Source organism: Cupressus sempervirens, chromosome 1 (genome assembly GCF_028749045.1).
Source record: "Cupressus sempervirens isolate cs-2001-9-10 chromosome 1, ASM2874904v1, whole genome shotgun sequence".
NCBI lineage: Eukaryota > Viridiplantae > Streptophyta > Pinopsida > Cupressales > Cupressaceae > Cupressus > Cupressus sempervirens.
Window position 1 is genome coordinate 29,078,968 of NC_143118.1, and position 144,179 is coordinate 29,223,146.

Below are 144,179 nucleotides of genomic sequence, written 5' to 3' on the forward strand. Positions count from 1 at the left end.
TGCAAATAACCAAAAGTTTTCTACAAAGTAAAAATAACTATTTTAAAGTAGAGAAAAAGTGAGAAGAAGATCTTACATCAAAGAGGTAGAAGAATCCCAAGATCGCTCATTGCCTCCTTTAAAAACTACATGTAGGATATAAAGAAGAATGTTTGAGCAATGATTTAGAGCATGCCAAAAGTTAAATCCTCATTTTGGTGTTTTTGCATCTACAAACAACCAAGAGATATCACTTATCGAGACCCTTCATGGGAGGCAATTATCGACTAAAGCTAAAATGTTGGAGACTTTAAGTGCATCCCAATGATGGATCATGTAGTATGACGTGAAATGTTGATGGTAAAAAATTGCTACACAATCGAAGCCAAAAACAAGAATTCATTATCATGGATTGTAGAAATCTGATATCACTTATCGAGACCCTTCATGGGAGGGAATTATTAGTTAAAGCTAATATATTGGAGACTTTAAGTGAATCTTGATGTCAGATCATGTAGTATGATTTGAAACGTTGATGGTAAAAAAATGCTTCATAATCAAATTTAGAAATAATAATTCATTATCATGAATTGTGGATATTTGATATCATTGATTAAGACCCTTCATGGGAGGGAATTATCGGTTAAAGCTAAAATGTTCAAGACTTTAAGGACTAAGCTTTCAAATTTTTGGTTTCCTTGGTTCTCTTGCATTATGACGATGGATCATGTAGTATGATTTGAAGCATTGATGGTAAAACATTGCTACAAAATCAAACCCAGAAATAAGAATTCATTATCATGGATTGTGAAAATCTGATATCACTAATAGATATGTGATAAAATGATAATATGAGAATAAAAAAATTAGTGAAAAATTAACAAATAAGATATGATAATAAAATAAGATATAAAGATAGATAGAGGAACACTCCCCTTTGAAATCAAGAAGTTAGAGCTTCATGGAGTGACAATGCGAGTTAAGTTGGTACATGGCGAAGGATGGTAGGGAAACATGAGATGATCAAGATCTATTAAAACTATCAAACTATGATGAGAGAGAGAGACTTTGACCAATTCGAAGATTAGGAGTCAAGAGAGATGGAAACAAGGCTAAAGATTAAGTTTAAACATGGTTGGATGATTCTAACCATTAGCGGGTGGTGGAAGGAGGCATTATGCTACTAGAAATAGTAGATGTAATTTCTTAATGACTACACGCATGTCTAGAAATTCATAGGATGAGTGTGCATCGCACGTATGCCTCCACCACATGCGTGTATGCTTATCCAAATAGGTTGCATGGTAAAGAATCGAGAGAACAAGCTAAGAAGGTTGACGGGGTGATATGGAAGCTTAGTCAAAAAATTATTTTTTAGCCAAAGTGGAGGCATTATAGGATGAATAACTAGATGGGGCATATTTAAAATATTATCTTTTCCCCCACTATAGGCTGAGTGAAAGTGCGAGCTAAATTAGACAAGCAAAAATTACCTCAGAGTATTTAATCCATGTGGAGTTTCCCATAAGAAAAAGACACTGACTTTGAAATATCACATTATAGCATTTAAGGTATATACAAACATGCCAGATGAAAGAGATGACGACGACAATCAGATACCAATCATGAGATAATGATTACTGATGTTACTAAAATATGGGTAGCAAATTGTGTTATGCTATATAACTATACAATCGAACGTGAATTACCAAATTAAGACCACACAAGGGGGTTCATATTTGCTCAAATAATACAAATGCCTTGATTACGAGAATGGTTTCCTTGTCATTACGAATTTATCAAATTAGAAATATTTTTATATTAATAATGTGAAACAAACACATAGATTCAAAAACCACATATGATGTATTAGAGTTCTATAATTCAGAAATACAAAATACAAAATATATTCTTGTTAGACTTCTAGTAGAATCACATAACTAAGAGGGGTGGGGGGTGTTGAATCAATTGTGTCAATATCTCACAATTTTTTCACTAATCTTGTATGCAGTGGCCACATGGATCCAATAATCTTGCTCGGACATACCTCCACTAGTTTTACAACACTATCTATACAACGAAATAAGTTGATGTTAATGGAAACATATCTCTCAAATATGTGAAGGCACACATTTGTCCAACATTACCCTTCCCCACCCACCCACCACCACCCCCATATTTTAAATAAATAAAACCTATAATTAATTTTTTAAAACTCTAGTATGATGAGATAATTGAAGAACTATGATAGAAGAGAAGTAACACACTCAAGGTTAGTTATTATACATTTATGTAAACATGATAGAGGAAGTTGAAGATTTGTTAGTATGGAATATGAAAATTTGTCTTGAGGGGATGAATGGTTATTTTCTTATATTTAGAAGAGTTTTTAAGACTAGTTTATATCTAGGTTATTTACATTAAGTGTAATATAAATATGTGTGTTATGAATGATTATAATATCCATAAATGACTAATGTTACATAAGATCCTAGGCTAATCAATGTGCATGTCATTTGATGATAAGTTTAGTTTACACAACTACTCTTAGCTTTTTATTTGATTAAATGTTGAATTTTTTAAGAATAATTTTTTTTTAATGTGGTTGGAAGATAACTTTATTTTAAAAGGAGGTCCAGGCTCTAAATACCTCTATTTTAAAGTGCAAATGGAAAATATGGTAGTTAGAATAATATAATTTTTGTAGATAAAAGAAAAGAAGAAAGAGGGTAAGGTGTGAAACTATTTAAGAGTGTAATTGTCATAAGAAGTACGACCAAGTACACCATTTCATGCCCTAATTATTAGTGTGGTATGTTATCATTATGAACATATTTTCTATTTTTTAATTATATGAAACAAGAACATAAATTCAAAAAATCAAACAATATGTATAAAAAAGTATATCATTTTAAAAGTAAATAAATCAAGTATACATTATTCGACAAATATAATAATAAAACATATTTTCCTTTTCAAAATTTCAAAACTTTATATATCGACTATATGAATAAAATAAAATGAAAAGTTTTATAAACAATAATTCATTATAGTACTTTTTCTTAACTAGTGATTGTGGGATATTATCTAGTTTGTTCCACACAAGGTAGGACTACAACTAAAGAAACTTATTTTTTACTTGAGCACATAGAATCATCTAATTTACAAACATGATAGCCAATTAGATATATAGAATCCACCAACACACTAGTCTAATGGGGGGAAATTACCACAAGTTTGGATGTGTGCTAATAACAATACTAGCAATAATGCCAAGGTTCAAATTTGCAAGAATATTGGAACTAAAAAGATAGAAGCCTATGATCACATAAAATCACTACAATTCAATAAGAATTTGAAACTAAGAACAATATCAACAATACCACAATTTGTTTATCACACTATTCAATAGACATTAATTAAATTATTTTAACTAAAATAAATTTGAGATTAATAATATTGTGTGTGTGTGTGTGTCTATTCTAAGAATAGGCCCTTTATATTCAAATTAAGTTCAAGTTTTTTCTTAAAGGCTAGGGGATACAAGATCACCTCATAAGCTGTATATATCAACTATTCATAAAAAATGGGGTAGAGCCCAAATAAAGCCACCTTAGGCAACCAAAGTTATGTCATTCCTTTGGGAGGGGGGGAGATCTTGGTATTTGTCTTTACCCATACATCAATGGGGCTAGGGGTCACGTCTAGAAGAGACCGCCCATCTTTATTTTATTTATCTTTATCTTCTCCTTTATCCCTCATAAGAGGTGAAATTGTCAAAGCTAGACAAGGAAACCACATAGTGGGCCAAGTAGACTCTCATTAAGCATTAGACCAATCGAGGCCAACAAGATTAGAGTGGCATCAATAATCAAGGTCTAACCCATGAAAAAGTGACAATACAATAGAGAAGTTGAGTGAACTCCACCCAACTCCAATATTATTGAGTTTATTGACATAACTATAAAATACGGAGAAAAGTATAGAGTTGCCCATAAAAAGGGCATTTTGGATTAGGAACCCCAAATGCTTGAGTCTAAAACCCTTGAAAAAATACACACCAGACAAAGTGTGCAATGCTGAGTTTAGAAGTGGTAGACCAAATAGTAAGAAACCTAAGTCTATAGGCTTTATAAGAAGATTGCAAATGCACTACTGGTTGAGAATGGTGACCATAGGCAAATGTGACACCAACCACTGATAACCCATCTTAGGTTTGTAACTAGAAAGGGCAGTCTAAGGATACCACTTCCAATCTTTCCACCAAGGCTCGACGGATTGGATACCAAGTTAATGAAGCAAATATGCTGGAGAAGTTTAGACAAGCAAATCAAAAGCTTGTCGAACAAGTCGACTGAGGCAAATTTGAACCTGGAGGTCATCCCACATCCCAAGACTCATAGTGGCTCTTGAAAATAGGTCCCAAGGAGTTCTAATGCATCATATGTAAAAATGTAGAGCACTGACCCCTTGGACCTTTGCAAGTGGAAAACCCTAGAAAAAATTTGGAGACCACTAGAGATTGTAGTGGTTCATAGAAAGCTCATCTAAAAACCCATATCTAGGGCACTAAAGCCAAGGTTAAATAGTTTCCCAAGCTCTCCAAATACTTTTTGAAATTAATGTGTCATGGATTTGAACTAAGTTATTTTTAACAAGAAGTGTTTGAAAGCCAATCCCTTTCTAGGATGGCATGTTAAGAAGGAATCCTAAAGAAATGCTATGTTAGAGAAGAATTTTCTAGGCCTCATGCCCAATTAAAGTACAAATAATCCATTTGGACATAGTGTAAGTTCTTTCTTTCGAGTGAAAAGGAGGTCCAAACCTCCAAAATCTTTGGGGAGCAACAACACTCCTAAGCAACTCTGTGAAACCCATGATGATCTACTCCAATTTCTCAAAGAAAAAATATGAGCTATTTTTTAGATTCATGTGTGAGGCCTTGAATAATAGTACACATGGGTAGTAGCCAAAACTTTACAACAAATCTTAAATTTTCCAACTAAAGAAAGTGGTTTAGTAATCCAGTATTCCAATTCCTTCTCTATCTCAGCAAGAACTACATTCCAAATGTCCATAGGTGAAGCTTGAAAAGGCAAAGGGAATGCCTAAAATATGGAATATTTCTCCATTTTGAATCCATTTTTGTCCATGTTGGGAAATCCAAGGCTAAGAATGAAGAAATAACTATTTGTAGCATAAAGTCTTATATCATTGAATGTTAGAACTACAAGCAAGATGAAAAGTCTCAAAGCATTGAAGACAATATTGACATTGTCTTCATCCTTAATAAGAGAGAATATAATTATCCACAAAATGCCCATTGATAAGTTGAACAGGTAACTTAGCTATGTTGGATAATATTGTCCTTAATGTCACACAAATGTCATATTAGTTATTAGTCTCAGCTAACCAAGCTCACTCGGTCATCGAAGAAAATGAAGCAGTCAGTATCAACCAAGCTCACTCGGTCATTGAAGAAAATGAGGCAGATAGTGTCAACCGAGCTCACTCGATTATCGAAGAAAATGAAGCAGTCAGTATTAACCGAGCTTACTCGGTCATCAAAGAAAATAAGGCAGACAAGTGTTAACCGAGCTCACTCGGTTATTGAAGAAAATGAGGTAGACAGTGTTAACCGAGATCACTCGGTCAACAAAGGAATTTGGCAAAGACAGTTTCCACCGAGCTCACTCGGTCATCTATGGAAACTCAGTACTTACCAAGTTCTCCTGGCGATTGAAGGGTTATCATGGAGTTCGTTGTATTAACCGAGCTCAGTCGGTTAACACAGGAATTATTTTCTGAACAGTATTAACCGAGCAGGGTCGGCTAGTAAAGGGATTTGTAATTTTAATTATTTCTAGCTGACTATCATATTTGTTTGTTTATTGGTCAATGATTTGAGCCGATTAAGATAATCTGAAAGGTATATATGGTCACTCAAGTTGTAAATCAGAATAGAAGTGTGAAAAAGTTATGAAGGTGCATTATAGTGTGAAATAAAAGGGCGAATGTTCAGAAAAGTCTGATGAAGGATCAGATGCGTTGAAGGAGCTAAAAAGTTGTATTTGATCAATAAGGATTCAGTCAAGAATAACAGAGATCTGTAATTAGCAAAGATAAGTTGCATATTGTATTAGATCACTTCATTGTTGCTTTCTAACCATTGTAACAGTGAACTCAAAATCTCTTAACAGAGTTGGTTTAACAGCCATTCTATTAAATCCTCTAACAAGGTGACAGTTCAGTTGAATTGTTCTAAAGACCTCTAGCAAGGCCACTCCTAACAGGGTGATTAAATCCTCTAACAGGGTCACACCTAACAGTGTGTTTTGTACCCTTTAACAGGGTTGGCTCCTAATAGGGCTCACTTCAGAAGAGTGAAAAACAGTAACTAGTTACATTGGTGGTTTTTCCCATATTGGGTTTCCACGTTAAATCTGGTGTCTCTAGTGTTCATGATTGCTGAATTGTTTTTGGTTATCAGTTCTTAATAATAATTATTATTTGCTGCATTTTCAAGTTTCAGTAATTTGTAACTAAGAACAAACTTTTAGACATCTAAGGGACAATGAAATGTTTTTGTGGTAACTGATTCACCCCCTCCCCCTCTCAGTTACTCCATTATCATTTCCAACAAGCTAGGGGAATGCCTTTGACAAGGCCAAATGAGATTGTGATAACCAACAAGTAACCGAAGCCTTCAACAACAAGGACATATAAAGTTGAGGCTCGAGGACAACCCTCCTAGATAGATGTAAAAAGGCCAAAGGCTTCATATTATTGATCATTTATGGTGATGCAAATAGAAGCATCCCAAAAGAACACATGTAGAGACTAGATAAATCTAGGACCAAAGCCAAGAGCTTGAAGCATAGCCAAAATGAAAGGCAATTCTATGTACTTGTAGGCTTTAGGAAAGTCAATCTTAAAAAAGATTGTAGCTTTCTTGGAATTTTCAGCCCATTCCATGCCTTCAATGAACCTAGAATTAATGAAACCAATTTATTCAGGCCTAAACACCAAACGAAGAATATGACAAATTGTAAGAGCCAAAGCTTTTAAAATAATCTTATAGGAGACATTAAGTAAAGCGATAGGCCTCTAGTTGCAAATGTCTTCACGATTTTCTATCTCGAGGATGAATTTAATGTTGCTTATGGTAATAATTTTGCCTAGTGATTGAGAATGAAAGGCTTCCAAGTAGATCTTATGAAGGTTGGGGGTAACACAATCCTAGAAGGCTTTGTAAAAATCACAACGAAAATCATTACATCTAGGGGCCTTGTCAATGGTGAGCATTTGATCACATAAAATCTTCTATTCATTGGAGAGCCCATTAGGCATAATGACAATGAAATCTTTCAAAGCTTGGTCCCTATTAGTTGAACTCCCTATGATGTGAACATCTTTTCACAATAATAAATAGAAGCATGAAGAATGTTAGGAAAAATTGTAAGCACAACTCGCCCTTCCTTAATCTTCTTAATACTACTAAGGTATGACAAACTCTCACAACCAAAAAGAATAATTGAGAAGTTTTATCACCAACCTTAAGCCAATGAAGACAAGCTTTGATTTGGGCACCTCTAGTAGAATAGTTATCAACAACCTACTTTTGATGCTAAAGTTGGGCAAGCCTAACTTGAAGGTCAACATTGAAGGGATTCAAGTCCAAAGATTCAATGGCAACACATTGAAGATATTTGGTGTTGGCATCATAGAATCACCTATGGTACATAACAGGATGGTGACCATACATCCACATGAATCTTAGGCTACGATGTCATTCCACCACTTAATTTGACCAACTGGTTAAGCTAGACTAGGCTTCGTGTTCTAAATCCTTTGAATGTGAGTCATAGTGGTTTGATGATTAAGAAAATGAATTCTTGAAGCATGCATATTAGTTGTTTGTCATTCAATGGTAAAAATAACAGGAAAGTGGTCTTACCACATCACATCAACTAAAGGAATGATAGGTAATTCCCAATCTTTAGAAAAGGAGAAAAAAGATTTTGCAGTAATCATGACATGATCACAACTTTTAAAAATTATGTTATAACCGAATCTAAGATTAGACCAAGTATGGAAAATATCAATGAGATAATGATAAATTCTATTGGGATAAAAAGGCCCAACTTAGTATGCATGTAGTATCGGTCTTCCCTCTCTCCAACATCATTGAAAAGGTAAAATTCCATCCTTATCTAAAACCACCTCAACCATATTAAAGTCTCCACACATGATCCAAGTTCTAGGTGGCAAAGAGTTCACTATCCATCGGTACATATGTGATAATTCAACAACTTCATTAGGAGCACGAATATTAACTATCCCAAAAGAACAATTGTTTAACAACATCAAAACCTATATAGTTCTTTGCATGAGGTTAAAACCTTGAGTAATCACAATATAATGCCAATGAGGGGAAAAAAAGGTAGTGATTCCACCTTGACCAACATCACATGCTAAGAAGAGATAACCATGCTATCTGGCCAAATAACACGACATGCAACATTAAGCATGAAACCAACAATTTTGACTACTTGGAAACAAAGAACATCTAGGCTAGAAACCCTTTGATGAACATCTCTAACAAAGTACTTCCTATGGAGGTCGGTAAGACCTCAACTATTCTATGAGATGTAGTTAATGTAAAAAAATCTTGCATAACATTTTCATTCTGAAGAGAGGATAAACTATTATGCAATAAATCTAAACTGGTTTTGAATCTATGAAGAGAATCTCCACTTGAGATGACTCTTCACTTTTCTAAGCCGCCGTAGATAGTCTCAACATGCCCAAAAGGGTTGCAAGAGTGACACAATGACTAAGAAGCGCTAGTAGTAGATGTTGCTCATAAAGTGTGGACCCAAGTGGACAAAGAAGCACCTGCAAAAGCCTCCTTCCCCTATGGGCTAGGGTTTGAAACTAGAGCGGGCACCACTTGAGTAGAAGGAGCTTGAGGGAGTTTCCATTTTTGATTGAGAAGCATAGCCAACCTACTACTTTGGGACAAAGCTGAAGAGTTCTTGCCTTTTTGAACCATTGTGGTCCATTCTTCACTTTTTTTCCTTGCTTCCACCAGTTGAGAACCAACCTCCTCAGGAGGTGATTTCTTTTGTGGCACAACCAGAGGCCAATCCTTGATCTTATGCTTTGTCGAGTGACACCTATAATAGATGTCGGGGAGATTTAAATAAAACACCTTATGGGTGGAAGTATGACCACCTACCTAAATCTCCATTGTCTCTTTGAGGTCCCTCGAAAGGTCGACCTCAACACAAACCCTCTTTTGAGGTCGAGCATTAAAAAACTAGTTAGTTTCAAGATAAACCACCTTGCCAAGAGATTGAACAATGATTTGCATGAAAGATCAACATGAAAAGGGCAACCCACACATGAACCCTCAACTTCTTATCATCTAAGATAAAAAAGACTTCAGACCTACGTTGAAAAACCAACACAAAAGACTAGATACACCATATTCCATGAGAGAGGATAACCCCAACATGGAAAGGGTTGGAGAAACAAAAATTTAAAAAAAGTTGGGTAAGGCTTTTGATGCCACCCAATAGAACTCCATTAGGAGCCCAAGCTTTGACCACCCATTCTCACAACATGCTTTCAAGAGGGATTCTACCTACTACCAAAGTATGTTTCTCTAGCCATTCATAGACATCATCAAAACTTGAACATGATGCACAACATAAGATGATGACATATCTCGTAAAACACTTCCAACACAAATTTACGAAGGCATTTGTTTGGAGGTGGTGCCATGAGCATTTGTTGCAGTAACTCCATCTCCAACACCAACATCAATTGCTATGCCAAAATTGACCTAAACTATTATAAACCCTATTTATCCATGCATCTTATTTATCCATTAGTACTATTGTTTCATATATTAAAAAAAAAATGGTACTAATATGCATCTTATTTATTTATCCAATAGGTAGGCTAGTACCATTGTTTCACATTTAAAAAAAAAAAAATGGTAATATTGTCTCATGTGACCTTCATTATTCCCCATCAAGCGGTATAATGCGAAATGATGAGTGCCACGGTAGATGCACCCAATTGTATCTACATACGATCTCATAAGCGTCTGTCACAGACAATTATCACTTTACAATTACGATAATAAAAACAGAGCTGTTTGCCAGGATTTTCATTTCCATTTATCCGAAGAAATCCTAAAGCAACTTTGCCATGGATAACTGAACATAGACATTAATTTCAGATTACAATAGTGGTAGTATATGCCACACAGGAAGGGGGAGGTTTCGAAACCCCATGGGCGAAGACCAAGTTTTCGAGATGAACAAAGAAGATAACAGTAGTACAACCGAAGGGGGATCGAATAAGAACATTAATAAGGCCAGGTCTTGCAAGGGTTGCTTGTATTATTCGTCGCAGTTGAAGACCAAACACCGGAACCCTCTCTGCGTTGGATTCAGCAGGGCTTTACAACAAGGTACACCAATTCATGTTTATCTTGCAAATTTCCCAAAATTAGGCTAGGTTTTATCCCTTACCTTGTTTTTCAGATCTAATTTCATTTTCTATGAATTTTGGTGGACTTCAAATGTCTTTCGGAAAATATCAACGAATTTGCATCATTCATTCACGTGTTATAGAAATAGAGAATGTTTGTGCTAGAAAACTTTGTAAGTGGTTTTCTGTATCACCGGAGAGATATTTCGGACGTTTTTGAGGATTATTCTATGAACTCTTTGAGAAATTATCTCCCTTGGAGATATATAAATATGAAGGTTCAAAATTTTAATATTTTAATTTTTTAACCATTTTGTTTTGATTGTAGTTTTTCGGGAGATTAATTTTGCACTAAACTTCTGTGTTAGACTTTGTAGGTTTTTAAGGTTCCTATAACTTTTAAAAATCATGGTAAGTCTCGTGTAACATCTGGCCCTTGCCCGAGAGATCTCGATTCTGTAAAACTGAACCTGGACTTGCCCTTGGCATCATTGTGGTATTGTATTGACCGCATCTAGACGTGGTATTTTATTCAAGTTGGATATGGAATTTGATCGAAATGTAATGCTACATGATGTATCCAAGGGATTTGAACCAGCATGTTTGATATGATATATAGTCCAAAATTAAATCTTTACATGCAATATGAATGTGGTTTAATTTGATTTTAACTCTTTATCATTTGTCCGTGGGATTTGGATCAGCAACATGGATGTTATAATCTATTTATCTAAACTTTATGGTGCAGGTTAGCACCTAGTCATTGCAGGAATTCAAGGTTCCTGTCAACGCCACCCAACTGTACCTTTAACTCAGCCAGCTTCATTGAAATGATGAAGGGAAATTTTCAGGTTTCCTCCTTGTACATGTCCTTCCCCCAAATAGGACTGCTTTGGCACTGGGATCTTACTTCAGCTATCTATATTGTTCAACACAACGTTAATTTCTCCAAGGTACATGTGCTTGAAGATTTTCTGGCACAAATTTTTCACCTTCAGCTTTGACACCGCTCTGAATAGTACAACAACCAGAAACATAGCTGTAATGTCTGTGTTATCATGGTAACTGTGGTGAGACCACAGTGACCAAGGACTTCCTTGACTGCAACTGTAAGCATCTGCAGCAGACGCTTGTTCGTTACTTCTCCGAAAAAAGGCATCACACTCTTTGTTGTCTGCAGGCATATTGGCATATCCATCCTTCAGGTGTTATGTTTTTTGGTTCCAAAGTGGTGACTCACATTTGGCAATTGGGTATGGAACTCTGGTATGGCAGATTTTGTTTGGGGGATTGGGTATGTCCCACCCCCATACACACGTGCTCTCGCGCACACCAACGTATGTATGTATGTGTGGTGCAGGAGCACCTTGTTGGGAGGTTGGTGCCTCTGTCCCCTCTAAGTGAAGGTACTGTTCAGCATAGACCGATGGATTTGTGACATGTGCTTCACTGCCTCCCGTGGATCCTTGTCTCTGGCTGTTGTAATGTTCATTGACAGCTCGAGCTTTTGGTGTAATGGCAACGGTGATTCCAACAAGTGGTATTAGAGCTCTGGGTTATGGGTTTAAATCCCTCGGGTCATGCAGAGGGGGGAATTGTTGGGAGGTTGGTGCCTCCGTCCCCTCTAAGCGAAGGTATTGTTCAGCATAGACCGATGGATTTGTGACATGTGCTTAACCGACTCCCATGGATCCTTGTCTCTGGCTGTTGTAATGGCCATTGACAGCTCGAGCTTTTGGTTTAACCACAACGGTGATTCCAACATGCCTAACATATGAACATTCCAAGAGGTTAAGGATCATAACAAGCTCCATTTGAGTCATTTTAAGTCATATTGAGTCCATCAAGGGATTTAAAAAAAGGTATGTAATCATTGTATTGAAATGTCCAAGTTGTGTTGATAAGGTCCTAGATTGGTCAGTATGGTCAAATTATGTAAATGTACCTATGAAATGGTAAATAGAGTGTAAAAGGGTCATGGATACTTTATTGTGATGTGTCCTAGGTGTCTATGAAAGGTTTTAAGATCAATTATATTGAATTGCAACATTGCAAAACCTTGCATTTTGGTAGTTGCACCAAAAGTTGTCACAGGGAATATGTTAGGTTCAAATGGTGGTTAAGCAGTTTGTAACTTCCAAGAGCATGATAAAGGTCCTGTGATGGTCGAGTTCAAGTGTGGATGCAAGCTAGAGGGTAAAATTTAAGGATTCAAATTAAGCACTCCTGACTGTTCTGCCAGATCTGGAGACAGTCATGGAGTTGGGTAAGTTTTCAGTTGTAATCTTCCATGAAATGACCACTCAACACATGGGAAGGAAGGAGACTGTGTGTGAAAGCATTAGTTTTGAGAGAACAATGAATAAAGATAACATTTGTGCAAGTTTCTTATTAGTTCCTCTGTGAACAGTCACGGTTTTCCCTGCTCTTGCATGCTTTTTAGTACGTAAATAGATTGGGTAATCATCAACATCTATATGGAAATGAAAAACGATGAATTAACTTTCACTTGAATACATTTAGACATCTAGCCATGGATGATAACAAGAGATCTACTGGATTTTGTACAAAGTGCTATAAAACTCTTAATCACAGAGTATGCAGCAAGGGTTTTATTATAACTCCAGATTTAACCATTGAAAATTCTTGTTTTTGGTTTGATGGAAGGTAGACTCACATTCCTTTCAAATGCAATTGGTTTCAAATGAAATGGTTAAGGCATGTGGGAGAAACTGGATGCCCTAGTAGGCTCTGCCAGTACAACTGTGTGAATTGTCTTACTAATTGTATTTGGCATTTGTCTGGATTGAGACTTGTAAGTAATGATCAGACATGATTAAAATAATGCAGTAGGACTCAAGGACATGCATGGAATATTGGTACATTGAGGGTTGGAGTTTTGAAAAGGATGGAAAGCCTATATTGGGACGGTCATACAAATGACAGTCACACTAATTGGACTGTTTTGTCTGATTGGCTAAACTCTAGACTTGGTTTATGATTGTTGTTAGACATGTCCATGTGAAGGATAAGTACCCTATTTTTAGAGGAGTACCCCACATATGGTACCTTGCAGTTGATCTGATTGTAGAAGTGGTTTTATGTGGACAGGGTATGGATTTTAGATTGTACTTATTGTGCAGGTATGAGCAATGGGAACAACTTGAAAGGATCCTAACATGGTAAGGAGCACTAGTTGGTGGATGAATAATCCTGTGATCAGGAACGCAGAACTCTAGAATGCTGTAGACAAGTGAACATGGTGATGGTAATGTTTGATTGGAACTTACCTAAGGTATGAGACATGTTTGGTGTTATGAATTAATGGCTGTGACAATATCTTGTAAGTAGCATTGATATGTTGGCCCAATGGTGGATGAGGAATGCTTGATCCTTGATAGGGAATTGACGGTTGAATGAATGACTTGAGAGATATCGATTGATTATTGCTTGAGATTGAATCCCAGGGAAATGATAACTGATTAAGGAGTTGATTGATCATGATGGAAATGCCTCTAATATGTTGTTAATAAGACGTAATAGTGGTTTGATCTGTTGGATCCTAGATGGTAGATTAGTTTGGTAAGATGCTCTGCATCAGTGTGCAACTAGAAAACAAAGCGTAAATGTCACATACTAATACATGTATATGTCAGGTTGTGATATAGATATGTGTGTGTGTGTGTGTGTGTGTGTGTGTTCAGCTAAAAAACAAATTAAGTTTAGGATGTCACTTACTAATACATATGCTAAACAAAACAATTACAAATTTCAGATTTTGAAACATACCATACTAATTCAAGTTTTGTTTTCGATATCAAATGGATTGAACTAGAGTCTCATGATGCTTAGTCATTGTTTAACTTAGAAATAATACTAGTAATCAGTTTACTAGTCAGAACCGTATGGGTCATCGTCAATATCAAGATTGTCATCAACATTGACATTAGGTGATTGAACCCTATTATTACTTGCACCAAAAGTATGACAGTTACTTGACTCCTCTATTACGAGGTAATTGGTAAATACTTGCTTGTTAATAACAGAGACCGAAAGGTCAATTTATACAAAAGAATGAGACGATGTTTCCTTAGGAAACGATCGTAAAGAATAGAAACATTCTATTCCAGAGAAAGCAAAAAAAACGAAAGCAAACTAAAGCTTAAGATATTTACAAGATAACCATTAACTAATAATAGACGTCTTATCTATTATTGTAATACCCTCCCTTAATGGTTAATCTATCTAACACACCAAGCTGTTCTCTGAATTTGACAAACTTATCGGAACCAAGAGGCTTGGTGAGAATGTCTGCAGTCTGATCTGTGGTAGGAACATACTGCAGATCTATAGTCCCGTCTTCAACCAGCTGTCGTATGTAATGACAATGAACATCCACATGCTTGGTTCGTTCATGGAAGACTGGATTCCGTGCTAATTTGATAACGCCTTTGTTATCAACAAACAGAGTAGTCGGACCTGCTGGTGACATCTGCATATCCCCAAGCATCCGACGAAGCCAGACAGCTTCACATCCTGCCTTAACAGTTCCTCTGTATTCAGCCTTTGTAGAAGAGAGAGAAACTGCCTGCTGCTTCTTGCTGGTCCATGTGATTGCACTGGATCCCAAACTGAACACATATCCAGATGTTGACTTTTTATCATCAACAGAGCCTGCCCAATCTGAATCTGTGAACCCATTGAGTTTAGGATTAGAACTCCGAGAATACAAAAGTCCATAATCAGAAGTGCCCTTCACATAACGAAGCACACGCTTTGCTGCCATCCAATGATCAGCCTTAGGAGCTGTCATAAAGCGTGAAATATAGCTGACTGCGAAGCTGATATCAGGCCTAGTAGCAGATAGGTAGATGAGGCTGCCTACTAGTTGCCTATACGTAGTATCATCAACAGAAGGAGAATCAGACTTGGCTGATAACTTGAGACCTTTCTCCATAGGTGTAGATGCAGGTTTGCAATCCTGCATACGGAATTTGTCTAACAAGGCCTTGGCATATTTGGACTGAGAGATGAATACACCAGAAGACTGTTGCCAAACTTCAACACCTAAGCAATAATGCATAAGCCCAAGGTCAGCCATATCAAAAGACTGGCATAAGTGTTGTTTGATTCCCTGAATCAAAGATGCCGAACTGCCAGTGATGATCAGATCATCCACATAGATAACTAGAAGGATGATGTCATTGTCAGTAGTCTTGATGTACAGATTTGAGTCTGAAGAACTCCTCTTGAAGCCTTGATCACTGAGGTACGTATCAATCTTGATGTACCATGCCCGAGGGGCCTGCTTCAAACCATAGAGAACTTTTACCAACAACCGTGTACTCTTCTCCACCACCAAAGATAACAGAATCTGAATAAGGCTGGTAGTCAGTAAACCAGTCTCTGAGGTGAGTGAAATGTCGAGAGGCACCTGAATCAATGTACCAGGCAGATGACTGCACATGATCTGTGGGTCTTTTAGCCATGAAGGCGTAAAAGGCAGATTCCGCCTGCTCAGTGTGCTCTGCACTGTTCGCTTTGGGTTGCGAACCTGATTGCTTAGATTGGGCAGCTAAGCGTTTCCAACATGCAACCTTCATGTGACCATACTTGTGGCAATAGTTGCATTGAATGTTCTTCTTTTTGGTACCATCGGATGCTGGAGCAGAAGACTTCTGCTGAGATGGTTGCTGAAACTTGCCCTTATCCTTCTGAAAGGATTTCGTAGCAAAGGCTTGCTTAGTGGAGGTGGAATTGGAGCTGCTACCGAACTGTTGTTTCCACCGATCTTGCTGAAGTAGCAGGGTGCAGAGATCAGTGAACTTTAGATCAACACCAGTAGATGTGATGTTGAGAGTCTCGATAAAATGCTCATAGGAATTTGGTAAACTCCGAAGAGTGATTACCACAATATCCTCTTCCTCCATCTTGCGACTAATGGCAAGTAACTGATCACGGATTTCTTGAATCCGATTCAGGTGTGCCTGGAGCGAGGTGCGCTCATCCATGACAATAGAAAATAGAGTGTTTTTCAAAAAGAAGGCTCTGCTCTTGTCGGAAGTCTCATGAAGACCTTTGAGATGTGTCCAGATTTCGGCAGCTGTCTTGCCGGATGGAATCTGAGAAAGCTGGTCATCAGCTACGGATAGTTTGAGAAGCATTACTGCCTCTCGATTGTTCAGATCCCATGTATCTTGATCAGGACCCGGAGAAGTTGGACGCTGCGTAACACCCAGAACAAGTTGATCGATGTTTCGGTATTCGAAGATTGCGATGATGCGCTGCTTCCAGGTTCCATAATTGCGACCATTGAATTTGGAATTATGTTCGAGCAGAATATTTGTCAGAGATGCCATGGCACGTTTTTCAATGAAAACTGTGAAAATCTGTGAAGGCACGTTCTTCGAGACAAAAATACAGAAGACCCAGAAGAATCAGAGAATGACCCAGAAGAGAGCTCAAAAAACCTAGAAGGAATCTGCTGTCGTTTTCTGGATCTGCTGGCTCGAAAATCGAGGCACAAAAATCGAGGCACCCAGAAAAGACGGACGACAACTCAGTTGAGCTCTCGAAAAACCCACCAAGAATTTGCAAACAAAATATTTTTTCGACCCCAAAAATTAGGGTTTCGAAAAAAAAGGCCCTAGCTGAAAAAAGCTTGAAAAAACTTCAGATTTCTTGATAAAAAATGGTCGAATCTGCTTCCGAGAGCACGATGACAGACTGAGACGCCTAAGAGCATGAAGATTTGATACAGAAACATGCAGATTTTCATGCAATTTGTAGACCCGAGTTCAGAATTTCTCTAGACAGAAAAACCTAGGCGGGTTTTTGGAGAAAATAGCTGAAATAATTTTGGAAAAATTTAAACAAATAATTTCAAGAAGAAATTATAAATTTTAACAAAAAAATTTAAGCATTTAGCTCTGATACCATATTACGAGGTAATTGGTAAATACTTGCTTGTTAATAACAGAGACCGAAAGGTCAATTTATACAAAAGAATGAGACGATGTTTCCTTAGGAAACGATCGTAAAGAATAGAAACATTCTATTCTAGAGAAAGCAAAAAAAACGAAAGCAAACTAAAGCTTAAGATATTTACAAGATAACCGTTAACTAATAATAGACGTCTTATCTATTATTGTAATATCCTCAACTGTTTAAGATTGTGTAGCGGTAAAAAGATCCAAGTTAGTACTCTCCGGTTCTACATCCCACAACTTTGTTGCCCCTTCCTTGTACAAATCATTTTTGTAAATAAGAAGGGACAAGTTGGAATGCACAAAGACTAAATCCTCAGCTTTGCTTAGTGGGTCAAGGAGTATGTTCTCCTATCTCCTTCAGCTGGAGAAGAAATAGCAACCTATTGAAACAAAGACAAATCTCATTAGTCTTAAAAAATTAAGGAAACCAAATGACAGAGCAATTTTTAAATAACAAGAAGATATAGAGTGTATAAAAATTCATAGAATTACTTGTGATAAAACTTTGATTACGAGAAGTTGGAGGTGTTGCAATTTGTGACCATTGAGGTACCACCAAGAGTGAGCATCCTTCCTATACTTGTCACGAAGAGCAATAGGACTATGACCAGTGGATGATGCAAAATCAACAAATTCACTTGTAACTGCATCTTCCATTTCAGTATTAGGAAAGAGTTTAATAATTTTTTTCCTAAACCCTTTATTGACTTCTGCATCACAATATGGTAGCACCCTTGTTGGCATCAGCAAGAATCTCTTCAGTATAATATTTGGGGCTTAATGAGAAGGCAAGAAGGTGGAGTGGGCTGCCCATTTTGTTCCATCGCTCAGTACAAATTGATTGCACTTCTTTGAAGGTTTCTTTGGGGTCTTGCTCGTTTGCATTTGTGATGGATCTCATATTCTCAATCATTGAGTCTATTTCATCATAAACCTCCCCCAAGCATGGCTTATCCATGTTAGTAAAGCATATCATACCTAGGATGGGCTCTGTTAAACTAAGAAGGTATTCTATATGATCCCACCAAGTGTCATCTAAAACCCTTTGCTTGACATTTGTTGCCCTCTCAGTACTGGATTGCCTTCATATGGTCCATTGTTGGCCGATGGCCATACTAGAAAGTGTCTCTCAAACATTCTCAAGTAGTCTCAAGACGATTGTATTTGATGTGAATCTAGTCTCAACAACCTGTTTGAAAATAAAAAAATAACTAATTAAAAAGAAAGAAGAATATCTATATATATATCTATATCTCTATATATATAATTTTGTGGAAATAAATCACTAAGGTAAAACATAAAATTGGAGTCAAATTTGAATTACCTTCAATAACTCTAGGCAAAAAAATGATCTAAAAATAGCTTGCGAGAAGTGGTGATTTGTTACGAACATTTGGATCTCTTGAGCTTCATCATACAATTCTTTAACCGAAGCTATCTTAGTCCCCAACTTCTATAGCACGAGGTTAGTGAATGTATGACACAAGGTGTCCAAAATATATATGGGAATCATGTCTCAACTAACATACCATTTGATGAAATATCATTAGTCGGATTGTATCTGATTTGATGGATATATGTTGTGTTGATATCCTTAAAAATGTCATTCCAAGAATATCATATTGAGATTATATCTCTTTATATGCTGGAGAGCATAATGTGTTCTATAACTGTTGAAATTACAGCTTTGAAAGAGATCTAAGCATCAAATATAACATGCTTATTATAGATGAAACCCACCATATGATGATAGTGGGCATCTATCATAATGGGCAACTATCATTGTGGTAGTGATCAACTATGATATAGTGGGCAACTCTGATGTAGTGGACAGCTATGGTATAGTGGGCAACTATGATGTAGTGGGCAACAATGATGTAGTGGACAACTATGAAGATAATCTGACAGTGGGCAACTATCATAAAGGACAACATTGAATATAAGCCTTAGTGGTTGATAGTGGGCAACTATCATAAAGGATAACTATGAAGATAAGACTTAGTAGGCATCTATCATAGTGGGCAAGTAATCTGATCTAATCATAGTGGGCAACTATGATATATTTTATTTGAATAATTAAAGTTTCCAATCTATATATTGGAGCTTCTTGTATCATAAACATATGAAGTTGTACAAAAGAAGTTGTACATGTGATGGTGTACTTATTTTGAGACATTAATAAAGGAACTATCTTTGTTGTGTGGCTGGGTTTTTTCCCTTCAGGTGGAAGGGTTTTCCTAGGATAAATACATGTGTCTTTTCTTCATATGCTGTTCTGATTTTTCTATATACTGCTGCTATGTGATTCTGGTTCTAAATTCAACATGGTATCAGAGCAAGGTTTGAGAAACGATCGTGAACCAGAATAGTGCCATTGAATTCTAGAAAATCATGGGATTAAGGGGTGAAGCTCAAGTAGCTGCATGCTTGGTGTTGCAGTCATGTGACTGTGGTACTGTCACATTCATTTGCAGCTGCGGCATGTTGGCTTTTTGTAGTTGATTATTGGGCTGTTGCAAAGATGGTGGATGTTGTTTGCATACAAATCGCAGCCAGGGACAACGAATGTTGACCACAGTATATCTAAGTTGCTGCAGATTGAATTTAGGAAGAATCTATACAGTTTGTCACTGTATTCAAATAATTCTAAGAGGAGGAATCAAGATTCAGATGGAGCTTGATCAGTAGAGGGACAGTGCCAAAACCTTTTGCTAAAGAGCAACTAGCTCGTGTAGCAATGTGACGGCTAATGCTCGTTGTTTGGTCAAACATTGGAAGCAAATTTGATTTGTTGTGATGATCAAAGCGTTAAGTTTGTTGTCCCTATTGAGAGGGACTCTTAGCATTCAGACAATCCCTCGAGAATGGGTTCTTCTGTGTGAGAGAAGTTCGAGGTGCAATTCCCCAATCCACCCTTTGTGGGTAGGTAAGGTGGAATTACCCACTGCGAGTAGGCATGGTGATAATGCATTCTTCTTCGGGTGGAGAATGAGGTGAAAGTCCTCAATCCACCCTCTACGGGTAGGTAAGGTGGAATCACCCATTGCGAGTAGGCATGGTGATAATACATTCTTCTTTGGGAGGAGAATGAGGTGAAAGTCCTCAATCCACCCTCTATGAGTAGGTAAGGTGGAATTACCCACTGCGAGAAGGCAAGGTGATACTATGTTCTTCTCCGGGAGAAGTTGAGTTTGTTCCACCTTTTGGGAACATCCATGGTGGAAGACACGTGTGTGATTCCATGACTCACTTTCATAAGCGTTTTGTTGTTTCATCTAGGAGTAACTATGATGAATAACACTTGCTGGTTAAATTGTACATGCTTTAAATGTTCACCCTCTAGGAGTAGCTATGATGAATGAAATTTTATTATGAATACTGCTGACTTATGTGTACTTTTATCTTCACCCTATAGGAGCAGCTATCATGAATTCTTTTATATGATATGGTGCATATTGAGATTATGAGATTATGAACTAACTCTGACTACTTGCAGCTGAGTTCATTTGTTCTGAGGCAGTTATTTGAAGATCTCTTTCTTGCTGAGAGGGAGTGTTGAAATTACAGCTTTGAAAGAGATCTAAGCATCAAATATAACATGCTTATTATAGATGAAACCCACCATATGATGATAGTCGACATTTATCATAATGGGCAACTATCATTTTGGTAGTGACCAACTATGATATAGTGGGCAACTATGATGTAGCGGACAGGTATGATATTTGTGGACAACCATGAAGATAAATTGATAGTGGGCAACTATCATAAAGGACAACATTGAAGATAAGCCTTAGTGACTGGTAGTGGGCAACTATCATAAAGGATAACTATGAAGATAAGACTTAGTGGACATCTATCATAGTGGGCAACTAATCTTATCTAATCATAGTGGGCAACTATGATATATTGTCGTTGAATAATTAAAGTTTCCAATCTATATATTGGAGCTTCTTGTATCATAAAAGTATGAAGTTGTACAAAAGTTGTACTTATTTTGAGACATTACGAAAGGAACTATCTTTGTTGTGTGGCTGGGTTTTTTCCCTTCAGGTGGAAGGGTTTTCCCAGGATAAGTACGTGTGTCTTTTCTTCATATGCTGTTCTGATTTTTCTATATACTGCTGCTATGCGATTCTGGTTCTAAATTCAACAATAACAATCCTCCTTAGCTAAGAGGGAGTGTTAGTGATGTAGCTTCAGTCGGATTGAATTGATCTAGAGTTAGTCCCTAATGGTTATTGGTTAAACATTATTGCATTTGATTAATCATCAATTATATATATATGTGTGTGTGTGTTGTTAATAATGTCTAATGGAAATTAATTTACCATAACCAATATTGATTAACATAGAGACATGTCTCTTCTACACCAATGTATATGCGTTTGGATTTGTGCGTGGAACACACTGAAATATGGTAGTGTTATTATAGTTACAATGATCCTGTCTTTCAACATGGTATTAGAGCAGGACTGCAAATGTAAACAAGCATTTGAAGGCAGTGGAGGAGTAGAGAAATTAAGAGAGTCAAAAGTCATCAAATGCATATTTTCCAACAGACAGAGAATGTTGTGAAAATGAGCCACTTTTGTTATTTAGGGGAAAGTCATGATGTCATTGTAGCAGAGGAGTTTTGTGCTCTACACCCTCAGACGTTCCCAAAACTCTAATTTGTTATTTTCGCTAAAGTCTAAAAATGCAACAAATTGAAATTAAAATTAGAATTGATTCCAAGAAAATATAATTTAAAGGAGGTTGAAAAATCCATTCAGAGTTTCATGTCGAATTATAGAGATAAATAGGAATACACATTGGTATAATCATGTTGACATTGGCATTGAACATTAACAAAGTGAATGATGTGCGCACAATCTGTCATAAACTGTACCAAAAGCTCAGGAGTCAAGATGGTTTGCACTCAAACAAGGCATCAGACGGATAACATTAACTAGAGCACAAAGATCATATTCAAGGAATGCCTCAAGTCTTGACTGATTCATATGGCGGACATGGAAGATGGCAAACAATGTTGAGTGACAAATAAATCATATTTTATCATAGTAGTTTATACGACAATTCTTGAATTTGCAGCTCTGTATATGACAATTCATTCGAGTGCACAACGAGATCAACATTATATGTGGTGTTTGGCGTTGGAGTGCAACGTATAATTTTTTTGTCGTTCACACAAAATGGATTGAGCAACTGCCAATAACGAAGTGGACAAAAATAAAATAGATCGTTGACCGAGAAAGAGTTTTATGCCCCTCTTAGTCATTAGAGAGAAGGGGGATTAGTTTCCGTGGGAAAATTGGAGATTGTATGGCTCGATGTCGACATGAGTTGCGAAAGAAACTTGTGTTTTGAACTCTTCGGCCTCTGTTTTTCCATTTACTTCCCATCCCTGCAAATACTTTGTTTCATTGTTCTGTTGTAGAATCTTCTTCTTGTCTCTTGTTGCACGCATTGTGCATCCTTCGTCATGATTACTAGGCACTAAGGAATTTGTGATTTGGCTACAAATGAAAGGAATGTTTCGTGTCTTGGTTAGCAAAAAGTTCATATAACCTAAAAACAAAAGTCTATCATCATTTTATATTTTGCAGTATTGCCTTAAACTTACGATTGATAGTTGATAATATTAATGATATACCACCAATATTTGAAGAATTTAATAAGACAAAACCCCATACAAGTGGGAAGTCAAAGGAAAGTCAAATAAGACATAAAAGAACCCATACACGTGGGAAGGAAAATAAATAACGTGGAATGCCTAAAGAGGTAAGAACATATGTAAAAGAGTGGCAAATTGCATACATCACTAAGGTTTTCAAATATGCTAAGAAGATAGAGCAAATGAGATAGAGCAAATTGATAATATAGAATTGTGTGCATCATTGACGTGAAACAATGTACGATAAAAGTTTTTGGAAATAGGCCACTAATAGATGGGAAAATAATATGGGAAAAGAGAGGAAACAATGAAAAAAATAGAAAGAAGGTGAAATGAGAAGGACAAGGGTTGGTGGTCCATATGAGGAAGATATTGGTGGCTCATACATATTGATTGGCGGTGAATGGATATACAAAGGGTGTTCGCATCAACAGTAAAAGGAAATTACGTCATCCGATTGCAAGGGAAGCAACCACCGCCCATTGGGTAAGGAAAGAATATTCTCTTTACTATATGGATCAAGGAAATATTGATGACACTGGTAGTTGTCACAAAGCTGGTTCGGGCTTTAGAATTCTGTTGTGTAAAGCTTTTGAGTTGAATTCACTCGATTTTTATGCCAGGAGTTCCTCACGATCAATGCCTTCAAGGTCTCAACATGGGTGCATTTCCAGAAATGGTTAGATAAGTTATCACGGTCCCTCAAAGAAATCATGTGCTTGTTTGGTGGCTAAACATTGTTCTCCATGCTGTGTAATATAATAACAAAGGATTGATGCTTGCTGCATAAATTGTTTGTATGTTGGCGCTTGTGAGATAGGAGAGTGTTTTGGTTATTAGAGCCTTGACTCTATCGACGTACATGATTTTGATTTGAGTGATGAAGAACCTACGTGGATAATCCACCAGAGGAGAAGACAATGAACATAAATCTAATCCCATTCTTTAAGGTATAATACTCATTCCACCATAAAGAAGAGAAAGAACCTTGGACCAAACTAGAACTTGAAGGAAGACAACTTATACTAAATAACTAAAAAGGAAATGATCCATTAGGAAAGATGTTAATGAGCATCGTGAGATAAGAATAAATAAATAAATAAATAAATAAATAAATAAATAAACAAAAATGTTCAAACGATATAAGACTGGGAATTTTACATTGTAGGCGGGGGATAATAACAAATGTTCCATTCCCACTCGATGTTCCATTCTCAAATGTCTATGGATTCTCATGTGCAGATAAGTATTCTTATCTTTTACATCTATCTACTCATTATAGTCTCTCTCTTATTTGTAATTCTACAAATACTATAAGAGTTATTTGCCTTGATCTTTCCTTTATGTCTGAGCAAGGAAAAGAAGGTTGGCACTTTACACATGCTACCGAATATTGTGCAAACTTAATCTTATGACAGTAGCTCGAAAGAAGCTGTGATCTAGAATTTATTAGTCATTTGATGATCAAGCTCGATAAAGTGAGGCTCTAGAAGCAAACATCCTTGATGATTGAGATTATGAGCATTCTTTCATTAAGAGGGATCTGATACTTCTTCAAAGGCAACGTAGGAGCTCATAAGATTGATATTTAGAGGGAGTCTACAAATACACGTGTGTGACTGCATGATTTTGATGGGCCTACTCCTGTGTACATCATGAGGAAGTATGACTTGTCACCAGAAAGTTAGAAGATCAATATCAAATTAGAGGGATTTTGACAATTTGAAGAGAGCCTCTAAGGGAGTAGCTAGCGGATCTGACTTTCGAGATCTTTGTTCAAAGGGAGAATTTTGAGGTGCAATTTCTTTTTAATGAGTTTTGCTCTACGAAAGAAAAGTTCAAAGCAAAATTCCTTGTAATACATTCTTCTCTGTGAGAGAGAAGTTTAGGTGAAAGATGACGTTCCACCTTTTGACATCATTCATGGTGGATATTATGTGAGTTACTAGATGAATCTGTTGGAAAACATCATGAGAGTTGACCATCTTTTATTGATGTGTTTGTGAGGTCGCTATTCTAAGGTGACAATCTTAACAATCGCTTGACCTGTTATGATGATGGACTACATTAAGTTGATGTCCCAGAGTGTGTCGGAGGTCACTTTACTTGTCATAATGGAGACTACTTTGTTGTCCTTAAGGTCAAAGTTGTTATTTGATAGACTACATTCAGTATTGCCCCAGAGTGTTCTGGAAATCAGATAAACTCATATCTTTCTAGGATAAGATTGTTCAAAATCAGATTACCATTTTGTGAGATGGTTGTGTTGTGTAAATTCTCCCTCGCTAAGAGGTAGTGTTTAGTGAGGGAGTGTTGATGAAATAACATTAGTTGGATTATATCTAATTTGATGGATATATGTTGATATCCTTAAATAGGTCATTCCAAGAATATCATATCCAGATGATCTCTCTCTATATGCTTGAGAGCATAATGTGTTCTATAACAATCCTCCTTAGCTAAGAGGTAGTGTTAATATTGTAGCTTTAGTTGGATTGAATTGATCTAGAGTTAATCCCCAATGGTTATTGGTTAAACATTATTGCATTTGATTAATCATCAATTTTATATATAAATAAATAAATAAATAAATTAAAAAAAAAAAAAAAAAAAAAAAAAAATATATATATATATATATATATATATATATTTGTTAATAATGTCTAATAGAAATTTACTTACCATAACCAATATTGATTAACATAGAGATATGTCTCTTCTACACTTACGTATATGCATTTGGATCTGCACTTTGAACACACAAAAATATGGTAGTGTTATTACATTTGCAGTGATCTTGTCTTTCAATAACAACTTGGACAATATTTTGAGGACCTACTTCATTATTGCACTATATAAGAATGTTAGTAACAAATTCTGCATCCTTCACTTGGCCAGAATGTTAGCAACAAATTCTGCATCCTTCACTTGGCCCTCACAAACAACAACTTTTAGATACATTGTCCCTATAGGGCACATTGCAATCACATTAATTTAGGGTCTAGTTTTTGCATCCTTCCACCCATTAGAAATAATGGATACACCTATTTCTTTCCATGAGGCCTTAATGGGAGCTAATGAAGTTTCTATATGTTTGACCTCCTTTGTTAATAAAGTGGTGTAAACCTTCTCATAGCTTGGGCTTATTAGATGGAGTGTACTTTCCAATGTGCCTTATCATTGCATTTCCCTCAAGTTGTTATGCTCCTCATATACCACAAGCGGTAATTCTTTTCCTTTTGTCCATGGTGTTATGGTGAATCGATGGTGTTGTAGTTGTATTAAATAGAAGATATCAAAACTCCTTACGTAGATTTACAAAGGCAATGTTCCTAAAAAACCAATCATGAACTAAAAATGAAAATAGAAACTACTTAATAAACTAAAGACTAACTAAGATGACCTTTAAAGAAACATTAGAATATTCTAGTACCCTCCCTTAATGATCATTCTCTAATTGTTGTCTTTTGCTCACAAATTCTTTAAAACATTTTGTTGCTGCTGAGACCCTCCTTGGATCTGCAAAATGTTAATGACCAAGAAGCCAAAATTCATTCATAAAAGAATAGAGAAGAGTGTCTTCTTCTTCAGAATGCTTTGCAACAAGAAGTAAGAGCTTGCCACTAACTATGCCATTGAGATAAGTCTGCCTCAAACTTCTTAGAATCAGCGAAACATTTGACTATAAAACATCACAAAGTATCCAACTTGATGTTTGATAACAAAACTGCTCTTCCCTGGAGACAATGACAAACATTGAGAACAACTAGCACGATTTTGAGAAAAAATTGACAAACCCTCCATACTTTGTGGATGAGGATGATGTCCCAAAACAAACTACAAAAAATGATTTATTAGAAAAAAATCAGAAAAATTAGACATGATTTTTGAGGTGAAAAATCAAACAAGACCAAACAATAAATTCTGAGACACGGATCAGAGAATACAAAGCTTTGTTTTTAAGGAAAAACGGTAAAACCCAACATATAATTTTTGAGGGAAAAGTATAAACCCACCAGATAATTTTTGAGGAAAAAATTATAAACTCAGAAAGGAAACCCACACAACTTGTCGAACTACAGAATCAGATTTTTATGTTTTTGGTAGGTACAGAATCAATTTATTTTTCTTTTAGGAATTTTTTTTTCCAAAACCCATCAATTTTTTTTTTAAAGGAAAAAGTTATGAAAACCCATAAAAAAATTTTCTAATGGAAAAAATTATGAAAACCCACTATACTTTTTTTTAAGGGAAAAAATTATAAAAACCTGTCAAAGAAACCTTCATGTGGCAAATAATGAGACTTTGCATGGTAAAACAACACTTGCAAGTATATGCAAGTAACAAAATGCACATGCAAGAACATGCAACCTTCGAAAATCAAAGACTCTTGCTGAAACCAAAAAATTGCACGATCAAAACCCTCCACCAAGCTTGCAATTTTCAGCAGAAATCTTCGAACACAAACCACAAATTTCATAAAATACCTCTAAAGATTTTTATTAAAAAAATTAGAAAAACAAATTTCTGGAAAAAATTCCAGTCAGAAGAGGCTTGAGGTTTTAATTTTACGAAATCCTATCGACCCGCTCTGATACCATTTTATGATGAATCGATGGTGTTTTAGTTGTATTAAATAGAGGAGATAAAAACTCCTTATATAAATTTACAAAGGCTATGTTTCTAAAAGAAACAATTGTGAACTAAAAATGAAATTAGAAACTACTTAATAAACTAAAGACTAACTAAGATGGCCATTAAAGAAACATTTTGAATATTCTAATACATGATTCATGCCTTTGTCTAGTATGTAGGACATGATACAACTGTTATTACATCTCAATTTCTTAGGCTCTATTAATTTGGCTTACCACAGTATTACATCATCATTTATTATGGCCTCCCTTTCTCCTTCATCCTTGTTTGATTACGCCAGATCCCTGTTCATAACTTCGCACTGTTGATATTGTAGTCAAGACCCAGATTTTTAGTGGCCTCTCCTACCTTCTTCTTTTGTGATGGCTTTGCTAGTTCATCCGTCTTTGAATTGTCTTCCCTGTATATGTGGCTGATCTTGGAATTGTTTAGTTTCTCTATCCTTTCCGTTATTTGTTTGATCCATCTGTTAAATCTCCAGTTGGGATAGAGTGCATGATAGCAATCACTGTGATCGTCAAGTCCCCTTCAAAAATTATCTTCCTATCTCCACAGTTCATTCCCTGGTCCAGTCCATGAAATGCAACACTGAACTCTGCCAGATTGTTTGTGGCAACTCCTATTTACTCCACGTGCTCTGCTAGGGTAGTTTGGAATTTATTTCTGGCCACACACCCTATTTCACTGGTTCTAGGATTCCCTCTTGCGGCTCTATCAAAATTTACCTTCACCCAACCAGGCTTCTAATGGACTAATTCTCGCACAATCATTGGAGCCTTCTAGGGTAGGAATGGTGAGTCCCTTGAACGTTTTTGTCATATTGTCATCCCATATCCTGAAAGCATTATTTTTTGCTGCCGTATTAAAATGGATGCCTCTGTTTTAATTATTAGTCTCTCCTTCGACATTGGTTATCCCTTAAAAGTTCTGTTGCGCTCCTTCCACAATTTCCACACAACCATTTAAGGAATGACCTGCCATAAGCTCTCAAGTAAGCTCTACGAGCCTACTTAGGTCAAATTTAGAACCGAACTTTTAGATTTTTGGGCATTGGTATTTGCAGGTTTAGCTTGAAGAAAGTGTTTCCAGCAGCTTTCTAAGGGCACAAGGGCATTAACTGATTGACATCTTCATCCTGCTGTTTGCATTATAGACATCTCCCTGGTCTGATAATCCCAATTTTGTTTAGTCTGTCCTGACTCCTGAGTAAAGATACGACCTTGTATAGCTAACCGGAGGATTCTCCAGCTCGAGGTGAACAGGACTTGCCCCATAGGAGCTCTTTTGGTCATAGTTGATCTTCTGCTGCTGTCTCTTGCATCTTGTATCCTCAGTTGACTTTATATTCCCCATCCTTCAAGAAGACCATTGAATCTTGTTGTGTAGTCCTGTCCATGCAATGCCTCTGGATTCACGGACCCTTGCTAGCTTTGCCTTTTGTTCTACAGGGGCCTGGAGGTCATTGAGGGGTTTCCATCTCCATTCCTGTTTGCCATTGCTGTTTTCTACATACCCAGATAGTTTTTTTAACCCACCTTCTGGTTGTTTTTTCCCTAATGTTTTCTAGATCTTGGGGGCGGACAGAGAGCTGGGTGCTCCCCCAAAATTGGGCTTTCTGTCCATTGTTGACTTCCCATGTTATATGCTTGATGATGATCTTTCTGCATTCAAGGATGAAGTTTCAGATTGCCGATATATGTGGAGGGTTTAGCATGTTGATTATTCTGAGCTTGTTTGTTGCTTTTACCACTTCACGGATATTACAATAAATTACATTGAATTTGGTTCTTAATTCTTTCTTTTAAATTTTGTAAAAGTTTATCTTGTAGTCCCGCTTGCAGAATTCTCAATGAAAATTTCATAATATTAGATGTTTCATTAGTTCCTTGAAAAGGTTGTTGATTTCTTTTCTAACAGTGTTTTAGGAAAAAATAGTGAGGAGCTTATTTAAGTACCCTACATTTGGCACTGATATGTGTAATTACAATGAAACACAGGTTAACATTAGTGGTCACAACTAGCCAGTATGGCAAATTTTCAGGGCTTGAAGAATCACACACAGTAAAAGGATTACAAGCTATAAATTTGCAAATTTGAGCATCTTTCACTGTGCACTAAAGCTTCATTCGGCTTGCCTCTTTCTCAATTGGATTTGGGAGAAGGGAGAGGCCAAATCTTTGTGGATGAGATATATAGAGAGATCATCAACATATGATATGGGACAGAGGTGCATTAGAATCTGAAAAGTTCTCTCATATTACTTGCTTGCTCAACTGGGTGTTCTTCAACAGAAACAGAGGTGCGTTGTGTTCTCATGGTGGCATAAATTGGAAGACAATCAAAATTGATCCTTGGATCCTGAACATATATATCCTCAACATAATTTTGAGCACAACAATGACTGACAGTGGTCGTGCATACCAATAAAATGTTGTAGGATGCTCTCTGTCTTTCTTATGATCAAAACTTCAGTATCTAGCAATCAAATAATTGAAAGTTTTCCATGGATGAAGAAGGAAGGTCGGAGCATGCTTGCTGCATGAAGTCATCCTTTAAGGTCCTTTCAGGCACATGAAGCAAGGGAAGAACAGTTCTTTTCATAGTTTGGGAGCAAAGAAGGAGATCATGGTGCGGTGTGTATGTGATAATTTGATTGCTGAAAAACAGAGGCCCATTTGCAGGAGTCATTTCAAAAGAATTTCCTAAGGCTCTGAACTTTTCCAAGATTGCATTATGATTCCACACTGCACTTTTGATCTCAAGTTTTGCTCCAAAAATTTTCTGTTTAGTGGTTTGCAAAAAATTATCATTCATATCCGTGACCTATTGGTCGAGCTCCCTAACATCCCACATTGTTAATAAATTATGGACCCTTTGTTTTTGCTTTGCAAAAACTGTAGCTTACAGCACAACCAATTTGATGAACTCCTGAACCTTTTACATTACGAAAATATTGGTAGGTTCCTACCTTTGCACTACATAATCAATTTTTAAAATTCAACATTTCCTAATGAGGTTATGACCTTGATTAGCCACAATCATTAAAAGTCTCTATGTGGTAATGAAACAAGGGATCAAGTAGGAATTAAGAAATGATATCCAAAGGTTGAATTTTGATATCACTTTCTGCTACTTTTATAACATCCCTCTTAGCTTTCGTACTACTTAAAGTTCTGTATTACTAATTTGGTTAATTATTTTTATCTACAAAAGAGAATGATGCTATCTTTTCTGATTTATTTTTCTCTAAAATGATAGGCACATGTTATGCAGTCTTGAAACTGAACAAAGAAAAACCAAAATATGGCTTTTTAGTTTGGTTTAGAGATTTTTTCTATTTTAATCATGAATTTAGTTTAGAGCTTACACAAAATGACGCATGGACTCTAGTTTGTGTTAATGTTTTAAGTTTCAGTTGAATGAATAGACAACTGCTTGATGGAGTACCTCAAGACAGATTTGCAACATGATCTTTATTAATGATAACAGGATTTAATTAATCTTTGGTTTATAACTTGTAAGCTCTGATGTCTCTGGTAACATTGTGGAAGATCCAAAGCATTTTCAATTAGATATTGAATGGTGTGTGCTTAAAAAGTGACAAGCCTCAAGTTCTCTTTTGGTCTTTTAACTATTTCTGAATTATTTTTCTCCGTCTACTATCTTTTCTGATTTATTTTTCTCTTTCTACTGTCTTTTCTAGTTTACCATACATTTTATCTGTTGCTTTGCTGCTTGCATGTTTAGTTTTTTTTTCTCCAGAGTTCTTTTTATGCCTCTCCGATTGGGTCTTCATCCACATCCACTTTCAATCCATGTAATTTATATATTGAAGTTCATAGGTTAGAAGAGCTAAAATTCTGGACAAATATGCTTACTATTTTAAATGTTGAATGAACAGTGCCAAACTATGTCGAAGTAGGGTCTGATATAGAGGCTTCACATGAGGGACGGAGCTTGGAAGACTTTAAGTATGCTTGTGTTGGCTATTCAGCTTATGCAAACAAGAAAGATACACCAGCTGATCAACACGGACAGGCAGAGTTGCCATATTGTGTAGGCATTGAGGTAAAATGATTGCACATAAAAATTAATTTCAGTCATTGTTACGCTCTAGCTTGATGTGTGTAGGGAAAGTTATATCAGCATATTATTGTAGTTATGCTGTATTATTCCAGGCGGGAATAGGGCCATTCGATTGCCTATTGCTTTTAACTGGCAGAGTTGCCATATTGCGTAGGCATTGAGATAAAATGATTGCACATAAAAATTAAATTTATTCTGTTATGCTCTAGCTTGATGTGTGCATAGTGAAAGTTGGATCAGCATTGTAGTTATGCTGTATTGTTCCAGATGGCAATAGGGCCATTCAATTGCCTATTGCTTTTAACAGGGAAAATACACAACAAGCATGTTGTTTGACAAAGGTTGCATGACCTTAGAGAATTGTTCAATTTACTACACGGTATCATTCAACTTAATGTTCAAACCCCTGTTTTGTCAGGAATCCAAGATCATGAGATTTAGCCATGATAATAATCAAGGTAGAATTACAACAACACACCTGATGCTCAGAAAATTTGGGTGTGATAATTAATTGTCATTAGAAAGCATCATTTTATAACTTATTTATCATATACCTTAATTAAAAGGTATATCACTCCAATCATAATGGATGGATGAATGCAGCTAGATATCTTAGGGATTCCCATAAATGGAATTTTTATATCCTGTGATGCGTGTATGAGAATTTGACTTTAATGCAATAAGTATTGATGCATTGGAAGAAGGGGAGGAGAGGCTGTGGAACGTTAGTTTGTTGAGATTGTGGAAAGTCAGTTTGTTGAGATTGGTTGACAGACAGTGTAAGTTTTCTCAAATAAAGAATTATGCTTTTTGAGAGTTTTTAAATTAAGTTGCTGATTCGGATTCAGGTTCGAAATTTGTTCAATTTTTTTGGACTAGGATCAAATTCATTTTGGGTTTGTCTATATAAAAACATATGTTTTCTTAATATATATATGTGTGTTTGTGTGTGTGTGTGTAGCAGCAAATAAGTTTATACACCACTGTGCTATTAGTAAAGCAACATAGCAAAATACAGCACCACATATATTAATGTTTTAGTCCAAATGACACATGTTTTACCTTTTTGGCCTTTTGAGTGGTCTATTTTAGGGTTGGATTGACTAAAATAGAGTTAAAATAACTTTTAAAAAGTTAAAAAAAAAACCATCTTTTGGCCAAATTTGGCCAAGGACGTGCCGTAGATTTGCAAATTCACCATAAACACGGTAACATTTGTGTCGGGTTCGTCTAACAGAATTTGGGCAGACTTTCACAAGAATATGATAAACACCAGACTATGCAAGAATTGGACCAGACTTTGGGGTCGTCAAAGAAGAATTTGGTAACATAGTTTGTACCATAAGGTTTTCCCAATTTTTTGTTTTATAATATGTCAATTTATCTCTCTCTATGTCTATATGCGTGTGTGTGCGCATATGGGATTTATATGCCATATTATAAATGCTAAACTTTATTATAAAATAGAGTCCTATTTAATGCTAATAGGATTACTTTTAAATAATGTTGTCTGCAATAATCATTATGTTTTAACACTCTTCCTTGATGTTTATGGGCATTTATATTGTTGATTTCTCTGAAAAAGAGAAGATGGAGATCCTTAAAAATAGGTTCAAGACAGCAGAGTTATGGGATTGGAAGACTAAGAAAACCCTCTTTGGGTTGCTGGTGATACCAATTATTTTATATGGCAGCGAGGTATGGGGGAGCAGCGTATCAAACCATAAATGGCGACAAATTGAAAGAATTCAGAAACACTTCATCACAACTAATCTCAAAATCAAATCAACAGTTCCATACAAGATTATTTTAGCGGAGGCGGGCATGTTCCCGGTGGAGGCCTCGGCAATTGTTAGATTGTTGAGCTATCTAAAAAAAGTGAGTAAAATGGATGCACATCGCTGGCCTAGTAGGGTGGTTGATGGAGAACTAGCTTGTCGGAAGAAGATATGGAAGAAACAAAATGTTAAATGGTTCAACAAGTGGAACATTGACAAGAGTGCTCGGAAAACAATTTTGAGATAAAAAAATGGGTGGTAGAAAAAATCAGATTTGCCACGTGGGTAAACCAGTTAGGTAGAAAAAAAGCCTATTATGTCAAAGAATTTAATCCCACATGCGAACATGACGACAAAAAATATTTAGGAGCCGAGATCAAAAGAAAGACAAGATGAAAATTCTAATCACTCAATTGAGATCTGGGTCCCACCATTTGAGATGTGAAGCTGGTAGATGGAAGGTCCCTAAGGAAGAGTGGGAGGACAAAATTTGTAGATTTTGCAACGAGGGTGTGGTGGAAACAGAGTGGCACTATCTGAAGGATTTTACAACATACGAGGATATTCGCAGCTAGCACAAAGAAACATTAAAAGTGAACAACATAAAAGACCTTGTCGAAGGACCAAGACTCCTCAAGGGGGCCATTTTACTTATGCAAATCCCCAACAAAAGAGACAGGTTGGAGAAATGATATCAGACTGACTAGCAGTTTTATGTGGGTCTCTTAGGCTTATGGCCTCGTGGATGTCATTAAAAATCTTTCATTCATTCATTAATAATGCAAACTTTTTTGACGAGCATGTCACAAAGATAAAATGTATGCCAAGGTGAAGATCATGCATTCCAAACTAATGATAAACCTCTTTCAATAATGCATATTTCAGTTTTCTCATAATGTCTCATAGAATTTCTTGTTGGACCACATTTAAATAGCCTTCTAAAAACAAAACTCCTCAAATTTCTTGTTATAATACACAATGCACATAGGTCTTACATGTGCTTTTAGGTCTTACATACAATGCTTTTACACATGGAAGAAATAATCTAGAGGAAGTGATACAGAGGACTTGTACGTCTCACTGACAAGGCCTGCAGATCTTACATGTGCCACATCATGCCATAGTTTGTACATAGGTGTTACATGCACTCTTAGGTCTTATCCAATACCCATAGGTCTTACAAGGCTAGCCACTAGGGGGTGTCATTGTTAGGTATGCTTTCCCTCAATGGCAACACTTCGAGGTTGTGCATTGTATTTAAGAATAGATTTTGGCATTGCACAAAGGTCTTGTAAATATATCTGTGACTTCATCATCGTTTTTGCAGAATTGGAGAATATTTATGTTAATTTTAAAATTTTAAGTATGCATGGATTTCATTGTGCTTTTAATCTGATGTTTAACATGATTGTTGGCAAGATCATGATAACTTATTGCTATTGCATAATATTGTGGCGCTTTCACTAGTATACATATGAGTCTTATAGGATAGACTCTCAAGCCATGTTTATCAGTTTGCCACTTCTATTGCACTTCTATATTTATTCTCTATAGATGAACAAGCCACAATTCCGTTTATTATTTATGTGATAGCACCTGCTCCGTATTTGAAGACATACATAGAGATAGATTTCCTTTCAATAAAATCACCAACATAATCACCATCAAAGTTAAGAAATAAATTAGTATTCTTGGTGCTGGATTAAAAAGGGCATAAATAAGTGTACCTGTAATATACCTAAATATTCTATTATGCCATTTTGAGTGATCTATATATGGAGTTTGAATAAGCTTAGGTGCAGTGCTTATAGCATAGGTAAAATTTGGATATAGTAAAGTTAACAAAATTTCTGCTAGTTGTTTATACGAAGTAAGTTTGGCCTTTTCACATGGTGGTTTATGGTTTAATTTTATAGATATAGCAGCTGACTTATAATCTATCATATTCATTTTATGAAGGAAATCATTTGCATTTCTTGCTTGAGATATCACAATAGAATGTCAATCCTACAATATGCCCATTCCATGAAAATGATGCAAAGTTATATTGGTCATATCAAACAATTGATTAATTTACCTTTATAACTATGTCTCCATAGCAAGCACTTGTGATTTGTCAAAGACCATTCAAAGATTTTCTGAGCTATCATACAAAGGTTTATTTGTTTGTTTGTTTGGAATCTTTTGAGTGGAACATATAAATTTCTTCTTGGAGATCACTATGTAGGAATGCATTTTTAACACCCTTCTGGTGTATCCTCTAATCATTCTGAGATGCATAGTGATGGTTTTATGGTGTTCATTTTTTTAATGATTATTTGAACCATGTTATTGGGTAATGCCACTAGTGACAAATCTTGTCTCATATATGTTTTACTTTACTTTTAGAGTTGTCCTTAACTTTATATCAACAGCAGCAATTGACAACATTTTTTTTGAGAGTGGAGGAACAAGATCCCAACCTAGTTTCTAATATGATCATCATTCTCTACTTACATTGCACCCCTCCATTTATTGTCTCTTTAGCTTCTAATTTTTTTTTTGAGATTCTCCTTTGTAGAAAGTCATTAATGCATGATATGGATGTTGGCTCTTAAGTCATTTGAGATGGAAGAGAAATCTTGTTTTTTGCTTTTTAAATCAACATTTAAATGCATTTGAGGGCTATCAAAGAATCCCCCCACCCCCCTCGTTGAATTTATCATTTTCACAAGTTTCAACAGAAGGTAAAGACCCTTCTTCTTATGACATTTATTTTTGAGAAATCATTAAGCCACAATTATTTTGTTCTCCCCCCATATCTTACAGAGATATTTTTGAAAAAAAATGATTGAGCTTCTTTTGCTTTTGGGAATAAAAACGAAAACAGGGCTTCCAAATCTTTTGAGGTGGGAAACAAATTTTCTTTTCCCCTCACGTTTTTACCTTTGAAAGCCTCCTAGGGTCAACTCAAGCTGCTTAATACTTTGATTTATGGAATAGTAAACCCATTAACCACAGTAACATTAAATCCTTTAAAATCCTTTGTCGTCGAACTCATCAATAAAGTTGTCGGTAGATCCACTATTGGTAAAGATTGTCAATAGTTCCTTGTAAATTCCCCTCTAATTTCTAGAGGATGATAATTAGGTCCTCTTGAAAGTGTGCCTCCTGAATGCTCTCCTCCATGCTTTTCATGCTCAACCACATCAGCAACATCCTTACGTTCAGACTCTCCTGTCTCTGAATTCTTATTAGAGACTTCCTCTTTATAGTCGATCTACCTTTTTCCTGAGCACCCATGACCTGACTTCCAAGGATTTTCACAAGTGACGTTTGGTTTTGGTTCTTGGATTCTTGAACCCTGTCAGGTTCTGCGAGTGGTGCTTAGGTTGATGGAAACTCTCACGAGGAGCACGCTTATACTGATTTGGTGATGCATTCTTGGAGTAGAATTTGTATTTGTTCTATGAATTTTTCAAATTTAGAGCTCTCCTAATGGAATCTTGCAAATAACTTGAATCAAATGCCCTTGTCAAACCCTTTGGCGGTTTAGTCAGATCCTCTATAAAATGCAGTATTAATCTCCTTCCCACCACATCTGGAATCATTGCATATAGCCTCTAAAACTCTTACCACATATTGCTCAATTGTACCTTCTTGCTCCAACTTTGTTAACTCCAAATGAAGCTTTGGATCCTTATTGTCAAACCTCACCATCAATCTCTGGCAGAACTCTCTAGTAGTAGTTGAGTCGTGTCTTTGGGTTACCATGCCATCCTACTCATCAGCAGCTCGCTCTAGATGAATTTTTACAAAGTTGATTGCTTTCTCCTATGGGGTTCAGTGAGAAATAGTTATCTAATTTTTGCAGTCAAGCTCTAGCCGTAACTACATATGTCACATGTGCGCATGGAAATAAGCAAAGTCGCAAACAAAACAAAAATGTGTTAATAAATTAAAAGTAAATACTATGCATTAAACTGCAGTAAATTTACCTACATGATGTCTGTACTAGGGGTCTAAAAACCTGGCTCATAAAAAATGCAATCTGCCACATCCATCCCTGCAATGGGCATGCAATTGGATGAGGAAATCCACTCCTCAGCAAAAAACATGTACCTCAAAGATGTCTTTGACTGCATCACACATTTTGATGTGATAAAGTTTGAGGTGAATCTTGTGATTCTAGGACATGCCAACTCCTCCTGCCCCCTATGCTGCCTCAGTATGCTAAGAACCAATGCCTGATTGTAGATAAGTTTGCAGATGTTTTTGGCCCTATCAATGCATTCTTTCATCTATTCAAGCTTGCCAATATTCTCCAATACGAGGTCAAGGTAATGAGCCGCACATGGAGACCAAAATTTTATTAGGGATTTCTCCATTAAAAAGTTTACCTGGAGCACCATAGCTTGCTGCATTGTCCTCAATAATCTCGCATAAGTATGTGGTAATTTTGATATGTGAGGATGCTTCAATGGACTTTAAAAACATGGTGGATCCTGAAAATAAAATAAAATAATGATCAACAATGAATCAATAAATCACAAATTACAAATTTTAAATATTGATCGGTAAATCAAAATTTAAATAATTCAATGCATTTAGGGAAGTTGAATGATCAATCAGCTCTGTAGGAAACAAGAAAATTTGAGAGTGTTCTATTCCTACTATTGGTCCAACCATCTGTCATGATGGTGCTATTTGTTTTGCTCCAAGACCCTTGCTGGTCCTAACTTTACTTTTATATTCTCAACCATATCTATCAAGAGGGAGGCACTTGACATTTGTAGGAGCTTTAAACCCCAACTTACAAATGGTAATGGCATCTGTCATGCCTTGCCAGCAAGGAGAGGTGTCACAAGTAGATTAAAAAAGTATGTGTGAGAAAATTATAACAATTCATTATGATTAGAGAAAGCACAAACCAAAGTTCAAACTATAGGTTTTAAAGGTTAAGTTTAAAACAATCAAATGAAAAAGAATTACCTCGCTGCAACAAATGGAATGCTAGAAAAGAACCAAAACTCGCAAGTTGATTACTTTCAGCATCATTGAACTCCTTGTTTCAAGACATTCTCTCAAGCGAGGGTTGTGAAACAAGAGTAGCGTATGGCACAAAATAATTGTTCAATCTAGAATTCTGAATTTTAGGAGGAAAGCTAATAATGCCAGTAAAAGGAGCTCAAGTATAAGCATTAGCACTAGTTGAAGCACTAGGATAAAAGGTAGGCATGAAAGAATCAGCGAAATCAGCGAATCCTACTTTCTGTAAGAGAAAATTGTAAATACACGTTTACAATTTTTTCTAAAAAATATGTAGGATTTGCTATTGTTCTACTTCTCTCATTGAACTATGAAATTTAGATTTGAATGGAAAACATACAATTGAAGACTTGGAAAGTAAAACAAATTAAGAATACAATTTGTAAACAGAAAAAACCACCAAAATCCATAAAATTTAACACTTACCTCTTTGAGATGAGATGAGAAGTCTTTGCAACTGCTGCTATGATTCATTGATGCTCTCAATGCAAGTATAGTGGAGGTTTCATCAACTCATCCATGAACAAAGCAATCAATCATTTCTTCGAGATTTCTGTTACCAGTATAGATACTCTCTGGATTTCAGTGATATAATTGTCAACCGACCCAAATTGCTTCAGTTGCTTCAACTCCACAAAATTAGGTTTTGGATCTTGCCTGTCGAAGTGGTCTATTAGCCTCTTTGTGAATTTGGCATAGGAGGTTATTTGATCATTGTTGAGGATGACCATCCATCATACCACCATTCATGCAATCCCTTCTGATTGAAGCACCGCAAATTTGATCACCTCATTTCCAGCATTGAGTTAAGCGGGAAATATGTGTCCGCCTTATGTACCCTTGCCCATGTGGAGATTAATCCTGATCCATCAAAAGATGACTGATTTACTTGGCCTATCTCTTGTTTGGTCAGCATTGTAGTGGCCACGTCTTCTAGCACTTGAATATCTCATTCGTAGATCAACACAATCCTTGAAGGATATATCTCCTTCAAACCCTTTTCCACTAGTCTTTCCTTAGACGCTCTTGCATTCCCTCGAATGTGGGCTCTCACTCTTTGGGAGGTGCTTCAGTTCTTAGCAGAAATGTGGGCATTGATGGTCGAGAGTGTGAATGTTGAGGGTTTGCTCTTCGTGTGACATGATTATTGCTGCACCCATTTTGTTCTCCATTCATGTTCACTTCTACCAACCTCCAAAATGTTTCTTCCATGAGTCATTGTCTTTCCTCTCCTTTAACCATGGTGTGTTTGAGCTATACTTGACTTCTAGCTAGCTCTCTTAACAATGCCATGACATTAGCGGCAGGGTTGTGGGGTTCCCCATTTTATCAGTGGAACAGTATCTCCTTTCGGTGTATGCTTTGAGTGCCTTATGCATTTGCAACCCGACAAGTTGGTCGAATCATTAGCTTAGATGCCATTATAATGTCCCCAAGACACATTTCCATCAAACTGCCTGTACGCCAAGACCATACAAAGTTGTGTCTTTGCTCACGCCAAGATTAAAGGGGCAATATGTGTCTGCTAGGTTTGTATGATGATGTATGGACCCACTTATTCTTCTTCTCGGTGGCCATACGTGGAGTGTTGGAAGTGGTCAACTGTAGGGTGAGGGCTGTTGTATAGTGGCGAGGAGGCACTATATGGTTGTTGGGATGCCATATGGTAACTAAGTCACTTGTACGGTAGTCTTGGCGTTGTGTGGTGAGAAAGAGTCAGCCATACGGTGGTTGGTTGTTGTAGAACAATATTATGACACCGATTCTCCTTTCGTGCATACCCAATCTTTGTTGCTACCTTGGTATAGAGTCGCATAGTATGGTGGATTCTGTCTTTGGACAATGATGCTGAAAATAACAATGATGTTTTTAAGGTATTACACGTAGATGATAATTCACACATGCAAAGAGGAAACAATGATAGTACTTTAGATTTTAACAAATAGAACTTCAGAGCAATAATTTCAAACCAAACTCAAAGCAAAATAGGGTGAGTGGTGACTCCTACCGAAATTGTAGATGTCAAGCTGGGAGGATCTCTCACCTTCAAATTGGTAGAACATATAACTCCAACTAGAAGTTCACACATACAAAGAAAATATCAAGTTTGCATACCAACTACAACCTACTCGCCGACCTTATATATGGCCTCAGTGAAATTCCCGAAGGATTACAAAAAGTGCTGACATAATCAACAAACTACTGACAATAAAAAAAAAGGGCTTGAGAGTTAAAACTTTATTTTCAAGGCCATACATACAATTTTAAAAAATATTTCCTTCTGACTTGGAGCCTTAAACAATATCCTTGTTAGCTCATTTACAACGCTAACAATCAACACTTCTAATCATCAACGCTTGGGCCGATTTCAAATGCGGGCTTCTAGTCAAACATTGTGCCTATGCCTATGGGGACCTCCGTGTAGCTCAATCAATGTGCACGTATGTCTCCATCGCAAGCTTATTACCTACAAATCGTATGAGCTGGGGATTTAAACAAAGATCACCATTTCAACATGGCTTTGCAATGACATTATTGCCATTGCATTGCGAGGTTAACTCCTAATTTTATATATTATTTTTTAATAATAACTTTAAATTATGAATTAAATAGAGTTAATTTTTATTATAATTGTTATTAGATAAATTTTGATTAAAATTTTCTTAAATTTATATTTTCTTAAATATATATTTTATGATAATACAAATATAATCCTAATATAGTAATAATAAAAATTATTGTTTTTATATTATAACTAGTTAATCTACTTCTGAATTCATAACATTTTTTTAACAATATTTACATTACTATATCGACAAGTACTTCCCAGTACGTGGCACTTGTTTCTTTTTGTCTTTGTGAAGGCCTGTTGCCAACTGGAGAAGAGGTTCTTAATGACTAAAGGGGTCTTTTGCAATTTTTTTTTAAAGCTTCTCAAGGACATTCAAATAATATTTTATAAGGAAACTTAAAAAACACAAACAACCTTACATTTCATCATTTGAACTTAAGAAAATTTAGAAAAAAGCTAAGATAAATGGAAGAATCACTTACCTCTTTCACTTCTCTTGCTGGTTCCTGCTTTAATGCTCTTTTTTTGGCTATTGAATACTGGTTAATGTTCTCCAAATGCAGAAAGTTTGGACTGTTTTTTATTGCAAAAAGTTGCTGAGAATTAGGGGGTGGGGACGGCTGGCCTTGGTGTTTCCAGGATGTCCCCTCCGTAATCCGTAATTTTTGTTCTTTTGGGACACCAGAGAAATGTTCCGAAGGCATCGCATCCCTAGGATCGGTACAGATGCTAAAAATCAAGGGGACACATTCCCGTACACTATTCTGAATTTGAGAGATTTGCAATCCATTATCAAAAGCATTTTGATATTTTCAAGTCACATTACTTGCTTTTATTTAGTGTATTTTCACATGGCATATGGAATAAGTCGTATTGTTGACATTGTCTCACATCAAAATATGTGTTATTAATGTTATCTTTGAGAATGAATTATTATGAATTAAAGAACCGTCTTGCTATGTCTAGCTATATGAGAGTAATTTTTTTCACAAGAATCTCCTTGTGATTCTTGAGAAGCGATGCAGAGGGATCAACACTGGAATTGTCCTCAGAATAAAACATTCAAGGGTTGCAACAGTGGATTTGTCTCTACATCACAATAACATGGAAAATGAGCTCTTTATTCTATATCTGTGAACTTAAACTAATTTACTGTCCAGATATAGACAGAGAGGTAACTCTATATTGTTCCTGTCACCAAAGTCTTCCAAGGTTTCTCATTTTAACATTTTAATTCCTAATCTCTTCAAACCAGCCTTCCATCTTATTTCAATAGCAACAAGTCCATTTATTATTAAATCCAAGTAATTCCCTTTTCATAGCACTTATAACATTCCAAAATTTATTAGTGTTTTCTTGAACCATATTTCACTTTTAAACCACCAAAAATCTTATACCAAAATCAGGTTTGGTTGCCTTGATTAGAAATCAGAAATTTCTATTTAAAATCTGCTCCAAAATCATACCATAAACCAAGAGCACGGAATTTTAAAATAAATTCCAAAATACTTTTCAATGGGAATAAGGAATAGACTCTGACAAATCAGATTTTTCTCCAAACCAAATCTGCAATATAGTCACTGATTGATATATACATAAATCAGTCCAAAATCTCTCTTCCCAAGTCAAATTCATAACATGCAGCCCCATATCAAGTTACATCTCAGATTTATTTAAAATATATTTATTTTTGCAGCCAACACAATGCTTTGGAAATGTCCAAGGCAATGCAAAAACATGCAGCCTGATAACATCAGACCATGATAAATATAATTTTCGTAAATCAATGACCAAAATACAAAGGCTGCAGTTCTATCTTTCACAAGGATGACACCATGAAACAGAAGAAACAAAAAGAGACTGATCTAAGCAAACTTTATTGGAAACTAAACAAACTACAAAAAGGAAATGGCTGTCAACAGCCAGAGAAATGGAAAGAACCTCATTTTAAACTATTCTCTGGTGTCTTTTCAAAAACTCCATACCATTATATATTGTTCATGGGCAGTTACAAACGAATCTTCTTGTTTCAGTTACCTGGCTCTTCGTATCCATTGATTACACATGGGCATCATTTAAATTTTATAATGATATAAACTTGTGTATTTTAATATGCTGTCCTCCTGTCGTCCAGACTTCCTGTTGCAATAAACTTCTGCATTAATAATCCTGTATGCTGTCTTCCTGTCACCGCCAGAATTCCTGTTGCTGACGCGCTCCTGCACCAAGAAGTTTCTTAAACAATCATCTGCCCACAAAAATGAAAAAAGTGGCAAATGAAGGAAAGATCAAAGTGATCTCTTTTAGTTACAGCTACCTGATTGATTAATCTCCCGGCCTTGATTTCACTTGTTTGGTTTACTTGTTTTTATACAACCTTTGTCATTGTGTAGTTGCTTACACATTTGGTGTGTGTCTGTCTGTGTGTGTTTGTAATATTATATACACACACCTAATGCCCTTTGGATTTAACCTATTCAAAGACAAATTTCAAGGCATCCACCTACTTCTCTTCCCTAAAATTTGACCGCTCTCCACACCGCACCTTCTCCTGTTCTTTAATTGATTCCTACTATATTATTTTTCATCTTCTGTCATTTACCAGCACATCCATACTTAGTTTAAATGTTGTTGACCCCAGCCCCATGCCTGTTCCAGTATATTAATAACTCTGAAAGGATCATAATGGATGGTGCTATTGATAGTCAAATATAGTGCTACTTAAATATTGCTTTTAAACTTTAAAATGGGTTTTTTAACTTCATTTTTTTGGTTCTAATTTGTTTGATTTTACTTGCAGCTTTTGGTTGACAGGAGAGCTCCGGCAGGAACACCAGTTCGTGAACATGAACATGCTCATAGGAAGGAAGGTTGGTTGGACTTTGATAGCTTCATTTTAACATGCAGTTTATTTTATTGAATCACCAATATAAAATGTTTAGCTTCCTTTATATTTAATCATTCACTTCTAAATGTTGTTTAATCATAGATGGGTGACGAGCTAATTAATTGCAAGTAATGAGGGGCATAGATAACAATGGACATGGCATTAGTAATTGTATTGTATGTTACAATGCACACATTGAGTTTTCTGTACAGTTTGAGAATATATGATTTAAATTTGTTGTCAATTGAGTGCTTTACGTTAGAAATAAACTCACCATAAATCCATAATATGTTTTGTTTGCTAACTGGTACAGAAAAATACAAGATCACCTGAAACGGAAGTAGAGGCATTCATGGTAGACCAAAGTTATATTAGATGAATGAATGTACAATAAAATAGAACTGCATGTCTGTTATGTAATGTAGCAAAATGCAAGTTAATTGAAACTGATCCAGGAGCATCCTTGACAAACTGAAGTTTTCTTTCTGTTTTATGTGAAGATGGGAGTGTTACGTACAACATAGATTACGTTGAATGTATCAAAGTTCCCAAACTTGCCGTGAGTTGGGTGAGTTGGTGAGCTGGGTCAGCCCAGCTGAGTTATGTCAACTTGGCAACTTGGCTCGCGGAGTATTGGGGCATGACTCGCCCAACTTGCTGAGTCTGGCCATGCATAACTCAGCCGGGTCTGAGCATATGCTTGCAAGTTTACCCTGCAATTTAACACTTGGCTCAGGGGGTGGGAGGACTTATACAAATATAACATCTAAGTCCTTTCTTATAGTTTAAGTTATATTTGTCTAAATACTGCGAGGACGTTTGAGATAGGTTTGTTGAATTGTATAGGATCATTACAAATGTATTTGCATTGCTAAATATAAGGAATGTTTCAATCGCAGAATTGTTATTGTTCTCCAGATCTTGCTTTGTATTTATTGATTTCAATACTTGCAAGAATGAATTCATTTGATATAAATAATCTATGATAGTGTATGTGGGTGAATGGTCATGACCATTCACCCTTATATCTTAACATAGATTGGTTAACAATAACAATTGCTGATGCAGATTGGTTAACATTATCAATTCATTATTGTGTATAACTCACACATAATACTTGCATGAACGATAATGCCAAATAAGGATTGATATTTCCAGTCAAACCTATAATCATATGAGATAAACAATGGTCGAAATCTACAGCCATGCCGATAACCATCTGAACATGTGAACTTTTATCAATGAAATATATATATATATATATATATATATATATATATATATATATATATATATATATGAGTGCATCAGTTGTATTCAGAAAACAATATCAGAATAGCATCGAACTTATGTATTGACAATATGTGTATGTACATATCAATATGTAAGTCATATTGATATGCATGCAATTCAGATTTATTATTTATAGTGTTTGTTTGACTGAAACTACATACTTTAACACTCCCTCTTAGTTAGGGAAGACAAAATATATATTTCAATAAGTTCACCTTATTTGGAAGAGTGATATCACCTATCTTGTGACATCAAAAATATAATATGCTTAAGAAAAACATCAAGTCACTGTTGAGATAATGGGTGTTGCACACATTGCATAATATTGTTATATTTTATTATTTTATTTTATTATGTAATGTTGGGCCTAGATGGACGTGCAACATGTAAAGATTCTCATGGAATATTCTTGATGAGTTGTATTGTAACATTGTGATAATATTTCATGTAATTATTTAATATTGGGGAAAAGAATTAAATGCCCAATATTAAATGTGGGGTTAGTGGGTTAGGTAGCACATGGTTTATGTAATACCACTTAGTGGTTTTGTGGGACTTGCTACTATATAAGCAACCATAAGGGTGTTTGTTGTAGAGTAAGAGTGAGAAAGACAAGAGTCGAGCGGGACAAGGCTTGACAGGTTAGCCAAGGGAGCATTTGTGAAGGTTGAAAGCATGGCATGGGATGTGTGGATTCATGCTTGTTTACATAGTTTGCTCGGTTGTGACTATGGCCATGAAGGCTTCCATGGTTGTATTACAATGGTATTTTTTGTTGAATAACATATGGTGATGGATGCTTTTGGAGGCTGGGTTTTTTCCCTCAATGAGGGTTTCCCAAGGTATATCTTGTGTCACAATTTTGTGGGTGTGTTGTCTATTCTTTTGCATGTGGATTTTAATTCCGTATTTATTTTAGATCTATTATGGGTTATGTGGAAACGGTTATATTCTTTCTTGCAAGTTTCCTTACAAGTGGTATCAGAGCTATGGTTTTATTATTGTAACCCTAGATTGAATCCATGGGAATGCATGTGAGGATAAAAGAAAGAGCAAGATATATGAGTTGTTTATTGCAAATTTGAGGGTTTTGGGTTTGATGTTATGATGGGATGTTAAAAGATTTGGGCATGTGAAATTGTTGGACAAAAGGATTTTTCGGATGTTTCATTTAAAATGAGGGTTTTGGGGGGTAGCATGTAGAAATGACCTCCTGGGTAAAAACAGACCTCACCATTGGATCCGGGTCAACGTTTCCATAAAGTTTGATATATAATATGCTTTAGTTTGACCATGTTTAGAGGAAATGAAAGAGTTTTTTGATTTCAGCCCATGATGGCCGTCAAATTTAATCCCGTCAGAATTTTCGTCACAAAAAAAAAAAAAGAAAGTGAAAAATCGCAGTGAAAATGGTAAAAAGACTATCTTAGTAAAACGACAATAACTTTCTCTCAAAATATCGGATTTCAGAGTTCTTATAGGCGTTGGAAAGCTAATTCAGAGCATTACCACATGGTATAGGTTTGGTTCTATGATTTTGATATTTTGTCAGGTTTTAAGAGCCCTCAAGGTAGATGTTGTTTATTTTGAGCACGGATTAGGGCATAACTTGGGCATATAGAGTCGAATTTTGGACTTCGAGTAGTCAACGGAAAACTCTACACATTGGTTCAGATTTGGTGCAGGTTTGGCATGATTTATTTAGTGATATATTGATCTGAACAATTTATAAATATATTTTGACTATGGTAACATTGTGAGTTTATGGCATTGGAGATTTAAGATTTGATGTTATTGTATACTAAATTCATATTTCAGATTGGTCTCATGATGATATGGTTATTAGTGTTTGGTTTGGATATGTATGATGACTTGTTGGATCTACAAATTGTGCAGTGTTGTAAGTGGTCTATACTTACAGGTTGCATTTATAGCTTGGTTATGGGTTGTCTTTGCTCATTTATCTTTCATTATTGATACATATTCAGATTGGTGGCTTGGATTTGAGTTGACTATGCCCTAAGTCACATGATTTGCTGATTTTTCTTCATGTAGAAGGGATAAGATGTTACCGGGTATAGTGATGGTGGAGAATTGTGGTTGGCTATTTTATGCTGACAGGTTGGACACTTTGAGAGACAGATGCTCGGTGCATGGATGTGATCACGGTGTCATGGATTTTGGCATGACATGATTGGATATGCAGGTACATCCTTGATGTTCATTAGCTTGGATTTCTAATTCAGTTATGGTGGTATATCTTCTTGGTTGATGGTCATGGTTATTTGGTTTCTTTTAAGGAGTTCATGATGTGCACTTTGAGTTTCTTGATGGTTTGATTGATTCTCATGGTTAGAGGATGGTTTTTTTTTCATCATTATGTCATGGATAGCTTGGATACATGGTTTAGTGGGAGCTTGTGACAGTGATGAGGTGACAGTGCAGGATTAGTTCCTGGTTTGATTTGGATCTTCATATAGGAGATGGATTTTATGATGCCATAGGTGACTTGGTACCACTGTTGAGTGAGTTTTTTTTTGGCATTGATATATTTATTGAGTGTTTGCAGATGTTGGAGGTTTGTCTTAGATCCTGTTGCTGCAGAAGCGTCTTTGACATTTGCATGATGCACTTGTTATTTTCATGGTGTGTGAAGATGGTTAGATCTTGAGAACTCATGGAGTTCTTGGTTATCTTCATGGTATGTGGAGATGGTTCTTCCTGGTATGTGGAGATGGTTTTCTTCATGGTGTATGGAGATGGTTGCATCTTGAGGACTTATGGGGTTCTTGGTAAAAGGTATGGTTTATGCTTTTATTTGGCATGTTATCCTTGGTGTGATGATGGTTTCATTATTATGTCATGGTATACTCTTGATACGCGTTTAGAGTTGTGACATGTTATAGTATGTTCATGTGGAGCATGTTATCTCTTTGGTTGAGATGGTTAGATCATGTTGTCATGTTTATGTTCTTGAGGCCATGGTTGGAACTTTGACATTGATCTTGATTTAGTTTCTTGGTATTGAGTACACTTATCATAAGCTGGATACTTCATGATATTGCTATGTTGCATTTGGAGTTGGCATGGATTGATTGGTTACAGGTGCTCATGGATACTTAGAGACGGTGGTGATGCTGATTTCTCTTGGATTAGAGAAGTATTTGTTGGGACGGTTGATGGTTTCAGCAAGAAGTCCAAGGGGCAGTCACCCGATATGGACTTGAGAGGAGATTGTTCTTAGATGAGTCTTGGTTGGAGACTTGGGTATCTTGATGAGCATTCTCATTCCCCACTCTTGGTCTACTCGGCAATTTTCCTACTTGAGAGGTATAGCCCATTGTTTTTCTCAAGTGCATTATATTTATGTTTGTCTTTCATGGATATGGATCTTGAGCTATGGTACATGAGTTAGTTCTGGAGGGTTCATTTGAGAGATGGTTTAGAATTGGTTATCTCCATGTGCATATGTTGTTATGTTGGTTGAGTTTGGGAGATGGTTTTGTATTGGGCATATTCTTTGGACCAGGAATGGTTTATTGAGTTTGATCTTCTTGTGAGAGGCTTACATCCATGATTAGTTATATGGTATGGTTTGGGTGTGTTGAGGCTTCTTGTTGGGGTTTAATGGAGGAGATCATACTTGCACAGTTTACATCTATAGGTGTGTGTAGAAGGACATGATACAGGTTGTGATTTGCATGGTTGCTCTGGTCTTGGTTATCTTCTTGGATGTTTAGTTTTGCTTACATTGGATTTGAGATTGGTTAGAGATTGTGATCACTGGTTTGTGTTCATGTATGTCATGTGAGAGATGATATAGTTATTCCTTTATCTCTTTCCTCTGTTGGTTGTGGAGAACTTGGGAGAGCATTGGAGACTTGTTATGAGAGTTGTTCTTGCAGAATATTAATTTATGTATTGCGGATGTCCTTGATACTACATGGATTCACTTCTTTGAGATGTGTTGAGTGGATTGGTTATAGATTTGACATTATCTTTTGCAATGGGAGCTTCTTGGTATATATGTGGCAGGCATTGCTCTTGAGGCTTGTGATTGTAGGTTGCAAATTGGATATGTTGATGATATGAGATTCACTTGTTATACCTTTGAGGTATGGATAGTTGGATGGGTTTGACACTTTGCTGTGGGTGCTGTTTCAGCTATGGATATTTTGACAACTACGAATACATGTGATTACCTTTGGATCAAGTTATTTGTGCTTGGAATTTCAGTTGGTACAGGATTTTATGATCTTCTAATGCGACAGGTTGGGTGGCTTTCTCTTTGCATGGCTTCTATGTATGTCCAATGGTAGTGGCATAATAGGAGGTGAGATCATTTATGTTCGAGATGTTGGATACTTTTTTTTTGTTGCAGGTATTAGGATGGAGCACTTGGTGTATTTTGATCCATGAGGGTGGATGTGCTGGGAGGGATTATTCCCTTGTTCATTTATGTGGCTACAGATTGACCCTATACAATGTATACAACAAGTGGGAGATTGTTGAGATAATGGGTGTTGTACACATTGCATAATATTGGTATATTTTATTATTTTATTTTATTATGTAATGTTGTGCCTAGATGGACGTGCAATATGTAAAGATTCTCATGGAATATTCTTGATGAGTTGTATTGTAACATTGTGATAATATTTCATGTAATTATTTAATATTGGGAAAAAGAATTAAATGCCCAATATTAAATGTGGGGTTAGTGGGTTAGGTAGCACATAGTTTTAGCATATGGTTTATGTAATACCACTTAGTGGTTTTGTGAGACTTGCTATTATATAAGCAGCCACAAGGGTAGTTATTGTAGAGTAAGAGTGAGAAAGGCAAGAGTCGAGCGGGACAAAGCTTGACAGGGTAGCTAAGGGAGCATTTGTGAAGGTTGAAAGCATGGCATGGGATGTGTGGATTCATACTTGTTCACATAGTTTGTTCGGTTGTGGCTATGGCCATGAAGGCTTTCATGGTTGTATTACAATGGTATTTTTTGCTGAATAATACATGGTGATGGATGCTTTTGGAGGTTGGGTTTTTTCCCTCAATGAGGGTTTCCCGGGGTATATCTTGGGTCACAATTTTGTGCGTATGTTGTTTATTCTTTTGCATGTGGATTTTAATTCCGTATTTATTTTAGATCTATTATGGGTTATGTGGAAATGGTTATATTCTTTCTTGCAAGTTTCCTTACAGTCACATGATATTCTTCTTATATGTATATCTAAGTTATGGTATGTCCACTGACATCAAGTCTCATGATGTCTACCATAACACATCATGGCATCTCACCATGATTATATCATAAAGAACATAATGATCTGCAATAGGTATCATGTCTCATGATATCCATCAAAATGCTCAAGAGATACTAAGTATGACGTATTTAGATATCACCTCACTCTTGATATCAAGGAGTATATTGAACATCAAGTTAGCATGATATTCATATATCCTGGTTATGGTATGTGCACTAACATCATGTCGCATGATGTCTACCATTACTCATCATGGCATATCCATAGATATTATGTCACATGATATCCACCATGATTATCTCATAAAGAACATATTGATATACAAACTATATCAAGTTAGCATGATATCTATCAATAAGTCCACGGGATATTAACTATCAAGACATTTCCATGAATATCAAGTCAACATGATATTCGCCATGATAGTAGACATTGTAAAGTGGCTACCTTACAATGTTGAATACAAGTGTATATTATCAAAGAGATAGTCACCTTTCAATAATGTACATAGGGGGCTCATAAAGTCATGGAGTCACACACATGACAATAACAGATTTTACATGGTGCTGTCATATCATCACACACGACGTCCAAAGTTTACATGAAATCACCACAGTTTCTTTCACATGGTGTTGGTTGACATCCAAAATATCAAATGGTAGATTTACCATATCTACTCCCAAAGAATGGAACAAAAGTTTCACTTTAAGCTTCTCTCTTGCAGAGAAGAATCCAATAAAGTATATTTCAAGAAATCATTGATGCTAAGACTCCTTGGCAAGGGCTTCATTCTTCATTACTCCAACTCTAAGATAGTCTCCAAATGCACAAACTTCACTTGGTATGAGACTTGGTGAGAATATCAGCCTCTTATAATGTTGTGATAATATACTTCGTCTAGAAACCACCTCCATGATCTACTCCCTTAGCAACTCTCTCAGTTCTGAACATGACATTATAGCTGTAGTTTTTTGTACTCAAATACTCTTCTCTGATTTCATAGTAACACGAGTGAATGCAATAAGCTTTGGATTTATCCCCAGGCTTGTTGATACCAAGCATTCATAATAACGTGGCTTCTATCTGAAGCTCCAAGTACATGCATCATTCACTTGACCTTCCCATCCAAGATTTTCTGTGATGGATTCTTAGACTCCCTTTGAATGTTGATTCGTCCTCTTAGAAGAATTGTGACCACAAAATTCCATTGCAGTCTGCTCCCTCTAAAGCAATATAACCTCACTCATTGGATGTCAATTGATCACAAATCTTTTAGGTGCTCCCTCTTGGACTACTGTCATAAGGTCATTTGAATGACCAATCCTAATATTTGAACAACATTCCATTGCAGTGTTGTCCCTCTTCAAGGGAAGAGTCCCTAGACTTGTCTTTATTTCAGAATCTAGATCAAAAGGATCCATTGACATGTTCTTCGTCTTTTCTTTTGAATGAGATCCTTCAAGCCTATTTGGAAGACTCTTACAGATACCTACTAATGGGAGCTTCAATCTCTCAAGAAGGATTGTGGTTGTCGGGTCAGTGGCAACAATAATGCTAATGTGATCACATCACTCCTTCAGAATATGAATTTACGAATATGTCTTTTTCACAAATAACTTACCCCTTATTTAAATCCTATATTTAAAAGAGGTGACTTTTCAAAACGAAACAATGATTTTCTTAACATCCCTTAATTGCACCCTTTGAATTAACTTCTTAAACAAAGAAAACACATCTTTTGCAGAATAATCTCACATCTCCATTAATTAATTTTTAATTAAGATTGCTTTCTTTTGGTGCACTAATGCTCCATATTTTCCAAACTGCCAATAATATATTTGATCATGGATTAAATTGATCTCTGTTTATTTCAAGGATTTCTCCGACTTTGTATAGAGTTCGTAAATGTCGTATTCCTTCTTGCATGCTTGTTTATAGATTTCTAGACGGATGCTATTATAATATCAATTTGAATGCTTCTTGTTCATATGTGATTGACCTTGTGCATATTTGTCTGTTCAACGTTGCATCCTGTATTCACTCTTCGAATTCATATAATGACACTGAAGTCTCCTATGCATGTCGGTGATTGTCTGAACTTCAAAACACATTGGTTTTACCGTGACTACTGGCCTTCAATGCCTACTCCATATTTGGTGTGCTTAGGGTCGCTGTCAAAATGATTTTGCTTCTTGTGTTTGCCAACAATATCATTCCATATATTCAGGCCCGACAGTTATTATCTCAGGTTTTCAAAGAAAACGATAATACCTCTAACACCATCCATATATCTTGTATTAATTGCAGCACAACCAGTTTTCTCAATGCCTTGTCTTGGATGAGTTGTAGTTATCACTAAACTTGACTTTAATCGTTCTATTTTAATTGCTCAATTTCATTACGCTATGAATACTTCATCAAGAAAATCCATACTTGATATATTTTGAAGGTTTATTATCACTTTAATGTTTTGCTTGTAATATTCAATATAGTAGGACATTTCAGCACTATCATGGCCATTGTCGATCCTTAAACATAACCTGTCCTAATGCAAATGATCTTCAACCTAGCTCTGATACCATGTTGAGTTGAATAGGATCATTACAAATGCATTTGCACTGCTAAAGATAAGGAATGTTTCAATCACATAACTGTTATTGTTCTCCTTTGTATTTATTGATTTTGATACTTGCAAGAATGAATTCATTTGATATAAATAATCTATGATAGGGTATGTGGGTGAATGGTTACCCTTATATCTTAACATAGATTAGTTAACAATAACGATTGCTGATGCAGATTGGTTTACATTACATCAATTAATTATTTTGTATAACTCACACATAATACTTGCATGACCAATAATGCCAAATAAGGATCGACATTTCCAGTCAAACCTATAATCATATGAGATAAACAATGGTCGACATCTACAACCATGCCAATAACCATATGAACATGTGAACTTTTATCAATGAAATATATATATGAGTGCATCAGTTGTATTCAAAAAACAATATTAGAATAGCATCAAACTTATGTATTGATAATATGTATATACTATATATACATATCAATATGTAAGTCATATTGATATGCATACAGTTCAGATTTATTATTCATAGTGTTTGTCTGACCAAAGCTACATACTTTAACAAGGTTTCAGTTTTATAGGAGTTAAGATGCAACATCTAGATTTTTTAGGTTTTCCAAAAAATTCTAGACTGAGTCAAATTCCAAGATTCGACACGCCTTTTCCACTCTAACCCCCCATAACCTATCTTGGTTTTATAAGATCAAATTGAAGGTAGAACAACAATTGTCTAAAGGTTTTAAGTTTTTAACTCATTTCATCCAAAATCCCTTGGGTTCAATTCCCTCTTCCTAACAGACTTGCTTCAATTTACATTTTATGTATATGATGGATTTATCATTTATGTTCCTTGTTTGTGCATTTCATGACAAATTAGCTTCTATTTGATGATGTTATAGTGTCTTCAAATTTCATTCAATAAAGGGTGCATGAAACAAGTATTAAACCATTAAAAATCTCTTAATTTCAAGGGTTTTTTCATTTTGCCGAGTCATTTCCAAGTCATAGCCGAGTCATGAGTCGAGTTTGCCTTGTCTAGTCCGAGTTTGGGAACTATGGAATGTACAGATAGGTAGGTAGGTACATTGTACCATTTGTTTCCGTTTGATTGTACAAGATTGTGGAGCAATAGTTAGGAAGGAGTGAAAGGCACACCATTTGAAGTGGTGTATTGTCCCCTTTTTGGACATTAGAAGATTTAAAGACATATTCAAAGAATATTAAAATTGACTATGAGAGCGTGAATTAAAATTGAGAAGGGTCAATTTAATATTATAAGGTGGGCTAAAGATGACAAGGAGGGATAAGATGAAAAGACAGGAAGGGAGTCGAAGAGTCACAACTTTGGGGATTAAAAAGGAGAGAAGCTCATTCATTCAGATATGCTTGGTTTATGATTCAGATTTGAGTTTCTCTCTTGCGAGAGTTATTCGGAGAGCTTCAGCTTTCATCTAGCTGAAGGACAAAAATCCTCGTGCTGGTAGACAATGGATGCAAACCCATTGTCCGTGGAGATGTCACATCAAGTGTCTCGTGTGTGCTTACAGGTTCCTCCTTGGTATTCCAATCTGACTGTAAAACTGTGTTTAAGATTGAACTTTGAATAATAGTTATTGTATTGCTGTTGTATAATGCAATGACATGTTTTAAGATATTTTATGAGAATCTACTGGTTTTATATCGTTAGCTTATAATGCAACTTCATATGTTTAAGTCTTGAATATTATATTGAGGAAGCAACCGGTAAATATCAATTGGGGATATTTCAAGTTGGGACTTGTGGTTGACAAAATTTAGGAGCAAACATTATCTCACATGCAAATCAGGATAAATGGAATATAACTTATTAAGAACCACAGGTTGTTATATTAATTTTCTACTCTAACTATAGTTCATATTTTGGTGTGCTTTTGTGAGTGGCATCCATCTACTGTACAATTTTTAGAAATTTGATTTCTCCATCTATTGCATCAAGTTTATGGTTGTTATGTATCTAATGATGCATTAAGTGATCACTGTTCAGTTAGAACAGCAGAAAAGGACCACTCTGCATATGTTAATAGCTCCGTGTCGGTATTGTCTCACTGTCATTTTACTTCCTTGCTTTAAAATTTTGCAGTGCTCCAGTTTATAGATAAATGCCAGAAAGTATGAAAACTATAAAAGACAAAGTAGGAGAGAGATGCACATGCACAGCTTAGTGATAAGTGCACCATTAAGCTTGGGATGCCATTTTCTTAAGAGTGCCTTATGAGAGGTATCCCCTCAGTGGGTGGTTGCAGATAGTATCATTTTGAGACTGAGTACATGCATTATGGGGCATAAACATGGTTGTCATCGTAGCTTGCTAAACCTTACCACTAAATTATGCACTACTTTTGACTTAAGTACACACATGCAGACTCAAGCATTCAGAGACAAACTTCTTATTAAGCATTATATATGTACCATTATTATTTTTTATTATTTTCTATGAAGTAATCGTAGCGTCTGATACTCAATTGCAGTTGCATCCTTCCTTGCTAGATCCTAAGGTTTGCCTCAACGTGTATTGGCAGACTCAAGTAGGGTCAGGTGTAGCCTAAGTTGCAAAGGATGCTCGCTATAATTTCAGTATAGACTGCAGGCTTCTTAAAGATGCTGTGCTTTATTAGGCCTTTAAATGAGGATGAGACTTTTCTTAACATGTCATCCCTAAAGGATTTTTCAAGAAAACTTACTTTGACACTCTGAAAGCTCTACCTTTTGTTCGTCATCTGTCCAAACAGTGCAGGACGGGAGTGCTTTTAAATGTTCTCTTCTGTCCATACCAAGAGGTCTGACAACTCACCAACAGAGTACTGTGCCATAAACAGTTTGGATATTCCATTTCATAGTCTTATCAAATATGAATTTCAAATGTTCCAATCTAATACTTTCTTGACTGATTGATATGCTATCCTTGAAGTAAAGTTGCATGCAAACAGCATGAAGGAAAGATCATGATAGCATTAAGAGAGCACACATAGCATGGAAAATGGAGAAAATACAGGAATTGACTTAGAAAAACCAAATGTGGGGGAATACTCTAGAAGACTGAGGCATAATCTTGTCCAGCCATTATCTCCTTTGTTGGCTATAAGTTTTAGCTTTACTGTATACTAGAACCCTTCTTCCATACTTCCACCATGAATATGATGCCTAAACACCCAAATGACATTGCCACTGCTCTTTAGCGTTTCTAATTACACGATAACACTTGCAACACTAGTTAATTATAATAAATGGCATAATTACAGGCAATACAACTATAACTAACACCTTCCACATCCTTCCAAGTGGGTATAACAGTTTTCTGAATTACAAGATATCTAAGAGGTGAAGTCCGAATGCATTAGGAAGACCACTAAATGAACTAAGAAATGGCAACTTCCCTTCTTAGTCTTGCACCTGCCTTTTAATTCTTATGTGTAACGTGTTTGAATGCATTGTGTGCAATTTAGTATGAGACAAACAGGTTGGACCATAGTTGAACCTCCAGTGATATGTTTTTGGAATGATTATAATTCCCCTTGATCACTCAGGTGGCTTATGTTCATGTTTTCCGCTTATGTATCTCCTACAACTTGATATATGATCACATACCTTATTAAGAAACAAGTCGTCTTATGTCAGTTGATTGAGAAGCCTTCGAGAAAGTGACTTGATGGGGTTGTTAGTTGTCCATAGAGGTCATTTTTGTACCCCCAACACCTAGTTATGCAACAGATGTAACATTTCCTCACCTTATCTGTCAGATACTACCTTGCTAGTGTGATTGTTGGCCTTTCACACCGATCTGTTAAGTCATTTTCACCTCCTTTTTGCTCTTTGGTCTCCCTTGCAAAATCACATCTTTATCTATTTTTTTTGAATTTCGGGTCACCGTGTTACACAGGGATGTGTCCTGCCCCCAAAACCACGTGTCCTTATCCCTAAAGCCATTTGTAGGAGAAGGGGAGGATAGGAAGCATTCCTTGTCTGACCCTTCTCTCAATGGATTTTGACGATGTGTTCCCAAAATAGGCACTTCGGAGTGCCTTGGTCATATGGGGACATCTAGAATGCCCTCCTGAAAAAGTGAAACAAGGATAAAGAAAAATAGGGCCGTGCCCCTTATTGTACCCTAAACCCTCTTGCTAATGCTCCTATTTGCAACTCAGCTACCATAATCAATTTTGGATGTTACACTTGCTATTGTGAAAAGGAAGAATCACTTATCACTATTTTGTTTGGTAATTCTGTCAGTTTTAGCTTTTGGGGCCTTTCATTGTAGTAAAATTATGAAATTTTAGTAATTGAACATGACATGGAATTTTGAGTTTGATGGATTATTTGAATTTTGAACATCTAAATTTGAATCTTGATGTCTTGCACAACTAAACTTGTAAATCTCTCGCCAAAAATGCCCTTCCAAATTGCCATTCGTGACACGCTTTCTATTGTGATCTGTGATTCTATTCATGACACAAAACATGGTAACTTGAAGCAAGGTCTTTAATATATATACCTATGTTTTTCTATTTTTATCCTTTCATATTGCTACCCTTTGTCCACATAGGAATGGCCTCCCAAATTGCTGTCCATAAAAGACTCTTTATGTCAGAAATGTCATAAAGCATAGAAAGTACGAACAAGGTTTTCAATGGGGACACCAAGGGTTCTTCAGCTTAATCTAACCTGGAAAGTTTCAAAGAGACATGAGTTTTCAACATTAATCACAAATATATGCTTTGGTGCAGGGAAACAAACTTAGTTTGAAATCGTTCTTACCAACGTGTTCAAGCATCTAAAATGGGTTTCAAATAATAGCATCTTTAATTCTGTTACTTCTCCTTTGAGTCTTTGTTTGCTTCTCTTTAGTTTTTCCCCAACTCAGAATTAGTGCTGGTCATATCTTACTCTGCACATAGCTCAAGATGTCTTCAGCCTCCGTTACATTTGAAGGTGTACACGCTGAATCTTATCAATGAGCTTTTCGGTATCGTGGGCTTTTTAATCCTCTCTATCTTGAAACTTGTGTGTTTGTTCCATCACAACATCAAAAGGACTTATCAGTAGACGAATGCAAGGTCATAGTGCAAGGACACTAGATATACACCAAATTATAAGCCTAACTATTAGGATGTTTTAACTTTTGAATGTACTTTCGTAAGAGATTAATGCCCTTTTGACCACTTTGGTTTTTATATATTTTTTTACATTTGTTTAGCGGTAGAAGTAGATTTATTTTTCAATTTCATGTCCATCTTCTCCCACAAAATGGTAGGTTTCTACCTGAAACAATGGAACTTAGCAAACCAAAATGAGCTAATTTGGTTGCAACAACTAACAAATAATCAAGCCACTTTTTCGACATGGGTAATTCTTGTATTTAATCCATGGAGATGCTCTTCTACAACCCAGAAATAACCTACAAAGGCCATCACATTTCCAACTTTTGATCAGAAGGCTTGGATTTACTACATGAGACATGTCCTTTTATGAATTTGGAAAAAGTGGCTTGCATATGGGGCCAATTAATGTATCTTTGAATTTTTGTTACTGTTTTTGCTATGGCCTTAATCCTATAGTGTGCATAGTGTTGAGCAGTAATCATATAGCTTTCTTATCTCTTGTATGATCATTATTATATTCTTATTTAGATAATTAGGTTCTCTTTGTATTTAGATATCAAAGTCACCCGAGGACAGAGTTGGGTATATATAGGTGAAAGAGGCTAGTTATTATTATCATTCTGACTATCGTGTTCTTATTGAATACTATTGGAGGTTTCCTCCTCAAAGTGGATTAGGAGGTTATCTCTATAAAATTTTTGCAGCATATTTACTATTATCCTCTTCTATTGGGTCAGGTTCTATTACAAGTGATCTCAGAGGGCTGTGAAGCCAAGAAATAAGACCTTTTTAAAATTCATTTTGGAGGTCATTTGGGAAAGCCTGATACTTCTTTGATTTTGGCAACCTTTCCTAATTTTTGAAGGTTTAAAAGGTCATATTGAAGCTGCAACATTATAAATAAGGGTTTCAACATAATTTGCTCCCAAGATTGAAAAGTGATGAATTTGTTTTTTATACCTATAGTGTTGACAAAAGTTATATATTGAACCTGCCATAGTCCAAATTTGAGGTAATTTAGAGTAGAATGCAAGGAGTTATTTTTAAACTAAGATTTCCACTGTTTTTTATACCTATGGTGTTGATAAAAATTATATATTGAACCTACCATAGTCCAAATTTGAGGTAATTTAGAGTAGAATACAAGGAGTTATATATAAACTAAGCTTTCCACCTAATTCTCCCCTAAGGCTACAGTCCATTAGACCCTTTAGTTGGCTATTAATAAAATTATCTTATCTGAGGAAGTGAGATCCAGCTCTGGTAAGTTGTAAAATTTCAAATTGATTTGATTTTTTGGTGTAAATTATTACAAAATTATTTGGTTGCAGCATGGTGGGGGGCTAGGCGATGAAAGGAATTTCGTCACTCCTAGAAATTCTCTTTGCAAAGAGGAAACATATGTTGAGCAGAGGGGTATTGTAAATTTGGACTATTTGAGGGTGCGAAATCAGATGGAGGAAGAAATCTTGTCAAATATGGATGAGAAGGTAGAAGATAAGAGCTAGCAGATTTCCACAATCCATAAGATATGAAACTTATGTTTATGGATTTTGATTGAATAAGAGTTTTTATGTCAATCTATGCAAAAATTCTTACACAATGAGAATCCAGAAGCACAAGTTTCATGACATGGAAGATCTCAAGGATATGATTGGATGAATAGTTTCTAGTCAAGGTTCTATATATTTCCAACACATTGAATCTTCACAAGAAAACTTGGGAAGAAGAAGAAGACAACGACATAGAAGAAGACACGGTCAAAGGTTACTATACCGACAATCTATAGGAAATTATAGAGATGTACTTGGTGATGGAGTATAAAAATTTAATCCATGATATGAATCAGTTTTGTCCATAATTATCCATCATTAAGGAGATTATCTAGTTCTTGGGATCAAGCAGGACGTAGTTTACTGATTTGTTTTATGACGTATCTTGGAGATGATTTTTGCACAAGGAAAAACTCTTTGTGAGGAGCTACAATTAATGTTGTGACTCAGCTTCTTTCTAAGACATAATTGACTGTATGAAAATGCTCTGGATTTAATATGTACTTAGAGATGGTATGAAGATGGAAGGCTCTTAAGGAGAAGAGTGATGGAAATTTCTAATAAATTTGACCCAGGGTACAGGCACCATATTGTTCGCATTATTGACCATTTTGTGTATCAAAGATATCTCTACATTGCTTTTTGAAATACTTAGAGTAAATGTATCTGAACTAATCAAATTGAATCAGTACAAAGGGATATCTCTTTACCAGTGAAGGCTATTTGCAAAACAGATCCTGGATGCATTGCTTGTGCCGTGAGAAGCAAGTGTTATCCACTGTGATTTGACACTTGAAAATATACATTTTTCAACAAGCCTGCAGTTAGCAGATATTATGCTTATTGACTTTGGGACCAGCAGTACTGTTTTTCTCATTATGCTTTTCACGGAAGTTTTCTTCTACGCTGGAATTCTTGTCTTTATCCAACTTACTAATAAATTGCACAGAATTTGCGATTACGGGCAGGAAGTGGATTGAATCACTATACTCATTTATAGGCAAGACCAATTCAAACAATGGAGCACATAAGTAAATCATGCTATACAGAAAGGAAGAGCCAATATGCCGAAATCAGAATGCAAGTCTTGAAAAAAGTGTCTACCTTTAGAAGATATCATACACTTGGAGCAAATCCATCACACTCAACAATATCTAGCAAAGATGGACATTTAGAAATAATACAGGAGTTGCTGAAAGTGGATTCTTATGCCTGTTATACGAAGGGAATGACACCTATTCATGTTGCAAGAAGAAAGGGCATCCTTACATCCTTAAGAAGTACTAAATTTCAGGCCAGATTGTATTAAACTGGGTCATCGAAAGCATAAAATGGACATTCTGTGGACTGGGGGACAGTTTTCTTTTGGACCAGAGGAAACTACAGGGACTCCTTGATTATTATCCATCCACCATCGATTTAAATCTTATGTGATTATTAATGTCTGATGCAATTTTTATGTTGCTGCAGGTTCTAAAGAGGAAAACGGGAAGACTAGATATGCGATAAGAGCGCAGTGATTTACAGATAGATCCAAGCGTCCAAGTTTCTATGCATTCCGCTGTAGAAATTTTATTTTCTTCGCTGGAGTTCGAGGACGGTACAGGTCCGACTGAGGTTTTGCAGCATTGGCACTCCCGGCATATGTTTTAAGGTGTCTGGAAACACACGTTGCAAGGAGAAGCCCTCGCCAGTATTGAAGCCCGCCTCTGTGATTCTCACCGTCTGCGAACAGATCTGAAGTGTGGAGTCACCAAGCGGGAAGGATGAACCGCTGGATTGCATTGTGTCTCGGGGTGTGCAGAGTAAGTTATACGCAGCTTATTAGGTGCTACAATGGTATGCGAAGGAAAGAGGGCTCTTGCGAGTGGAGCTATGGTGTGGTACCATTCATGCCATTCAAATGGAACGCAAGCACAGATAAAGAAATTTGGTATTGCTTATTGGACGATTAAATTGTTGTATACTTTACCCAAGCTCCAAACATCATAAAAATTAATCCGGCTTTATATTATCTTAATCCAAGTCAGTTGATTATGAAGAGCTGATGGTTGGAAGGGATTTTGAAGAATTAATTAATAACACAAATTTAGTTTCTTTTATGAAGAGGTATGATGGTTGAGTGGTACCTCTTCGTCTATTATAAATTTAAAATGTAAAATCAGACAAGGGGGACAATATTCATATTCATACTTTAACTTTTTTTCTTGCCTATGCCCATGATGTATTATATTCTTTTAATTGGTGGAGAAATGGACTTTTGAACTAAGCCTGTGGATTTGAGTTAGTGAGTGGATTTTGTGCGATCCGGATATGTTCGCAATAGATGGATCTTCTATAAGGAATGTCTCTATTGTGATTTTATTTTCAGCATTATTATTTATTTTATATTTCGGAGTTTTAAATTATTATTAAGTTGTGTCCTTTGTAAAAGTTTTTATTATTTTCTATAAATATTTTAATATTCGGATAAGTGGATTGGATCATTATTGCATTTTAAATTTGATAAAGGTAAATATTGTGAAATATTTTATTGTTTCCGTATTTATGTCTAATTTGTCTCCACAAGAGTTAAAGTGCACTTTAGACTAATTTAAAATTGCGTTTATATAATTGATCCATCACATTTGAATTATTAAAATTGTTTATAGTTTAATATATTGAACTTTATAAAGTTGTACGTCTCAGCTTATAATGTTGACTCTAATTGGCCATTTAATTAGGCATTGGTCTTTTATTCTTAATTCATAATCCATACGCTGGCAAATGTTTCATTTCTTGCCTTTGAGGAATTAATATATTCATCTGTTGCAGTAATCTATATTTATTCTTTATTTAAACATTACTTCAATCATTTACTTTTGTTCCCAGTTCATAAATCCCAAGTTTAAAGTTTTCCTCTAATTCTTGCCATTTGGAAAACTTTTATTGTTTTCGTGTTCTAATCGATCTGCTTTAAGCATCTTGGATTTGAGGTTGTTGTCCAGGATCAGGTACACCCGCCTCGGTTTTGCAGAGCCGGAAGTGCAGGGGATTTGGATCACATTGATCGATCCCGTCAAGTTGGCCTTAACCGGTTGGATATCCTAGCATCGAGCAGGCAAGGCTCCTAGGATTCCAATCTGCAGTTTTGGGAACCAACACTTGGTATGAAGGGGATGAACCTTGAGTAAAAGATAATGATCATGTGGCACACCTCACCATTCGATGCAAGAGCATCTTGGGTTCAACAACAATATTGCATCAACCGAAATAAAAAGAGAATTTGCATTATTTTCTGTTTCCAGTCTGTTGAACGTGTGAAAACGTTGCTGTTCTAGGTTTGTTTCATCTTTGAGCATAGGTTTGTGGATTGTGTGAACAGTCTTGCTGTTCTAGCTTTGTCTCATCTGTGATCGTAGGTTTGTAGAGTGGACCTATCCTAGATCATCTTTTTGATCACGGTTCTTAATGTTTCGTGGCTCACATTCTCATTCGTTCTTGCTCATGACGTGTTCTTCTTTGGCATCTCATGTAACGTGTAGGATTTTTCTTATGCGATGTTAGTCTGTGTAGGCAATCTTTTGTGGCTTCTAATGTTGGTTCTTGGATCTTGTGTGGACCTATGTCTAGGCTCGCACATCTAATGCTTAATTATGTGGTCACTCATATATCTTTTGGGATAGTACCTATATGCTATAACATGTTTCCTGAATTGGGATTTGTGATCTTCCAGCTGACTCGCATGTCAGGGTGGCTATATTATGTAATGTATTCTAAGAAGATAGAAGGATAACATAGTTAGAAGAAGGGATTGAGTTCTTGAGCAATTAAGATCGCACATAAATTTTTTAGTTGTAAATTTGTAATAGAAGGTCACAACTGGGTAGCCCTTATGCTTGGCATATTGTAAGCAATTGGCATTGGATCTGCATTGAATCAATTGAATTCTGTTGTTTCCTCTGTATTTGTGTTGTAATTTCACGTGTTTACTCTTGCTGCATGGTTCGACATCTCCTTTGGGGATTGTCCATACCTAACATGTTTCCTAAATTGGGATTTGTGATCTTCCAGCTGACTTTCATGTCAGGGTGGCTATATTATGTAATGTATTGTAAGAAGATAGAAGGATAACATAGTTAGAAGGGATTGAGTTCTTGAACAATTAAGATCGCACATAAATTTTCTAGTTGTAAATTTGTAATAGAAGGTTACAACTGGGTAGGCCTTATGCATGGCATATTGTAAGCAATTGGCATTGGATTTGCATTGAATCAATTGAATTCTGTTGTTTCCTCTGTATTTGTGTTGTAATTTCACGTGTTTACTCTTGCTGCATGGTTCGACATCTCCTTTGGGGATTGTCCATACCTAGCACTACGTCACCATCCATCACCTATTCCTTGAGTTTGCACTCTTTAGTTTTAAGGAGAAGGAGATCAAGGCATAGGCACAGAGTAAAATGAAGAGCCATGCTAGGCTTGATCTCTGTTGATAATCGTTTACTGTATTTTTGTTGAAGGTTTTGTGTTTTCAAGTTTTTTCTTGTTTTCCTGGAATATATGTTTTATTTTTTATTATTTGACAAATAAGCTACATTCCCCAGGTATGCTTCCCTCCTACCCAAAAAAAAAGCAAAAAAAAAAAAGCCAAGTGTTGGAAAAGGGACGTCCCCAGGATGGCGGGACAGGTATGGGGCATCCCCCAGCTGTCCCCAAATTTCTAAAATTGACTAGAAACGTCCGAGAGATGCGGGGATGTCCGAATAAATTTTTGGGGATGTATGGACGGAAGGGGATGCCACAGACATCCCTTGACCATCCCAGGGACGGCCTTCCGTTGTTTACCACATAGGTTAATTAAGAAACGCACACAGACAATGAACACGAACAGGAACAACAAAACTCTTCTTATTATTATTCACATATGCCAAACAATACATTATGTTTCAATGATCTGATGATAAGATGAATACAATGCTTCCCGAAGGGGTTATAAATACTTTTCGAAGAACTTTCCCGAAGGAGTCTGTCGGCCACATACAACATGTCGCTACATAACAAAAACCTTTCCGAAGGGACCCGTCGGCTGATACACAATTTCCTTTCCAAAGGGACCTGTCGGCTAATACACAATTTCCTTCCCGAAGGGACCCGTCGGCTGATAGACAATTTCTACCGACGACATTATCCCCCCCAAAAAGAAAAGTCATCTCCTAACGACAACAGAACAAAACTCAAACAACGAATACAACAATATTGATCTGCCACATCACTTTCACATTCATCCCGTTGCATCTTTGCTAACACAATACTGACTCCTTAACCTGACCTTGATAGCCACTTGTGCTGCTTTCTCTGCTTCCAACTCCTTGGTACCCTGAGCCAAGTTTGCTGCACTGCCTTCAACTGGATGACCAGCTCCTCCCGAGCTCTCTACGCATCCACCAAGACAGCCTCACGGCCAACACCTACTCTCAGTGCCTCTGGTACACAAACACTCCATGCCTGCAGCAGCTCCAAGTCTTCTCAATTGGTCAGACTCCCACGACTGATATTCACAACGACTGGGGGTCTAGGGGGCAACGCCCCTAGCGGGGTCGGTGCGCTCCCTGTCGCAGTACAGGGCGGGGTCGAGGGGCAGCGCCTGTCGCCGCCAAGACCAAATTAGCACTCCGAAACCCACACAAAACTGCACGGAACACACCATTTCTGTCATTTTCTACCGATTCTACACTCTTTCTGGCAATCGTTGATGCTTCCCCTTCCCTGTGGCATCATTTGCTACTCATTCCGAACAACTTGAATCTGTTGTCGTTTTTTTATTTTTTTTAATAGAAAACCTTCTGTCACTCTTCTGTGCTACCAATGTACAGCTACACCATACATCTTGCCATTGTATTGACTCCTTATGCAATATCCTGTAACGTCCTCCAAAGTCTGAATGCAATAATAGGTAGAAGTCGTACGCCATATTTATCATTTATGCAAAACTCGTACACCATATTATACTGAAAATCTGTACAATGGAGAATTCTTTCAAACACGTATGGTGAATTGCAACCCTTGAAATGATTTTCACAATCCGTACATGCAAGAGGAGATTGAAAATCCGTACTTTGAAGAAGCTAGAAGGAAAATCAAATAACAAAGCCGTACCACCAAAAGACCACAAGTCCGTACAACAGTTTCCCCCTCTGAATCCGTACGGCAGGAATGATGGAAATCCGTACAGTGCATCATTGTTATAAAATCTGTGCATTATACATTAAAACCCGTACTGTTCAAAGCTCAAAAATCCGTACATTGTCTTCACTTTAGCTCCTCTCAAAATTCGTACATCGTATGGATGATGAATTCCGTACTGCTTAAAATCCGTACACTTTCTAGGCTATTTTAAAAAACCGTACGGATGCAAAATGATGAACTTCGTACTGCCTAAAATTCGTACACTTTCCAAGCTATTAAAAAAAAATCGTATGGTGGTCTCAAATTGATGTTACAATATGCAACTCCTGAAAACCGTACACTGTCTTCAAATATTGAAATCCGTACACAAAAGAAAACCGTACACTTGCTGGAAATCCGTACAGGAGAAAACCGTACATCTCAGACTTTTTAATCTGCAAAACTGTACTCTTCCTCCAAACTTTGTACGATGAGCAGGTTAAAATCTGTACGACGCTTCAGAGTTTAATTTAAAACCGTACTCCAGCTCCCAACTTAAAAACCGCACATAATCTGAAGATTTCAAAAGCCGTACAACTCAAAAATCAAGTGAAAACCGTACGGTGAGTAGACTAAAAATCCGTACAGTACTTTCTCTTTGTTTTTAAATTTTTTTTTTTTTTAATAATATTATTTTAAATTTTTAATTTTTTAAAAATATATTTTAATAGCAGAGTTAGTTTTCCCTTCGATCGTCAGCATCGTCGGTCTGCAATGACGAAGGGGTCGCCCGAAGGTCATTTTCTGACACAGAAGTCTTTCGGCCGTGGTATACCTTCAGCTTCGAGCCATTCACTGCCTGAGGCACTTCCTGTCCATCCAAAGTCCATAATTTTATTGCTCCATTGCCCCCTACTTCCTGGATCTGATATGGCCCGACCCACTTAACTTTGAACTTGCCTGGTTTGATCTCATTCCGGTTGTCGTACTTCAACACCCACTGTCTGAGTTGAAACCTGCTACGCCTGTTCTGTGTTATCTCCATATCGCCCAGTTTGTTCCCGAAGCTCGCTACCATGGACTCCGTCAACCGCCCCTTCTGTCCGTCAATAACACATTCACTCTGTATTGCTACAACTTTTATTGAACCCTTCCTCTTTGTTGCCTATCCAGACCGTATCATGTGTCTTCCTTGCTGCCAGTACCTTTCTGCTATATCTGTGGTTTGACATAATAATTTCTTCCTACGCAGTCGTATAGTAGAATCTTTCCTTCTTTTGGGTTCGTACTGCATGTTCTTTCCTTTAGCTTTAGTCATACCCGCGTTTCCTTCTTCGGCTTCTGTGTGTTGCTTCGAACATTCATTTCCTCCTTCGGCTTCTCCATGTTCCTTCGGACATTCATTTCCTATGTCGGCTTCTCTGTGTTCCTTCAGACATTCATTTCCTCCTTCGGCTTCCTTGCGTTCCTTCGGACATTCATTTCCTTCTTTTTTACCTTCGTCGATCCTTAGCATATTACAACTTGGAAAGAGCTCATAATCCTCTATCTGCCAGTGGTAAAGACCATTTACTGAATCCAGATCGTCATCTCCTTCCAATCGTAGGACTCTCTCTTGATTGGGTTCCATACTCTGCCTCCTCTCATCGTCTTTTCCTTCAGAATCCGATGATAGAGCTTCTTCTCCAACCATCTGAGTGTGTAGATCGATGACATACTTCCGGCCTTTGCTTTCAAGTGATAAAGTATTTTTCTTCCAATCGTGCTTCGCCTTGGCTTGTATCAGCCACCCCCGGCCTAGAATAGCATCATATTCTCTCCGCTTCAGTGGGATCATGATGAAATCCAACAAGAATGGTTGTGTTCCAATCATCACTGGTTGTGCTGTCAGGACTCCCAATGGCTTGATTCCATGTTGATCGGCCGTTAGCAACTCAAATGTAGGCGGCCATAATGTCGGCTGTCCCAACTTTTTCCAAGTGTCTTCAAGCAACACATTGACACCGGACCCTCTGTCCACAATTGTTTCCGTCAATACAGTCCCGAGAATTCCCATTTCGACGACTGCCGGATGGCGTCCGGATGAGAGGGCTAACAACATCGGATCTTCTGCACTTGCGCTACTTTCCTTCTCCTTTTTGTCCACTGTACTTGCTCCACTTTCCTGCTTCCTTCCATGTTCTCCTGGTAGTTGAGTAGCGGGAACAATGTTTGTGAGTGCCGATCGGAGCTGAGGCATAGTGAGCAACTGATCACTTATCCTGACGAGTATCTCGGCTTGCAAAATTTGCCGTACAATGTTCTGTTCTGCGCAGTTCCGTACGGAAGTACTCAGCGTGTCCTTCAGGTGTGCCGTTTCCGCCTGTGTTGCTTTCTGGATCTCTACCCGTGCTTCCTCCAGTCTCTTCTTTTCTTCTGCCGGGTCGGGGTACACTTTCGCTTGCTGCCGTGTGATGGCCAAAACCTCTTTTTCGTCCGTCTTGACGGTGATCAAGTTTACTCCCGACTTCGGACACCTAGCATCTTCATGATCACCAGGTCCACACCATCTGCATAACAACTTTGGTGTGTTCGCCGTTGTACACTCTTGGGCGAAGTGACCCCACAGATTGCATGCGCGGCATTGAACAATTGGTCGACCATTCGCATCATACTGAATTCGACTCCTTCCGCCTGTATTGTTGTTGCTGCTATTGTTGTTATTTTGACCGTGCCATTTGTTTCTGTATCCGCCCGATGTGGCACCTTCCGTACTGGTGTTCCCGTTCCCTCTTGACGGGGATGCCTCGAGTGTTAGGAACACTTGCTGCGGTGTTCTTGTTTTCAAGTTGAAAGGGCATTCCTTTACCGGGTGTCCCATAATCTGGCAAATCTCACAAAATTGATCTTTCGAGCATGATCCCTTCGTATGGCCTTCTTTCTTGCACTCCGTGCATCATAGGTCGTTGCCCTTAGTCTCCTTGTTCATGTTTTTGAACTCTCTCATCATCCGAAGCATGTCCTTCTGAAAAGCACGAACTTTCTTCCTGCTGCCTTCATCGTCGTTGCTATCTTCTCTCGAAGGCTCGTCGTCATCTGAATCGAATGAGTTGGTCTTCTTCTTCTTCTTTGTCTTCTGTTCACTTTCGAGGTTCAATGCCCGATTGTATGCTTCAGTATATGTCGATGGTGGCACGATCTTCATCTTTTTCCGCAGCTTCGGGTGAAGGCCTTCAATGAACCATCTTTTCTGGAGCCCATCTGCCGGCTTATTCTCCATTTTACTGATTAAGTCCTTCAACCTCCTGACGAAGACCCGTACTGTTTCATTCTTCTTTTGTTTGGTATTGAATATCTCCGCTACAATTTCATTATCGTCGCGCAGGAGTTGAAATTTTGCGATGAACTCCTTAATGTTATCCCAACTGTTTAACTTTTGTGGATCAGTATCAGTAAACCAATCAATTGCAACACCCCGTAGGGTAGTAGGAAATTGTCGGATCCATTCTTTTGTATTTGTTATGCCATTTGCCGTCCAGATCGTTTCACATGTTTTACAATGTCGAATGGGATCAGTTGCTTCATCACCATCAAATTTAGGCAACTTTTCTTTTGGACCTCCCATTATCACTGTATGTTGGGGGTTTTGTTGTGTACTTGCGCTGTTTTGCATTCTCGCACTGTTTTGAGCACCCGCGCTGTTCTGAGCTCTCGCACTGTTTTGAACACCCGTGCTGTTCTGCACACTCGTGCTGTTCTGGACACCCACGCTGTTCTGCACACCCGCGTTGTTTTCGGCTTCCGCGCTGTTTTCAACACCCGCGCTGTTTTCGACTTTCGCGCTGTTTTCAACACCCGCACTGTTTGCAACACTCGCGCTGTTTTCAACACCCGTGTTGTTTTCGACTTCCGCGCTGTTTGGTGAAGAAGAGGGTTCGTCAACCGAAGTTGTTCGTTTCGGAAGTATATCTCGGACGAAGTGGTCACTCCACGCTCGTGCTCCTTCGGCACTTAGAGCCGTGCGAGTCGATCTCCTTCCGTCAGGATTCTCTTCCCGTGGCGTATGCAGGTTCAGAAACTCCTCCCTTGCTTCTTCCACCAAATCGAGCCGCTGTCGAGTCTCTTCCAACAATTTTTCAGTGCTTTTGTGTCCGTCCATAATCTTCTGGAATCTCCTTCGACACTTTGTCTGCTGAGCCAAAATTAAATTTTTCTGCGCAACGCGTATGTCATCTTTTTTCTTCAGCTTATTCTTATCTTTGTTCAACTGATTCGACATTTAATTCATATCCGCCTGCCTGGGTACCAGGTCCATCGGGCAACGATGCCAAATGTTTATCACATACGTTAATTAAGAAATGCACACAGAGAATGAACACGAACAGGAACAACAGAACTCTTCTTATTATTATTCACATATGCCAAACAGTACATTATGCTTCAATGATTTGATGATAAGATGAATACAATGTTTCCCGAAGGGGTTATAAATACTTTCCGAAGAACTTTCTCGAAGGAGTCCGTCGGCCACATACAACATGTCGCTACATAACAAAAACCTTTCCGAAGGGACCCGTCGGCTGATACACAATTTCTACCGATGACATCCGTCCCCAATGTTTTGCAAGTCAAAAAAAAAAAATTCAAATCACTTGCTAGTTAACACAATTTTCAAACTGTTCTTTTCAGTCACCATCATTGTTATTTTTTAACTTCTTTGTAAGTGGTCATGGTCATGGTTTCTCATCACCAGTTTCCTAATCCTTTTCCATTCCTACATTTTAGGCAGATTTATTTAACATCTTTCAATTTGACGCTATTCTCTGATTTAGGGGGAGTCTGGAGTAGGTTTGGCAGAATAGTTTATCCAGGCCTTGGCATCTAATTCTATTGTAATATGAGTCTTCGGAAAGATGATGATTGAATGTTGCAATAGCTTTGCTTTCCCTTTCCAAGTTGTTTGTTAGTACTAATAAGATTCATTTTGTATATGCTCTATTACATTTACATCTGGTTGACATTAAGGCTTAAAAGTTCCTACCAATTTCAGGGTGCAAATATGTTGTATGTCCAAATAAAAAATAAAAAATATAAGTAGCTTTCTGTATAAGGTCCAACCAAATCCAGTGTGCAAAAGTGTTGTAGGTTCAATTGAAAATTAATAATTATCAGTTGTTATAGGTGTTACCATCATTTTATCTTCTTGTAACAACTTCATTTCTAAGTTACACGGGTACCCCTCCCCCCCCTCCGGACCTCGAACTGGTTCGAGATTCTGGTCCGGTTCGACCAAGGTTCGACCAGGGTTCGATTTTCGAATCCTGGTTCGAACCCGGGCGGACCAGGCTGGGAAAATCGAACCAGGTTCAAACCCAGCCAAGAACGTGCCCACAGACGCGGAAATAAAGTGATTTATTTGCATTTTAAAATAATTTTTGGGGTCCACGTACCCTAAAAAGGTGTTATGAATTGGTTTTTTGCTCTCTCATAGTCATTTGTTGTTTCTAAATAGGTTGTTTTGCCTTGAAGGAGAGCACATAAGTTTTTGAGCAAGCATCCGGTTGTGCAAGGAGGAGTTTGAAGATTGACTTGTTGGTGTTCTTGAAGTGTTTGTGCATCATTTATACACATTTGCAAACTTGCAATGGCTGGAAAAGGACCAAGAGGTAAGATCTTATTACATTTACTATTGTTTTGTTATAGTTTTTCCATTTTTTTTTCATTTCTCTTTCAATCTTCATATGTTCTAAGTTCTTGAATCTTTTCCATTATTTCAAAATTCGTCATTTTCTTGCATATAGTTTATGAACATATATCTAATTAGTAATTTATTGCCATAGGGAAAGGTTCGAAAGTAATGTCATCTACCTCTTCATCAATAGGCAACACCGAACAAAGAATGGAAACCAACTCTGATTCTCCTCTATGGAAGTATGTAGACATTATAAAACCCATTCTAGGAGGTGGTGCATTCCGTTGGAGATGTCGAGGATGTGATGTAGAAAGAAATAGTTCTTATTATCGTGTGGTAGGCCATCTATGTGGTTATACTGGAAGAGGAGTCAAGAAATGCCCTGGCAAAAATGGTGTCCCTATACCAAATCACACCGTGTTAAAATATATTGAAGAGCATGAGGCAGCAGAAGAGAGAGAAGGACACAGGGCAATAGAACTCGGTAGTAGTAGCAATAAAAGTAAAAAAGCTAAGGGAATGCAACCCCCCTCAGATGTTATTGTACAAGACCATCCCTTCTTCAATACTACAATGGACACTGACACTGAATCTGTCCCCATTGTACACAAAAGAAAAGGGGCCAATAGAAACTTCTTTTCAAAACAAGGCCCGGGATATTGCTGACATTAAGGTGGGAAGATGCCTCTATGCAAATGGGTTGTCTTTTAATGTTGTCCGCTCTCCATTTTGGAAGGACATGTTGAGGGGTGCCAATGAAGCTCCAAAAGGGTATTGTGGCCCCGGTTATGAGAAAGTGCGCACCACCTTGTTGGATGATGAGGTCCAATGGGTTGAAAATCAATTGAAGTCCATAAGGGACTCATGGGTTGAGATAGGGGTGACAATTGTTTCAGATGGCTGGAAGGATTCTAGGAACCGTCCCTTGATCAATGTCCTTGCGGTGTTCCCTAAAGGGGCAATGTTTCTGAAAGCGGTGGATTGTGAGGGCAAAGTAAAAGATGGGCCATTTATTGCTGATATCTTAATTGAGGCCATTGAACAAGTGGGTGCAAGAAACGTTGTCCAAGGCATAACGGACAATGCAAAGAATTGTAGAGCAGTAGGTTTGTTGGTTGAATCACGATATCCATATATCTTTTGGACACCTTGTGCAGTCCATTCACTCAATCTTATGCTACAAAAGATTGGGAACCAAATTGAGTGGATCAAAACAGTGTATGAAGAGGCTGAGGACATACAAATGTTTGTCACAAACCACCACATGACTCAATCTCTTTTCAGGAACTACTCAAAATTGGAGCTATTGAAGGTAAATGAACTTGAACTCAAATTAGTAATTTAATTTTTAATATTTGACAATTTCTGATTTTTCATATTTTACTTGTGCAATTGCCAATGTGTATACTTTTCTTAGTTTTCTAAAATATGTATCTAATAGTTGTTTTTTGCTCTAATTTATGTCACAGGTTGCTGAGACCCGTTTTGCATCACATATAATTGTCTTAAGACGACTTGTGCAAGTGAAAGAGGCACTTCAAGGTATGGTAATCAGCAACAATTGGGGTGTGTGGAAGCAAAAGAACACTGAAAGGGCAAACAAAATAAAGGATAGGCTATTGGCTGACTCATGGTGGGAACGTGTGGAATATCTCCTTAAGATCACTGAGCCCATTATGAGCATGCTTAGGTACACTGACATGGATAGGCCTTGCCTTGGAGAGATCTATGATGGCATAGACTCAATGATTGAGAAGATCAGGCAAGTTATAAATGAGCAGGAGCAAGATCCGCAAGAGACCTTTTTCAAACAAGTGCAAAAAATTATTGATGAAAGATGGAACAAAATGACCACTCCATTACATTTGCTTGCCTATGCCTTGACCCCCAAATACTATAGCTCACAATATTGTGATCTACGAGGAAGGTTGCCACCATACAGAGATATGGAAGTGTCTGACGGGTACTAGGCAACATTTAGAAGAATATTTCCTGATGATGATATAAGAGATGTAATCATGGATGAGTTCATAGCATTTGTCAATGCTACAGGTCTAAGTAATGATGCTCTTCGTCATCGGTTCAAGAAGCATGCTCATGGTTGGTAGTACCTCCATGGCCAAAAATTCCGAACATTGCAGCCCCTTGCAATCAAAGTTATATCACAAGTAAGTTTTATTTTTTTTTAAATTAGCTCACTTTATCTTCAAAAGAATTTTTTAATAAGATTGAATTAATTCCTTTTTAATTGCCTACCCTATGTTGTCTTTATAGGTTGCTAGTTCTTCTGTATCAAAAAGAAATTGGAGCACCTATTCTTTCATCCACTCGGTGAAGCGCAATAGGTTGCAATCAAAAAAAGCCGAGAACCTGGTATTTTTGCATAACAACTTGTGCCTTCTTTCGCACAAGAGTCAAGAATACAAAGAAGGGGAGACAAAGAAGTGGGATGTAGATGCAGAGATTGCGGACTTGGATGCTTCCACTGCTGTGCTTACAATTGATGATTTTGATAACTTTGATGCCAATACCATTGTTGATTCTGCTGCTGATCCCATTGGCCTTGGTGCAAGTAATAGCGTAGGCGAAGAAGGAGGAGATGAAGAAGAAGATGAAGAAGAAGAAGATGAATATGAAGAAGATGAAGATGAAGAATGAAGAACTTATAACTAGAAATTCAGAATTTTAATAGATTTTCATTCTATTAGTTACTGTTAAACATTGAACGTGAAACAATGACACTTGAACTTGATATTTTAAATGTTTTGAATCTTTCATCTTTGATGTTGAAGTTGATTGAATTATGTTACTATATGATGGTATGCTCACCATGATACATTGATATGTTATTGTTTATGCTGTTTTAAAGTTTTAAATGTGTTTATGGTACTATGCTACATTCTAATTTTAACTCATGCTTCATAAAAATGTGTATATATATATATATATATTTATAATTTTTACATGTTTTTGTACTAACGAACCCAAACGAACCCAAACCCCTTTCCAAAATTTCGTCGAACCAGGGAACCGGTTCTCGAACCCGAACCCGGAACCGAACCACGAACCGGCAACTTAGCTTCATTTTGTTGCTTAATATTGTAAGTTTATTGTGTGAGTCTCTCCCTGCTGAGTCAATTATATTCTTATTCTCTTTTTACCAATGCTTCTTTGGTTTCTACTTTGAAATCACATCAATTTCAGAAGTCTATTTTATCTGCAACAAGCTCTAGCAGAAGAAGCTAAAGCTAGATATGACAAGGCTGTATTTATGCTGTTCACTGCTAAACTTATATTTTTGTTCACATATTGATATGCATATTGACAATTGAGTACTGAATTGGTTATTATTTCCTGGATGACATTCAAATAGTGTATGTTAAGATTCTATGATGTTTAAATGACGTGCTTTGTGCTTAGTGTCATATGAATGACATGAATATTTGCAAATTTCAGTGTATTTTTTAAAATTTCCCTATATTTATATATAGCTTCCCCTGTTTGCTGTCCCCTCTCCCCTCCCCAAAATCAGCAAAATGTTTACCGTCCTGGAAACTTGGGGGAACATAGAAAATAAGAGAAATGTAAGGGAACAAGCTTGAGAATTGGACAACTAGTTAAGCAAATAACACCTTCAACTTATGACTTGAAATATTTAGTATTTACAATGTAGAAACAAATAATAACAAACATCAAGTTGCAATGCACCTAGAAACTTATTGAGGACACAAGTGCTATGCTAAGGCACGTAAATATAAATTATAAATATCGCCGCTGTAGGTGGCTGCTAATGCCTTCATTGAGAAACCCATAACTGATATTGCTGGCACATGGAAGCAAAAAAACGCCTTTTTCTTGCATTCGCAGCTCAAAAATCATAATTGCAGCCATGGATTATTAATGGCCTTCAAATTAGACACAACAGTCCATACCATTAACGCAGCTCACGAAGGAAAAATTGCTGCATTCCAATGAGGTCAAAACTCACACCGTCTCTGAGAATTAAGTCAAATCTGCTATCAATAAGCCCAATGTTGATATCTGCTTGGAACTCTATGTGCACAAATAGCTGGAATGTTACAACAGTTCTGAGTGCCACCAATCACCAAAGAAATCGCAATTCTCAGTGTTTTTAATGCAGAAACCCCAAACACCAATTGCACAACAATCAAGCATGCAGAATGAATGCTGGATTGATTTCCTTCTTGCTTAAATAATTCATCCAAATTAAGGGTGGCTTAATTCATCCAAATGAATTTAAAAAATACATAGTTGCTTTTGTTATCCAGCTTAATCTTTAACCTCACCTGTTTCAAAATCATTCATGGCTTAGAAATATTTGAGCAAATGAATTATAATATTTAATTATAATGACCTTAGGCATGCCACCAAAAATTAAAAAAAGGGTCTTTCAAAAGACTTGGTCTTAATATGAATTAAGCCACCCTTAATTTGTTAATTAGGTTAACCTATATAATAAATCATAAAACTATAAGCCACCACTTTTGCATTGGTGTCAAAGTCTACCAATTGAAATAATATTAAATGCACTAGAAAGAACTTAATTATAAGCTTAACTAAGTTAACTATAATCATTAATTAAGTAAATTTATATGATTATAACCATGTGAAAAACTTATAATCTTATTGAAGATCCAAATGAAATCCCAGTGCTTCTTGCTAGAACCGGACACCTTGATGACACACCTAAAATAGTAACTAGCTCACAATGGAGCACAACCTAAAGCAACATTGAACATTGGACTAGGAATATACTCTCTAGCATGACGAATGAGACCTTCTAATCAATTGATTAGCCTACAAAGGTCACTCATAGGCTAATCCTGATTGAATCTCAAGGTGAGCTAAAATGGGGACATTGCATGTTGAGGGAAGACCCACCTTGGAGATTGAGTTAATTTTCTAGACACATATGTAGAAGTTTAAGATTGGGACAATCATATAGTGCATATGTTCTTGTCAACCTCATCACATGAGAAGATGAATATTTAATACCAAAGCTTCCATAATTAATTAGCATCGAGGATAATGCTTCTTTGAAGTTCTTTGAAGAGGGGGCTACACTAGGCCCTATTGATGGGTGTTTTGTGACACTTGCCAATTTAGAGTAAAATACCAAGTATTCTATCCTCTCTGGAACAAAGGAAACCTCAAATGCTAAACAATGTTTAACTGTGTGATCAAATAGGGTAATCCCAAGGTTTGCACTGCAAACATGCTACTTTATGTTGGATATAGACTTAGTGAAATGACGTGATCTTGTTGTTAACTCACAAAGGGACTTATGTAAATGTCCCCAAACCCAATCAATTTTTTTTCCCTCAAATAAAAAATTATTTTTTAATAGGTTTTGAACTTATCCTGATAAAGAATATATTTTTGAATCAAAATGCAAAAGAGACGAGTTTAGGAATTTAATCTGCTTTTAACAATGTAAGAAAATACTGCTGACATAGTGAAATCAAACCAAACTTTGCTTTGCCATGAGAAAACAACTAGACAAAGATGATGCAATCCCCCAAGGATATGCAAATGATTTTCAGATCACTTATACATAGTAACGCCATAAACATGTGAATCAATGAGGATAAAACAATTGAAATTAAGCTTTCAAAATGAGTTCAAACTAACCGTGCTCTGGTTGCAAACAGAAAACTACAAATGGCATGAACATGAGTGTTTCACCCTGAATCAACAAAAATATCTTCCATTCAATTATTCAGCTTAATATAAACAAATCTTAACTAATGAGAAGCAGTATACTATTCTAACGTCCCAAAACCACACAATCTCCACCAAGCTTCAATATTTATTCTGGTAGTTTTTCAGCAACAATTTCACAAGAAGTCTCATCTACCCTACAAATATAATGAGCAAGCCTTTATATAGGGCTTTCAAATACAGTCAAGGGCCCAAATTGATTCTAAACTAACAACGAAGATAATTCAAAGGACACCTTAATTGGAGTGGTTACAAGTCAATAAGTACATATCCATTAAGAATGAAGCAATGAGAAAATTGATTGCAATTATGCATTAAATGCCTTCCACTTATCTCATTGTGTGATGAGTTAGGTTTGATGAACTTGGACATGTTGACTTGGTATCGCTTGACTGGTTGGAAACGAGTAGGTGCCACCTTAGCTTGCATATCTTGTAAATTTCACCACAAAGAAGTCCTTTTCTAAAGCTATCTATTTCTTGTGAATGATTGTGATGGCTCGTAGTCCCAAATTGTTTCATCTTCATGAATGTTCTTCTTCATCCATGGATTTCTTGGTCATCTTCTTCCTTAATGACTTGAAATTGTAAACCTTCTTGTTGATTTCAGATCGGCAAGGGAGATCCAAAGTCGTAGCATCCTTCCATTTGAAGAGCTATCCAGTTCCATGTAATGCCTTGATCTTGAATTTATTGTAGTAGTTAAGTCCCTTGTATTTCCCTCTTCATTGTTTAGGATTCCTTTGTAAAGTGAGAATCTTGTCCTCCCTCAAACATTTCTTGAATCCTCCCTTGTTCATTTCCTTGATCATCGTTATTTTATTACTTGATTTGCAAATTCCTTGCTAGCCCTGTTTCTCCTTCACTTGATCATCACTACATGCATCAATCCTTGCAACAAGCCTTAAAAATAAAGAGACAGCATTTGGATCAAACTATGAATAAAAATGAAATGCGAGTTTGAAGAAAATAAAATATTTTTATAACAAACGATTCTTCAGCAGGGATCTACGGTGGGAAATCAGCAATCTTGGATTGGAATCAGAAATTTGGATCTGGTGGATCAGATTATGGAATTTGTGAAATTGGATTTGAAAATCTAATCTCATCTTTCGGATTAACATTTTAAAATTTGGAACTACAACTTGAACATGACTTTAGGACTTTTGGAATTGATATTATGGGATTTTGGAACAATCTGATATTGTCATCCACAATGAGAACCTCTTGAAACTCTTGATTCGGATCTGGAAATGCTCAATTCTATGATGAAATATTCCTTCTTTGATTTTGGTTGTAATTCATCCTTCTAGGTGGAAGTTGCACTAGATTCTGGACATCCTCCCCTTCCCCCCCCCACCTTAATTCTGACTTGATTTCAAATCTATAATTCTGGAAATTTGCCTTGCTCTAGTTTTGATTTTGCCTCCAAGGTTTTAATTCTGAAAATTCGTTCTTTAGGTCTGATTCTGACTTGGATTGCACCTCAGGTTCTGGAATTCGCTTGAATTGGGGGTTCACATCAATCTGATTTTGTTCTTCACTTCTGCCTTAATTTGCCTTAGATCTTCTCTTGAACTTTGCCTTTTATCTCTGACTCGTGTTTGTATCTGATTGTGTCTCAATACTGCCTGTAATCTCATTAGAATTTCATGGATCTGATTTTGATTCACCAGGGTCTCATTTTTGTTATTTTGCACCTTTATGTCTGCAAATTTACCTTGCATTTGTCTTGGATTGCATTTGAAAAGATGTCCTTGTCCTGTATTATCTTGTGCTATTTTGGAATTGCAATTTAGTTAAATTGGCCAACCCCATTAAGTGTTTGTTTTGCATTTTTAATCCTTCTCTTATGGTTGCTCTGTTGAATTTTGAACCAGAAATAAAACAACATGCAATATACTAAAAAATGCAAGACAAGAACACTCAACACCAAAGGCTTTATCCTGGGAAAACTCTCTGCCTGAGGGTGAAAATCCCAGCCTGCAAAAATAGAGACTTGACTAACTTATTCAAAATCAGTACACAATCTCATGCTCGAGATATACAGCTGCTGTGAGACAATTATAAAGTCTGATAAAATCATCTGTTTAATCTCACTCACTAGCCCTTATTGAGCTTAAGAATCAATCACAATATATCAGAGTACACTATAATATTCTGCAAAAGACTATATTAAGCACATAATACAGAAAGTGTCACTGAGAACATACAAAACGTAGCTGAGTACCCACATACACTTCCTCCGAGAACATACAAAATGTAGCTGAGTACCCACATACACTTCCTCCGAGAACATGCATTCATACAGTGATCATTGATTTATCATTATAATTTTATAAAACATAAATATGTCTTCACTATCTTCAGACAAAACTGGAAGCAAACAAACTGCACAAAGATCTGTCACCAAAGAGCTTGCTAAAACCATGATCACTTTTGCCTGTCCTGAGATTCCAATCACCACACGTTCAGCACGATGACCTTCCAAAAGGAAGAAACCGCCAGGAATACGAACCGCTGGGAGTTATGAATAACATAAAGAAGCCAGCCAATGTTCACACAGCAACAATAATGAACGCCGGTTCCATACAGATACAAGAATAGCTGACCAAAATGGCCTCCAAGAAAGACAATATGTCTTCAATGCATAATAACAATGACCACGAAAGAACCATTCGACATCCATAACTGACGGCTTGTGTAAGGAACGTGGCAGCCGAGTCACACATCAAACATACTAAGTTTTCAGCATGTCATATGAGAATGTTCGCGTGCGACAACCATTACTATACACTAGTGACAATAAAGAAGATAAGATTTAGAGGACCAATGCTGATGCAGCTCAAACATATAAAGATCCATATGAAAACTAATATGCCATGACACAACAACACTAGGATAAATAGAATGTAATTAATCATATGAAGAAGTCACAGCTCAAACACATATAGTAGAAGCATGAACCAAAAAGATAGACTATGCAAAACTCATTGGGCATATCATCTCAGGTTTGAATAAATAACTCTCTCGCAGCCATAAAACTTCCATACGCTCATCCTAGGACTTTCCTTCTCCTTGATAGGGCAACATGTTAAGTATTATTTTTTCTATTCAAACTTACATTTTCTCTTGCACAAGTTATCCTTGTTTAATTTTAAAGTTTGATTGTCATGGAACCCTTAATTCCTAGGGTGCTAATTTGAACTTCAACTGGATTTTTTATATTTTAAAGCTGAAATCTAACCCTTTAGTCAGACTTCTCCATGTTTGCTGGTTTTTGTGATGGATACATAATTTTCAGCTGGAGTCTCATCTTTTGTGAGCTGAATTCTTATTTTTAGCTGGACTTTTTGAAATGGATGCACTTTTCAGCTGAACTACTTGAAGGAAATTTAATTTTTAGCTGGACTAGTGCAATTTTAGTTGGAATGTAAAGTGAAAAATTAATTTTAAGCTATAATTTTCATTTCAAATTTGGTGATCCAAAATGTTGACGCTAAAAAACACAAAAACGGATCCAGAAATGAACTTGCATTACAAATAGATTGTGGAAATCTGATAATGTTAATTCCATTTTTGATCAAGGGTTTGCAATTTGTTATTTTAAAATGACAATCGCCACTTGTAGTGAGTTCTGACTTAGAGAGATAACTCTTTTCGAAGATCAGTCTCCTCCATTTGGTTTTATAGCACATGCTGGAACAGATTTCCATTATCTGCGTTATTCTCATAAGCTTCAACAGAAGTCTTTTGCACTAAACGTTCAAATTGAGTGTGCCCTCAATTCTGAATCAAAGAAGGTTTAGACAACGAATCAGTTGTCTTTTGAGTGCCACTTATATCTAATAGTAATAACCAATTGGAAACAATTTAATAAAGTTGAAATCCATTCAATTATTATGCCTAGGTTGTTACACTTTAGATTTAGCTAACGTACATCAAAGAGGTTGGTGATCAACATACGCATTGAGTTTTTTCTTAATCAAATAATGCTTCAATTTATTGTTGATTGGGTACATGACTTTTATCATGTGTGCTTAGCTGAAAACTATACCACGAATGACAACTAATAAGCTTAGCTACATTAAAATAAGGCTACTCACTTGCATCGGTTTCCACATTAAAATGCCACTAGAAACTATTTTAATCAAAATCAGTGTATGGGAATCTTCCCCTTGAACTTACCAAATGATTTTATAGATAATTTGTTAACCCCAAATATAAAGGTGTGGCTATGGTTGAAGAAAAGATTGAGCAAGGTTTGTAAAATATTGGATTGTACCCACAAAACTCCTTGTCTCAGACACATTGGAAAGTTCAGAATCTGAACGCCAGAATACCGTCCTTACGTCCTAGGTGTGTCTTTGTACCGGGAATGCTCGGGAATTGGGGGGGATGCATCCCCAGAGTACACTGGGGTAGGGTAAACATTTTGTGCTTCCCTAATGTGGAAGTCAACGATTGGCTATCTGACAAATCACCTTATTTTCTTTGTATTTATGTTTAATTCATAACTCTTTTCTCTATAAGAAAAAATAGGGTGCTAAGATAAGGGAAGCTGACTGCCCCACAGGTTGTCAAGCTTAAGAAACCTGTGTTTGAGTTTCTGTGCTGGTGCATTTAGACTATGGGCAAAACATCAGTAGTTTCGTTCTCTAATTAATGATTGAATAGTGATCATAAAGATAACAATGGTATCGCTGGGGCATTGATTTTCATAAATTATTAAAATTGATTGTTTAGGAAGAGCACAAAGTTTTTCACTCTTTTTTTGCCAATTTCGTAGATGTGATTTTTTTTCTAGATGTTTGAGTGGTAAGGAATTTTAGGAAACAGTTTTCCAAAAATGTTAAGTTAGAATTATGCAGCACATGTTTTAGCATGGATTCTGGGTGTCCATATTGCGTGCATCGTTAACTGCACAGACAGATTTTTTAGTCCTGACCTATAATGAAGGGAGTAGTAGAATAATTATTAATTAATTGTTGCGTGTACTGTGAGAATCGGTATTATTTTGAAAGTTTCCTGGTCTACCATCACTATGGAGTCAAAATTGAATTAAGTTTCTAATAGCTTTAATTCTTTCCACCCATTTTTTTTTTTTTTTCCCTAACTTAGATAAATTATCTGAGTCAGAGCAAATGAAAGAATGGTATAACCAACACATCATCTTGTCATACTTAAAATAGAAAGTTGCTTTATCTTTTAATGATTTGAATAAAAAGCTCACTTGATTTTCTTGCATTGATTCTTGTAGACACACCTGTCTTGCCTCGACCACCTTCAACACATCGCCCTCCACACACAATTGGTGATGAATTCCTCGGCAGGTACACAGCTGAATGCTTTCCCAATAGTTGTAGCTTCTTTTCTTGCTTGGCCTAAACAAATTCTTTACATAAAATGGAAATATTTGTTAGCCTTGGTTGGCTGAAAAAGGGTACTTGCAGATTCTATCGCAATGCTGGCCTAGTTGCTGGAGGAGTGGCTCGAAACCTGTACCGGGTTGGTAATTATATTAAAGCTAATCTGGATGATATATTATATCCCTACCGTCGACGGCCCAAATAGTCAGCTTGACAATTCTTTGGTCATACCAGTCTTTTGTTTAATGATCTTGTACAAGTTTAAACTGGGTTGTATTTAATATAGATGCCAGTATTTTTGGAGTACAGGAGTGATTACTTATGAAAAGTCATTAGTGAGGCATACGATAATATCAGTGATCACTACCTTTGTTTTAAGAGATTCAATAAAGTTAATATCAGTGATAGCCATATGCTGGCAGCAGTAAAACTAATGATCTTTTTCTTCAAGAGAATTAGTTTTACAGCAGTTGTGATTTGACTTATAAAGGCATTCTTATCGGATTAACATTATGAGATATTAATGATCTCTTCTATTACAATCGGCTGTAAGTAATCAGATTTTTATTGTGTATGCAAGTTTTTGATCTATCTTTTTGGTTTGGTTAAAGAGTTCTATATTTAATTTTTTGGTGTATAAAACTGACGTTGTTGCCATCATTTCTCATATGTAGTTTATAAGCAGTAGCAAATATGTGGAATCTATATTGTGGTTTGAGGATTAAGACTTATGATCTCCATTTGGGATAATTTCAACTCTGGCTTTCATTTATATGATAAGACAGTTTCAATGCACATTTCTTGCTTTAGCTAATGAACAAGCTATTCGACTCTTAACCATCCACTGCTTTTGTTAATTGTTTGCTTCTGCACTGCTTCTCGGGTTGATGACAGTTTTCTAAGACACCTCCAAGTCAGTACTAGCACTGAGCATTCACATCTTTTCTCTACGTTCAAAGAGTAACATGCTTCTTTTCATGCTTTTCTCTTACATTGTTTCCAACTAGAGTTTCTTTCTATTATCATAATCAGACATCCCTGGATGTTAAACTTGGGTTCTGCAGTTATTGCAATGTTTCCCACTTGAGTTTCTTTCTATTATCATAATTAGACATCCCTGGATGTTAAACTTGCATTCTGCAGTTATTATCAAGGTTGATGCACTCTGCTTTTTAATAAAGGAATCATAATGTCAAGCAGGAAATTAGAAACCGATGACTATTGTGCACCACAGTTCATAGCTGTGAACATATTTATACGGGTACAATGACAAATACATGACTATTCATTATCTTGGAATTCATCTTATCTATTAGTTGGTGATTAGGCCTGCCATCCAAAGCTTTCCTACATCTCTTAGCTTTAAAAGTATTGAAACTTGAATTGATGTAAGTAAACAAACTTCTTGAAGAAAATACCTACATCTTATGTGAGTAATCATTGAAAACTGGCTTTAACAATGAAATCCCATTGGAAAGTTTTCCAAGTGGCTTACATAAATTGTTCAGAAAATTTTGTGAACTCGATTTATTTAATTTAAATTTTTGTATCCAAATTTACATTCATCCATCATCCCAAAAACACAGGCGGGGAAAATATTTTCAAATTCCATGTTTTAATGCAATCCATGGAGCATATGCATCAAGTGAAAAATATCGATATGATTAAACCTATTAGACAGTTGCTATTTAGAGAGATAGGGTTGATGGGTGGGGTATCAACTTGAACATCTGTTCAATTTCAAATCCAATTTTACAGAAACGGTGTTATCATTTTCTGTTAGTCTTAACTTCTTGTTGACTAGCGCAAAATTAAATTTCTTCATTAGCAGGCATAAGAGAACATTTTAAACTTGCACCTCATCCTTGTGATTTGAGTAGTACTGTAATTCCCAATATGCAAAAATAATCTCTCTTCACGTGGATCTTATATCTAATTACAGAACTCTTCTTTTTTAGTCTATTTGCAAAGTGTCTTTCTTGCACTTTTTAAATTTAATTTGTTGTAATGTTATTTTAATTTCATCAACATTTTCATTTTTGACCTTGTTTCTATGTTTTTACACAATCTCACAATCTGAGTTGAATTTGGCTTGACATAGATGTGATATTTTGCATTCTTCAAGGATCCTTACAACTTTTAAAGGATCCTATACAAAATCACCTTTATACCTCGAAGAAAAGTGTCTTTGTATCATAATTTTCATGTGTTTTTTTTTCGAAAACTTTGAAATGGATTGAAAAGAATGTTATATTGAGGGAGAGGTCGAACCATCATCACTGTTTTCTTTCTCAAAGACTATGTGCTTCTAGAGAATCAGTTACATCAGAACCTTTGTAACCTTCATAATTGGACAATTTGTCTAAAGTATGTGAATGATCCACAATATACTTAGGTTCATCATTAATTTTGTAAAGCAAACTTTAATTTACAATGCGGGTTGCATGAGTTTCATCAATAATCTAAGTGCGTGCCTAATTTGAGCAATATTATGTGGATTCTTGTATGTGGACGATCTTCATATTTTAATCCATATCCTTAAGTCCTATATCTTCCTTAACCAACCATCCCCCGTCTCTATTACCCACCCTAAACATACCATTTCCATAATACCAAATCAAGATTAACAAAGGTACACATTCATGCATCACATCCAACACCTAGCGCCCAACCCTCCATTTGTATTCTTTTTACATCATATCCCCCATCTCTATTACCCACACTAAACATACCATTTCCACAATCCGAAATCAAGTTTAACAAAGGTAAACAAGTAAACAAATGCCTTAGACAAGTACCATTGTGAAAACATGACAAACACCCACACGTGTAGATTCTACTGTCATTTGTCCTTTATTTTCAAACATGCTAACTACGCATCATGTCCATCATCTTCCCAATTCCTCTATCCAACTCTAGATATTTAAATATAGGAGGAATTATTTATACACGTTTTGGTTGCCACTTGGCATATATTCCCTATTGTACTTTCCATCTCTTCATCCAAGGTCTCTTAATCCCTCTAATCCATCCCTCTTATCCACACTTTTGTGTTCATTATAGTCCTTTGCAATATAACCCTTAGATATCTCCGTTTGCTTTCTCCACACATATACTAATTCCTACCACCACACAATCCTTCCTTATGCCAATCTCTACTTCACTACTTCCTTCATAAATCCCTCCTACCGCTTCATCTTCTCTCCATTTGTTGGTTAATAGATTCGTCGGAATTCACTTTCAAAGTGACATGTTTTCCCTATGGCCAACGAGAATTGTGCTATAATAGTTGCAGAGATTGCAATTAGATCATAATCAAATTGCAATCTTCCTCTGCATTTGACATGGACAACTCTCATATATTTGGGTTATTTAAAAAATTTGTGTACTTTTATTGAGAAAATACAAAATGGATAAAACATTACACTAAAAGAGAAATAACAACAAAACCCCTATTGAAAGACAAACAAAGACCAATTTGGATTTTGTAATGGTTAAAAATTAGAAAGGGGGTTTTATCTCAACATACAAAGGGATAGATCACTTCATCACATTTAAACCAAGATATAATGCCTAATTGTGTGCCATTATACCAACTACATAGATATCAATGTGTTACACATGCACAAAGGTTAGCAATTTAACATTAAAGAAGTTAGAAACAATAACATGGAGGGATATTCAAAATATATGATTGAATATCTTCTTGATTATGTCTGAGCTTATACAATCTCAAACCCTTCTATGCATAATGTAAAACTAAAAGTATTTTAAAGTTTTTCTCTGAATTTCTCCAAAGTTCCCCCTATTAGATTTCCTCTGTCAAATTGCAAAAACCTTGTATTTATAAGCACATATAATAACTTCCTTGTAACTAACTTGACGTTTTGGGTTATAAACTACATCACTTTCACACAAAAAAAGTTCATTTTATTACTTTAGTTACAATAAGTAACATAAGTTACTTTTGCAAGAAAATAATTTGAAGCCCATAACATAAAAGAAAAAAATGAGATATTGGTCTTTGTAAAAAAGGAAATGTCTTCTTGCAATAATGATCAACTTGGTCTTGAAGGAAGTGGCTTTTCTTGTATCTCTATGAAGAAATTGAGAGAAGATTCCAAATGACACCAACATTCTTATTTACGTCATGATCATTAGGTCTGTAAGCATAAGGAACATTATAAAGATTAAAAACTCAAAGATAAAAACCAAACTTTTGCATTAACATTGCTTTCTTTGCCCATGATATTCTCATAATAGGGTGCATTAAAACCTCTTCTCAACAATGTCAATGATTGCATTTGTGCATTCCACTTGGCTAAAGAGTGTTTAATCAAAGCTCTAGTGTTAACTTTGTACCTTGATAGAAGTTAATAGTAATGTGTATGTCCTCTACAACAATGTACACAACATCTCAATTGATAACCAACCCTGATCTCTATCATATTTCTTACCTCATGATCTTCTTTATCTTTTTTCTCTTTGACTTACAGGATTAATGTCCTTGATGAAGATGATATGATATATATATTTTTCATTATCACAACATGGGATCTTTCATCTTTTCATTTGAGAAGGAAATGATAAGCATATGCTATCTCATTGAGTTTTTAATGAATAATTGAACTCCACCTAAATGATCAATCACCAACCCAAGTCTTTTAAGAATTACATGAATATCCTCTTCTTTCATTGTCATTTACACAATTTACGACACTTGAAGGTCCTTAATGTTGTTATGTGGAGCTTAATCAAACTTAGAGGTTAACTTTTCCTCACTTCCTTCAATGCGATTTCCCCCTGGACTTTTCTATGATGGTTTGGGGGCAGCGCCCCCATCATGGGGTCAAGGGGCAACACCCCTTGGGGGGTCAAGGGCAACATGAGTTATTATTCTATTGGATGCCATATTCTAGCCCTAATTTTGTAACCAACATAAATAAGTCTTGTATAAAATGACTTCGGGTTGGGGATTATATAATGGGATGATGATTTAGTAGCTTCTTGGAGTGATATTGGGTTGCAAGGAATTGTAAATTGTAATCAAGTTAAAATACTGAATAATAATATTGAACTCAATGTTTGGTAGACGTAGCGTAGAGATTGGGTGAAACATGTTCAATATTTGCATCTTTTGTTTGATTTATGTGTGCTTTATTCCTTTGTGTTATTGGTTATATTTGCATGTAGTTGTTATTATTGTCTCTCTAATTTTAACATGTGGTATTAGAGAAAGGTTGTTTTTAGTTATCCTCTATGTGAAAGTCTCATGCTTGAGTGAGAGTAACGGTAGACAAGGCTAATGGAAGACGAGTTTAATGTGCATAACTTTCAATTATTGAAAATGCAAATGTAGGACTATCTTTATTAGAAGGATTTATGGAGGCCATTGGGAGGAAAATTTGAGAAAGAAACAAATATGAAAGATGAGGATTGTGATACGTTAGATAGAAAGGCACTTGGAAGTATTTGTTTATGCCCAACACAATCATTGACATTTAATATTACATAAGAAAAGACCATTGAAGGGTTGATGGAAACCCTAACGAAGTTTAATGAATCTTTTTTGCTTCAAATATAGTAATTCTCATGAAACATTTATTTAATATGAAGATGGTAGAATTTAGTTCAGTTGTTGATCATTTGCATGAGTTTAATATGATTACCAATTAGTTATCTTCTATAAATGTCAATTTTGATGAAGAAATTAGGGCTTTCTTGATTTTGTGTTCTTTGCTTGAAAGTTGTAATGATGACTTGGTAATAGCTAAGAGTAACTCTATTTCTAATTCTAATACCCTAAAATTAGACGATGATTTTGACATTATTTTGAGTGAGGAAATTCGTAGGAAAGCTCAAGTGAATCTACATGAGAAAGTGTCTTAAATGCATGAAGTAGAGGAAGAACAAAGGAGAGGAAACAATTTTGGAAATTGTGAGAAATCATGAGGAAAATTGAAGGGAAATAGGTCTCAATCCAAAGGACAAAGAGATTGTTGGTACTTTGGAAGCTGAGACATACGAGGAAAGATTACTGGTTTCAGAAGAATAATGAAGGAGATAAGCAAGAAGGAAATAAGGAGGTAAATGTGGTAAGTAATAAATTCAAAGAGGATGCTTTTCTTCTTTCCTTAAAAGTGTGTATGCTATATTAGTATGTTAGAAACACTAAATTAAGAAATCAAAAACATTTACAAACTAAAATACCATAACATAAATGAGAGACTAAAGAGGAAATCCCAATTGGAAATGTGAGCCAAATGAATGGACTCTCCCAATAGGATTTAGCTCTTTGCTTGGTAGATGAGTCTAAGGATAAAGATGTATGCTCAAGATGCTCAAACTATGCTTCAATGGTGGGTATGAGTAAATGGCGAATTGGTAGCTTTGTGAGCTCTCAATTTAGCATTATAAGGGTATGGTTGATGGCTTTTGGTTCTCAAACTAGCATTATAACTTTGGCTTAAAGGTTGTGATGAAATGGCTTGGGAGGGGTTCAATTTATAGGCTAAGGGCTTGAGAGATGGAGGGTTAAAATGTAAGGATGGGGAAATGGTTAAGGAGGGTTGAGATTGCATGAGAGGAGAGCACATGGATTGTGCTTGTTTAGCACCAACCAGGGAGTGACACATGTCATAGGGTGAGTGGATGGAGGAAAGGGAAAGGATGAGTCAACGAAGGAGGCTCAAGGGATAATATCTTCATAAAGACCCTTCATTATGGCTTGTAAGAGCTTGTAAGAGTCTTTATTGCCTTTGTAAGAGCATTCATTGTTGGGTGGTTGGGATATTTTGGAGGGAGTTGAGATTGTTGACTTTGCTTGGCTTAGAAAAGTCTTAAGCTTACTTAGGGAATGTGACAAGTTTAGGGGGTGGATTAGAGATGGTTTAGGATTAGATTAGGCTTGTTAGAGATTTGCAAGTGGATGGCATTTAATGAAGGTAAGTGAGTTAGTGACTAAGCTTAGTTAGTATGGGTGGATGGGGTGGATTAGGCTAAATGAAGGGTTTAGGAATAAGTTAGGGGCTTATTAGATTTGAGGGTTTTATTTATCAAATAGATTTATTTGATAAATGGGGATTTTGGAATTAGATAGAAGAAAAGGATTTAATTGATAAATAATAGGTTATTTGATTTATCAATTAGGACGATAGATGATTAATTAAATTAATCAGCTAGGGGATGGCAAAGGATTAATTAAATAGGAATTTAATTAATGATGCTTTTAGAGATAACTAAATAGGATTACCAAAGCGATGTAATCAAATTTAGATGTCTACATTTCGCCCCTCTTTGACATAGTGTTGAGACAACATTATTTCAAAGAAGTTCGAACGAAGACGACACGAGGAAGATGTTTTAGCAACAAGGTTGCCCCAGTCTTGAATAAGAAGAGGAGAGACTAGACTTAGATGATGCCCCCTCAAGAAGGTGGCGAGAAGAGAAAGCAAGGCTCGACGACTTCTTGAAAAGTACAAGAATCCGAGTGAGCAAGGAGACTCAGATTGGCTTAAGAGAAGAGGTTTAGTTAGCTCAAACTCTCACTACGGGAGAATGATAAAGGGAGAATCAGAGGCACAAGAGGAAGCAAGCTTAAGACTTTCGGGATTGGGGGGAGGATGAAGGAGTAGAGCGCTATAAAAGGAATCCAAGATAGGGAGATGGATGAGGGGATTATAAAGTTGATGCAACAGGATTTCAAAGAGTCAGATGGGTGGAAGATGGGTTTCGGAGATCCCTAGGACTAGGATTGTGGATCTTGAAAGATGAGGCTTGGTGGATCCCTAAGACTAGGATTGTGGATCCCTAAAGCTAATAGGTGAGGAGTGATTCAAAGAGATACTGATGCATAAGCTGGGGTAGGAGAGACGGATGCTGGAGATGGATGGAGGATAATGGAGATGAAGGGAATCCATTGAAGCTTTTTTGAGCGGAGGGATACTTCAAAGAGAAGTACCACCATGTAGTTGAGCACTAGATTTGCTATAGGAGTGTTGGTTAATTGCCAAGGTTACCAAGAACATCAAGACCTTTTCACCAACTGTCCAGAGGACTGACGGACTGACTCAAAACAAACACGCAAGGATTTCCCTAGCATCACACATGAATCTCGAAAGAATCAGAGTGGAACCGACACTAGGTAACCCACAAGCAGAAAAGAAAAACAAATAAAAGACCTGATCAAGACCTTACGCTCAGATTGCCCCATTCGTAGTATACCATGATATGGAAGATCGTGGCAACTTTGAGGAGGGAACAAAAAGATTGTTTGGAAAAGATACTTCAAGACCCAAAAGGGAAGATTCCAAATCAAAAGAAAGCAAAAATCTAAAAGAGAATTGTTTGCCAATGAGATGGGTAGGACAAGGTACTAACAGACCAAGATCAGACACGAGGAAAGCTATATCCTGCAAGGATCTATCGGAGAGCACCTAAGCTGATGGATCTGGATGAGTGATGCATCTGGCAAGCTGAACTAAGAAGGATAACACTTTGGTGACAGGAGATCTAGCTAAACGATGCATTGGAATAGCTAACCAAGGGTTGTGCGATGTGTGCAAGATGCTGATCAAGGAGGAACTGACACGAAAGCTGGATAGATACAATGGTACTAAGCAAAAGAGGATGTACAAGCTGACGAACCAAGATATGTTACAAATGTACAAGGTTGTTCATGTTTGGGTTTTGTGAGATGGAAATTTTGGTGAAGGGTGGGATGTCTATAATAGTTGATAGGCGGATAGGTAGATGGTTTGCGAAAAGCTTAAGGAAAATGGGATTCTTTGTGTGCATGTGATAGGATACAAGTTAGGAGACAAGATTATTTACAAGCTGGAATATGGTACAAGCTTTGGACAAGATTTGAATATACAAGAGATGATACAAGATTTACAAGGTATAATACAAGCTCTGATACAAGATTTACAAGCTAAGGTACAAGATTTACAAGCTGTACAGGAGGTATTTACAAGCTCCATTAGATTTTGGATATTTGGTTGGAACACCAAGGGAACAAGCAGGTGTTTTATGGGATGGTGGGTGAATGGATGAGGGATATGATAGTGATAGATAATGGATTAGTCTTAGTACACAAGGCGCCTGAATTACCAGGTTTTCACCAAGGTACCTATCCAAGGCGCTTGAATTGCCAAGTTTTCACCATTGGATGCTTATTTCTCTTTACTATTTTTTTTTTTGTATTTTTCAAAAGCTGGGTATACCAAGGATCTTCAAGCATAGAACTTCTTGAGATGAATGATGTTAGTAGGATCATTCAAGAGTTCTCCTTCTGGTGTAAATAGCGGATAGGCTCCGGAGCCAAAGGAGGTAGTGACAACATAAGGACCAAGCCATGTAGGTTCAAACTTGCCTTTCTTTTCTCGATCTGCTTGGACTTTCATGTTTTCTTTGAGGACCATGTCACCTAGCTGAAAGTGTCGTGGAAGCACCTTCTTGTTGAAATTCCTTTTGAGACGAGTTTGATAGACTGTGAGATGATCATAGGCTTGTTGTCGCTTCTCGTCTAAGAGATCTAGCTGGGTGAGCCGAGCTACTTTGTATTCTTCATCTGATATTTGCCCTTGCAAAGATATGCGCAAGGAGGGAAGTTCAACCTCTATAGGTAGTACCGCTTCGACACCATAGACTAGGGAGTATGGAGCTGTGCCTGTGGATGTACAGAAGGAAGTTCGATAGGCCCATAGGGCTAGATTTATTTGTAGGTGCCAATCACGGCCGAAATCATTGACAACTTTCTTTAGGATTTTGAGGCGGGTTTTATTAGTTGCCTCTGCTTGGCTGTTACCTTGTGGGAAATATGGGCTAGAAAAGTGGTGATGGATGCGGAGGGAAGTGCATAATTCTTTCATGTTGAGATTTTCAAAGTTACCTCCGTGGTCAGTGAAGATGGTGGATGGGATGCCGAAGCGGCAAACAATGTGGTGCAAGATGAACTTGGAGACCTGAACTCCTGTAGCTGAGACTAGGGGGACTGCTTCCACCCATTTAGTGAAATAGTCTGTAGCTGTTATTATCCATTTATGTCCATCATATGAGAGAGGTGTGATAGTTCTAACTAGATCAAGGCCCCAACAAGCGAAAGGCCAAGGTGGTGCAATAGGTTGTAGATCCTGTGCTGGAGCGTGCACAAGATTTGCGTGCTGCTGACATGGGAGACACTTTCTGACAAAGTCATAGGAGTCTTCTTCAATGGTAGGCCAATAGTAGCCTGCTCTAAGGATTTGTCGCGCTAGGACAATACCACTCATGTGGGCACCGCAAAGTCTGGAGTGTACTTCTTTTAACACCTTTGCAGCCTCGTTTTGGTCTAAACATCGAGAGAGAGTATTGTGATAACCCCGACGATATAGGGTATTGGCTATGATAACATAGTGGGATGATTTTCAGATGAGGTTCTGGCATTGGGTACGTGTGAGGTGAGGGGATATGATACCATCGTTAAGGTAAGCGTGAATCTCATGGTACCAAGGGGATTGGGGACCAACCAAGATACAAACACAGTTTGAATCCTCATTCGCATAGGCGGGTGTGAGGAGCTGCTCGACTAAAAACTCATACTGTGTAGTTGCTTGGGGAATTTCCAAGAGCGAGCCGATAGTAGCCATAACATCTACTGCTTTGTTCTGTATTCGAGGCACTTGTGTAAACTGAAGCTTTGTAAAATGCTGGGTTAGCTGATCAACTAGCTCTTTGTAGGGTAATAGCTTTTCATCTTTGGTTTGATATTCATTTAAGGCTTGCTTGATGATGAGCTGAAAATCGCCAAAGATTTGTAACTCAGTGATGTTCCATTCTGCAGCTATCTTTAATCCTGCTATGAGAGCCTCATATTCAGCTATATTGTTGGTGCTAGGGAATTGTAGCTTGAAGGCTTTTGGAATGTAATCTCCTTGAGGTGTGACCAACAATATTCCTGCCCCTGATCCATGAGATGTGTATGAGCCATCAAAATAAAGTTTCCATGGGGGTTGTTCTTCAATTAGACAGATATGCTCATCTGGAAATTTTGTGATCAAAGGATATGCATCTATTAGAGGTGCATCAGCTAGGTGATCTGCTATAGCTTGCTCTTTGATTGCCTTTCTCTCCACATATTGGATGTCAAATTTGCTAAGGAGCATAACCCATTTGGCCAAACAGCCTGTAAGTGCTGTTCTGGAGAGCATATACTTGAGAGGGTCGATCTTGGAGACTAGTTGGATGGTATGACTTAGCATGTAGTGGCGAAGCTTTTGAGTTGAGAAAACAACTGCCAAACAAGCTTTTTCCATAGGAGTGTAATTGAGTTCATAACCAACTAGGGTTCTACTGATGTAGTAGATGGCTCTTTCTCTGTCGTAGTCATCAAGTTGTGCTAGAAGTGCCCTTAGAGCAGTAGGCGTTGCTGATATGTACAAGATCAAGGGACGACCAAGAACTTGTGGAACCAAGATAGGGAGATTGGCGAGATACTGCTTGAGCTAATCAAAGCTGCGCTGACATAAAGGATCCCACTTGAAGTTCTCATCCTTCTTCAGTAAATGTGAAAATGGTGTACACTTATTTACAAGCTGGGAGATGAAGCGTCAGACAGATTGAAGCTTTCCCGGAAGAGAGCGAAGCTGTCACAGTGTTTGGGGAGGAGGCATGTCTAAGATAGCCTTGACCTTCTTGGGGTCGATCTCTATACCTCATTTAGAGACTATAAAGCCTAGAAGCTTGCCAGATGTGACCCCAAAGACACATTTCTTGTGATTCAACATGAGATGATATTTGGCTAACCTATCAAAGACTTTCTCTAGGTCAGCAAGATGATCCATGAAGGTGTGAGATTTAACCAAGATATCATCCACATAATCCTCCAAAATGCTATGGATAAGATCATGAAAAATGGCTGTCATAGCTCTTTGATAGGTAGCCCCAGCATTCTTTAGGCCAAAAGGCATCATGTTGTAACGAAAGGTTCCCCAAGGGGTAGTGAATGCTGTCTTATGCTGATCCTCTTCTGCAATCTTGATTTGATTATACCTAGAAAATCCATCCATGAGGGACAGAATTTCATGTCCAACTGTAAGATCTACAATCATATCTATGTTGGGCAAGAGAAAATAATCTTTTGGATAAGCTTTGTTAAGATCTTTGAAATCAGTGCAGATTCTGATGTCACCGGAGGGTTTAGTGACGGGGACCATGTTGGAGATCCACTCTGAGTAGTCGATAGGTCGGATAATCTTAGCAGCTAACATTCTTTCTAATTCAGCTTTGACCAGTAATGCTACCTTGGGGTGCATTTTTCTAAGCTTTTGTCTAATGGGCTTGATCTTTGGATCGACTGCAAGATGATGAACTACAAGCTTTGGATCAAGTCCTGGCATGTCTTGATATGACCATGCAAATTGGCCAATGTTCTCTCTTAAGACCTCAAAGAGGAGGTCAGCTTGGTCTTGTGATAGGGATGCAGCAATGTGAACAAGTCTAGGGATCTCTAAAGAACCGATGTTGACTTCTCTAGTATCCTCAATTATAATAGAAGACACCTCTGGTCGATTATCTTGAGGAGGCAATACTAAATCCTCATGTTCTGCTTGTGGCTCTGGATGTTCTTCCTGAGGGGTTCTCTTCACTGCCATAGCTAGTCTCAGATTCACCTTAGTTCCAGTTTTGGGTGTATCAAAACTAGGTTGGGGATTTTCTCCAAAATACCCCTTGGGATCTAGCTTGTAGATATAGGCAGAATCTAGCTTTGTTTGCTTATGAGGAGTTTTGGCTCCCATGAATCTCAAAAGCGCTTCCTCTGATGTGAACTCATCAATGTGTATGACGCTTGGTTGGTCCCAATCTATGAGTTGTGGATGGGCGAGTGGTAGGTCAATGAGGTGGATGGATAATTCTTGGAGAATAGAGTCTCTGAGGGAGATTTGGTCTAGGATATCATTGTAGGCTCTCTTTTCAACTTCCTCAGGAATGTCTTTGATTTTGACAAGGTCGCAGTGAATGTTTGAAAAAGCATGACCGTCCGTATTGGTGCCCCCAGTTGTGGGTATGCCAAAGCCGAGACCTGACTTCGATTCCCACTTGTGTGCATCGATGGGGCACTGCATGCCTCTTTCTTCTGGTCCTAGACACCACCTTGATAGTTCCATTTTTTAGTGATGAGCTTATGTTCTTGGGGATACTTCTGGCTGAAGTGATCAAGGCGTGCTTGATTTCTTTGAGGTGCATCCTTATGTAACCAATTGTTGATGTCTAGAGTGAGCTCCTCATGAAGAGGGATTTTCGAGGATACAAAAGTTGTTGGGCCAAACTGTTTGTATCGAGGAGGTGGAATCTCCTTATCTTTGTGATATGTTGGTCGTCCATGGGCATATGGATCAAGTGGGAGTGCCTCGACAGCAAATGCATCTGACAGACTATACTCTCCACAGCTTTTGTTATTGATCTTCACGGTCGATAGGGTGGAGGCGAGGATGGTTTCTGGGTCATTACAAGTGTGGGATGAGTTGGCGATGGATGTGCCGATATCAATTCCAGGGCAATGGTTTGTATATGAAGCTTCAACCGCATTGCAGTAAGCCAAGGGTTCTGGATCGACATGGATGGTTACCTCAGTGCCTTGATGTGGAAATTTGACGCACTGATGATAAGTGGATGGAACAGCTTTCATGGCATGAATCCATGGGCGACCGAGGAGGATGTTAAATGGTAGGTTTAGATCAATAACATGGCAGAGTGTCTCTTGGATGACTGGCCAACCTTGATTGGAAGCAAAATAGTTCCTTCTGTGGTTCTTTCCAAGTTATCATAAGCTTTGATGGTGATAACCTCACTGATGATATCTGCCTCAGTATACCCAGCTTGTTTTATGAATTTTAGGGTGCAAATATTCAAGGTTGATCCATTATCTATCATTACTCTTTTCATGGAAAAATTGGATACCATGATGGCTATGCGAAGCAGAAGGGTGTGATCTGGCTTGACCACGGGTATGTCGGTGGGTTTGAATGATAGGGCACATGAGGAGGATAGGTGTCCAACAAGATTACAAAAATTAGTAGCGTTGATATCTAAAGGGACACGAGATTTTATGAGAGCACTGTCAAGGATGTTTCTGTACACAGGACTAGTGCGAAGAAGGTCTAAAATGGAGATTTGGGCTGGCATGTTCCTAAGGTGTTCCAAGATATTGTACTGGCTTTTTGATGGAGCTGATGGTGCTGGTGAAACTGGTGGGCCTGCGATGTTAAATTGTGCTCTTTGAGTGGTGACTGCACACTCATTGTTTAGTCCTTGGATATTGATAACATTGACAGAAGGCTCTTTCTCGGATATACAACCTATGAGGCTACCATAGTCTATGTAGGATGAAGTGTGGTCATTGTTCTTCCCATGCTGTTGGTTTGGCTGGTGGTTGTTGGTGTTGTTGTTGTTGGCTTGGATAGGCGCTTTTCCAAGATTTTGGTTGTTGTGAGGAGGAAAAGCATTTTGATAGATCTGTAAGCCTGCATTGGGAGAGGTTTGGGCAGCAATGGTGATTTCTTTCCGATCAATGAGGTCCTGCACATAATCTTTCAGTTTCATGCATCTGAGGGTAGTGTGACCTATTACCCTATAAAATTTGCAGTACTCATTGTCTTTGTACCATGCAGCTTTGGATTGGCTTGGGTCGATTTGCTGGGTAGGAGGAAATTTGATGAGGTTTTCCTTGACTAATTTCTCAAAAATGACATCCAAAGGTTCAGCAAGGGGTGTATAGTTTCTAGGTGCAGGTTGGAATCTGGGCTTTTGTCTTGCAGCTACATTGACGACATTAGCTTGATTGCTAGACCCTTGAAAGTTGGGTCTTGGATTGTGGTTTTGATAGCTTTGGTTATTCTGCTGTTGGTAGTTGATAGCTTGCTGATTGTTTGGTTGATATGGTGGGTTGGACTGATTTTGAGAAGGACCAACAATATTCACATGTCTAGTGTTAGTGACGCCATCTGTTGCAACATGCTTGTTTTTGTTCCAATACCTAGACTTGTCATTGGAATGTGATTGATTTTGGTTGGCTTCTTTGTAAATCTTGACCACACCATCTTTAATGAGTCCTTGCTCAAGGATCATTCCTTTCTCTTTGATATCTTTGTAGGTCTGCAAATAGTTCATGGTCATGTGGTGAGCCAAGCTAGGATGGGCATTATCAATAAACATTTTCACCAAATGGCACTCTGGCAAGGTGCAAGATATGCAGGTGGTAAGGGTTTGCCATCTTTGCAGATATTTGGGAAGGCTTTCTCCACCTTTCTGCTTAGTGTGGACAAGATCAACTACTGATAGCTTTGTTTCAACAAGATGGGCATATTGGGCTACAAATGCCTTAGACAATTCAACAAAATTTTTAATTGTGCCATAGGGGATTCTATAAAACCATTCAAGAGCTGGTCTGACCAAACTTTTGGGAAAGAGACGTAAGAGGAAGACGTCATCGTATGCCACTTCTTGGCAGTGCATGTAAAATTCTTTGATATGTGTGACAGGGTCTCCTTTTCCTCTGAATTTGTCAAACTTGGGTGTCTCAAAATGCTTGGGAAATGGTGTCATGGTAATGGCTCTGTCAAATGGGTAAGGACACACATTCTCAAACTTGAAGGTTTTTGAATCATTTCCCTCCTGGATGTTCTTCAAAGCTGTCTTCATGGCTTCCCATTCTTAATTAATGGGTGATGGCTAGGGTACCCCCAATGTAGGAGTGCCCTGAGGTAGGTATGTGCTAGATGGGGCAATGGAATATGGATGACTTTGAGGTATGGGCTGGTAGGGATTGTACATAGCTTGGGAAACTAAATGGTGGATGATGGGTTGCTAAGGTGGAGGGGGCACATATTGCTACATGTGTTGTGAGGCTTGCTGTTGATATTGGATTTGAGGTTGGGATTGAGGAACATAAGCTGGCTGTGGGATAAATGGATTGCTTTGTGGAGGTAAGGTATAAGATGGTTGTGAAGGTTGGAGAAAGGATCGGGGAGCTTGTGGAACTTGACTTTGGATTTGAGGAGTTTGACCAATATATGTGGGTTGTGCCCCCATTTGGGAAGGTATCTGCATGGTAAAGGAGGCCAAGTAATGGGTGGTTGGTGGGGGTGGATTTCCTCCTAGAAGTGGCATATAAAAATAGTTGGTAATAGGAGGTAATGGATTAGTTGATGGTGGAGGTGGTGGGAATTGAAAGCTTGGAAATGGAACTGATGGGGTTTGATAGCTTGGTGGCTGGATTTGAAAGCTTGGTAGAGTGGTGGCAGGAGCTTGGGTCACTTGAGCGCTGGGAAGAACATTGGTAGTAGCTTGTGGGGTTTGATAGCTTTGTGGAGTGAGGGTAGTAGCTTGTGGATTTGTGGCTGATGGCACAGAGCTCCAAGGACCTAGTGGAAATGATGGAATTGTGTTCTGAGCTGAGGTAAACAAGCCAGGGGTGATGAAGGGTTGGTTACTTGGCCCCATGGGTGGCATCCCGATTGTGTATTGCTAAGGTTGGCCAAAGATACTAGCACTGATTTGGGAGATGGGTGGATTTGGAAGGCTGGGTTGGAGAGTAGCAGCAACAATAGTGAAGGGAGTGAATGATGAGGTGTTTTAGGCGAAGGAAGTTTGGGATGGAGTGGTATGGACCAATGGTGGAGTGGTGGCGGTTGGATTGGCTTGTGGAAGGGAGATTTCAACTTGAGTGGAGGCTGGTATGTTTGGGTCTGTTGGATCATATGGGGTGGGTTGAGGCTCTTCTTTTGGCACTTATTGAGGATAATTTGAATCATAAGAGCCTATGGGTGGTGGGAGTTATCCAAACAATGGGTGAGATCAATCTGATAAGGGGGGAGGTCTTCCAAAGTCGAAGGCTCCAATGTTGTCCCTTCGAAAGTTAGCCATGATTGTTTCCTTGTTTTTGTCTATAATGGCGTTCACCAATACTGCATTTCTTGGTTGGTTCATGAAAGCTTCAATGTCAGCAGGTGATGGCATAGCATTCTCTGGGCTGAAGGATGGTTGAGTGCTCAAGGGGAGCGATGCTGTTGGATCCAAATGATAGGGCTCCATTGTTTCCTTCTTCTTCTTGCCTAAGCGAGTGATGGGTGGCATGAAAATGTAGAATGTTCCTAGGGATGAGATGCAACAATGCTGATAGATGCAAAAGGGGGGAAGGCTTTTCTATGCAAAAGATTTCCTAGGTTGAGGCAAAGCTATATGAAAAAACCTAGGGAGGATTGGGTTGGGGATTCTAACTTTAAAGATATGTTGTCAAAGCATGAAACGTCTACTTTCCTATGTGCAAGCTTGGTGGTGATTGTGTCAACTTAAGGATAGACTGATGATCCTTTAGGAAGAACATGAGATTGACCACTTGTGGATCCCAACCTTTAGCTCAAGGTGATGAGGGATAACAAGTGACAAAGCTAGATTACCCTACAAAAAGCTCTGTCAAAGGGATAACCTTGGTGAGATTGGTGGATTTGGAAGATGTTACGAATGGAAAACTTTTGGCAAAGTGACAACAATTTTGAAGGCTTGGATGTGAAGCTTTTGGATTTCTGGCTAGATGGTTTGGTTCTAAATGAGATGGATGAGCTAAAATGCTTAAGGGGAAGACTAAGATGGCTGGCTTTCTTACAAAGATGACTCTAAAGTGAAGCTCATGCAAGAAGATGTGGAGAAACAAGGGGGTCTAATCATAGAAGTCATGCCTAGTTGGTAAGGCATAAGCATTGTTAACTCCTGGATGTTGGTTAATTTGGATGGTGCGATCAAACCAGGCGTCTTGAAGGGCTTCATTAGCAGCTTTGTCCTCTGCTTTGTGGAGTTTGTCAATTTGAGGGCTTGTTGTTTGTTCTTTTCTCTTGGCTGAAAGTTCTTGGTATGCCTGAGATGGTTTGAGTTTGACTTTGTGAAACTTCTGTTTGGGTTTGGGTTGCTCTGACATGAATTCTTGAATCTAATTGGCTTTGAGAGATCTCGGTTGTTTTTCTTCAACTTGTTCAACTTCTGGAATAGGCAGTGACTATGCTAAGTATGCCCTAAGCTAGGATTGACCAAGTTTGGCAAACATTCATTCAACAAATAAAAAATCAAGCAATAGATAGAAACAACCAGATAGAAGTTTTTGATTCTCAGAATGTGATACTTGCGCCGAGGAGTGTGTATGTTCTACAAATGTTTCGATCAGTCACTTTAAACACATTAACATCCTAGATGGTTGTCTACAAGGCTGACAATTGGTTTAGCTAGGGAGTCTTTGATATACCCAAGGTATGTGAGGCCCAAATCCGTAGGTGAAACCAAAAAGATGTCATACAACCGAGAGGAGCGATAAACCACTTCTCCTCTTTCACTTCTCAAGGGTATAAAGCTCCTTGAGGCTTAGCCCGAGTGACAAAATCTTGATTCCAAGAGAGGTGTCTTTGGATTCACCTCCCAATCTTTATACTCTGCCAGAACGCTAGAGTTGAGGTCATCCCAAAGGGTGATGAAATCCTAAGCAGGCCCCCTAAAAAGAGAAACAAGGTTTTGGATCCTAATCTTATGCACCCAAGATGGCCTCGAAAGACGACAAGGGGAGAGAAGACTTGGATGACCTTGGGCTAAAAAACACACTTGTTCCTTTTCCAACTGACTCTTATGTGTGCTGATCTAGACTTTGCAAGCACTCATGTTTAAGATGCAAATGTTCAATTCCAACTTTGAAATGCGCCAACAAAGAAAAATCAATTGAAGAATGCGAACAAGAAGAAGAGTTAGGGTCAACAAGAAAGTAAACCCGTGCGCTCGGAGGCCCTCCATGTCAAGTATTGATTGATTTTCTTTACGGCATTCAAGATTGAGTGTTTGTTCATTTTAAACCCAAAACAAAGATGTGTGAAACTCGATTGTCAAGCGCGCGCCCGGAGGCCCTCCACGTCAATAGTTGTTCAATTTTAGTGCCCAAACTTGAAGTGTGATCGATTTAATCTAGATTTTTGGGCATTGAATTTTTTTATAAGTTTAAGACAAACCCTCAAAAAGCAAATTAAGTAGAATCTGATTATGGAACACTTAACACTCTCTTAGGTGGACCCATCCCCATAGATGGCACTAAGATTGCAACCAATGGTTAAATGGATGGGTGATTAAAGAGGGTGAGTCCAATGAAGAAATTACTAAATTTGATTTTTGTTGATTTGTTTTTAACTTAACAAATTTCTTAAGTGTTCAAAAATTAACTTTTTCTAAGTTGCATGCAAAAGAGAGATTTGTTTGTTCTATTTAATGCATCAAAAATTGAAGTGTGTGATATTGCAATGGTTAATTGATCTTTTGCATTCAAGATTGAGTTGTTTGTTTTAAGCATGCATTCCAAGAAAAATTGATTTTAATCCATGGCATTCAAGAGTGTGTTTTGAACAACATACATTCAAAGAAAAATGTGTTTAACCATTCATATTGATTCAATGAAAAACTTAAAAAACATAATTAAATCTGTTGCTCCAACCTACAATAAGACAAAAAAAAGCAAATTGATTAGTCACCCAAAATCTTTCAAAATGAAAGCTTAACTATGGAAATTTTTTTAAAAACTTTTTTTGTTGTTTTTCTTAGGCGTAAAAATTCTTAGAATGGTCTAAATCCTACGGAACCACTAAAAGTCAAATTTTGATTTATACTCTTTTTAATTTTTTTTTAAATTTTTTTTTTTCTTTTAAAATAAAAAGTGCAGGAACTGATATGCTAAAACAGAAATGCAACATAAATAGGCAGAGACGACATTTCATTAGGCAGAGATGCCAAAATTCAGAGACGCTGATATGCGGAGACGCCAATCTGCGGAGACGACAGAGAAAGAATCGAAGACGACAAGTCAATTTGGTGGCACAAAAAATAGGAGACAAGCAGCGATGTTGATTTGCGGACACGCTAATTTTTGGAGATGACGGTTTGGGTTGGCAACAACGGAGATGACAGAGTAGGAGAGGTGGCGGCGGAGATGACAAAGTATCTGGCAGAGACGCTTATCTGCGGAGACGACAGTTGAGGATGTGGAGACGAAAGTCTAATGGCGGCATCGACAACAGAAGACCAGGCAGAGACGCTGATCTACGGAGACGTCAGTTTGGTTGCAGAGACGACAGAGAAAGAAGCAGATATGATAATTTGTAGGCGCAGATGCTAATTTGCGGAGACGACACTGCATGAAAAGAGCGGATTTTTTCCAATTTTTTTTATATTTTTTATTATTTTTGGATTTTTGAGGGTATGTCTTCTTCCCAAGTGTGCCCTTCAACCTGCAAAAACAAGTGAAACACCCTACAACTCACTCAAACAATAAGAAACATTAGATTGTTAGAAAAAATAACATATAGATAGAAATGGATGATTAAATGACCCATAGTGGGGTCCCATCAAGCGTGCCAAAATGTATATGCTATATTAGTATGTTAGAAACACTAAATTAAGAAATCAAAAGCATTTACAAACTAAAATACCATAACATAAATGAGAGACTAAAGAGGAAACCCCAATTGAAAATATGAGCCAAATGAATGGACTCTCCCAATAGGATTTAGCTCTTTGCTTGGTAGATGAGTCTAAGGATTGGGATGTATGCTCAAGATGCTCAAACTATGCTTCAATGGTGGGTATGAGTAAATGGAAAATTGGTAGCTTTGTGAGCTCTCAATTTGGCATTATAAGGGTATGGTTGATGGCTTTTGGTTCTCAAACTAGCATTATAACTTTGGCTTAAAGGTTGTGATGAAATGGCTTGGGAGGGGATTAAATTTATAGGCTAAGGGCTTGAGGGATGGAGGGTTAAGATGTAAGGATGGGGAAATGGTTAAGGAGAGTTGAGATTGCATGAGAGGAGAGCACATGGATTGTGCTTGTTTAGCACCAACCAAGGAGTGACACATGTCACAAGGTGAGTGGATGGAGGAAAGGGGAAGGATGAGTCAACAAAGGAGGCTCAAGGGATAATATCTTCATAAAGACCTTTCATTATGGCTTGTAAGAGCTTGTAAGAGTCTTTATTGCCTTTGTAAGAGCATTCATTGTTGGGTGGTTGGGATATTTTGGAGGGAGTTGAGATTGTTGACTTTGCTTGGCTTAGAAAAGTCTTAAGCTTACTTAGGGAATGTGACAAGTTTAGGGGGTGGATTGGAGATGGTTTAGGATTAGATTAGGCTTGTTAGAGATTTGCAAGTGGATGACATTTAATGAAGGTTGGTGAGTTAGTGACTAAGCTTAGTTAGTATGGGTGGATGGGGTGGATTAGGCTAAATGAAGGGTTTAGGAATAAGTTAGGGGCTTATTAGATTTGAGGGTTTTATTTATCAAATAGATTTATTTGATAAATGGAGATTTTGGAATTGATAAATAATAGGTTATTTGATTTATCAATTAGGACTATAGATGATTAATTAAATTAATCAGCTAGGGGATGGCAAAGGATTAATTAAATAGGAATTTAATTAATGATGCTTTTAGAGATAACTAAATAGGATTATCAAAGCGGTGTAATCAAATTTAGGTGTCTACGGTGGGATCTAGATTCAAGAGCTTCATTTTATGCTACACCCCATATAAGTTATTTTCTTGATTATGTCCAAGGGGATTTTGAGCCAATTTATATGGGAGATAATAAACCTTGTCAGATTGTTGGAAAGGGAAGAATTAAAATTTAGTTGTAGAATGAGAATCATTGGCTACTACAATAGATAAGACATGTTCCAAGGCTAAGCATAAATTTAATTTTAGCAGGGCAACTAGGTAATGAGGGTTGCAAAGTTACTTTTAATTATAAAAATTAGGTTTCAAAAGGTTCCCTAGTAGTAGCAACATGTGTGAAAATTGACACCTCATATATTTGTATAGGTCATAATGTGTCTTCTATTGTAATTGTTACATAAAATGTCAATTTCTAGAAACAAATACTGCTATTGAGCAAGATAAGATAAGATAAGATAAATTTATTAATGTGCAACAAAAGACCACAACATGGGTCTATGGGACTGGAAGCTTACAACCAAAAAGATAGCAAATCAATGGAGCACCAAACGGTGTCCACAAAAGAAGAAGCACAAACACAAGAACACAAAATGAAGAAGAGAGCATGAAACACCCCGATAAGGATTAGGGATCCTTCCTCAAAGGGAAAAAATCCAACAACAACTGATATGGATGATGACTACTAGGGGCCTTGTGATGTTGCTGAGTGCTATGAGAGGAGTATCGCTGGCAAAGAGGCACACTATGAGGTCTCACTGATCTGGAGTGGCCAATTTCAGGGAAACTACACGGTCACTTCACACCCTGAGTCAAAGATAAGGGCGAGGAGAAGGTCATGATAAGTTGTAAATGGGTTTGGCTCATGGGGAATGATAGCTGCAAAGTGTGGTCATGAAGCTGTATGGACTCGTAGAAATAGAGCACAATGCAATGCTGATCTGTGTACTTGAAGAAATTCAAGAGGGATTTGCACTCTTTGAACAGGCAATAAAATCTCCCTCTAATCTTGTAGTATATGGGTCATCTAAAAAGGAAATGGGTCTCAAATTCTACCTTTGCTAAGGTACAAAGTCTTCAAACCCGATCCTCTCTATCAATATGGTGATCAACCTATATCTGTAGCTAGTGTGATCCCACCCTGAAGGAACCAAGGGAGATATGCTGGGCATGGGCCCAAAGTCTATGCAAGTAGTCATGGCGTATAATAATTCCATCTCGAATATCTAAAAAGTGCTCAACGTAGAATGCCATCCTCGGACGTAGACCCCAAGGAGGATCAGTCTAGGTCTGGACAATATACTGCTTGTAGATGTTAAGTGTGACATACCCGTTCAACTCTTGTCGAGAGGGGAGGAGATGAGCCAAAGTGTCCAATGAGAATTGATAGAGAGGGAGATGGTCAATGTCCATCCTAATCAATCTCGGCAAGATAATAGCCCGAGCATACCAACAATGGGCCGTAGTGGTGGGATCAAAGTCTGCAATAGAAACTAAAGAGCAATAGGCTAAGTAAGGGTATCTGTGTTGGCCTTCAATAGAACCCACAAAACCTTGAACACTATGGGGTGTGGATCTATTGCATTTGATAATCCGATGAAGAAGCAGAGTCTGGATACAATCGATTGTGGCCCAATCTGAGTCCAATAGGGAAGGTGCCCAAACCACCAAACCATAGAGAGCCATGGGTCTAACTAAGCAATCTAGAAGGGATAGCTTAGTCGATGTGTCTTGAAAGTGATGTTTGAAACACTATCTCTCAAGCATGGCAAGAGAACCCAACCCTTTGCAATTTTGAGGCTGAATGGTTGATCTCAAGTTGAAATGGGGTCCATAAAACTTAACACCAAGGTATGTGTAAGATGGTGCAATCTTGACTTTCGAACCTTGAAAGTAGAAATGGAGATGTGAGGTCTTCAAACCATTGAAGACCATAACATGAGTCTTCTCCAAGTTTAGGACCAGTTATCTCAAGTCACAAAAAGATGCAAGTCTATCAAGAAGCCTCTAAAGACCCTTAGGAGAAGAAGAAAGAACAACCACATCATTAGCAAAGAGAAGGATGGTGATCAGGACTTGGTGTAGATGACAACCATCACCAAGAAGTGATGAGTCATGGAGAAAGGCCTCAATCTCATCAATGTACATCTTGAGCAAGGTCGGTGAGAGACAACAACCCCTCTTTGCCCGAATGGTGCTTAGATAGGATCGAAGAAGCCCTTGGAGGTCCTGAGTCTACCTACCACTGTCTCATATAACCTGATGATAACTGTCAATAAGATCTCAGAAATACCAATATCTCTGAGCCTCTGAAAAAGGGCCACTCTGGGGATGGAATCAAAAGCCTTATGAAAGTCCATAAAACAACAATAGACTTTTGTCAGGCCTCCTTAATAATAGCCCATAGTGTCAAGATATGGTCCATGGTCTAGTAGTCTGCCTAAAAGATTACATGGCCCTTAGCTCTGCAATCTCTCTTGTCAAGCTCTTTGGATAAAATAATATTCAACATTGTGGTATAAAGTTGGTAAAGGTATGACCAATCATGATGTTCCTATAGTTTCCAGGATCAGAAACCAACCCAAACTTATTGATTAGGTGGATAACGTGTCTTGACCAAGAGTCTGGAAAACTAGTACATACCACTCTATTAAGAAGTGTGGAGAGATAAGGATCTAGGTTCGTGGTACTAATCTTGAAGAGCTCATCCTGAAAACCCTCCTCATCAGCCTCCCTATTGCATCTCATAAGTTTGATGGCCTCATAAATGTTGGAGGTGGAGAACATGTGACAATGGGAAGTGGGATGGGAAGGAGAGAAAGCTAACCTTGAATAACATAAAGCATGGAGACATGGGAGGCAAGGAGAAAAAGTTTGGGGGTGGACGGTGGTTGGGGATGTCGAGGGAACAAGATGCACCAAAACATCTTAGGACAATTAATAAGCATGTTGTAGAGCGATCTGCACTGCGAAGCAATAAATTACCGCTTCTTATGGCGAAGAAAGCATTTGTAAGAGAGTTGTATGATGGTGAAAGCGGGGGAATGAGTATCGAAGGCCGAGTGCAAGGAGCAATGGAAAGTTTTAAAAGTATCATCAAACCCCTGGTTCATGGGATAAGTATTCTGTTTCACAGATCTAGGAGTGTTGGGGATGGAGCGGTGGGGGATAGAGAGGAGAGAAGGCTCCTATATCGCAGTGGCAAGTAAGTGAAACATGGTGGACACCTGACTGTGATCTGTAAAGCGATCAGAGAAGAGGAATATTCTCAGATGGAAGATTAAGAGGCCTTGATCACTCTCATTGAATTTGAACCGAGTAGGGGGGCAGAGCGAAGCAGGGGGGTTAGAGATGGGTAGAAGAGGGTGGGAAGAAACAAAAACTAAAAGGCTACATAGAGCATGATCCGCCAAGGGAAGGTGAGAGATGGTAAAGTTGTTGATGGAGGGGAGGAAAGATGCCAAAATGAGGATGTAGTCAACCACGCTCCCACCCCCACTATGAGGCCAACATGTAAAAAGATTAGAGCCAGGGAAACAAGCGAAGCCATTCAAGATCACCAGGTTGGAGAACTCACAAAGCTAGAGAAGGTGGCGACCATAGCAGGAAAGAGGCCCACTATGATTCTTGGACATGCACTAAAGCCCCATACTAGTAGGATCCGTCTCCAAAGTACAAGTCAAGTCGGATCCACGATCATGCTGAGGGGTCTGAAGATCTCTAGTCTATGCATTAAAATCCCCTAAGATGATGATGTCACCCATGGCCCCAAAATTGGAGATGTTCTCATATAAGTCTGTAAAAGGGTTCCCGTCCTCCACGCTATGTATGGCATAAGGTGAGGAGGTTGGTGGAATGTAGCAAACAAAAATGAAGATATCTCTTTGACAATGGCTGGTGCAAACAGTATGGATCCAGATAAATTTCGCAGAAGTGTCAAAATGAACCATCGAGGTAGTACTAAATAGATACTCTATAATCAAACATGTGACACCACCAGAACCACACACTCTGCTGGAAGTGCATACCTCCTCTCTATATATTGATAGCCACTAGTACTGAGTGTATCCTGGAAGGGGCCATGCGAGACTCTCATGAGTCTCGGTAACAACCAACAAATCAACAGAGCCAACTGCATCGTGAAGTAGTCTCAACATAGACCACAGGGAGCCATTTCCATTCCAATAGTTGACAAGTAGAGAGCCAATGGAGGGCTTAGGCTTGTCCAATAGTTGGTGACCAAACCGTTACTTGGCTTGAGCATGTCTCAATTCCCAACCATTGGGAGGTGAATCATGAATAACTACTTTGAGATTCCTAATAACTGCCCATTTCCCATTACGCCTTGCCTCAACCATGAGACTCCTATAATGCTTTAGTTTAGCCACATGTGATTTTGTGAGGTCCTTATCTAGAAATATCTTAGTGGGAAGAGAAAAGAGGTTCCTCTTTTGCCTAAGAGCCTATAATCGATTGGTCAGTGTGAGAAACCTAAGAAAAAGGGTTCCTTTGTGTTCAAACCATGCTCTATCTAATGTAATATCTAAAATACCCAATTTCTCACTGAGAAATGAGTTTCCTATAGGGAGAGGATCAATGGAGGATGGAGGAAGATCTCTAACTCGAAGGTTGAGTTCCCGGAAGTGCCTAACTTGGTCTTCTGCCAACTTTTATTGGACAATCTTTTCAACCTTGAAGAGAGGTGTAGTGCTGGAGTTGTTGCAAGTGAAAACCCAAGATTTAATATGCTGCCCTATTTCTGTCAAGAGAGATGTTTTCTTGTTAACAAACTTGGTCTACTTGTCCTTAAGGCTTCTGATATCCTTGAAGTCTTCAATAATGAAGCTAATATCTTTTGTAATGATTGTTGTTTGGGTGGTAAAAGTTCCAGAGAGATCTTATATTATCTTATCTTATCTAATCCATCCCTCTTATCCACACTTTTGTGTTCATTATAGTCCTTTGCAATATAACCCTTAGATATCTCCTTCTTCTCCCTCCACCCATATACTAATTCCTCCCATGACACAATCCTTCCTTATGCCAATCTTTACCTCACTACTCCCCTCATAAATCTCTTAAGAAGAAAATCATGGAATCGTTCTCGATTATGAAACAACATTATGCCACAAAAGACTTGGGCACATGAGTGAGAAATGTATGAAATTACTCTGTTCAAAGAAATTTTCACTAGGTTTGAAATGTGTCAATATGGATTTATGTGAAAGTTGTGTTGGTAAATGTTCAGTGCTCCCATCGGGATTCATGACAAGGGCTTAACCGCCTCATGTGTCCTATAAGTTGAGTGGTATCAAACATTGAAAATTTTATTTTTTGGTGCAACAAAAACCCCACTCTAACACATGGCATCAGAGCTTGGTCATAGGTTCAAATTATCATATCCTCAGTTAATGCTGAAGGAGACATTATTGGAAAAATATTTAGCGCTTCCATCGAGATTTGTGATAAGGGCTTAACCACCTCCTATGTCCTATAAGTTGAGTGGTTGTATTAGGAATTGACATATTGGTCTTTTGGTGTAATAGAAACCCCAATCTAACAAGTTGGTATGGAAAACAAATGAGAGTTAGTTTTGTGAAGAATTGGAAGGAATTTTTTTTGTAAAAATAGAGCTTGTGCATATAGATGTGTGTAGGCCAGCTTAGGTATCTTCCCTTGTTGGCTCTTTGTATTATGTTACATTCATATATAATTCAACAAGAAAATTATGGATTGAACTTGACGTATTTGAATCTTAAAAAATTTGGAAAAGTTTGGTTGAGAATTAGACCGGTAAAAAACTAATAATATTTAGATCTAATATGGTGGTAAGTATTGTAGAAAAGGGTTTATAAATTATTGTTCCTCTAATGGTATTCATAGGCATAAGACTATTCTAAATACTCCACAAGAAAATGGAGTGGCTGAATGCATGAATAAGACAATAATGTAATATGCAAGGAGTATGAGGTTTAATGTCGGGATACCCTTAAACATGTGGTTAGAGGATTTTATTATTGATGTATATTTAATCAATAGAGGTCCCTCTATTCATTTGGGTTGTGATATTCTAGAGGAAGTATGAATAAGTAAGAAGTCGAGTCATTCTTTTCTCGAAACCTTCGGTTGTGAATCATTTGCATATATAGGTTTTAAAAAGAGTCAAAGTAGAACCTAAATCTAAGAAATGTGTACATGTTAGATATGCCATTGATGAATTTGGCTACAAACTCTTGGGTTTTAAAAAAGATAAAATTGTGAGAAGCAAGGATGTCATATTGAATGAGAAAGTGTTGTACAAAGATCTTTTGCAACAACATGAGAAGAAATAAAATGATTATGTAGTTCTGGATGATACTCTGAAAGATGATGTTCCAATGGTCCATCATTCTCTCTAACAAAAACAACAACAAATACCACAAACTCCAATGAATGTTAGACGGTCAACAAGGCTAAGTAGACCTCCAAAAAGATTTTATCCATCTTTATACTCTATTTTATTAATAGATGTTGGTGAGCTAGAATGATATGATGAAGCTATGCAGTTGGAGACAAAGATTCAATGAGACTTTGCAATGATAGAAGAAATGGACTCGCTGAAAAATTAGTCTTGGAAATTATGCAGGTTACCTGCAGGCAAAAAGGATTTACAAAGTAATGGGTTTATAGAACAAAAAAGGAGGATGGAGGTAAAAAATGATTAAAATCTAGGTTAGTAAAAGGATTTGCACAAAAAAAAAAGTATTGATTTTGATGAGATCATTTCTCCAGTTGTCAAAATGATTTGTATTCATATTGTTTTAATAATTGTGGCTATTGAAGATTTATGTTTGGAACAAGTTGATGTTAAAATAACTTGTCTTCATCATGATTTGGATGAAGAAATATACATGGAACAATTACAAGGATTTAAGGTCAAACCTAAGGAGATTTTAGCGTGCAAATTGAAGAAAAGTTTATATGGATTGAAGCAAGCACCACAACAATGGTATATTAAATTTTATAATTAATTGAATGAGGATGAATATATTTGGTGTCAACAGACCATTGTATTTATTTTAAGAGGTTGGATGATGAAATCTACATTATTTTATGTTAATATGTTGATGATAAGCTTGTAGCAGGGTCTAACATGGATCACATTAAGGGATTGAAACAACAATTGACACATTCATTTGCTATGAAGGATTTTTGGGCAAAAAAATAGATCCTCCCTATTAAATTTTTTAGAGATGGGAAGAACATAAAAGTGACTCTATCTCAGGCTGACTATGTTCAAAAGGTCTTGTAGACATTTAATACATGGCAAAAGAAAAAGATGTCAGCATACCTTTGTCTAGTCATGTAACATTGATTAAGGAGGTGTGTTCAAAGACATAGGAAGAGAGGATATATTATCTAAGGTGCCTTATGCTTCAACAATAGGTAATTTAATGTATGTCACGGTATGAACTTGGCCAAATATTGCAGTCGTTAGTAGGTATATGAGTCATCGTAGAACTAAGCATTATAATGCAATCAAATGGATTCTCAGATACTTGAGAGGTATATCTAGTAAATATTTACATTTTGGGGGCTCTACTACCGATTTCCAAGGCTCTATTGACTTAGATTGGGAAGGGGATATAGATATCAAACAAAGTACTAGATGATATGTATTCATTGTTGGTAAGACAACAATGAGTTAGATTTCTCTATTACAAAAGGTGAATGCTTTAGACACTATATAGAAGTGTCTAAATAGTCATAGATGAAAAATTATCTATTTATAGATAGCTAGAGTGTCATTCATCTTGAAAATAATTGCGCTTTACATTTTCAAGACGAAACACATATATTTGTGGTACCATTTCATTTGATAAGTTTTGGATGATGGGTAGTTAAAGATGGAAAAGATACATACAAATGAGAATCCAATAGGACGGTTCCAAGGGAGAAGATGAAATTATCTTCAAATTCAATTGGCCTTCTAGATTGAAAAATAAAAGAAAATAGAAGATAGTCTAGGGTGGTTATACATTCCTTCAAGAGCTATAGGTTTACCAGTTATGTGATCAGTCTCCAATTGAGATATTGTTGTTATGTGGAACTTGAACAAACTTAGATGCTAATTTTTCCTCACTTCCTTTGATGTGGTTTCCCCCCAAACTTTTCCTACTGAGCTTTGGGTGTAGCACCCCTATGATGGGGTCAAGGGGCTACGCGAGTTATTTTTCTATTGGATGACGTATTATAGCCATAATTTTGTAACCAAAATAAGTCTTTAGGGTTAGGGTTTTATAATGGGATGATGGTTTAGTAGCATCTTCCAACCTTATTGAGTTGCAAGGGATTGCAGATTTTAATCAAGGTAAGTAATTAGATAATAATATTGGTCTCTTTTTTTGGTGGACATAGCCTAGGGATTAGGTGAACCACATTAAATATTTGTGTCTTGTGTTTAATTTTTGTGCTTTATTCCCTTGTGTTATTGGTTATATTTTATTTTAATTATTGTTTATGTCTCTGTAATCCAAACACTCAAAGATTATTTTGACTGCAATATTCAAGTCTTATCAAAAGCCCTAGAAATTCACCTCTTGAACAGAATATATGTCACTCTTTATGGTATAACTCCATGAAATAGGACTTTCAAGAGCATTGTATCCAAAGCATCTTATCATTCGAGTGGAAAATGATGAATAATCCTTTTTTTTTTGTCACCACTTGAAAGTAAAAGTATATGAGGAAACAAGATGAACCAAACCCTCCACCTCCTTTGGATAATGTTTTGGAAGCCTTAGGCTATTTTTGTTTTCTCCATTAGGCCCCTTTTTATTTGGTTACTGATTTAAGGCATCACCATTGTTTCTATATTTTTTTGGACAAAAGCCCATATGACTATCTCTATTTCGTGGCTAGCTCATAGGATTGTTTATGTTTTAGGGCTTCAACCATGTTTACAAAACTTCTAAGCTTTTCCCACATACGCCCAGGGGAGTGATTTTCCTCCCATTTCATTTTTGATGTATTTTTTGGATTTATGAGTGAATTTAAAGTAACCATCTTTTCATTTAAAAAATAGAGGATTAAACTAGCACATTGAAGAATATAATGGAATATTCTATGGCCATAATATTCATAAAAAGGAAGGTGTTTACTCATGTTCTATGTAATAAGTACTCCAAGCTTGGTGATATGGACTTTTATCTTGACCATCAACCCAAAAGAATTTTTTTTGATCTTGCACAAGATTATCTAAGCTTTTTGATGTTGTATGTGGATATTGGGATTCTATGTAAAACAATTTGTTGCATGTATATTTTTCATGGCACCAATAGTGAAAATATTATGCTCCTTAATGCTTCCTATTTTACATGCAAGATTCACAACTTTTTTGGAATCCGAATGAGAAAAGTAATGTTTAAAAAATTCAACTTGTATTCATATATGATCTAGGGCCACCCTTAAACATAACACACTAAGGAAACAATTAAGGTTGCAAAAGTTAAGTCAACTTTGACTATTTAATATTTTTAGCTTTGGAATCAAGTCTTAGTGTGTGATGTTCCATCTATCAAATTATCCAAGGGTAGCAAGAATACATTTCCTATATAATCAAACACATATTCTTCAACAACATGTAATGCAATTTTTGCATAATTAAGGAACATACAATCCTTGTCCAATCCTTCCATCATTTCATTTCATTCCATGAGATATCTCTTTGCCACAATTTGTCTAACAATTAAGGTTCTTTTTGTTCGATTTAACATCTTACATGCATCTTCACTCCCCATTTCAAAGAAAAACCTTCACAATGAATATAGTTTCTAAACAAATACTGCCATTATTGCATTTTCTAAAATTGTATTTCTTTGAGTCTGTTGTTAAATAGTTAATGTGTTGTCTATTGTATTTACATTTTTCTTGCATATGCACTAGATCATCTCCAATGATAATATCTGAGAGATAACATGCTTTAATGGATGCTGAGAACATGTTTCGAAGCTCTCATTTGGCATGAAAAAGGAGGATGGTACTAAAGTTTATATCTGACGGAGCCCAAATTTTGGCAAATTGGGGCTTCCACTCAAGCTTTCTTTTCTACTACTTTTATACAAGTATGAGACTCTTATTCAACTATATCACAACTTTACTGCAGAATTTAAAAAAAAGATAAACTTTGCTAAAGCTTGTACACTTCATTTTCATAGTTTTACGATAGTACACAAATACATCAATTCAATGTTGATCATTTTGATAGGAATTTATGGAGTTTGGTAATTGCATCAGATACATCATTCTAAACCAAAAGTTGAACTTTTTCCTGTCATTTCACTATGTAAGAAATTTTATTGCATTCTAACATTATTGTAGTCAAAAGGAGTTTAAATGTCACAAAATTTATCTCTCTCATATTTAGTTTGCATGACAATTGTCCGTATTAATGTCTACCTGCATATTTATATAGTGCAGATCATCTATATGCATTCAAAAGTAAAAAATGATTGCATCTGCATTATGGTTCTTTATATAGACATCTTAGTAACAATTTGAGAGCATTTAAAACACATTTGACATCATTTCAAGCAATCATTAACAAACTAAAACATTGAAACAACATGTACAAAGATTGTTTGCAATGTATTTAACGAAGTTCCTTGAGTCTCTAATTTTGAGGCTGAATTTGGCAAGGGATCTTTCAGTGGTATAAGTGTCTGATCTTGCCAGCCTATAGGCTAAAGAGAAATTGCAATACTTCCCCATCACATGGGGATTCATTGTCCTCCAAATCAATATGCAAATCACTTCCAAACTTTCCCTATTAAGAGGAAGTAAAATGATATTTCAATCAGGATAGAATAATCTTGATCAATATTCCAGTTCAAACATCAAAAGAAAAAAATCTACAAACTTTAAAGTAGGAGCAGAAATACCATGCAAATTAAAAAACCAAGTTTAAACTTACCATAAAAGAAAGAAGCCCTGTTAGAATGCTACACCCATGTGTTCATAGTAAACAATAATAAGATAATCACAATATTGGCACATAAATGAACTGTACTTGATTCCCCAAATCAGACACATAAAAAATTCACGTGAACATAATCATTTAATAATATTGAATCAAAATTAATATATACCTTGAGATAGACCACATGGGATTCCACATTTCTGGATGAATTGGACAATACACAAGTAAAGACAATAATAAAATTTTCAAATAAATTAGTAACATTCCAGAAAGCATAAGAAAAGTTTGTAACAAAATTAGATCATGCAGAAAACCATTATGAAAACTTACAATCACTCATAGGCATTCATATCCTCTTTTGACTTGCAAAGCGCCCACTTGGTGTAATCACATAACAAGGGAGGTGAACAGAAACATTGTAATTAATGCATCAATTTATTGTGAATTATTGTGAATTCAAAAAACTTGAAAAAAAGAATCAACTATTATTGCCTTATGTTCGTCAACAACTAAATTTCATATACACGAATGTCACATTTCATAGGAGAAGATAAGAAAGATACATGATGCCTAGAAGCTTATATGGGTACTCAGGTGGAAATTTAAGTTTGCCATAATATACTCCTCATGATCAAATTTGAAGTGAATCATGTATGCTATAAGGAATATAATAAATACTAAATACTTTTGCTAAATAATATTCAATATCTGGGACAATAAATGTCTACAATTAGGCCAAGCAACTAGAGAGTATAAGCCATCTAAAATAAGCCCACAAAAAAAGTACATGAACAATCTATAGGTGCATGTGCTCAGGCAAACACTAATTATGATACACAAGTAGAGAAATTTGAGCAAAACAAAGCCCATGTGTCAATCCCAAATTGTTTTCCATATCAAGGAGAAAATATGAAACTGACGGAATTATAAAAATGTAATGAAAGAATGAAACATCTTTTACTCACAATTATAGACAAGGGAGCAGCAAACATGGCTACTGAAACAACCATCACAATGATCCCAATAAACAATTCTCATCCTGTGCCATGAAAAGCCAAAATAGAAACTGCAATAATTACAACAAACAAAACCACAACTCCAATGAAAAGCCTCAAATTTTTCATCTGCCACATCCAAACAAAACACAAACATTTCATTAACATTATCAGATTTGTAAAATCTATTAGTAAATATCAAACCCTAGCCATATGAATAGACAAGAACAATGAAGAAAGAGAGGAACATATAAACAAGAATGTTGCCCAAAAATGAGCTATCAAATACCAAATCAAGCTAAAAAATTAAAAAATGCAGAGGTTATATATGGAGCACATATCTATTTAGGGGCCAAATGTAATGGAAGAACCTGCAAGCAAACAAGACTTTAGAACACTCAACAAGAACACCATATAGCTATTAAAAAGCTTATACTATTGAAATACTTGCATAGAAAAATGTCATGAATATTGAAACACATTGTCAAGAACATGTTACCTGGTTTGGGCTTTTGCTCTCTGTTTATACTATAACAGACAATCACCTTATCATTTTTGTACTTATGACACAGATATAGTACATTTTGTACATCTGACTCTTGATTATATTGTGTAAATGAAACTTGTTCTTGTGCTCTGCAACATGATTGATGCTACTCATTTCTATTTTTTAAATGAATTGCTGATATATGGAAACAACAAGTAAGGAGATCAAAAATTTATATTGCTTAGTATACTAGCCAACATGCTTACATACTTTGTTCCATTATTTAGCTAATGTTTTTGCTTACAACAAATCTTTACTACATCCTTTCACATAACATGCTCAAGAATTAAAGTATCTATGTTGCTATTTTATTTTAGAGATTGTATCATTAAGAAGAGTGAACATCAAAAAGAGAAATGTATCATTAAGAAGAGTGAACAATACCTTTCTAGGATCTTGTCTGCTCCTCACAAAATTTGGCAAGAGCCATTGCCAAATCTTCTATGTATGTAGGGTTCTTCAACAGAAAAAGAATATCTATTTTCTCTAGATATTTGTCCTACTAAATCAAGGAGTAGATCATGAATATTTCAATATTTGGTTAGAAAATCAACATCATTTAATCCTTTCTGTACTTGAATCAAACAAAGATTGAAAAGTTGGTGTAAAGAATGCCACATCGTATCACACTACTACTCTACTACCAAAATAAAGCCTTCTTATATGCATAGATATATAAAAAAATTAAGAAAGAAAGGTAAGAAAAACATACTTTAAGAAGTGAAGGAAAAGATTCATAGCTGAAACTCAAAATCAGATGAATGTGATCAGAATTAACATTGGCAGGAAGAGTAAGAGCTCCCTTTAAGTTGACAGAGATTGGAGTCCAAGGGGATTTTGGTGTAAGCCAGAGATGTTGCTATTGTTTTTATGTCCACTAACAAATTCCTACACTCTTTTACAATCTCACACCCGACCTCTTCCAACTTCATTTTCTCTATTCTCCCTCTAAATACATAGAAAGACAAGAAACTCCAGCACTCTTCCTCTGACAAATATTTCATCTCAAACATTTGAATAACCAAATTTCTACAAAAATCCTTAAATCTTGTGTTAACCACAATTTTGTGTGGACTATCCTTCCCAGTTGGCAAGCCAAGTTTAGCCAATACATCACCTTACCTAAAAGCCCTCCACAAATCATCTAGCACTACAAGACACCTTTTCTATATTGACTTGTCAGGATTATGCTTTCTATACATTCCTTACTTATTTTAATTTCCCAAATCTAGCCACTTAAATCTAAGTGAATTATTATATATTTTTATTTAACTACTAAAATATTATAGGGGTTGTGTCAAAATTGTGACTACATGAACACACTTTTATCAGATTGTGTAGAATACGTGAACAAATTTATTACAACTTTTCCATTCTTTAGGTGTGTGTAAGTAGTTGTTGATGTCCTTGACAAAGGATGATGCATCATTTGGTTCAGTATTTTCCATTTGTAGAAGGAGAAGATCAAAAGAACCAGAGATTTTGAGGATTTGATGTAAGGATAAGTGTCAGATGATGCATTCAAGATAAGGGGCAGCTTGAATCATGGTAAGCTAGTACTAGGTTTTTTGAATAGATAATTAAGGTATTTAACTTATGGAGAATACATATCTTCTCTTCATAATCCACACTTCCTTGATATGAGGTACTATAGACATTGAGGCCCAACTCCCATTGTTATCCTCAATCTCACATGACTAGATTGGGTACCTAAAATTTCCTTTCAAGCTCCTATTTCTAGCTATCTTTGCAATCTATGTGATGTAGAGCATCATATAACTTGCCTTCAATCCTCAAATCAAACACGAGGATTAAGGTCTTTACCTAATCAAATCCATACTTTCTTAAACATCTTTAACATTAGAGGCATCTTTACCAAAGCAATATAGTTGTCATCAACTTCTTCAATAGGATTTTAATCCTTCACATCACTATCTAGTTCAAGGCCTTATAATCATTCAATAAATTAGTTGCTTTATCCAACCATTTAGCATACTAATTTTAAAAAATAGTTTAATCCAACAAGTCATACTACTTAAATTTAGGCTTGATAAGCCTTGATAGCCAATCATTGTATTTCCATAAATATTTATAAGGATTATGATAGTCTATGTCAGGATTAATAGTAACATTACCTTCTTGATTTTGGAGTACACCATACCTTCCAATTATCTTTCCAGCTTGATGCAGGAGCATCTTGGATTTATTTGGTGATTGCTTTGGAGTTCATGGGAGGAGGCTCAGTAGTTGCTTTGGAGGGTGCTTGGACTGGTACTCAGTTAAAGAAGGATTGGAGCTCGGCAAGGTCTTGGTTGCTCGGCATGGTCTTGGTTACTCAGCATGGTCTTTGGTTGCTCGATATGGTTTATGGGACTTGGCATGGTCTTTGGAGCTTGGTATGGTCTTGGAGCTCGGCATGGTCTTTGGAGCTCGACCTGGTCTTGGTTGCTTGGCATGGTCTGGGAGGAGTTTGGCCTTGCTTAGGAATTTGGTGCTTGTTGTAGGACAAATAAATAATTTTCTATAATGAATTAAAGGATGAAAATTTTAGGGATTGAAGAGGGCCTAGATTTCTAACTATGGTTTAAAGCGTGAGTTTTAATTCATCTGGAGCTAGGAGAAATCATGATTTTACTATGAAATTGATTTTGGGAATTTAATTGTTGTAGGAGGTTGACTTTGACATTTAATTTGTGTATTTGCATTTAATTTGTGTTTTGGGCCAACTTGTGGCTTAGATTGGTATAAGTAGGGGTTGTGGGGAAGTCTTTAGTCATTATTCATTCACTCAGAAGAGGAGCGGGTGTGGGAAGTAGTTGAAGAGCAAGTTTTCCAGAGTCTGTGAACAGAGCGTCGAATGTGAGGTAGTTTATAACAGGATTGTGATGGAGTTGTGAATGTGTGGACAGAGTGTTGAATGTGAGGCAGTTTACACTTGGATGAAGTTGGAGCAGAGCTAGTAGCTGTGACTTGGAAAATAAGGAGATAGCTTGGTGGGCTTGCGAGCACAAGTTGAGATCTTCCTTGTGGGTTTCTACCAGAGTGTGGATTTGGACTAGCTAGGGTTTGGGTTTGGATCTTGAGGGATCTTGCAAAACTATTACTTGCTTTGTATTTGGCCGTAACCGGGAAGGCCTTACAGCCCAACACATTGCATGTAATCAGTTATATTTTATGAATATATTATTATTATTTGGTATTAGATCTTGCATTGTTGCTTCTTGTTGTTGTGTTTCCACTGCATGGTTTTATAGCAGGGGGCTAGGACATCTCCTTTGGGGATTCTCCTACCTTTCACTATGTCATAGCTATCCTTAAACAATCATATTAGCCCAATGTAGGAATCTTGTCAATAGTTTGTTGAACAATGACCATGTTCCTTTAACAATTGCTAATAATTAGCTTCTATATACAAAATGACATCTTATTCATAGATATCAACTTCATGCTTTTGGGTCACAAACATAACTATCTAAATTTCAACTACCACTATCTCATTCAGACCCACAATGATTTAATTTGATCACAACATATCCAAATCCCTCAACCAAGCACTATATTTTGTTCGCAAGACTAATAAATCAATAGTGGACCAACTAAAATTCCCTTAACAATATATTTGTTATAGATAACCAGTCACAAGAGATATACATTGTTGTCATAATAGCATTTAACTATTACTATGAAAATAGTGCTATGAACCATCATAAATGACCATTTTACTGAGCACTATTATCTAGCTTTCAAATCTATGAGAATTGTTATCTAATTAGAGTGCCAGACAAAGGCAAAAATACTGAAATAAGCCAAATATACAAAGGCTCCATGAATTTGTAAATAAGGAAAATATACTGAAATATGTAGTCACTGCTAGTGCCAATATGTTTTTTATTCCCACTATTCAATCAGATATATAATCTGTAGGCCCGAGTCTAAACAAATAAGCCTACAACACATCTATTCATACCAAACTCACCTACTTGCCAAAGAACAATAACCAATAAACTTCCATAGAACATTACCTTGTCAAAGGCAATATCAAACTTTTGATTTTCAGGCTTCCAATCATTGGTAAATGGCAGAATCTCCAAACCGTTGTGATAATGCATTTTTCCTTGTTGAATATGGCGACTACCTTCCGACCTTCAATATCTCAGCCACTCCACTCTTTGGAAATGTTTCTCAACAGCCCAAGAGTGTATGCCAACCTTCAAACATCTATGCAACAGTAATCATGTTTGCTATAGTTTTCCAGATTGTTGATCCACTTTCTTTTTGCTTATAACAATAGTCAATATGCTGATTCTTTTGTCCATGTTGATATGGAATGATATAGTTCTAATATAGACTCGAGAGGGGACAATCTTAATAACACAAAACCTTTTAAATCACCTTCCCTATTTCCATGAATGAAAACATGCATTTGTTGTCACCTCATATTTTGAAAAATATACCTAATTTACTGTCCAAACAACAAGTAATGTATTCTTGTTAATAATATAATGCTAACAGACAAATGTTCAATCAACCACATAAGTACTATGCTCTTCACCATAAATAGGAAACTTTAAAGATCATCATACCCACAAATTCAAAGAGAAGATAGAAGGATTGTAATCTAAATACTAGTATGGCAGCAATAGTACACCAAAATACTGATTTCCATTTCATGACTATATACAAAATACTTCATTTCTCTTCTCCACACATTCATCATTGATGTATTGAATGAAGATGTCCACAATATCTTCAATTTTTTGAGGCCTATATTCATCTCTTTAATGGGAATATATGCTCAATGTTTAGACATAATTTGATGTTGTGGTCAATGAACTGTCCAAGGTAATGTTTGAGGCAATTGATGCCTCAACTCATCTTCAATTCACAATAATTGCAAATAATTGACTTTCAACCTATCTTGGTTTGATGTGCTTCCAAGCAACATCCCTCTTTGTACGATTCAGTTGATGCCTCCACTCATCTTCCCTCCGCAATAGTTGTGATTGATTGATTGTTTTTCTATCTTGGTTCAACATGCTTCCAAACAACATCCCTCTTTCTTATGCTTTGACTTCTACCTTTGATGCCTTTGGATACAATGTGTATTACAATAATAGATAAGTCGTCTATTATTAGTTAATGATTATCTGTTGTAAATATATAGTTAGCTTTAGTTTGCTTTCATTTTTTGCTTTCTCTAGAATATAATGTTTCTATTCTTTACTATCATTTCCTAAGGAAACATTGTTTTATTCTTTTGTATAAATTGACCTTCTGGTCTCTGTTAATAACAAGCAAGATTTTTACCAATTACTTTTTAATATGGTATTAGAGCCTATTTCTTAATTTTTTTCAAAAATTATAATTTCTTTTCCAAAATTATCAAAGCCTATTTTCAAAATTATTCTGTGATACTTTCTTTGTGATATCAAAACCCTAAGTTTTTAAAACTAGGGTTTTGTCTGAGGATTTATATTTTTTTTGAAAAAATCACATATTTTCTTGGCATTTTTTTGGAAAATCACAGCCTGCAAAACTCATGTTTTCCTCACCTTAGTTTGTAAATCGTCACATCCTTCTTCCATTGGAGACATCGTCTACTCTAGCAATTGCATCACATGGTAGCGACAGTTTGAAAAATGCCTGCAGAAACGTGCCTAAATTTTTTGGTGCAACAAAATGCTTAAAGAAAATGCATAGTTCATATGTAGAAATCACTATTATAGTGTCATTTTTGTATAGCATTCACCACCCTCTTTGACAACAAATCTTCCATTTTGGGGTGTTACTTTATCAAAAATCCACCATTTTTTTGCAACCATTGACCTCCATAGCTGTCGACTAGGGTTTTCTTTGAAACCCTAGTTTTTGACCTCAGAATTTATTTTTGATCACAAATTATTGGTGGATTTTTCAAGAGCTCAACTAGGTTTTCATTAGATTTTTCTGGGTGCCTCAATTTTTGTGCCTCAATTTTCAAGCTAGCAGATCCAAAAAATGACAACATATTCCTTTGAAGTTTTTTGAGCTCTTATGGGTCACTCTCTAAATTTTTTGGGTCTTCCATTTTTTGCCTTGAAGAATGTGCCTTCATAGGTTTTCATAGTTTTTCATTGAAAAATGTGCCATGGTATCTTTGACAAACATTATGCTCGAGCATAACTCAAAATTCAATGGTTGAAACTATGGCACCTGAAAGCAGCGGATCATAGTAATTTTTGAATATCAAAACACTGATTAACTTGTTCTAGGTGTCATGAAGTGTCCAACTTCTCCAAGTCCTAATCAAGATACATGGGATCTGAATAATCAAGAGGAAGTGATGCTTCTCAAATTATTCATGGCTGATGATCAGCTTTCTCAAATTCCATCTAGCAAAACAACTATAGAGATCTAGACACATCTCAAAGGTCTTCATGAGACTTCTAACAAAAGTAGAGCCTTCTTTCTGAAAAACACTCTGTTTTCTATTGTCATGGATGAGTGCACCTCGCTCTAGGCACACCTGAATTGCATTTGGGAAATCTGTGATTAGTTACTTGCCATCAGTTGCAACATGGAGGAAGAGGATAATGTGGTTATCACTCTTCAAAGTTTACTAAAATCCTATGAGCATTTTATCGAGACTCTCAACATCACCTCTTTTGGTGTTGGTTTGAAGTTCACTGATCTTTGCACCCTGGTACTTCAACAAGATCAGTGGAAATAACAATTTGGTAGCAGCTCCAGTTCCACCTCCACAGAGCAAGCCTTTGTTGCAAAATCTTTTCAGAAGGATAAAGGCAAGTTTCAATAGCCATCTCAGCAAAAGTCTTTTGTTCCAGCATCAGATGGTTCTCAAAAGAAGAACATTCAATGCAACTGCTGCCACAAGTTTGGACACATGAAGGTTGAATGTTAGAAACGCTTAGCTGCACAGTCTAAGCAATCAAGTTCGCAACCCAAAGTGAATAGTGCAAAGCAAACTGAGTAGGAAAAATTTTCCTTTTACACCTTCATGGCTAAAAGACTTATAGATCATGCAAAGTTTTCTTCTGGTACATTGATTCAGGTGCCTCTCATCATTTCACTCATTGCAGAGACTGGTTTACTAACTACCAGCCTTATTCAGGCTTTGTTATTTTTAGTGGTTGAGAAGAGTACATGGTTGTTGGTAAAGGAAACATTCAAATTCAGTTTGTTGGGTGGAATCTCATATTCCTTGATATGTACTACATTCTAGGGATGGAACTAAATCTACTCTTAGTCAGTCAGTTGTTGCGACATTCTCCATACTTGGTAGTCACCTTCAGTTCACATTAGTGCACCATCACTGATCGAGCGACTAAGTCTACTATTGTAGTGGGTCTTAAGGATCATGGTCTTTTCAGACTTACTAATTTTGGTGATTCTTAGGACTTAGCTATGGTTGTTTGACAATCTTTTGTTAGCACACTTTGGCATCAGTGATATGGGCACTTAAATGTGCATTATCTCTCATAGCTTGCTCAAGATGAGCTTGTTCTTGAATTGCTAGAGATTTAGACTTAATAGCTTGGAGTTTGTGATGCATGCCAAGCTAGGAAGAAACATCACACACCTTTTATCAATGGTGACTCATGGCAAGCTTCTTAGGTACTTCAGCTTGTACATGCCGATATCTGCGGCCCTATGGCCACTCCTTCTGTTCTTGGGTCCAGGTATTTTTTGTTTTTTGTTGATGATTTCAGTAGAAAAATGTGGGTGCATTTCCTTAAAAAGAAATCAGATGCATTTCTTGTATTTACGAAGTTTAAACCTTTAGTTGAAAAAGAGTATGGGAAATCTATTATTACTCTTAGATTAGACAATGGGGGGGAATTTTGTTCTAATATTTTTTCTAGCTTCTTGGATACACATGGCATCAAATGCCAGTTAACCACACCCCACATGCCACAATAGAATAATGTAGTTGAACGTCAGAGTAGGACAATCACCAAGATGGCTTGATCCATGCTCAAACACAAACATGTTTTGAAGTAGTTTTAGGCAAAAGTAGTTAATACTGCAGTTTATCTGTTGAACTAGTCACCCATAGTGGTGGTCAAAGGTAAAACTCCAAAAGAGGCTTGGTTAGATCACAAGCCCAAAATTAGTCACCTAAAGGTTTTTGGCTCCCTTGCTTTTGTTTGGATCCCTGATGTGTCACACACCAAGTTGGATGCGAAGAGTTAGAAACTCATGCTTGCTGGATATAGTAGTCTTTAAAAAGCCTATCGCCTGATTGATGTTGAGACATCTTGTCTCGTCTACAGTCATGATGTAGTCTTTGATGAGCAGCAAGGGCATTTCATGCCTATTTCTCTTGTTCCTAATCCAACAGACCAACCTATGCAGGCTCATGATTTGGAAGTTCAGCTTCCATTAGGTCTACTTGATGGAAGGGCTCTAGTGGCTCGTACAGCTTGAGTTATACTAGTGATACCTATATAGACACCTCTAGCTTCTCCTATAGGATCACCTCACTTTGTAAATGCTTCACCTGAGTTTGATCTAGATTTTTCTAATGAGGATCCTATTGATCAAGCATCTCCTGGTACTAATGTTTGTCATTCTCCTTCTAGCCTAAGTGGTGTGCTAAGACACTTGTTGATCTTCGTGATGATGAGCTCATTAATGGGAGAACTTCTAGGAAAAAGAGAAAAACTACAAATTCTATTAACTTTTCTCTCATGGTCAACCTTCATAGTGTGTTTGAACCTCAAACATATTTCAAGGCTAAAGGAATTCCAGAGTGGGAACAGACCATGATATCTGAATACTAGAGCCTACTAAAGAACAACACCTAGGTCCTTTCTAATCTTCCACTAGGGAAGAAACTCATTGGCTGCAAATGGGTCTACAAAATCAAATACAAATTAGATGGTACTTTGGATAATTAGATGGTACTTTGGATAAGTACAAAACTCATTTAGTGGCGAAGAGTTTTTCTTAGCATTAGGGCATTGATTATGAGGAGACCTTTTCTCCTACTACAAAGATGAGCACCATCAGATTAGTCCTAGCCATGGAAATATAGTTTGGCTAGAAGGTCCATTAGATGGATGTTAAGAGTGCTTTCCTGAATGGTAATCTCCATGAAGAGGTCTACATGACATAGCTTCCTAGTTTCAAGGTTGTTGATAAAGACCATTAGGTTCTTAGATTTTTAAAAGCTCTCTATGGCTTGAAGAAAGCCCCTTAAGCATGTACATAAAAATTGACCATTACCTCAGTGATCAAGGCTTCAAGAGGAGTTCTTCAGATTCAAATCTATACATCAAGACTATTGACAATGACATCATCCTTTCGGTTATTTATGTCAATGATTTGATCATCATTGGCAGTTTGACATCTTTGATTTAGGGAATCAAACATAATTTATGCTATTCTTTTGATATGACTAACCTTGAGCTCATGCATTATTGCCTAGGTGTTGAAGTTTGGCAACAATCTTCTAGTATATTCATCTCTTAGTCCAAATATGCTAGGGCCTTGTTAGAAAAATTCTGTATGCAGGATTGCAAACCTATATCTACAACTATGGAGAAAGGTCTCAAGTTATCAACAAAGTCTAATTCTCCTTCCGTTGATGATACTACATATAAGCAACTAGTAGGCAACCTCATCTACCTCTCTACTACTATGCCTGATATTAGCTTCGCAGTTAGCTATATTTCACACTTTATGATAGCTCCTAAGGTTGATCATTAGATTATAGTAAAGTGTGTGCTTTGTTATGTGAAGGGCACTTCAGATTATGGACTTCTGTACTCTCGAAGTTCTAATCCTAAACTTAGTGGGTTCACAAATTCAAATTGGGCAGGCTCTGTTGATGATAAAAGTCAACATCTTGATATGTGTTTAGTTGGGATCCGGTGTAGTCACATGGACCAGTAAGAACTAGTAGGTAGTTTCTCTCTCCTCTACAAAGGCCAAATACAAAGGGACTGTTAGCGCATGATGTAAAGCTATTTGGCTTCGTTGGATGCTTGGGGATATGCAAATGTCACCAGCAGGGCTGACTACTCTGTTTGTTGATAATGAAGGAATTATTAGGTTAGCATGAAATCCAGTCTTCCATGAATGAATCAAGCATGTGAATATTCACTATCATTACATACGACAGCTGGTTGAAGACAAGACTATAAATTTGCAATATGTTCCTACCACAGATCAAATTGTAGACATTATCACCAAGCCTCTTGGTCTTGATATGTTTGTCAAATTCAAAGGACAACTTGGTGTTTTAGATAGATTAACCATTAAGGGAGGGTATTAGAATAATAGATAAGTCATCTATTATTAGTTAATGGTTATCTATTGTAAATATCTAGTTAGCATTAGTTTGCTTTCCTTTTTTGCTTTCTCTAGAATAGAATGTTTCTATTCTTTACAATCGTTTCCTAAGGAAACATTGTTTTATTCTTTTGTATAAATTGACCTTTTGATCTCTGTTAATAATAAGAACGATTTCTACCAATTACTTTGTAATAATGTGTTAACTTCAGAATTGGAAAAACAAAAGCAAATTCAATTGCTGTAAACATTAGCAGTGATTTTTTTAAAATAGAAAAACCTTGAATGATCTAAATCCACTTGGAACAAATACAAAAACCCTAGAATTGTACAAAAATTAGGAGATGTGAATGGAATTTGAGAAAAATGAAAGAACATATCTAAAGTTTCAAAAATTGTAGGAATCTTGCTTCTATAATTGTCTTATATTGGTATCTGAAGAGTTCAAAGGAGATAAAATGCAATAGACAATTTGGTGTGGTTTGACAATATTTTCTACATGTTCTTACACTTCCCCCCCAAGGGATGCCTTGGAAATGAAATAGAAATGTAGGATGACTCCTAGCCATTGACTTGATGAGTAATCATGAATATTTGAGTTAATTTGAGTTGAGTCCAAGCTTGACACTCACATCCATCCTACATTGAGTTTGTGTTCAAATCCCTTGGCACAAAAAAAATTTACAAATGTTTTATGAGTTTCACAACTTTGTGTAGTGCTTTGCAAGTTTGCACAAATATGTGTTCTTTTGGTTTAGTGCATCAGTTGGTTCAAGGTGTTTGTTTCTGGTTGATAGAATTCAACTTTTGACCCCTCCATTCAAATGATATCATTTTTTAATTTTTCTTTTGAATAGAAGGTTCAATGGTTGAAATATGTTGTAAATGTTTAAAATTGAATTGTGTGGCTATTAATCCTTGTGGGTCTTTCATTTTCCCAATCCAAGCATGTTGGGTAAGTTGTAACCTCAAATGAATGAGATGTGTAAAAACTATAACATGTAGTTGGAGTGTGGCTTGCCATGCCAACTATCTTGAACAGGAGGTCATCACTTCATCAAATTCTTCTATGAGTCAATTTTTTTAGTACTTCTCAATTGTATTTTCATTTCTGATGAAATGGTAGTAGGCCTAGATAATGTTGTTACAGGCTAAGCCAAATTAGAAAGTGTTCATTATTTGAGTGATATTACAGCAACTACAAATCCCCTAGAATTGTTGAAGTGTGAGATATGCTATTATACCTTATTCTATAACCTTTTTAAAAATGCATTGATTTTACTTGCATTGTTTTTTTTTTGGCCTATTTTCCTGGTATAGTAGTCCCCACTATGTATGGGATTAGCCAGGAAAGGTTTAAAGTGGCACACACTTGTCTTAATACATATATGCAAAAATACAAATAATTTTGCATTCTATATATATCTCAGAAATTCTATTTATGGTTGTCTATAAAATGATTACGTTGTTCTTCCTTAAGAACTCTTGATTGCTTTAACCAGTTGGAACTCATTTGTGGGTAAAAGAATGCCTCTATATTGTATTTAGAGCAGTGCCTCATTTATCATAGTAACTATTCTTTTGGAAATGTGTAGAGCCAACCTCCTTTGATCTTAATACTAGGTGACCTAAGTGGTGGTCAAGACTCATTGCTATTTGAGTGGTCATTAGCAAGGAAAGTAATAATTTATCAGCTTCCACCTAACATGCATCTACAACCATAACCTAAAATCACTAATATGATTTCCAATAACTACTATATCATATGGTGTTTTCCCACTCATTCACCACCCATACCATCAACATGAAAATAGAGATGACTTATCAAGGAGTAAAGACAAATTTTATCCTGCCAATATGCAATTAGGTAGTAACATGCATAATTAAACATCATCATGTATCTTCCACAAACATTTGAATACCACTTTAGCATCAACTAAAATCACTTAGATAACATGGTTAGTCTTTAGCACCACTATGGTGGCATTTGAAATACACTAGAGATAATACTTCCACAACTACATTTTAATACCAAAGCTTCCATACAATAAGAGAAAAAGACTTCATCTCCACAAGCCTCATGATGATGTCCTAGATCATCACGAAGAATTTTTGTAGATCTTTCTTCCAAGCATCAGCTAATTATGTATCATTTTGACATTCAATACATTTATTAGAGTGGCCTTTATCTTCTTTATAAATCTACTAAAATATGTGTCCATCTCATAGAACCGTCCCTATCCAAACCATCCAAATTAGTTTTAAATTAGCCATCAATTATACACTATCAAAAAGTGGTATTGATGGAAACAACTTTTTGGGGGTATTGACTTGTAAATACTTGAATATTTCTAATAACCTATGTTAATCAATTTAATTTTTTGCTGGCAATGATAAAATGTTAAGATTGAGGTTGGCGAGCATGGCTTTAAGTTTATTTGAATGCATTAGGTTCTTCATTTAGACAATAATTGGATCAAGGACAAGGGATCAAACTTCTGACTTCTATTTTAGCCTTAAAGAAAAAGATATTAAAGCATTAAAGATGATTCTCTTGATGGTGAATGCCTTAACTATTGGCCATATATTGTTTCTTATGAAATCCTGACAATTAATATGGTATTTATAAATTTTTTGTGTACCATCAACATATGTAGATAATGTGCAAACTTAAAGTTTCCATTTAAATCTCTTTGTAAGATTTTCAAAGAGATTAAAGCTCACAATTAGTTATTACTTTTGAGTCAATATAAATTTTTCTCTCATTCCTAAGCAGGTACCAAGAGATGGAAAAGGTACTGCCAAACATTTATTGGATGTGATTGCAAAAACAAAGAGTGATTGGGAGAGGTCAATAACACATAGCTGAGTATAGTAGCTATCAATAATAGAGAAGAGGAAAATGCTGACTTTCTTCTCTAAAATGTTAGTAGTATTTTACTATATTTTAAATATTTATGTAAATGATTGTTCCTCTATCTTGTAATTCTATAACTGCCAATGGTATCTTTGAATTATAGGTGGTGTTAAAGTCAAATTCTCTTTTTGGGTTTTCTAGTTTTGTTTGCATTGATAGACTAGCCAATTTCTACATTTAAAATCCAAACAAATTTCAACAAATCTTATACTCCTTATTACATCAATAGGAAATAAAAGATATCACAAAAGAATGAGTAACATTTAATTCTTCACTAAACTTGATTCAACACATTAGCTCCACATTAAAGATTACACCTCTTGTATCTGATAGAAGGATTCTAGAAAAATAACATAAGCATATTAAATATGTTGGTTGTGGGCTTGTTTTGGAATCTATTTTCACTTACTCCATGGAATTGTTCCACCAAATAGTCACCACATTTTCCTCTACACTCATCTCTTCACATAAGCATTTGGTCAAATACTTGACCATCTCACTATTCACCTCTACAGCTAGTATTTGAATCTATGCATTACCTATTAATTGGTAAGCATAACCAATTTTCATCACACTGCGACCCACTTTAGTGGAGATTCTACACAAATAATTTTATCAAATATTTTGTATTCTGTCTGATTGTTCTATCATTTTAAACTTTTTACTCACATATGAACTTATTTTTCCCTATTTAATTGATATCTCTTTCAGACTGATTATGAATAGTATTGTGCATTGTCTCTATGCTACCTCACTGAAATCAGTTTGAAGAAGAAAAATTCCTATGCATCAAATTGACTATGCTAATTGTGGCCCTATGTCCAGTAGTGCAGTGGTGTTTGCATTTCAACAAGTCTTTGCTTGGACAATCCAAGCTACACTTCTACATAGCTTATGTTTTAAGCTTTCCCACAATTTTGCTACATTATTGACTTATAGCATTTGACTTAAAATTTTAAACCCCCTTTCTATGCTACAATAATTGTGCCTTGCACATGCATCATCTCTTCTCTGCAGAAAATAAAAAAATTATTCCTTCCTATCTTCACCTATGAATTTGGTCATAATATTCATACCAAACCACATGCCCTGCATCTATGCTTTATTCAAAAGTTTGAGAAATTATCATGACAATGTTGCTCCATGCACAGCAATACTTGAATTTCATTTTAGATTGGAATTTAATGTTGATGAAGATGTGTTTATCTTTGTTATTAAAGTCCACTTGTGGTCATTTCCTTTGGCCAATCAAGCGAAATACTGAGAGATTTCCATGTGCCATTTTGAGCCGCAGTTCCATCTGCACATATGCAATTACAAGAGAATTTCAATAGTTCTTAGCCAAGTGAGGGACATAAGTAATTGTTTCTTTCACAGTAAAGTGACTTGCCATGAGTCAAGCGAGTCACCCAAGTCAGTGAGTCACCACTGGCCTGCCAAGTCAAAATGACTCGTGACCCGAGGGCAGTGGGTCAGGTGACGTGACTTGCCTAACTCACCTGACTCACCAGTCACATCGTGACTCATGGGTCATGAGCCACTTGACTCAGCCGTAGCAACAGATGCCCAATTGGGTTAAAATATGATACAAACAATGATTTTAAATTTTTTTTTTGGTTCTATGTTATGCTTATAACCCTAAAAGGCCTTTCATAATACTCTATTGTGAGAAGGAGAGAGAGAGAGGAAGAAGAGAAATAGAGTGTCATTTTTTTGCAACCAGTTGAAAGGAAGAGAAGAAAAACTTGCATTTGTGACATTGGAGCTTGCATTTAGATCATCAAGGAGTTTATAGGAGCTCTTCTCAACACTTTCCAAAGAATTTGAAAGAGGTAAGAGTTGATTTTTTAGATTTTGATGATTTTTTTCTCTATGCTTATGGGTTTTTTGGATGATTTTTTAAAAAATGTTTATGGATTTTTTTTTATAGTTTAGATCTTCATAAAATACAATGCTTAAATGGTAATATTTGGTCTAAGAGGTCTTATTGCAGCAATTTTTACATTTTTCTTCACTCATAATGGCTCCTAGAGGTAAAAAACCCAAGCTCTCTAAAGGCAATAAAAAAAGATGAGTGTTGGAAGTACACCATAGACTTTTTGGGTATCGCTAGAACTCAAACAAAATGCCTATTTTGTAAAATCATTAATAGTGAAGCGATAAATAGATTGATATACCATATTGCTGGAATATGTGGTCATGATGCTGAGCCTTATAGAGTTGCAACTGTTGAGGCTCAACATTTTTGGTATGCTTCCTTAGAAAAATATGAACAAGAAAAAGAATTAAAAAAAACAATTAGCAAAGTTAGCTCAGATTGGTTCCAATTCCCTTCCATGCTCATTTGGAAATGTTTCTGAGTCAGTAGGTTGTGTTGGAGAAGGTTCTTTCCTTCCCCCCTATCATCCTAGTGTTTTTTCTAGTCATACTTCTTCTATATCCATTCCTTGCACTACTAGTGGTGTTGTGGCTGCTGCCCCTTCTAGTAGTACTGGCTTTACCTTTCATCCTAGAGTCAAAAAATCTAAGTTGGACAATTTTTTTGTACTGCATTCCACTCCTGGTGCACAACCCTCACTTGAGAGCTTGGGCTAGAATAAGGAGATCCATGATTCTAGAATAAGAGAAATTTGTAAGTTTTGGTTTTTCTGCAACATTCCATTTATAGCTGCCAGGTACTTCAACTTCATTTATATTTGATTGTTTTACATTTTAAACTTTTAAGTTTTAAAATTTAAATTTAATTTTATACTTTTAACTTGATGTTGAAAATTTGAAATATGCTAATTAAAATGTTTTTATAAATGTAACATGACTCCTTATTGGTAGGGGATGATTGATGCAGTTTCCATCTATGGTGCGAGGTTTAAAGCCCCCACTAAAGATGAGTTGAGTAGCCCCCTCTTACTAGATATGTTTGAGGAGATGAAACTTGTGTTGGAGGACTGTAGAAAGATTTGGAGCCAAAAGGGGTGTACCATTGTGATAGATGGATGGACAAATAGAAGGAATAGGACCCTCCTAATTTTTCTTATTTCTAGTGGAGGTAATCCATCATCCTCTACTTCTTGAAGTCTAAAATTAAATGTATTATTAAATAACAAAATTTTTGTTTTATTGACTATTGATTCTTGAATGATAATTATTTTGTTTAATTTTCACTTTCAGGATCCACCATGTTTTTGAGGTCTATAGATGCTTCCTCACATGTGAAAAATGCAAAATTCTTATGTGAGGCTATTGAGGAGGTCATAAGGGAGGTGGGGGAAGAGAATGTTGTCCAAGTGGTGATTGATAATGCAACTAATTATGTTGCTGTAGGTAAAATTTTAACTTCTAACTTTCTAAGTTCTAAGAAATATTTATTTTAGTTTTTCATCAAATTTTGAAAATGATTTTTTTTTTCATTATTTACTAACTAATTTAAAATTACTGTAGGAAAACTTTTGATGGAGAGACACTCAAGAATCTTTTGGACTCCATGTGTAGCCCATTGCATCGACCTCATGTTAGAGGATATTGGCAAGCTTGAATGGGCGAAATCATGTGTTGCTAAGGCCAAAAATCTTTGTAAGTTCATCTATAATCATGCCTTGGTCCTCAGCACTATGAGGCAATACACGAAGGGAAAGGAACTGACTTGTCCCGATATCACAAGATTTGCCTCTAATTTTATCACACTAAAATCCTTGCTGAGTTCAAGGTTAGCTTTGAGGTGCATCTTTGTTGGTCGGAGTTCCTCCTCCTTTGCCACCACCTCTACATGGATAGACGCAAAAAAATGCATTTATGATGATGAAGGTTTTTGGGAGACATGTTCAAAGATTGTGGAGGTAATTTAAATTTTAAAAGCTTAAGTCTTAAATTTTATAAATTAATTTATCTCATACATATTTTTGTTTTATTTTCATTGTGCAACTTTGCAAAGTTTCATCATTCACTAAATTGTTTTTTTGTGTAATTGTTTTGTTGATCACTGAGCACCTTGTAGCCCTCCTACATGTTGTTGATGGGGAGAAGCCCTCTATGGGATACATATATGTGGGCATGGATAGGGCCAAGGATGCTATTAAGGCCAAATATGTAGGAGTTGAGGAAAACTATGGCCCTATTTGGGACATAATTGATAGGAGATGGAAAAATCAACTTCATAAGCCCATCCATGCAACAACCTATTACCTCAATCTGACATACCATTTTTGTGAAGATTTCAGGGTAGATGAGGAGGTTCTTAGTGGCCTATACACTGTGATATCGAAGATGGCCACTAATGCCATAGGTATATTGCTTGGGATGGATGCCTATAATAATGCATTAGGGCCCATTTTTTCAAGTCAAATTTGCAAAGAACAAAATTGCAGCCAAGTAAATATTGTAGCTTAAGCCTTATACAATCTAGTTTCTAAATTTCTAGCTTTAAAGTTCAAATTTTGAAATGAGACTAATATTTTTTCTTTTCCTTTTTTCAAAATTCAGATAGATGGTGACAAATGTTTGGGCCTTCAACCAAAAACCTTTAGCAAATTGCCATCTGCATCATGAGCCAGCCAAGTAGCACTTTTGGATGTGAGTGCCACTGGAGCATGTTCAAGCACATCCACTCGAAGAGGCATAACAGGTTGTTTGTGGGGAAAATGAATAGGCTAGTATTTGTGCATTACAACCTGTGCAGTAGGACTTGGCAGATTTTGGATGGTGACACCTCTCCAATTACTTTAGAGGAGGTTGATCTAGAGTCTGAGTGGATCACTGAGGCTACTAATCTTATCTTTGATGATGAGGACCTACAGTGGGTTGACCAGGTAGATATAGAGGGCCAGGCTGAGGCTATAGCTATGGTAGCAAAGGACCAAAGAGCTCTAGTTGTTCCTAGTGGCACCTCATAGGCATTGGCAGAGCTAGAGACTACAGTTGATCCTAGTGGCACCTCATAGGCATTGACAAAGCTACAGGCTACAATTGATCCTAGAGGCACCTCACAGGATGATTCTATGGTTAATCAACCATTTAGGACCTACCTTAGACACCTTACTAAGAGGCATTTATAGATTATATTGAGCCTAAGGTTGAGGATGAGACTAGGGATGATGATGAGGATGAGGATGAGGATGAGGATGATGATGAGGACTTCGACTAGGAGCCATAGCTATAGTCTTGTTTTAACTTTTTGTTTAACTTAACATATGATCAGAATTTGGAACATTTGATGATGACTATTGAATCTTGATGTTGGATTTCATAATACATATACATTTTGATGGGTTGCATGGATTTATCATTTTATATATGTTTCTATGTTTTACTTTTATAATATTTCCTTCAGCTACTGTTTAGTTACTAGTAATATAGTATTTAGCAATTTACCTTTGTAGTATTGTACTTATGTAATCGATGTATGTTTGACTTTTAAGTATGTGCATTATGATCAAATTATCTTCTATTTAATGATGTTATTGTGTCTTTAATTTTTGTTCAATAATGGGTGCATGAAATGTTCTTTAAATCCTAAAAAATCTCAAAATTTTGAGGTTTTTTCAATTTGCCGAGTCACTGTTGAGTCACTACCGAGTCATTTCCGAGTCATCCTTGAGTCACTTTTGAGTTCGAGCTAGTTCACGAGTCAAATTACCCTTGCCGAGTCTAAGTCACATTACTTTGGTTTCTTGAGATGAAGCACTGAGATAGAAATGCTTAGATTTGGAGCATTCAAAACCATGCTTTAGTTATGCCCACTTGATTTTTAAGCATTCAAAATTGGAGACTTAAATTATACAACAAAACAACAATATGTCCATTATACTATTTCTAAAACTAATGTGACTAAAACTAATATTTGATCAACCTCATAACTCTACACCTTCAAAGGTCTACACTAGTCTTAACAAATCATCCTTTTTATGATCCCCATAACCCTTATTGAGTTGTCCTCAAATATCTAATTCTCTTGTGCTATTGCACCTTGATTCTAATATTTAATCTAAGAAAAGACACTACCTTTCCAATATGAAAATATCTATATATAAGTAGGGAAAAATCTAGAGGAGGAGGAAGGGGGAACTGGACAATGGTCAACCAAGAGAATGAAATTCCAGCACCAATCACAATTGCAAATCATCAGTTTAGAAGCAGTCAATAACATCACTACAAAGCTCTATGATTAGCAGCAATGGATTCATGACTATAAATACATCACAGGGGTAGAAACTAGATGTTTTATGGAAGAGACATTAAAAAGTCTTCAAAGAATCAAGTGAGTAGGAATTGAGGTCAAATAGTACACAACAACCCACATATGAAGTTGGTAGATTTGGCAGCCATGATTACACATATATTTGGTGACTGTAATACACTATACAAAAGAGACTTCTTCAACAATGTACGATGTTCAAAGTTGAACAAATCAAATACTTCAGTACCCACTGTAAATCTACAGTGCCACATATTACATATGCAGTCATAAGCTACAAGTCATGGTCATTTAATATTTAGCACCAAAAATCAGAGACTATAAGTCACAATGAACAAAGTTATGGACTATCAAACAACAACGACTATTATAATATAAATTATTGTTAAGGAATAGGAAAAGATAACAAAAAATATATATCTTACAAGGAAGATATTGCAATATCAAAGAATGCAAGAGATAGTATACTTATCACAGGGAAGACATGCATTTTGTCAAAAAGGAAATATAGATTTAGGATTTATGGAAATCAATGATCTAAACATTTTAGTCAACATCAATCATAAACTTGGACAAATACTCTCTTAAACACAATCCAAAGTAATTCGAGGGAAAAGAGTCACCAAGTATTCATAGCATTCAATTTGTACCATAGGAGGGATTCATCTCATCTTTGTATCACTACAAAAACCACAAAAAGACTTACCTCAAAAAGCTCCCATGGTGATGCAGACAAAACCTCCTCTGACCAATGCGAAATATATGTTATCCCTATTTCATTTCACCCAAGCAAGCCAGAGTGCCCTAGCCAAACCTTTGTTGCTATACGTACCATTAACCTTTCCCTTGAGAAGGTAATGAACATGAAATTTGTCGTTTTTAATATCTGCATTTCGATAGCTTTGAGGTTTTAGGTAAATAATGGTGGATGATGAGCACTTTGAAATCTAGATTCTGTGTTTTGTTCTGTATTATTGCATTTTTGAAGACAAGGAGACATAGGAGACATGAAGGCCTATACAACAAAATCAACAGCAGCAAGACTGAAGGTCAAGTAGTATTATAGTATCTTCTATACACAGATATTAAACCTAAAGCTGGAGGAAGTGCACACGATGTACGATTATCATTCCAATACAACAATAAAGGATTAGCAATAATTTGCTAAACAAATACTTATAGACAAATGATGAAATAATGATGAGTATACAGAAGGATTATTAGTTCCTACCATGGGCAGGAATACTTATGCATTCATGTCATCCTAATATCACATTAACACTAACCAATCAAATCAAAGAATTAAAAAAATTATATGAAACTTCAAATGTTTATATCTTTTTCTAATTTTTCAGTATTTTGTAAATCACATTTTTCATTCATTCTATTGGTCCATACTATTTTTGGTGGGGTAGAAAATTAATTTTCTTCAACAAAAATACAAATATTTTCTAACAACTTCTATCTTGCATTAATTACAATTTTATTTTGTTACAAGTTGATAAGATTTTTTTTTCAATCAATTTATCTTCCACCTCACACAACATGTCTAATCAATATTAATTCTTAATAGCAATATAATTTCAATATGTTATATCTTTGTATTTGAATTTATAATTTTTTTAAAACTTTGATTTTTTAATAAAAATAGTTAAATTATTACTATTATTTTACTTTTGTAAAAATAAATTAAACAAGATTATTTTTAATTATATTTTATAATAGTGTTTGTAATATGTATTGATAAGTGTTACAGTTTGTAAATTATATCATTTATTATTATTAATATTTTATATTTAAACAATTTATCATTTAGTTTAAATATATTTAAAATTTAAATATATATTTTAATATTAGATTAATAATTATATTTTACAATAAAAAACATACTAAAGGAAATAACCATGAAAAAGAAATAATTCAATTATAAAAGATATGTAAATTATTATTAAGTTTTTATAAACTATGTATTAAAATTAAATAGTTATATTCTATTTCTTATTTATTACATCATATTTATTCATCAACATCAAATTTATATGTATTACATCTATTTATTATTTAAAAATGTACATATTAAATTATATAGATATTATTTCGTAATTAAAAATTACTTAATTTTATGAAAAAATTGGAAATACAAAACATTAAATAGTAAACCTTCTCTAACTGTGTAAAATTAAACAATTAGTTTTATTTATAAAATATTTTTATATTTCAATACATTTCATTTTTTCTTATACAAATGTGAGTTTTAATATAAAAATTAAATTCTTAGTTTCATTAATTAAAATATAATATATTTTAAGTTTTCATTATAACCATGATTTTATTTTGACTATTTGTTTTATTAAAAAAAATAATTATATTTAAATCTCTCTCTCTCTCTCTCTCTCTCACACACACACACACACACACACACACACACACACACACACACACACACACACACACACACACACACACACGCACACACACACACGCACACACGCACACACGCACACACAACTTATGTTGGTATCACTTTATCTTACTATTTTATCTCTCTTCCTCTTCCTCCTATATATTATCTATCATTTTTGCCTTTTTATACATATTTATGTTGTTGTTGTTCTATACTGCTATTTGTCTCTATCTAATGATTAAAAATAGTGTGACTTCCATTTGATAATCAAGATGAGAATAATACATAGTTGGGGACTTTGGCCTCTTATTATTGGGCTTAAATGCCCAAACATATAATAATATAACATGAGAACTTAACAACAAAATATGAGCCATCCTTTCAGATCACAACTGCATTTCTAGGACAAGAATTTAACAACAAAATATGAGCCATATCCTATAAGATCACAAGTGCATTTCAAGGAAAAAATTAATGCATTCACAACGTTAATTTAAAACTATTTAACCTTATTCTCACTCATCTACACCTCTACAACCATTATGCATTAGACAGGAACTATGACACATTGCATCTCTTGTTATAAAAAAAGATATCGTGATGAGTTAATAAAAATAAAATGATTGGAGTTTTATCGAGTCTCAATATTGACAAAGAAATAAACCATAAACTTGAGGATTCAATTACCATGGCAGGAAATTGGTTGAATTTATTCATCACACACGCTAGGGAAGCCATGACTAAAGTACCGTCTATGCGATCACATGTAAAGTCCAAAATGACAAGTTAGTTTCACAGCGTTTGAAGCCCAACTAAAGACATAAAAAAATCTATTTGTATTGAAGGAGTATTGATGGAAAAGACACATTGAATCAAATGGTGAACTTCGGTGGTCAATGGCCTCCAATTTTTTTTTTTAATACACTATTTACACATATACTATGCATTCACTCAACTAGACATGATGAGGATCTGCACGATTATAATATGCAATAATAACATCATAAGTTAAAATTCATGGTGACACAAACGTATTAAATAGGAAGACATCTAAAAAGGGAAAGATGAAAGGCTATGCAAGAATAGACAATCAATGAGGAATAATTACAAACTAATTTTGATTATTAGTCTAATAAAGTATTGATTAATTTTCAAAAGGGGAGACATGATTTTTGGTATTTGTTAGCTATTTTTGCTTTCCCACCAAACTAAAAGATTTGAATTCAAACAACGTTCATATATTTGAATATTCAAATATTAGGATAGACAAAAATATCATTTTAAACATTAGGTTATATCTTTATTTCCTAGTTTCCTGTGCATTCTAATTTTTCCGCGAGCTTAGATCTTGTTCACCTTTTGATGCAAGAGGATCCACGGTTGTCGCTTTATCGTCATTAGAAATTGCCAAGGATAACTTTGAGAACCCCCCGTTTAGAAAAAAAGTATAAAATTTTGTCGAATCTAACATTAGTTCAAGGGGAAAAAATTAATTTCTATTGGAAAATTTTCAGTTTTAAGTAGGAATTTTAAAAAAATTTATTGGCAATTTTTTTTTCAATCATATGAAAATTCTATAATATCATGGAGAATCATTCATTATTGATGAAAATTGTGGAAAAAAGTACAAATACCTGGAAACAATGATTTTATATTATTATTATATGAAGCCTAATTAATTATCAAACTTGAAGGTTAAATTTAGCTTACTTTTATCATTATAGTTTCCCTCCAAATTATTGAATGGTGGTTTGGGGGAAGCATCCCTATTATTTTGAACCATTGGATGATCCTAAATCAATGGCCTAAATCCTATTTCAAGCTAAATTTTTAAAAGGATACTAAGGTTTAAAGAAAGTTCCCAAAGTAAAGACACGTGTCCCCAATAAAATCTATTTCATGACAAAGTGAGAAAGGATTAAAAACTTCATGAAAAGTCTTTAGAATAGAGACGCATGTCAAATCTACATACTTAATATGTAGTGTAACTTAATTTTTTACTAAATATTAGTGAATATGACCATCAATTAAGATAAGCCTTGAAAATTGTAGGCAAATATACTTAAATTACTACGTAGAAAAATTAGATTCCATTGTGAAGTTGTTACTAAAATATAAATAATTTTGTATTATTATTGATGATTAGCTTAAGCATGGGACCCAATTTTGGTAAAATGTAGGCCACACGGACACCCCAAAAGTGCATAAAAATTAGATTTGGGGTCCTCGATGAGTGAGATTAGCCAATTGGCGAATATTTGCCACTAAAGTTATCCTTGGAAACTACAAGACTTTTTGTCATGGTGACAAAGAGACAACATGCCACGTAGCATCATGGGCCCATTTCTCTTCAGTCAGTACAATCACAAGTAGGGATTTTTATTCATCATCTGATCTTCCAAGATCTACGGTTGTCGCAATCTCACTTTGGCAAGAAGCATGAACTTTAGTTTTTGCGAGAAGGTGACAACATGACACATGTACATGGTGGGCCAGTTTTCTTGGCATGATCTTGTCCACCATCAGATCAAAGACCATCGACAATCATAACTTTATTGCTTTCTCAAGATGTCTGAAGTTCATCTTTTGTGAGAAAGTGAGCATTTGACATGTGGCATGTGGGTCCAATTTTCCTTTGTGGGCCACAGATGAGTTGGAAAGAATGTCAAGCAAGTTGGCAGAGAGCAGTATTTTTATTAGATGAGTTGATGACAAGGACTAATGAATCTTCAAGACCATTAGATGAAGTAAGATCTACGACCGTTACTTTATTGCTATAAAGAGTTGCTCAATTTTCAATTCATATGAAAAAGTGACAGGTTGACATGTGTCTCAGCGAGCCCAGTTAGAAGGTAACAACAACAATTAAGTCATGGTTAAGTTTGCAGTTTTGCAAGTAGTCAACAGTTAAGTCATAAAAGGTGGAAAAGATTAAATGACAAGGAAATCAAACTCGCAAAGACCTTGCAAGGTGGCAAAAGGAAATAACCTCATTGTCCACCTGTCTCTTTCTAGTTGCTTGCCTTGGTTGATTGTTGATTTCAATGATTTGTCAAGCTAGAAGCGAAAGAAGTTAGTTTTTCCTGCACGATCAATCTCCATGATCAATTTCAACCACCCCTGAATGATTGTAGGACTGGAAACAACACAAAGGATTTTTTTTCACTACCTGCTTATCCATCTACCCAATCTTTAGTTATGGTTGTCATTTTTGTCCCTTCTAGAGTTGAATATATGCACAAGGATCAAATTTCTACAAATGGGTGCGCCTTGATCAAATCCTTTTGTATCTGCATTGATGTCTTTGGAAACTTGGTGGTGGTAGTTGCTCATTTTGGCTTCCAATAGAAGTTTATGAGTTATGCTTGCACTATAAAAGAAGATTTTGTAACCCTTCTTAGGGTCAGTTATTTTTTCTGATTCCTTAGCAATAGCATCCCACTCTATTATGTAATTTCTTTTTGCCTATGAATGAATGTAATCTCTTCTATGCCTCATTCTCCATTAATATAAGTATAAAACTTCCTTACCTTGTTAATGTATTTGTCTTCATTCTTTAATCTGCATAATATGTTATCTATTTTTTCCTTTGAATGTTATAGAGTGAAATTCCTTCCTTGCGACATTTCATTTGGTTTCTGATCTATATGTGATTTTTGAATCAAAAAATTGGTTTGAATCAGTTTCTTCTGAGATTATGTTGATGAATAGTACATTGTTAGGCAGAAATATGACTGAACAAACTATTTTGGTGTATCACCCCCTTTAGATTAGATTAGGTATTTTTCTTTCATGCATTCTTTCTCCCTTTTCCTTATAAAGAGTAGTTAGGTGTACCCTAATAGCAAAGGAAGCTGACCTTCTTTGAAGACTCAACCTCATTGTTCAAGTCCCACAACTTGGAGGTTGTTTCCATATTTCACAAGGTTGCCTTTAGGTTAAAACTTTAGACAAGGGTGCAAGCTTTTGTGACAACAATTTTTGGCAGGTCTAGTGGGACACTACTATATAATATTTCAAGTTTGTTGGTGTCAAATAAGAATTTCAAGATTGATGCTGAGGAAATAGTGCTACTCTCAATATTTCAGGCCTTCAAGAGGCTCATTTTCAAAGCACTTAGTGACTGTACTCCACTTCCATATCTGGTTTTAGACCAAATTTGGTATGATTTATGCCCAAAGTTGAAAGAAGGACATCTTCTAGAGGTAAGTTTCAATATACAGAGCTTTCATTTTCAAATCCTAAAAGAATGAAAGCTAAGAGTATCGTTATCGCTAGTTAGGAGTGCAACAATAACACATACACTTGCAAGATTCATCTCCACTCCTATTGTTAGATCTCAACCCAGAATACCATCAGCTCATATTAATAGGTCACTTGTTTTTATGGCTAGAGCTCATGCTTTTTCCACATTTAATGGTGGAAGTCCTCTTCTTCTAGCCCAAAGACATGACATACTAGTTGCAACACTTAAAAGCCTACCTGAATTTACTCATGGAACTTCTATTTCTCCCTTAGAACATATTCAGGAAGTTTCAAATGTTTGTAATATACATGGTATTGTTGAAGATGATGCAATAGTTAGGCTTTTAGCCTCATCCTTGAAAGGAAAATCCTTAAAATGGTATAGGGGTTTACCTCACAACTCCATAACTGATTGGGATGGGTTAGGAGTAGAGCTCCGTAAACATTTTGAAGACAAAAGTGATTACCTATCACTTTTAGAGTAGTTGATGACTATCAAGAGAGAACCCCATGAATGTATGACTACCTTTAATTATATGTTTCAAAAGACATGGGATAGAATACCCACTGCAGTAAAACCTTCCCCTAGTAATGCATTCTTGTACTACCTCAGAGCCTTTAATAGTGATATTGCTACCACTCTGCAATCTATTGGGGGGGGGGGGGGGACACTTTACCAAATGCTTATGAAATAGCCATAGGGGCATAAAATATCTTGATATAAGGAGGGAAGTTAGCTCCAAGGCCTCCTATTCCTTTTTTTCTTGATATGCCAAATCACCCCTTTTCCCACATCTTCTACATTTCAACCCCTTGCTATAGCCCCTCAAGCTTCCACATCATCTAGTAAGCTAGGAGAGTTGAAGGCCCTAATGCAAGATATTGGAAAAAAGTTGCAGATTCAAGATAAGAAGATGGAGGACAATGGTGTAGTGATACAAAAAATGAGTAATGAGTTGGTGACTATGAAGAGGTAACAAGCTCAAAATAATAAGCCTCCACAAATCCAATATCAAGCCCCCATGAATAATAGGCCTCCAAATCAAAATTAGAGCTATGTTCCCTTTAATCCGAACATGCCTACTAGTAATACCCATGTTGCAAATGTAAACCAGAGTAAGGCTTTAGTCCCTCAAAATAATCTTGCCCAAGATGAAGACTTCTACCCTTCCTGCAATTATTCTTATGCTTATTGCATGTG

General features: G+C 36.4%; 1 protein-coding gene across 2 annotated transcripts; it reads left to right on the forward strand.

Annotated features, from left to right (window-relative positions):
* Positions 1–10,107: 10,107 nt before the first annotated feature.
* Positions 10,108–83,517, forward strand: LOC149576008 (altered inheritance of mitochondria protein). Of its 2 annotated transcripts, none has more exons than XM_089816126.1 (5): positions 10,108–10,465; positions 31,709–31,875; positions 44,072–44,141; positions 82,818–82,890; positions 83,011–83,517. In XM_089816126.1, exons 1-5 carry the CDS (start codon positions 10,285–10,287, stop codon positions 83,129–83,131), a joined length of 612 nt encoding a protein of 203 aa, XP_089672252.1. In that variant the 5' UTR covers positions 10,108–10,284; the 3' UTR covers positions 83,132–83,517. The 2 variants fall into 2 exon arrangements, with proteins under 2 accessions (XP_089672252.1, XP_089672253.1); XM_089816127.1 differs by lacking the exon at positions 10,108–10,465 and adding an exon at positions 29,960–30,106.
* The last annotated feature ends 60,662 nt before the right edge of the window (positions 83,518–144,179 follow it).

Excerpts from the sequence above, each read along its gene's own strand:
- LOC149576008 (XM_089816126.1), top strand. The coding sequence starts at position 10,285 with ATGGGCGAAGACCAAGTTTTCGAGATGAACAAAGAAGATAACAGTAGT. Across the intron at positions 10,466-31,708 it reads CAGCAGGGCTTTACAACAAG|TGCCAAACTATGTCGAAGTA; the intron begins GTACACCAATTC and ends TTGAATGAACAG. Across the intron at positions 44,142-82,817 it reads ACATGCTCATAGGAAGGAAG|ACACACCTGTCTTGCCTCGA; the intron begins GTTGGTTGGACT and ends TGATTCTTGTAG.